The 144,179-nt window shown below is 34.7% G+C and overlaps 10 protein-coding genes and 1 non-coding gene across 16 annotated transcripts; 5 read left to right on the top strand and 6 right to left on the bottom strand.

Moving 5' to 3' along the window:
* Positions 1 to 3,486: 3,486 nt before the first annotated feature.
* On the top strand, positions 3,487 to 11,537 carry LOC109174974. Its single transcript, XM_019324221.1, has 12 exons — positions 3,487 to 3,550; positions 4,877 to 5,014; positions 5,231 to 5,368; positions 5,727 to 5,864; positions 6,461 to 6,685; positions 6,789 to 6,857; positions 6,928 to 7,369; positions 7,450 to 7,551; positions 7,614 to 8,377; positions 8,472 to 9,689; positions 9,816 to 11,114; positions 11,524 to 11,537. The coding sequence occupies exons 1-12, from the start codon at positions 3,487 to 3,489 to the stop codon at positions 11,535 to 11,537; spliced, it is 4,611 nt and encodes a 1,536-aa protein (XP_019179766.1).
* Positions 11,538 to 28,244: 16,707 nt separating this feature from the next.
* On the top strand, positions 28,245 to 32,759 carry LOC109174965 (proline-rich receptor-like protein kinase PERK3). 2 transcript variants are annotated; one of them, XM_019324213.1, is made up of 7 exons: positions 28,245 to 29,410; positions 29,511 to 29,734; positions 29,898 to 30,024; positions 30,105 to 30,170; positions 30,255 to 30,444; positions 30,517 to 30,640; positions 32,279 to 32,759. In XM_019324213.1, exons 1-7 carry the CDS (start codon positions 29,248 to 29,250, stop codon positions 32,528 to 32,530), a joined length of 1,146 nt encoding a protein of 381 aa, XP_019179758.1. In that variant the 5' UTR covers positions 28,245 to 29,247; the 3' UTR covers positions 32,531 to 32,759. The 2 variants fall into 2 exon arrangements, with proteins under 2 accessions (XP_019179758.1, XP_019179759.1); XM_019324214.1 differs by having other exon boundaries at positions 28,256 to 29,410; positions 29,503 to 29,734.
* Positions 32,760 to 36,747: 3,988 nt separating this feature from the next.
* Positions 36,748 to 36,819, bottom strand: TRNAD-GUC. Its single transcript has one exon. It is a non-coding gene; the product is annotated as a tRNA-Asp (tRNA).
* Positions 36,820 to 50,957: 14,138 nt separating this feature from the next.
* On the bottom strand, positions 50,958 to 51,617 carry LOC109174975. The gene has a single exon (XM_019324222.1). It carries the CDS (start codon positions 51,615 to 51,617, stop codon positions 50,958 to 50,960), a length of 660 nt encoding a protein of 219 aa, XP_019179767.1.
* Positions 51,618 to 53,581: 1,964 nt separating this feature from the next.
* On the top strand, positions 53,582 to 54,610 carry LOC109174960 (ethylene-responsive transcription factor ERF086). The gene has a single exon (XM_019324202.1). It carries the CDS (start codon positions 53,591 to 53,593, stop codon positions 54,563 to 54,565), a length of 975 nt encoding a protein of 324 aa, XP_019179747.1. The 5' UTR covers positions 53,582 to 53,590; the 3' UTR covers positions 54,566 to 54,610.
* A 2,341-nt stretch (positions 54,611 to 56,951) lies between these two features.
* Positions 56,952 to 61,275, bottom strand: LOC109174957 (zinc finger CCCH domain-containing protein 32-like). 3 transcript variants are annotated; one of them, XM_019324200.1, is made up of 8 exons: positions 60,916 to 61,274; positions 60,680 to 60,825; positions 60,402 to 60,467; positions 59,013 to 59,129; positions 58,577 to 58,897; positions 58,166 to 58,483; positions 57,566 to 57,938; positions 56,952 to 57,219 (listed from the first exon to the last, which is right to left on the bottom strand). In XM_019324200.1, exons 1-8 carry the CDS (start codon positions 60,992 to 60,994, stop codon positions 57,206 to 57,208), a joined length of 1,434 nt encoding a protein of 477 aa, XP_019179745.1. In that variant the 5' UTR covers positions 60,995 to 61,274; the 3' UTR covers positions 56,952 to 57,205. The 3 variants fall into 3 exon arrangements, with proteins under 3 accessions (XP_019179745.1, XP_019179744.1, XP_019179746.1); XM_019324199.1 differs by having other exon boundaries at positions 56,952 to 57,938; positions 60,916 to 61,273; XM_019324201.1 differs by lacking the exon at positions 60,402 to 60,467 and having other exon boundaries at positions 56,952 to 57,938; positions 60,916 to 61,275.
* Positions 61,276 to 85,807: 24,532 nt separating this feature from the next.
* Positions 85,808 to 87,238, top strand: LOC109174967. Its single transcript, XM_019324215.1, has 2 exons — positions 85,808 to 85,903; positions 85,997 to 87,238. The coding sequence occupies exons 1-2, from the start codon at positions 85,878 to 85,880 to the stop codon at positions 87,108 to 87,110; spliced, it is 1,140 nt and encodes a 379-aa protein (XP_019179760.1). The 5' UTR covers positions 85,808 to 85,877; the 3' UTR covers positions 87,111 to 87,238.
* A 3,657-nt stretch (positions 87,239 to 90,895) lies between these two features.
* Positions 90,896 to 103,075, bottom strand: LOC109175005 (protein ALWAYS EARLY 3-like). Of its 3 annotated transcripts, none has more exons than XM_019324271.1 (21): positions 102,854 to 103,075; positions 101,730 to 101,844; positions 101,044 to 101,142; positions 100,593 to 100,655; positions 100,057 to 100,134; positions 99,481 to 99,649; positions 98,908 to 99,173; positions 98,464 to 98,815; positions 97,430 to 97,507; positions 96,418 to 96,656; positions 96,263 to 96,319; positions 95,291 to 95,602; positions 95,005 to 95,183; positions 94,630 to 94,912; positions 93,855 to 94,079; positions 93,266 to 93,415; positions 92,274 to 92,417; positions 91,969 to 92,178; positions 91,674 to 91,709; positions 91,433 to 91,531; positions 90,896 to 91,316 (listed from the first exon to the last, which is right to left on the bottom strand). In XM_019324271.1, the coding sequence occupies exons 2-21, from the start codon at positions 101,832 to 101,834 to the stop codon at positions 91,152 to 91,154; spliced, it is 3,309 nt and encodes a 1,102-aa protein (XP_019179816.1). In that variant the 5' UTR covers positions 101,835 to 101,844; positions 102,854 to 103,075; the 3' UTR covers positions 90,896 to 91,151. The 3 variants fall into 3 exon arrangements, with proteins under 3 accessions (XP_019179816.1, XP_019179815.1, XP_019179817.1); XM_019324270.1 differs by having other exon boundaries at positions 96,418 to 96,665; XM_019324272.1 differs by lacking the exon at positions 91,674 to 91,709 and having other exon boundaries at positions 96,418 to 96,665.
* Positions 103,076 to 110,194: 7,119 nt separating this feature from the next.
* LOC109174969 lies at positions 110,195 to 112,807 on the bottom strand. The gene is made up of 5 exons (XM_019324218.1): positions 112,643 to 112,807; positions 112,400 to 112,554; positions 110,785 to 110,843; positions 110,582 to 110,695; positions 110,195 to 110,498 (listed from the first exon to the last, which is right to left on the bottom strand). Exons 1-5 carry the CDS (start codon positions 112,732 to 112,734, stop codon positions 110,481 to 110,483), a joined length of 438 nt encoding a protein of 145 aa, XP_019179763.1. The 5' UTR covers positions 112,735 to 112,807; the 3' UTR covers positions 110,195 to 110,480.
* Positions 112,808 to 123,560: 10,753 nt separating this feature from the next.
* LOC109174968 (protein SRG1) lies at positions 123,561 to 127,291 on the top strand. The gene is made up of 4 exons (XM_019324216.1): positions 123,561 to 123,914; positions 124,657 to 124,904; positions 125,898 to 126,228; positions 126,893 to 127,291. Exons 1-4 carry the CDS (start codon positions 123,642 to 123,644, stop codon positions 127,145 to 127,147), a joined length of 1,107 nt encoding a protein of 368 aa, XP_019179761.1. The 5' UTR covers positions 123,561 to 123,641; the 3' UTR covers positions 127,148 to 127,291.
* Positions 127,292 to 134,350: 7,059 nt separating this feature from the next.
* LOC109174976 lies at positions 134,351 to 135,717 on the bottom strand. Its single transcript, XM_019324223.1, has 5 exons — positions 135,543 to 135,717; positions 135,354 to 135,445; positions 135,100 to 135,303; positions 134,949 to 135,006; positions 134,351 to 134,895 (listed from the first exon to the last, which is right to left on the bottom strand). The coding sequence occupies exons 1-5, from the start codon at positions 135,715 to 135,717 to the stop codon at positions 134,351 to 134,353; spliced, it is 1,074 nt and encodes a 357-aa protein (XP_019179768.1).
* Between the last annotated feature and the right edge of the window lie 8,462 nt (positions 135,718 to 144,179).

Consider the following 144,179-nt stretch of genomic DNA (forward strand, 5'->3'; position numbering starts at 1 on the left):
AATACAAGGAGGTAAATTCTTATTACCTAATGTCTACATTTTTTTTCTTAAACTGTTTACATTATCTGTTTTTAATTTGGTTATTTATCAACTATCTAAACAGCTTGATGTTGAAGTGCCACCTGAATTAGATGCTATAGTTGGTATGAAGATGCTTTTTAAGATCAACTTCAAACTGGCCCAAAAGATGGGTCCCAATTACCCATTCAATGTTGTTAGGGTTGTAAGGGATGAGCACTTGCTTAAGACCTATGCTGACAGATTTGTGGAGCATGAAGAGCAAGACTTAATGTCAAGGATGATTGAGGAGGAAACTAACACTGATGCAGTTTCTGGAGTAAGAATTTGAAACCCTAAATTATAGGTTTTTTTTTTTGGTTACTAATAGGTTTTTCTGCTGTTCTTAATTATAGGAAGATTCTATTGGAGTTGAAGTCAATAGTCCTGCCACTGTCCAGCCCTCGCAAAAGGAAGGAGAAGACAATGCAGAAAATGCTGGTGCCATTAAAAGGTCACTTTTGGATGAGTTTTCATCGTCCAAAAGTAGGAAATTGAATGACTCAGAAATAAAAAAGGAAAAGTTGTAATTCAGATTGATGGTTGAAAGTGGCTGTTGTTAGCCGGGCACTATCCAGACAATTTTTTTTTTTTTTTGTAATACTATGGTGTGACAATTTCTTTTTTTTCAGTTCTATGGATGGTTTTGAACTTTTATCTAATGCTTTTAGTAATTACCTATCTGTTTAGTACAATAAATGGTTGTGTATACTGCTATTATATCCTGTTTTGCAGTTTTCCTAATTTTCCTTTCAGGTTATTAGGAGTAAGGATGAAAGGTGTTAAAGTTTAGCAAAGATGCAAGGTGGCCAAGGTTTAAAAGGCAAACAGAATGGAAATAGTTTGGCAAGCAATTTAGAGTTTGAAGTTGTGTTTTTATATGTTCCTATTTTCAATTCTAAGACTCTATATCTAAATATATTGTGCCTGTTTTGCAGCAAAGATGCCAGGTGCTAAGGTTTCAGAAGGCAAACGGATGGAAATTCTTTGGCAAGTAATTTAGAGTTTTAAATTGTGTTTTTATATGTTCCTATTTCCAATTCTAAGACTTTATATCTAAATATATTGTGCCTGTTTTGCAGTTTTCCTAATTTTCCTAACAGGTTATTCAGAGTAAGGATGAAAGGTGTCAAAGTTTAGCAAAGATGCTAGGTGGCCAAGGTTTAAGAAGGCAAACAAGATGGAAATAGTTTGCCAAGCAATTTAGACTTTGAAGTTTAGGGTTTAGGGTATATTTTCCTATTTCCAATTCTAAGACTTTATATCTAAATATATTGTGCCTATAAAATAGAGTTTGTTTCAATTACCTATTTGCACAATCTTCTTTAACTCTGTTTGAAATTCTAATATGAAGATATGTAAATATACTGTGCTAAAAAAAGGTGTTAGTTCCAATTACCTATTTGCACAATCTTCCTTTACTCTGTTTGCATCTCTCGAAATCAATTGATGTTCAAGCTGGAATCCATCAATGTTTTCTAGCACATTTAAAAAGAAATTAGATAACAGCAACTAAAAGAAGAGTTTTTTTATTCATTTACATTACTGTTTTAACAAAAAAAACCAACAATCCTTTAAACTGAAAAATGTTTTGATCCTAAACATATCTGACTTTTATAGCAATATAGAATAAAATAATTTAACAAATACCAGAGGTCAAATAGCATACAAATAAAAATAGATTAACATTGTCGATACTCGAGGACCATTTGGAGAACAAAGACAGTTTTCAAGGTTTGTATTATTAATAAAATAAAGTTGTTTCTTCCAATAAAAACAAATTAAAGAATCTTATGATACATACAAGAACATTATACCAGTCTTAAGCAAAGAGTAAAAAAAGCGAATTTAAATTACTGTGTTCACTAATAAATGAGAATCTGCTTAACAAAAAAAAAGTTTATCATACACAAAGGTCACTTATATGCTTATATAGAATAAAATAATGCACCAAAGTCAAGATATCAAAGACACTACAATTAAAAATATATGAAGTTGTTCGATAGTCGAGGACCATTTATTGAACAAGGACATCTTACTGAATGTGTGTAATATTAAAAAACCAAAGTTGTTGCTTGCAATAAAACACAGTTAAAGTATATTATGATATATACAAAATAGTTATACCAGTTTTGACCAAAGAGCAAAAAAAAAAAGTTATTAACATTACTGTGCTAACATTACAGAATTGTATACTTATATAGAAAAAAACAATGCAGCAAAGTAAAAACCAGTAATGGAAAAGTATTGCGTTACAAATTAAAGTGAACAGACTTACAAACTATGCAAGTATATGCATACAAACTAATCTAACTACAGTCAAGTAAAGAGGAAGTCTTAACCTATTTGCTTATATCACCATATTGCTTTTAGTGGTCTTTGATTGATTGGTTTTTTTCTGACGGATGCTCTTCAATTTCTTCAAAGCTTGAATTATTTAATTCTAAAAAGAATAACAAAAAAAAAAAATTTGTTAGAATCTGTGTTCAGAATATTTACAAAGTAAAGTGAACAAAGTTACAAACTATGCAAGTATATGCATACAAACTAATCTAAAGACAGACAAATAAAAATAAAGTCTTAACCTATTTGCTTATATGACCATAATGCTTTTAGTGGTCTTTGATTGCTTGGTTCTTTTCAGCTTGCTGCATTTCAATGTGTCACAAGCTTGGACTATTCCATTCTAAAAAAAATACCCCAAAAATTTAAAATTGTTAGAATGTGTTCATAATATTTCATAAGTAGAATCAAATAATTAATGTATGTGTTCAATGGTTCTTACAACAGACTTACAAACTGTGAAACTATAACAGTGCAAAGTCATCTAAACTAAGCCAAATCAAGATAGAGTCTTAACTTATTTTCTGATCAGGCCATAGTGATTCTTTTCTGCTGGCTGCTCTTCAGTAGCTCTAAAAAGAAAAAAATAAACAAGGTTAGTATTTCTGTCCAGAATAAATAATAACATCAACACATACATTGAATAAATTGGCAGCCACATTTTGAAAGAAATTAGATAACAGCATTGCAATTCCAGAGTTGTAAATTAATTAACATTGTTCGGTTAACTAAAAAACTGAAACTATATTTTAATTGGCCATAACATAGAAGTGAATACACTGCCATACATTGCCAAGGCAAGGGAATTATTGTCCTGTTAAGTATTAGTTAATCATTCTTAGGAAAAGAAACACATTGCCTAAACATTAAATAGAATTGATGGGCAGCTATCATTACTATTAAGAGAAAACTCTTCATCAGTTCCAATCCTATTTTCAAAATCAAGGGCAAAAGTAAAATAAACTACAATGAACCCATCTAAACAAGGATGCCCCATCTAACTACCAACACAACCTGCCAGTTTCATACCCCAGTAAAATAGACAAATCACATCTACATTTTCAAGTAAAAACAATAGACAGAGCAATGAGGAAAATCACTAAATCAACAATTATAGGCATCAAAAGGAAACCAAGTGATGAAAATAAAGGTAAGTTCGAAACTTATCTTTTTAATACTTCAAATTAAGCTTCATTATAGCATCCTCTTCCTGTGCGATTCTGTTTATGCTCTCTGTCTCCTCAAAAAATTCCAGTATGTTCATGAAAAACAACATGATAAAGTCGAAAAAAAGGTTAGGGTTTGTGTGAATAATAATATAGCTATACCATTTTGAAAATGATTGTTAAACAGTTAAGAGTAATTTCTATTTGGTGTTTTTAGAGCAATTTCTAAAAGAATACGGTTTAGAACACTAATGGCTATGAATCATACAAATCTGAAATCAATAAATTGGACTATGAATTATCGATATGCATGCGTAGATCCAGAAATGTAGATCAATTTTAGAACAAAGAACAATGAAAAGTACGAAACCCTAAACAAATTTTGTGTAGATTTAAAGCATACTAACCTTAGAATTGGAGAATTAGCTTCACTGAAACGCGATTGCCACCATTTACCGTTGTTGAACACTACGATCTTTCACAGAAAGGAAAGATCGGGATTGTGTATTGAAAATCGGATCGATGCTAAGCGAGACCGGACTACAATTTCTCCGGAAATAATGTTCAATAAGAACAGTTGAATCGGAGATTACGACTTAGGACTGATCTAGATTTAGGCTTGACAGAGAAATATAGGAAGATCGTTTGGAATTGCTGAAGAACAGAGCGGTTCAGACATGAGAGAAGGAGAGGTCAAGCGAAGGAGAAGGCTTATCAGCCTCCTTCCTCTTCTCTCAATATTCCGACCGGAAAAACAATAATAATTAATATATATATATATATATATATATATATATATATATATATATATATATTATGTGCGGCAAATTATATATATACAGAAAATATATATATTTAAATAGTTTATACATATAAACTAATAAATAAATATATAGATATGTATATAGTTATTTATTTATATATTTAATTTTGAATTGTTATGTGTAATTAATTAGATATATAATCTTAACAATTCTAATGGTATTTATTGTGGACAATGTTATACTTAAGAGTTTGTCAAATAAAATTAGTGTTACTATATAGCCATTACAATTTCAGGTTATATATATATATATATATATATATATATATATATATATATATATATATATATATATATATATATCACAATTAGATTATCCGTTAGGTGTGTTTAGTGGCACAATCACTAATTTGTAAATAATTGTTAGGTAAATCTTGAACAATTCGAAATTAATTATGTACTGTTAGTTGTGTTATGTGTAATTCATTTTTAGGATTTTTAATTATTTGGATTATTATTTATTTTAATGTTCTATTCTAATTCGCAGAAAATCAATTGGGCAACTCATCATCAAGGAATAATTCTGCTCAAGGAAAACAACAGCCTTCGGCAAGAAATCCTTCCCGCATTCCTCTAGGAGGATGTTTGTCGCAAAACATCACACCCTTGAGTAACATGACTAACGGTAAATCAACTAAGTTCAATTGATATAGCATCATTGTGAATTTAAAAAACCTTTTTATTGGTCTACTTATTATGTAAACCTTATTTAAAACAATTACAATTTACACTTATAGGCTAGCGTAATGAATAGCATTAGGTGTGATTAAATTTTAAAATGTCAATTGTTGTACTTACTGTTGTTTTTATCGTCTTTTAATTGATTCTTTTTTCCTCACAGCAAATAATTTTTGCAAATCATCATTAATGACTAATGCTGGTCAAGGGAAAGAGCAACATACGCCAAATAATCGAACCCAAAATCCGTTGGGATGTGGTTTGTCCCCAGATATCACACCATTCAGTAACATCAGTAATGGTAAATCCCAATATATGAATTGATATACATTAATTGTTAATTTAAATGTCCTTATACTGTTAATTGTTCGAAGCTGTTTGTCAAATTAAATGTTATAATTGTAATGTAATTTATGTTTAATATCAATTTCTAATTAATTGATTAGGTGTAATTAATTGATTACATTGTACTTAATGATATATACTTTTAGATTTGAATTGTATTTAAGTTAGAATGTGGACCGTCGTCTACATAATTCTATTCGATTACGTATTAAAGTTGTGCAATTGTAAAATTATTTATGTTATGTGTACTTAATTGTTTCGAGTTATAATTATTGGAATTAGTTCTTAATTTAATGGTATATTTTCAATCACAGCAAATCATTTCGGTTGCTCATCTTTTACGAATAATGCTGCTCAAGATCAAGACCAACGGACGACAGCTACTCCTTACACTAATCCCCAGCGAGGATGTTTGTCTGAAAATATCACACCATTGAGTAACATCACTACCGGTAAATGCCCTAAGCTGAATTGCTATAGACTCTTTGTGAATTTAATTATAATGTAACTCATGGTACATATAAGTATGTGTGGAATTGTAACTTCACTAATTTTTGCATGATATATGATTTATTTGATAATATCAATTTCTAATTTTTTGTTCAAATAGTTATATTTCTTTTGTTATGTGTAATTTAATTATAATGTAACTCATAGTACATATAAGTATGTGTGGAATTGTAATTTCACTAATTTTTTGCTGATATATGATTTATTTGATAATATCAATTTTTTGCTGAAATACACTTTTTCACTTTTATTCCTATTTATGGTGCACACATTATTGTGGACCATGGTCTATCATGTGATTTTTCCAATAAAATATAATAATACTTATACAGTTAAATTACTATTTCATATTCTAGGGTAGCATAAGTTATAATGTTAAGTGTATTTAATTTATAATATTAAGAATTCTATCCTTTTTATGTTAGTACGTGCTACCAACTTATTTTTTTATAGTCCCATAAAATATAGTGGTCTCAATTAATTGTCACTTTAAATATTGTTATTCTTTAAATTTGTCTAATATTATGTATGTGTACAGTACGGCAGTGCAATACACAAATAGGTCCAAGCAATTGCCAGAAATTTTTTATTGTAGATAAACAAAATCCGGGTTCGACGATAACACAAGATGAATTGGCAATTCGTAAACCATTAGATAAATATGCAATTGTCGAAGACCATGTAACAACCAGAGACTTGCTACCTGCCTTTGAAGATGAAAGTAACAATACAATGAGCGATGTCCCAAATCAGAACATAGATGGTAAAAAAATAGTCCCCTGTGGTGTTTCAAACAAATATAAGTAAAGTACATATGGTCACTCTTTCAATATTAAAAATAATTTTTAAATGTTTTTTAATTTCAGATGCAAATATATCGGGTAACGCTGTTAGGCAGACCTCGGAAATTGGGACATCCTCTGGTCCACAACATGGTATGTATGTTTGTTTTATACGTGCCTGAAATATAAATCAGTATTTAAATTTGTATATATTTGGTTTCAGGTCAATACTGCGATTTTGGTGATGCAACGAATCAGTGCGTCCATTGTGGGGCTCTGTTTTGGTTTGAAGAAAGGAAGAAGAATTTGTCAACAAAAGCATCGCCACTGTTTATGTTGTGTTGCAACAATGGGAAGATCAAATTGCCGGATAATAAGTTGCCACCAAAAGGTATATTTGATCTCTTTTTCGGCAATGACGAAATATCAAAAGAGTTTTTACACAACATTAGGACCTACAACAACATGTTCTGCTTCACATCCATGGGTGGAAAAATTGACAAGAACGTGAACAAGGGGGGAGCACCTCCAATTTTTCGATTAAGTGGTCAAAACTACCACCTAATGGGCACTTTACTTCCAGAACAAGGCAAAGAACCTCATTTTGCCCAGTTATACATATACGACACGACAAATGAAAGGAACAACCGTATAAATGCTGTGAGGTAAAGAAGTTTCCGTAATTACACATTAAATACTATTTTTTATCTAAATAAATATCAATTCCAAGTATATGTTGTTGTAGGGGTAGTGGTGACCAAGATGACATTCATGTAGAAATAGTGAATGTCATTCAGAAAGACCTGGATGAAAATAATGTCTTGGTTAAGTCTTTTCGCATGGCTATGTCTGAGTTGGATATTATCCATGCGCCGAAGTAAAAATAAAGTTGTTGGGAAAACGAACTAGAGATGCGAGGACATATAATCTGCCTCAAGTTTCTGAAGTAGTAGCTTTAATTGTTGGAGATCTGGATACAAGTATTGGAGAGCGTGATATTATTGTTCAATCGAAGGGTGGCCACCTACAGAGGATTACTGAATTAAATCCTTCATACTTACCACTGCAATACCCTATTTTGTTTCCATATGGCGAAGATGGTTATCGGGAGGACATTGCATTCGCCGACGTAGTAGGCTGGCGCTCTTCTGGTGGTAGACAGAGGATTAGCCCCAGGGAGTTTTTTTGCTACCGCATACAATCTAGACAGTCAGCTCCGAGTACCATATTATTTGCCAAACGGTTGTTCCAACAGTTCGTTGTAGATGGCTACACAATGGTTGAGTCTGGAAGACTAATTTATATAAGGACACACCAAAAAAGCCTAAGGTGTGAGAGTTATAGTGGATTGACTGATGCTTTGACGAGGGGTGAAATAAGTCCTGCAGCCCAAGGTCGTAGAATAATACTACCTTCGAGTTTTACGGGTGGTGCTAGATACATGATACAAAACTACCAAGATGCAATGGCAATATGTAGATGGATTGGATACCCAGATTTATTTATAACTTTTACATGCAATCCGAAGTGGCCTGAGGTGCAACGCTTTTTAAAAGATCAAAGGTTGAAGCCAGAAGACCGGCCGGACATAATTTGCCGCTTATTCAAGATTAAGTTGGATGCTTTGATAGCTGACTGTCGAAAGAATCAACTATTTGGCCCTGTGGCTGGAGGTAATATTTTGTTTTTTTTATTTTAAATCAATTTATCTAAATAAATTTTAGGTAATTGCTTAACATTATTATGTTTATTTGTATGTTGTTACAGTCATATATACAATTGAGTTTCAAAAGCGAGGTCTTCCGCATGCTCATATATTACTTTTTATGGAGAAAAGTAAAGAAGTTAGGCAAGTTCTCACTCTAGACAACATAATTTCCGCAGAGATTCCGGATGAAAAGAAAGATGCTGAGTATTACCAAGCGATAGAGGAATTTATGATGCATGGTCCATGTGGAAAAGCGAGGACAAATTCTCCATGCATGGTAAATGCGCGATGCTCTAAACATTTTCCTAAGAGATTTGTTGATAGTTCTACGTTTGATGACGATGGTTACCCGGTATATAGAAGGAGAGACAATGGCAGTGTAGTTACAAAGAACGGTATCGCCTTGGACAACAGGTATGTGGTACCGCACAATAGATATTTATTACTCAAGTACAAGGCTCATATAAATGTCGAGTGGTGCAACCAATCAAGGTCAATCAAGTACCTGTTCAAGTATGTTAACAAGGGTCATGATCGAGTAACAGCCGAATTTTACAAAACAGGCAATGATGACGAGAATGGCAAAGCAGTAGATGAGATAAATATGTACTATGACTGTAGGTACATATCCCCGTGTGAAGCGGTCTGGCGTCTGTTTGGTTTTGATATACAACTTCGTGCGCCTTCGGTAGAGAGGTTAAGCTTTCACCTACCTAATCAACAGAGTGTGATATTTGCAGATGATGATGCGGTTGAGAACATTGTGAATAGACCTACGATAGCACAGAGCATGTTTTTAGAATGGTTTGAAGCTAATAAAACATACCCCGGTGCCAGAGAGCTTACTTATGTTGAGATGCCAACAAGATTCGTTTGGAAGAAAGACCTTAGAAAATGGCAGCCACGAAAGAAAGGGTTCTCCATAGGACGTATATTCTATGTCCCACCAGCTACTGGTGAAATCTTCTATTTGAGGTGTTTGCTCAACAAAGTCCGCGGCCCTAAAAGTTACGAAGATATTAGGACTGTAAATGGAGTACAATATGACTCATTCCGAGATGCGTGTTATGCAAGAGGTTTAGTTGATGATGACAACGAATATGTTGATGCAATAGATGAAGCCAGTTATTGGGCGTCAGCGGAACAATTGAGGAGATTGTTTGTGACATTACTAATGAGCAGTTGCATGGGGAAACCGGAAATAGTTTGGCACGCCGTTTGGCAACATCTATCAGACGATGCCCAATTCAATATCCGTACACAACTGCAGAACAGAGGTAATCGTACATTTTTAAAAGAATATTAAGTCAAATTTAACGTATTTGAGCTATAACAACAAATGTTTATATATATGTATGCAAAGTTTGTGTTGACCGATTCGCAGAAAATGAACTTTGCTTTAGTTCAGATTGAAAAGCTATTATCTAATCATGGTAAGAGTTTGAAGGACTATCCTGAGATGCCAACGACCAATTTTGGTGCGTTAAACATTATTGCAAATAGATTGATTCAAGAAGAATTATCATACGATCGTGGAGAACAAGAGAAAGAGAATCAAGAATTGGTAAGGCAGTTAACAGACGAACAAAGGGCAATATACAATGAAGTGTTAACTGACGTCGATTGCCAGCAAGGTGGGTTATTCTTCGTATCTGGTTATGGAGGGACAGGTAAGACTTTCTTGTGGCGAGCACTTTCTTCCGCATTAAGGTCTAAGAGTCAAATAGTTTTAAATGTTGCTTCTAGCGGCATAGCTTCGCTGTTATTACCTGGTGGTCGTACGGCGCATTCCAGATTTGCTATACCGATATCTGTTAATGAAGATTCCACGTGCAACATAAGGAACGGCAGTGAACTGGCGGAACTTCTTGTGCAAACAAAGCTGATAATATGGGACGAAGCCCCAATGATGCATAAATTCTGCTTTGAAGCTTTGGATCGAACTATGCGGGATTTGATGCGCTTCGTAAATCCAAGGAGTTCTGATATGACATTCGGTGACAAAACAGTTGTTTTGGGTGGCGATTTCAGGCAAATTTTACCAGTCATTCCCAAGGGTACTAGACCGGATATAGTTCGTGCGAGCATTATCTCATCCTATCTATGGCAATCCTGTAAAGTCTTGAGGCTGACTAAGAATCTACGCTTGAAAAGTGTTCAATCAGAATCCGAGTGCAAGGAGATCGAGGAATTTGCTAAATGGATAGCTAATATAGGTGACGGAATGATTGGGTGTCAACTGGATGGGGAGTCAGAGATTACTATTCCAGAAGATTTGTTGTTAAAGTGCGAAGATGACCCTATTGCTACAATTGTTGATAGCACTTTCCCCAATTTCCGACTGGGACTTGCCGATTTGTCATATCTTAATCATAGTGCAATTTTAGCTCCAACATTGGATGTGGTAGATGCCGTTAACCAATACATGAATGACCATAATCCCGCTGAGAGTAAGACATACCTGAGTTGTGATTCTGTGTGTAAGTCAGATGCCAATGTGGACATGTTAGCGGATTTGCACACTCCGGAATTCTTGAATGCATTGAGATGTTCTGGAGTCCCAAATCATGCGTTGACATTGAAAGTTGGATCACCTGTTATGCTGTTGCGAAATATTGATCACACATTAGGATTATGCAACGGTACAAGGTTGATTGTTACAAGGTTGGCTGACCATGTGTTGGAAGGCCAAATCATGTGCGGTACAAATGCAGGAACCAGAGTATTGATTCCTAGGATGTCTCTTACACCGTCAGATCCTAGATTGCCTTTCAAATTTCAACGAAAGCAATTTCCCTTGATGCTATCCTATGCCATGACAATCAACAAAAGTCAAGGACAAACGCTTGCTAAAGTTGGGTTGTTGTTGAAAAAACCGGTCTTTAACCATGGACAACTATACGTAGCTGTTTCAAGAGTTAGTAACCCTAGGGGTTTGAAAATTTTGATTTGCGGGGAAAGTGTATCATGTCTTAGTACGACTAAAAATGTTGTGTACAAAGAAGTTTTCAATAATGTATAATAACAATTAACAATTTGTTTCAATAATACGTTTCTTATTAGGTTTCTTATTCTTATTATATTATACGTCATATTTTATGTACTATATAGGTAGAGTCTCTTAATGTATAATAAAACTACTATTTTCATCAATGTCGAATAAAATCACTACTTTTCATTTCACATTTTTAAAGGTCTAATAACTATATTCTATACTGTATATATATCATACTATTACGAATTCAAACTATATATTTTTTCATCTAATTATATTATACTGTATATGTATCATAATATATATATAGCCGCGCATCGCGCGGGTGCACCTACTAGTAGTAGTAATAGTAGTAATAGTAGTAATAGTAATAATAGTAATAGTAATAGTAATAGTAATAGTAATAGTAATAGTAATAGTAATAGTAATAGTAATAATAATAGTAATAATAATAATAATAATAATAATAATAATAATAATAATAAGAAGAAGAAGAAGAAGAAGAAGAAGAAGTGAAATGTCATTTTTACCCTCATATTTAACAACCCTAACACTTACTTAATGGAAAGGGGAAAAAATAGCCACTTCAAAAATAATTGAGGGGGATAAAGTGGTTACACAAACAACACAGGGGGAAAATGTACTATTAGTAAACAACACAGGGGGAAAAAGTGTCATTTTCCCTTGGAAGTTTGCCTTTACAAATTTTAAAAATGGTTCAAAACCCTCTTCATATTCACCACTGATCCCGATTCAACTTTTATTCACCACAAGTTAATTTAAATCGCAAAAAAATTAAATGAACTTGAATTAAAAATGAATAAATTCATCTACAATAAGCAATAAATAAAAAATTCCTTCAACAGAGATAAGACGAACTACTGAACGAACTTAAGCATTTTAGCAACCAAAGCTTTCAAGCATTATCAATTAAGCACTCTCTCTAAAAGTATTTAACATATCAACCTTCAACTATTCCTTGAAGTGAAACATACTACTCTTGGTAGAAGAACAAAATTTGGTAACTAAGTATTGTAAGGGGACTGCACGACTAATCTTATGATGAATTGAAGAAAGATCGCATTGTGCTAACAAGGGAACTTTATAGAATATCCTTGTGAGATGTGAAGTAACAAGGGGACTTTGTACGGAGATCTTTGTGAAAAATTAAGTAACGACAAGTCTTTATAAAAGATTTTTGTGAAGGGGTCTATGATCATGGTGAGTTTTTAGATTTTTGTGGCCCTGCTCTGATAAATAAATAAGGTCCTATCAAAATCACAATCTTTAAAATCAATATCGTAATTTTTTCTATAATAATAATAATAATAATAATAATAATAATAATAATAAGAAGGTGGTAAAATGCTACCGTGCACAAAGAAAAAGCCAAAAGACATATTATGAAATAAATTACAATAATAATAATAATAATAATAATAATAATAATAATAATAATAATAATAATAATAATAATAATAATAATAATAGTGTGTGCATACTCGCAACGCAAAAGGGTTAAAAAAAAAAAAATAATAATAATAATAATCCTATATATAATAAAGCCATATGGTCTTGTCAAAATTAAATGGTGATCATCAACATTTAATTTTCACAAGACCATAATAATATTGTTAATTATAATAACAATAACAATAATAATAATAATAATAATAATAATAATAATAATAATAATAATAATAATTGCAATAATAATAATGATAATAATTTTCATTCACAGTTTCTAATATATATATATATATATATATATATATATATATATATATATATATATATATATATTTATTATATTTCAATTTCTACTGGCAAATTATTGTGTGAATGATGGTCCACATAATTGTAGGGATCATGAATATCAAATACATTTTTAATATATTAAAAATACATTATTTTTTTTTATTGAAAGTACCTTACATACATATATAATGTACCCTTAGTAATTTAAAATATACTTTTTATTTCATGCAACCCCAAAGTTCATAAGTTTGAAATTAATATATGGCATAGCTAGGCGGCCTAATATTTAAGATTATTGATGTGCATATTGAGGACTACGGAGACAAAGATGCGTTATTCGTGGATTCATCGGATACTATCCAACAACACTCTCCAACTTAATTGACATGAAGTAGGCTTAGTAACATTACGATTATATTCTCGAATTATTAGTTCTCATCTTTTATTGATTACACACTTAATTCGATAATATTTGGAAGAAAAAATCAATGTTCGAACTAAGATTGTGATTTTGGTCTTTAAAGGTCAATTGTACGTTGCTACATCTAGAGTTAGAAATCTCAAAGGTCTAAAAATTTTGATCCGTAGTGACTCTAAAATTGTAATTCAATTACTATTGTAGTTTACTAAGTTCTTAAAAATTTGTAATATTAAATACTATGTACTAAATTTTTAATATAGTTTAAGATTTGTAGTAATCACCCACCTTAAATATTATTTTAATTGTAAATATATTTATGTTCATAATTTTATCATAGGAATTCACACATAATAATTATTAAATAACAAAAATTTTATATATGAATAAACCTCATATAAGGTATATTTCTATAACATATTTTCCGTGCATCGCACGGGACAAATACTAGTAATAATAATAATAATAATAATAATAATAGTGTGCGCAAACTCGCAATGCAAAAGGATTTTAAAAATAGGGAGATGTCCAAAATTAGAGTAGCACACAAGTTTCAAACTTCTAACCTCCAAGTTAAAATACAATAAACACGCATTTGTACCATTTCTTCATAGAGCCTTTTAAGTTTAATTGAAAACTTTTCGTTTTTATTTCTAAACTAGCTAAGTAAAAATTAAATATTGACCCTCTAAAATTTGGGCCCTGTGCTGTAGCCTAGCTTGCACAGCCTAAAATCCGGCCCTGCTGATGATCTCACTTGTATATATATTAACAAGTTATCACACGCGCATTGCATGAATAGTTTAATGCTCAATGTGTATTATTAAATTAGTGTTTCAGAATTTATCAAAGTATCATTCGGTATTTTGTCGTATATCAATGCAATATTATCAAATTTTCTATAAAAGTAAATATTTCAAGAATCCATAAATATGACATGTGGTAGAAATATTTGATTAACTGGTGTGTAATAGCAGTTTTTTTAGGGAAATACCCTCATTAGATAGTACCCAAGCATAGTTTTTGCAACACAAAATCCTATTAATTTTACCAGTTTGGCGTGACCCATGCTTCCTCTTGTTGCCACTCTCGACCACAAATGAATTCTTGATTAATTAACCAAAGTTCTTGTTGCCACTCCCGACCACAAATGAATTCTTGATTAATTAACCAAAGTTCTTGTTGCCAAATGAGTTCTTGATTAATTAACCAAAGTTCATGTTAAATTTTATATTGTATTTTTTTTAATACACTCTAACATATTAATAGTATATGTTCAACCATTATGCCAATTTTGATTGGGATGCGATTCTAACCTAAGACCTTTCTTATAAAAATCAATGTGTAAGTTAAGAATAATAAATAAGACTAACAATTAAACTAACATTTTTAGTTTCCGTAATTTTATTGATTCTTATTAAGTTTGTAGATTAGGTATATTAATATACATTAATAGATTTTTTTTCCTTAGTATTAAGGAAACTATTGAATTAGAGGGATTATACATTTATACCACCCATTATATTAAACCACTATTATAACCCTCTCTCCACTCTTTACTTTTTCGAAAACCAAAGGGAATATATTAAATCAAGGCATAACCAAATCCGAAATATAAGGAGGCGGAACAGTGTCCCAAACTCTAAGGACAGATGAAGAATCAGTCGCCCGTGCTAACGCGTGAGTTACATGATTCGCTGACCTCTTAACATGGTGGACAGTGACGTCCCCAATGTCTCTAGCAATACCTAAGCAATGCTTAACAACAGATCCAACATACGAAAAGTCATTACACGAAGAATTAAAACTATTGCAAAAATTTAATAGACTTAATTTAATGTCTCCACTCTTTACTTAATTACTACTTTCGCATCCTGCCATTTATATTCAAAAACGATCTAGACAACTTCAAATGACTTCAAACGTTTTAACCAATTCCGTTGTGTTAATTTCACCTAAACAAAACTAGTAAAATACTTTCAATGTGCACACTCTATGCAATTTTTTAAACTGATAAAAGTCTATTCAACCCCACCATTTCTATATTTTTAACTAGTGTAGGACGAAAATAAAATATATACCATTTATTATTAGACTATATATAATAATACAACCCACAAACAGCAAACCATTGATTGCAAATCCCTATCCTTTTTAAGGATCTCGACTGCCATAATTAAAGCTTTTGCCAACTAGTATTGAAGCTAATTAAAACATATAGTAGTTTAATCTATTACTCTGTATATTATAATATTTTATTTATATATCAAACAACATATGGTTGTCATAATATGTATATGAAGAAGACATCATCATAGATTATGCTATTCATATTAGGATTGAAGTATAGATTTGTGTGTGTATATAATATATATATGTTTTTAATTTGATCCACTATAAAGCTAAGTGAATTATTACGATTTTATTATTTTAATCTTCAAAAAAAATGGAGAAAAGAATCACTTTTGTTAACTTGATTTTTTTAAAATTTTTGAATGAAAAATAAAAATTTTAAAAAAATTTGTGTTCACAGAACATGGGATTGTTGAAGATGAGAATGTGTGCGCATTTTGCGGTGAGGAGAAAGAGTTGTCGATTTTAATTTGTACACTACGCAGACGCAGTAGAAAGTACGAATTGAAGCTTTGGCCTTTGAGGGGATTGATGCGCTTCCATTATCAGATTCGTATTTGCCTCGCCCTCATGCCTGCCCGCCTTCATCATACATGATTGAACCAACATTATTATTATTTTTTTTATTATTATTCTTGTTGTTGTTGTTATAATTATTAAGGTAAATCACAAGTCAGATTCTTAGTGTGATTCAAATTCTCACACTAGAACTGAAATAAGACTTTAGGGTGATCGATCGAATCAATTGAGTTAGCCTCGCAGGTTGCAAAACATTATTTACATGCCATCTTATCTCAATTGAAGAGCAAAAAGAAAAAGAAAAGAAAAAAATGAATTTGTTGTTGAAGGTTGTTGTGGAGTATGATAATAATACAAAAACAAAATATCCCTCCTCATCGTCCTTGTTGTTTATTATTATCATCATCATCATCATCATCATCATTATTATTATTATTTTCAAAAATATTTTGTAATGAGTAAGTTAAGAATAATAAAGATAATAGAATATTTCATTACTAAAGTTTATATATAAATAGAAAAGTAAAAAGAAAAAAAAAATGACAACTTTGAAAATGTCTTATATTGTACAAGAAATAAATCAAAATGTACAAATTATCAATGCACATTATTACACAAACATAATTTTTATTCATATTATAACCTTACCAACATTGACTCTTATTATTTTTATTATTATTAGTAGATTATAAAGTCTCATATATACTCCAACCAAAATAAACATAAGTAGCAATACCCTACATAAAAAAAGCTCTCAACTCATATGTTCTCCATCTTGATACTTTTAACCTTTAAAATACTAACTTTTGCTATACTACCTCATTTTTCATAAGATATTCAAAGCCTCTACATAGATCTTGAAAGCAAAAACCTAAAAATAGGATGGAAGCCAAATGACGTCGTCATTCACGTGATAGGGCTCAGCTCGTAAGGGAAACATCTGCAATGTATATTCTACTATCACGAGTAGCATCACAATGTGATGATGGTTCAATTCGTGAGACAAATTAAACTTCTGCAAAGGGTGCTTTGTTGTCACGTTGGTCATCACAACGCGAAGTGGTTCGTGACACGCATGCTTCTGCAAGTTGATCAAAGCCATCACGAGGACACAACATATTCCTGAATATAAATAGGAGAAGTCAAATTTTATTTAGGGACTTTTGGACTTTTAGCCTTTAGGGACTTTTACACTTGTGTTGGTTACTTTTCTTTGGGAAATTTTAACTTTCATATTTAGTCATTTTTTCTAGTCCTTAAAACCTTAGAATTCAATTTCCAATTCCAATTCCAATACAAGTTCTAGTTAGATTCAAGTTCATTTTCATGATTTCGGAAGTAAGGATTGAAGACTTTGATTTGCAATTTCTATCTCCTAGCTAATAGATAAGTCAATTTCAATTTCAATTTCATTGCATTGCATTTTTTATTATTGTCTTGCTATTTTGATTTCTTACTTTGTGATTGCTATGGATTACTCTTTTGATCTTGAATCTATTGTCATTTCTAGCATAATCATGTGTGAGTAATTTTCTTATGAGGGTGATAGGGATGTAGATTAGGTTCATGGAAATGTGACCTTGAATTGGTTGAGTAGGAGATCAGATATGCGACTTGACTTCTTTGATGATGTTAATTAATATGATTGTGTTTCAATTAGAAAGTGATTACCTAACCTAGAATCTAGGGGTTAATCAACATTGCTTCACCTTTGAGAAAAGGGAAGTGGGGGATGCCAATATCAAGGTATTTGATGAAATGCTTCTTAGACGACACTCATGAGTCATGAGAATGTCCTTAAGTGTTCTAGGAGTGTGGAAACCTGAAAAAGGCCTCCTCCCGATTAAATGACATCCGTCATCAAGCCAATTGGCTCTTTCTCTTATTCCCGGTTCGGTTATGTTGCTTTGATCTAATCCAAGTTCCTATTCAATTCCCCTTCGCCTTTCCGCCTATTCTTAACTATTATTCCTTCCAATTGTTATTTGTTCTATTACTTGCATCATCCAATGTTTAATAGTTTAGGGTTAAAATTTCCATAAGAAAATTTAGTACTTTGTACTTGTGAGAGACATATATAAGCTTTGCATCTATCGTCAATCCTTTGAGAACGAAAAACTCACCCTAATATTCCGTCAATCAATTGTATAAGTCTATAAGATACTATCATCACAATTAAAAAAAAAAAAAAAATCCATTTTACAACATAACTCTTGGATTCTTGTTGGAAGGCAAAGGTACAACATATATAGCTGTTTTAGCTGCACTTGATGCATATATACCCTGGCAGACAATCGTAAAATTTGCATTGAGGAGTACTCACTACTGCACAAACACTATATGATTGTGTGATGGATCTTCTTACTTGTCCTATTATATTGCCTAAGTGTCACGGGCTGCTATGCACAATGAGTTGTGCCCACGACTGCATATATGCCAAAACATACTTGCCTACTTAATTGTACTCTTGGGTCAGTCCAAACAACACTACATTACTTGTTATTTTAAACCACATTATTATCAATTTATGATGACACTTAACTAGCTAGAAGCTAGGTTATTGAATTGGCACATGCAACATATGACAACCAATTCCACAAGGTTCCAAGTTTGGCGTACTCCTAGTAGGAGTGGTCTATTTTTTTTAGTATACCCAGAGTTTTCACTGTCGGACACAGTGACCAATCCACTCGCTAAATTGTAGGCACATCTTTTGGGTGGGACAGCTGGCCTGAAGATTTAAGGCTGCTCCATTCCCAAAGCCAAGGATCGAACCCTTGACCTTTGGTTAAGGATGGATGAGTCCCTTCCACTCAACCACACCCTCCAGGTTAGTAGGAGTGGTCTATAAGCCTTCTCGATTTGAGCCAGTCAGGTATGGACAACCTAAGCTGGTTTACCTCATTGTGGTTCTTCCTGACTAAGTCACAAGCTAAGGTGATGAGTTTCACCCAGAACGCATTTCCAGTTTCAGATAGCGGCGGTAGGATTTCTTGTAAATCAAAGAGAAGACATAATTTTATTAGGGTATCATTCCTTAAGTAGTGTCACAAGATTATCTTGGAAAATTAGAGCGTTTACATACTAAGAATGGAATGATTAGACGACAATCCAATCATGCTTTTAATACCAAATGGTTCTTTTGAATCCGTGTTCTTCCAAAGGTGTGTAATTAATTTTAAGTGATTTGTATGTGTGGAAACGATTTGATGGGTTAAAGTAGAAGTGTGTGTGATTGATGGTGGAAAGGGTATTCAACTAATTCTATTTTGTTTTTATTATATTGCACCTTTAATAATTTGTTCATAAGTTAAAGCTAGCATGTTACCCTCACCAACTTGCTGAGACTTTCCTGTGTCTACAGGAACTTAATTGTTTGCAACAACCGCTGATTATATTATATATGTCTTTTCTTCCATGTCCAAACTTTTTCTTAGCTTGTTCATATTACTACCAAGCACCTTGTGCTCAAATGACACCTCTGTAGTTCCCCTTGAGGGAAGGTCACATAATTGAAACTCGGCGATGGGGTATTGACTCTTTGAGCTACAGTAATTAGAAAAAGTATAGAACAGACACTATCTTGTAATAGGGTTTATACCAAAAAATAAAAAATAAAATAAAAAGCTTGTTCATATTACTAGTCTACTTTGATATGCCTATTTTTCAATTCCAAGTCTTTTGGTGTATTACCGTAATTAATGAACTTTATTGCAATCAATTATCAATTCATTGCAATGCATGTTACAATCAACTGTTTGTTCTATTACAAATTTGAAATGAAATGCAAAAGTTGATGTTGCAAATCAAAAGTTTTCTAGTAGCTAGTACAATGTTACAATTTATTTGGTTCACAGAATAAGTTAGTAAGGAAATAATGTATTGGGAATGTGCTGATTCCCTTGTTTGTTTTTAAGTTCTACTACTAAGAATAGTATTTTCAAGAATGAGCTATTCCCTTCAAAAAGGAAATAATCATTTTCTAAACCAAAGATGCTACTTGCTCCGAAAGAGGTGGTTGAGTATGTGAAGTATGATTCTCGTACTAAAAGATCATAAATTCGATTCTTGTCAACACCTTCTTGGTCAATCCCATTGCACAAGGTTTCCTAGTGTGATTTGAGTTCTATTACACGAGTATATATAGTTTACTCAATGCGCATCCTCATGTAATGGTTCCAGGTCTCCTCGTAACCCAAAAAAAAAATGTTATTTGTCTTCCTTTTTCCTATTTATACAGGTTATATCCTATATATGTGCCATTGATTTCTTTGCCTAATGATAAAAATGAAGTCAAAAGGTTTGAATTTTACTAATTAGAGCTAGAATGTTGCAATTTAGTCTTCATTTATGGTGATTTTTGTCAACGTTTATTTAGGGTTTTGTAATTCATTTTTAATTAGTATTCTTCCAAAAGACTGAATCCCAACCCTAAGGGCCATTTTTAATTAGTTAATTGGTATTGGTACATGCATATGAATATAATGATTGTTGTCCGCATGGACAACTCAATTGGTCATAGGGGTGAAGTTTGGGAAGAATGACCAGGGACCAAGTCTCACCAGCGGCAGTGTGGGAATGATCTCACAAAATGAGGGGGGTTCCTTGTGCGTAGTAAACAAATGTCTAACCTCTGTGGTTCATTTGAGTTACCATGATTTACATCCACTCAGATGCTCTGTCGAGCCGGGTGTGAGGCCCTTGGATTCAAGCTTTTGGGAAGAATATAATGATTGTAATTGTGTTAATATATTTATGGGCTTAGAAGTGTAATTATACACATTGTATTAAGCAAGGAAAAAACATAAACTCGTTCCCTTGTTCACATTTATGGGCTTAGAAGTGTAATTATACACATTGTATTAAGCAAGGAAAAAACATAAACTCGTTCCCTTGTTCACACTAGCTCGTACTCGGCAAATTATGGTTGGGATCAGTTATGTGGAACATAACAAATGATACATTTTTAATATATTAAATATACATTATTTTTGTATTGAATATACATTATTTTACAGTATACAAAATATGGTCCACACAACTTGTGTAGACTATGGTCCACAAGTTAATAATTGCTCATACTCCCTCCGTTCCATTTTGTTTGTCAGGGTTGACTGAATTTATTTTTAATTCAATTTTTCATAATATTAAGTTTAGTATTAGTATATAAAATTTATATATTTAGAAACTACATTAAAAACATTATTAAACACAAAAAAATCAAATTTAAAAATAATTAAAAATTATTAGAGAAAATATGCAATAAAGAAAGAATTAATTTGACCAATGAATAGTAAACACGGCCAAATTATATCGTGCACCGCGGTGCATAATCGATTATGCACTGAGCTTCAAAACAACGTCGTTTTGTTTAATGAAAGAAACGGCACCTGTTCCGCAAAAAGTAACTCTGTTATTCAGTTTCATTTTGTATACACTGCAGTGTGAATTCAACACAACTACAGTTTCTTTAACCGTTTCTTTACTTAGAGAAAGGGCGGCGTTTTTGACCGCGGTGCAAGTGTACCGCGATCCACGATATAACGACCCATAAACACGACAGGCAAAATGAGACATATGGAATATATGTTTAGACACACAAAAGTAGAGAGATCTTAGGATGGTTTTTTTTTTTTTTTTTTTTTTTTTTTGAAAAACCGATCTTAGGATGGTTAATTGTAATACATGGAAAAAGTTATTTCTCCTCTTAGACAAGATATCTCACATTATATGTGATAGGATTAGAGAAAATAATGTTAGGTAGAACAAACCATGAAACTTAGTTTGTAATAGATATATGTTTATTAAATACATTTTTTTTAATGAGTGATATTAAAATTCATAGGATAAAGCTACAAGGATTTAAAATAATAATAAAATAATCAAGATCCTTCATCATCTGACATGACAATAAAACTCTTTTTATTTATCGGTTACCATATTCATGGTAACCCCACCTTGTGTCAAATATAAATTAAATTATATATTTTCACGTCAGATTGTGAATTATTTGGTGAAAATTTTAGTCTATTTACCCAAAATATTTTTTTTTGTACTATCGACTCTATTACAATGTAATATCTGTTCAATATACTTTCTCTATCAGTTTTCTGTGACCTTTCTCAAGGAGAATCAAAGAGGTGCTAATTGAACACAAGGTGCTTGATCTGTATTATTGTTTTGGGAGTACATTCACTCATCATGCATCCTACACTACTAGGAGGTTACACCAGAAAGAAAAAAGAGACAAAAAAATAAAATTACATCCTAAAATCAATAATCAATCAACACGTTAAGAAATACGAAGTGACATAAAACAGTCAAAATCTTGAATACTTTTATGCATTACATTTAGGTAGGCACTCAAATTGTAGAGTGAAGGACATATATTTAATTTTTGTGACTGCTATATAAAATAAATTCTGATTTTGAGGAAAGATGGGGGTGAAAAGAATAGAAATTGCAGAAAAAGACACAAAACACAATTGAACCAAAGAAAAGACACTTTATAATGAAGATTGGTTAATGATAATCTTGAAAATATTTACTTTTTTTGTCTTGTTGGGAAGGGGTGACCTGAATAATTGAGCTAATTTTGCCCTTAATCAAATATAGCAATCATTTAGATTAAAATATTATTTTATTTATATCTCAAATCACATATCATTGTGTTTTGTTTATATATGAATATGAAGAAGAAATTGGCATATGACAGAGAATTCTAATTATGTCATAGATCATAGTTTACATTACCAGGTGGATCACTAATATATAAGTTTTTTTTTTTTTTTTTTTTTGAAAATAAGCCGTAGCTATAGATTAATGAATGAACATACGAATAGAGTTAGGTGGGAATGAATGAACATACTAAAAGTAAACTTATATATTAGGGCAAATTATATCGTGCACCAGGGCGCAAAATGCGCCTTGGCCTAAAACGAAATCGTTTCTATAAGTTGGTGGAGTCGTGGAGAGTTGACGCGACGACGCAACGGACACTGTTACGTTTCGTCCATCCAATCTCGTTACAGTTTTTTTTTTTTTTTTTTTTTTTTTCTATATATGTATTATGTTAAGAGTTTATGTGTATTATGTTAAGAGTTCATTTGTATTATGTTAAGAGTTTATGTGTATTATGTTAAGAGTTTATGTGTATTATGTATTATGTTAGATTATGTATATTATGTTAAGAGTTTATGTGTATTCTACTATATAATTCTGTACATACGAAACAGAGAATTTTTTAGAGCACACAATGCATTGTGGGCCCTGGTGCACGATATAACAATTGTTTATATAGTAAATGGTTGAATATATGTATTCAGACATGTCTACTAAAAGCATAAATAATATTTTGGTGTTGTGGAGTTGAAAATATTATTTATGTTTGGTAGGAAGCTTATGATTTGATTGATCAAAAAATGCTTTAGAGAAGTTGTTTTAAGAGAGGTTGTTCAGAGATGTTGTTTTAGAGAAGTTGGGTTTACTACTCTTGAGTTTACTCCTCTTGGTTTTACTTCTCTTGAATTTTACTTCTCTTGGGTTTCACTCTTTGGAAGTTGACTTCTCGGGAGGTTAGTCTTCGAATGACTTCTCAGATTGCCACAAGTTGTAATTATTATATTTAATAATATAATGAACTCCTGCTCGGTTATACAATAATTTAAATATTAAATTTAAATTATTGTTATCATTATGAATATAATGATAGTGAGAGTTACAAAAAGCTTCCAATTAATTTCTTCATTAATCTGACATTTAAGAGAATTGAAGAAATGATGTCTAATGGTGGATATAAATATTAGAGAAAATTTCAATTTTGGTCCACTGACTATTGCACTTGTGTTAATTGTAACACTTGACTTTCAAAAATGTTAATTTATTACCTTGACTATGCAATTTCTATCAATTTTGGTCACGCCGGCCAAATTGCCGGCCAAATCTCACCGGAAAAACTTAAACATTTTTAAATTTTTTATTCAGGGGGGCAAAACAGTCATTTTCCGTTAAAAAAATTAAAAAATTATTTGCTTCTTCTTCTTCCTCGTAGACACCACCCATTCTCAATTGAAGCTGGAATCCCATGCTTGCTAAATAAAGCCCACCAACCCAACAAGAAAACAACAAGTTCAATCCCACCAAATGCAAAACAAAACGAGTACAGATAAATCCATCTCAGCTTTCTAGGTTTCTCTTCGTACATTGAAGGAGAACCAACAAGAACTTCTGCTGCATCTTCTGGACATACCAAGTTAGAACGGTTGAGAATCACGATACCTGCATATTCTGGCACTGGTAAATCTCTGGGGAGTTTTATAAATATACTTCCTGGAAAATCTGGAGATCTGTAGCCATTAAAAAGGGTGCTTTTGGTGAAACATTTTCCCTCCCCATTTCGCCTGTAGCTAAACGCTACACACCTCCGATCCTCTAAACACAATTTCCTGCAGTCTTCCAGGGAGAAAGGCTGAGTATAATTGAGATCAAATCCGCAGTAATCCACCTGAGGAATCTCCAAGAACTTGACTGGCAGAGTTACTAAAGTTGTTTTATTAAACAAAGCCTTGCTGCCTCCGCTCCAATCACTGGAATTGCTAAACACATACCCTGGAGGACATGAACACTTGGGCTCTGGACCATAATTACAAATACCATTTCTTCCACAGATTCCATGTACCCCACATGGCTGTTGAAGAGTTTGCCAGGTTACCGTTCACTCCCCAGTTGAATCATCCAAGCTGTATATTCTGAGGTTCCCATCAATATCCATTGTTATCCTCCTCTTCAACTCCCTTCCTATCTTGTCTGTGTGAATGGAAAACGTCTTTCCGGCAGAGAGTTGGCCGTCCTGCAAAGCTGCCCACATCCACCGAAGAAGATGAAGCCTGGGAGGTACTGGGAATCCATTGTGAACGCCGGCGACGAGGAGGGGAAAGATGTCGGAGAAGAGAAGGAAGCCCAAAGGATGTTTAAATAACATGAAATGACACTTTTGCCCTTTTTATTTAATGAGTTAAGTTTTTCCGGTAAGATTTGGCCGGCAATTTTGAGATTTGGCCGGTAATTTGGCCGGCGTGACCAAAATTGATAGAAATTGCATAGTCAATGTACTAAATTAACATTTTTGAAAGTCAAGTGTTGCAATTAACACAAGTGCAATAGTCAGTGGACCAAAATTGAAATTTTCTCTAAATATTATCTAGCTTCCATCAAGTTGCCAATATACGTTTTTGTGTGTACTCTTTGCTCTTGACTAAGTAACTGCAGTACTTACAAAAGAATGATTTCTAAGACAAAAATCTCAAGTTACACCATTGGTGAACTTTTTAGAAAAGCAACCTAAAACGTTTGGCATTCGATCTTCTTGTATCTCACGCTTGAAGATTGTGCAGATATCAAACTATCCGCAATAGAGATAGACTGTACTTATGATTCTTTACAATGTAGTATCCGTTATATACTTTCTCAAACATTTTTTCAGCTTAAAGAATCTCCACTTGGATGGATAACTGTGATGCTATCACACTACATAGTAGTTGGCAATGCAAATCCAATCTAATACTTGAAAAAGTTACTTATTATTGTAAAACTAAGGTCATAATCTTTGTTGAGCAGAAAGAGAAAAGAGGGAGAAAAGAGCAAGAAATTAAGCATAAAATATTAGTTGAAAGTGAAGTTATAAATGAGATGAGAGGAGCAGAGGAGGGGGTGAGGACCACCTGAAATGGGTGCAACATAACTTCATCATATATGTATGCCCAAACCACAATTTATTAGCACATAGTAAATGCCCACACATACAGCAATTGCAGCTTTTGAAACAAACACAGATATATATATATGCTTAGTAAAAGCCACTCTTTTTGGACACACTCTCACACACCAAACATCCCCACTTGCTGCTCAACACACACACATCACATCTATACAACATCCTGTCCTAAGATATCTACTCTCCCCAACATCCTTAACCCCCCAACCCCACCCCCAACCCCAACCCAACCTCTTTGTACCCAGTTAAATATCATAATTACACTTTGTGTTGGTTGTGATGTAGGCCATATTCATCAAAATAATTTGTAAATAAAATATACGCGGTTATTAGTTGGTTGGAGTAATTAATATCAACGTTATCATGATAATAATAATAATGAAACAGTACAGTTTCGATGAATTCATAACGGGACAATGGTTGTAGGGACGTGGAGCTTGACGAGAGCAACTCATTGATCGCTCTGAAGAAGGTGGAGGAATGGGATCGGAGTCTGAGAGATCCGTATTTACATATTATTACTTAATTAAGTATCCTAGGAGGTATCTTAAGCATAACATTTTTTTTTCTTTCCATCCAACTCATCACCCATTCTAGGACCATGTTTTCTCAGCCTCACATGTAACATCTATCTATAAAAAAGAAAAGAAAAGAAAATGGTGTCTCCAATTCCACCAATCTCCTTCCATTGTGGCATTGTGCAGTCCAGCTTCAAACAGAAAAACAAAAATCAAGAAAACATACAAAAAACCATAAAATGGGACAGATAAAAGACAGACAGGGAGGGTGGGGGGTTAGAATTCCAGCTCAATAGTCTTCCTCCCATTTATGCACCATTCATTGGTCATTACAGCTATAAATGATCCAAAATAGTACACTCCTAAGTCCTAACAAATAGCAAAAAAATAAAACTAAATTGCAATAACATTTGTATAATATTGAAATGATTTTTAATACTTTATGATTGTACTTAATAAATCCCTAATAATTATTTTGGTAATGAATCATTCCAATAATACATGTTATAATCATGTGAAATACCGAATAATTATTTGCCGCCTCAATAAGAGTGGAACATGAATGTCGTACTTGAATGTTACAAATTTAAATTTTACCAGCACTCTCTCAGTTGAGCTTGTGGTACAGGATTTTCCTAGTACGGTTTACTTGGAATGTGTAATTTGCAAGCTATTATACAGGAACGGATTCACTCAATGTACACCCTCAGATAGTGATTGCTGATTTTACTAAAAAAAAGTCGTATTCGAGTGAGTGGAGCATGATTATCGTACCTAGCTAGATGATCACAAGTTGGAATGTTGCCAACACTGTACCCTCATGATCGAATCCATCCCACAAGGTCTTTAATTTTATCCAGTACACAACATTGTGTAGTGGTTGTATATTCCCTCGTCACCTAATATTGTACACATAACCTAATATTGTACACATAACACACTTGGTACCACAATATTATAGGATACCATTCTAATACAACCAACTATGGCACATGATTATTGTACTTAATATTATTGAAACGATTTTCAATGGTACTAGGTAGTAGGTAGTATGAGATGATATACACAAATTTCATTGTGTTATGTGTGGACGGTGTATAGAATTTTTCTTCTCCGCAAAGGTTGAATCCCTAACCTCAAGGGCCCCCTACACTCCGGCCTGATAGAGCATTTGAGAGAATGTAATCAGTGACTCAATAGCTCAGCAGACAAGGCCAAATGTCGGTGGGCACAAGGGATCTACCCACTTTGCGCATAATCCCCATATTGCAGTTGCTGAAATTTGAACTTTGTTCTCCGTTTCCAAATATGGATTACTGAACCATTGAGCTAATCCCGTACAGGCAAGTGTATAGAATTTTCCTATAATTATATTATTACCTACAAGAAAAAAGAAACAGATATTTTTGTTTGTGATATTAAATCTAATTAAATTATTAACACTTATACAGCCTCATATATGCCAGTAGGACTAGTTTGGTGGTGTCTGAATTGGTGAGCTGTGATGGATCTGTGTTACAAGGAAGAGTCTCATTCCATTGAGTAAAAATAGTAATACCCATCTTTTCTTTCCAGGTCATATGGCCAAAAAGGAGGCAAAAAGGCACAAACAGTCATTACAAATATTATAAAAAAGACTCTGAAATGATTGAGTAATATAGCCAGTAAGCCATCCACTTTTGTTTTTTTTTTTTTTTTTAAATTATTTCTTAACACACTTTTTTTTATCTCTCCCAATAATGTTGTCTGTCCAGTAAATGTCAGTTTTCCTCCCAACATTACACATAGAATGATAGATCCTATCCTAGTAAACACCAAACTTTTCACAACATTCAGTTAATGCAATTGATATCAGCATAGGATCTCTCCTTTTTCCCCTTTTCTTGTTTTTTCCAAAAACATTAACCAAATTCACATTTAGATTTTAGACCGACATCTTACGTTAGACTAATCCTGAGTCCCCAGAATTCCTGTTCAAAAATTGCTGGAAAAGATAAATCGCGAGTCGCCCAAGCAGCCTTCTGGTCCGTCATAAAGTGTATGATGGTGAAAAGAAATGGAGTTTGGTGCTGAGCTGTCGGCTGGGGAGAGAATCTTGAATTACTCTCTTTGGGTGTCTGAATTAGAATGAAATTTGTCATATTTTTCACCTGATAGATATATTCTATGGAGAGTACTTTGTACAAAATTCTGAGCTCCCATCATCTTTGTTGTGTCATGCTAGCTCCCACTGCCTTTCTGCATCTGGGAATCTCAAAGTACTCTTGAGGGAACATCCGAAGCATAGATTAGTGTGCTGCGAAAAACCCGAGGAGTGACATCAGATCATCAGGATGAGAGTTTGATTATATTGATTTCTTGTTGTTGTTTGGGGAATAAAAAAGAAAGATTCTTAATTCAAGAATTGGGATTCCCAGAGTTCAGTGATTAGCATTGTTCCAACAAGCCATTTCAGAGGTTTTTTGGGATCTTTAATGTACTAGAAACTCCACAAGAAGCCATGTTGTACCTGGGATTCTCCAATCCAGAGGACCACCACAGCACTTGGGTGTTTTCTTTTGAATAATTATTGAAGCTCAGCTCAAGTACTTTCACTTATTGGGGGGCTCTGATCTTCAGCATTTGTGTCCAAATTGAATATATATATAATATAATACTTTTCATGTGTGGATATATAGTTCAATGTTCATCATCAGGCCAGTAGAAGTAGCTCAAGAAACCGATGATTTCTTCGATGGAAAGTTCAGTTGCAGCGGTAGCTGGAGGCGTCGGGGGAGCGTTAGTCCTGTTGGGAGTGATACTTTTTGTGTGTTTTTGTATGTTTCACTATAAGAGATACTCAAACAGGAATTCAGACACAGCTTCCTCAGATCCATCTGCAGTAGGTATGTTTGTCTGTGTTTTTCGATCTCATGTTTCACACACAAAAACAACAACATAGTCCAAAACCTAAGTGTTTTTCTGCTAAATTTCCAAGCATTACAGTGGAGCAAAAGAGGGAAGGAGGGTCGTCGGGCTCATCCCAAGCGACGACGAATCCAAGGCTGTTTAGGATGAAAGAATTGGAGCATGCCACCCGACATTTCGATGAGGCTAACCTCATTGGCTATGGCAGCTTTGGTCTGGTGTTTAAAGGCCTTCTTTACGATGGAACCATCGTCGCTATCAAGAGGCGCTCGGGTGCTCCCCGCCCCGAGTTTAGTGATGAGGTACATTATATTATGGTCCTGTTTGGTAAATAGCTGTTAGATGATTGCGTTAGAGCGTATGAATTGTAAAAATATGTTTGGTAAATTAGCTGTTTGGTATAATTTCTTAGCTGCATTTCCCCGAGATCGCATTCTAGGCCTAAATTCGTGTCGTTGGTAACAGGTGGCTCATCTGCCTATGGTACAACATAGGAATGTGGTTAACATTCTTGGATACTGCCAAGAGAATGGCTACCAAATGCTCGTTTTCGAGTATTTGCCAAATGGAAGTGTCTGCAGCCATTTGTATGGTAGGATTAGCTTTAATTAAGTCATGGATTCTGTATCTTGCACCACTATATGTCAAATGATCAGATTGGTTTTTGATCAGGAAGGGATTCGACAACGAAGCTGGAATTCAAGCAGAGGCTTTCGATTGCTACTGGTGCAGCTAAAGGTATTATATGATCATGTTGTCATATATTCTGCAAAGGAAACAACATGGGATATGATCATGTTTCACAAGAATGTTTGTTTATAGGTTTGTTTCATTTGCACGCCCAACGCCCCCCGGTTATCCATGGCAACTTCAACACGGCTAACGTGCTGGTCGATGAGAATTTCATTGCCAAAGTTGCAGATGCAGGGGTGTCTAGGCTGCTAGAGAAGATAGATGATGCAGGGCCATCTGAGGAGTCGTCGAGCCGGGCAAGCGTGTTTAGAGATCCAGAGTAAACCACACCCTATCTGCATTTCATTTTTGTGCCTAGAAATCGTTTAGCCTGAATTCTGGTGTTTATCAGGGCGGATCAGAACGGGGAAGGGAGCGATGTTTACAGCTTCGGGGTGTTCCTGTGGGAGCTGATAACTGGAAGAGAGGCTTCACATATAGATGGCTTGGGATCAAATGAGAGTATGCTTCATTGGGTAAGTAAAAGAGTTTCTTGATTGGATATTTTTTAGTAATAGTTCAAGATTTCATGAACCAAAACTTAGCATGGAGTATATAAATGAAGTAATCCTATTTAGTATCTTTTTGACCATCAAGAATGCCATATATATTGCATTGGAGTTAATTCCATTTTTGTTCTTAGATTTATAGGTGTTCAGTTCACTTTTAGTCAATTTTTTTCAAAACATCCATTTTGGTCTTAATATTATTGTGACATAACCATTTTTTTGTCCCCCGTCAACAAAATGTTTAAATGGCATTGAATACAAAGACATTTCGGTCTATTTAGTTTCAAGTGTTAATTCGTTTTCCTTTTTTGGTTCTAGATTTATATATGGCATACCATTTTTAGTTCTTTTTTTTAGAACATCCATGTTGGCCCTAGCATTATTGTCTCTAGTTCACAAGACAAATATGTTTAAATGTCATAAATGCTAGAAGCAATAATGCTAGGACCAACAGGGATGTTCTGAAGAAAAAAAAAAATTAAAAGTGAAATGATACATATAAATCTAGGATAAAAAAAATAATTAATACTTAGAATTGAATAGACCGAAATGTCGTCATTGTATTTAAATGATTTTGTTGACGAAAAATTAAAAATGGTAATACCACAATAATACTAGGACTCAAGAGGAATGTTTTGCCAAAAAGAAAAATGAAATTAGCTCATTTGCATTGTTTGCTATCATTTTAGTGATTGATTACACATTTAAATTATACACTTCTTCAACATTTCATATACCTTCTCAACCTACTGAAACACAAAGAACCAAAAAAACCAATAACGCCTCCACGTTCATATACTTTCTTAACCTACTGAAACACAAAGAACCAATAACGCCTCCACTAAGGCTTGAACTCATAATCTTCCAAATAGAAGTCCAACCCGAGTACCATTAGACCACATAGTCCTGGTGAATATGAATAAATAAGAGTTATTTGTCTTATCATGCGAGAATGCAAGACATTTCACTTGATATGACAACAGTAAACTCAATAATTAACCCATAAAAGGAATAATTATTTGTCTTGTCGAGCTAGACATCTCACTTGACATGAGATAGACATCTTATCTTTTTTTTTTTCTTTTTTATCTTTTTTTTTTTTAAGTACTATTAATCCTGTTATATGTAATATTTGTTCTTCTCAACCTACTAAAACTCAACGAGTTAATACCGTCTCCACTGAAAAGAGTCACTTCATATCGCATCTTGTAAGCTACATTTCAACGGTTATTAGAATCTAAACAAATAAATAAGAGTTGTTTATTTGTCAAATTGTTGATTTTTAACTAAAAGTTATAAGTTCTATTAGTTCTATTAGTCTTCTTGGTTTGAGATGCTTCAATCCACTATGAATAATCTAAAGTGGTTTAACTCTTTTGATCCGACTAAGATTACAAGACGATGTTTACCTAATGTTTCAAAATGCTAAAATTCAAAAAGTTGCTCAAAGTAGTTTTTTTATCAAATTTTTAAAAAAAGTCATTTTGCATGTAATCAGCTATCAGCTAAAAGTTAATTTATTAAATATTTTTTTACAATCAACTAATGATATCAACTAGTCAAACCCACTATTTACCAAACACTGTACCCCATTTGTTTTGAAAGATGGAAGTGCATCTTAACGAGGATGATTTGGTGGATGAGCGGCTGAAGGGGAGCTTCACGGCGGAGGGGATGGGGGATTTCATTAGGCTAGCGCTGAGATGCACCGGCTTTCCAAGAAAAGAGCGGCCGGCGATGGAAGCGGCGGTGGCGGAGCTGGAGACAATACTGGACAAGGAGATCAAGCGCACAACTGTCATGGGAGAAGAGGGCACTGCCACCGTTACTCTTGGAAGCCAACTCTTTACAAAATAAAATTAATAATTGTTTAATTTATTTCAGTAGTACTAGGAATATATTATATTATATTATTGGTGCCATCCATTTCATTTTTCTTTACATTATTTTAAGGTTTTCATAATGTTATTGTTGCCGTATTCGGTGGGCGGGTTTGAAGGAACAATCTCCTTCTATTCCCGTTATTTTATGATCATATTTTTTCTCTCCGAGTGAAAGGAAAGTGGTATTAATCAATTGTGTTTTACTATCTATGTGCACTTTTCTACACTTCAGCGAGGGAATTAGTTATTGTGATAATTATATTCATTATTGCACTTGTGAATGTTCATTTCAATTCCCTTTTGAGTTTTGAGTGATGAAGAAAATTTATAGTCTCTATTAAGACTTTTTTTTTTTTTTTTTTGGAGTTTTGAACTTGTATACTCTTAATTGATTCATAAACATAACAATAATCATTGTGTTTGAACTAAAAATTCATCGTGTCAATTCAAATTGAATGTTTATTAGTAACATTTGAACTAACTGTTCATCCACATGAGTTACCAACTAGAAAATTGTTCTATACCTTGACAAATGGCTTCATCTATTTGGAAATCAGAATGACTTTTGAAAATGAGTTATTTTTTTACAAAATATTTTTCTTTCTAGTGTTTTGTTGTATTTTAAAAAACTGTATCGATGTATTTGATTCATTTTTCATAAAATGAGTAGAATTGTATAATTAAACATTTACATTTTAAATATTCTAGACTCTGATGGGATTATCTACGCAGCTGCAATTCTTTATCATCTATGGAGGGTGCGAAATGGAGCAGTATGGGATGCATGCTTACCACTCCCAAAAAGGGTGGTAGCTATGGCCGAAGCCACCATGCGCACATGGCGACAAGTCCACGCCAATGCACCAAACAGAGCACTACCCGCCCCAACTGTTACCGGTACTGCCCAACGCAGCATACCCGAGCCGCTACCACCGCCTGCTGCCGACGCAACCCAGATTGCTCGAGCTACTCCACTACTGCCGGGAGCAGCACGCCACACCGTCCAGCAAAATCCGGAGCCGCCGCCACTACCTCATGGTTCTACACAACGGCCGAGCAAGTGTTATGTCGTCGCAGGCTACCATCATGAGACAAACTCAGCTACGGTAGGAGCATTACTCATGGACGCGGACGGTCGTTTTGTTTCAGCGTACAGCGCGCCCTTACCTCATTGCTTCTCCCCACTTATGGCCGAGGCATATGCATGTAAGGAGGCCCTGTCTATGGTTGCGTACGCGTGGAGAACAGTCTATTGAGCTCTATACAGATTGTCAGACTCTTCAGAGTTCTTTGTCTTCAGCAGGTCCGCCGCCACGATCATATATTGGCTATGCTATTGATGGATGCAGACACTACATATCTACCTTTGCATTTTGCCATATTAATTTCATTCCTAGATTGCAGAATTATTTAGCGCACAGTTTAGCTTCTACAGCATTTGAGTACAATACGGCTATGCATTAGGACATTGTCCTGCCTGACTCTATTTCAGTTTATCTATAAATACAACTCTATTGGCTGACCTTAAAAAAAAACATTTAAGTTGTTCTTATGAAGTTGGAATTCTAAAATAATGCCCACATTTTATGTCTGGTACATCCAAAATGCTTGTTTATTTTTGTAAAATAAATAATTTGTGTAAAGCTTGGTAGGCTCTTGTATAAATAGTGGTGTAAACCCACTTCCCAAATCAATGTGGGACAAAAGCTTCTTCAAAACCTTTTCCCTTCACTTTTCCAACTCAAATGGATCTACTTTGAGAATCAATTCCTCATTCACCCGGCCATTATCCGTTTTGAGCGTACAATAAATCAATCTCTTCGTCTCACTACGAAGAACCCGAATCCACTTTGACCCGACCCTAATCGGATGTGGACCCCACTATTAATTGTATCACAAAATAGCCACTTATTATGTAATTTTATGTCATTTTAAACTATTTTTTCCAACACATAATATTATCTTTTAGTATTTACTCTACTCATGTTATTAGGGATAACAATAGGAATGTAGGTACCTATATGTTTTAGTCATTTTCAAATGTGAATCTAAATACATTTTTTTTTAAATTATCAAATTAATTACAAATGAATATATATTGCATATACCCATTCCAAACTTGATTGACACTACAATATAGTACTTGAATCATCTTGAAACCTACTATACACACTCAAATGACACAATCGGATGCAGGGATTCACTACTACCTCAACATATTTCAAACTCGACTATGAACTACTCAAACCAATCCTAATACTGTTATGGAGGTCTCGCACTTGGAATTATTGTATACATTCTCACGCATGGATAGTATTCTTATTGTCCAAATTAAAATTCAAAAAATAACACTCAAAATTTTAAATATTCAAAAAAAAATAAAAAAAGATAGATATAACTGAATTGATCTAATGTGCACACATGACCACACTACTTGATATTATTGTTACCTACCACTAAGGATAGCATTATTTATAGGTTTAAATTAATATAAACAATCGATAGACATGTAGGTTTAAATAACTGCGTATTTTCACATTTGGAAAATAATATGAAACACAAATGTTGATAAACATGTTTTCTAATGGAAAAAGAAAAATAGAAAATTATTTAAAAAAAATGAAATAGAAAAATGCACTAAACAGGTCAGACAATATAATTTATTGTTGATTTTTTGTCTATTCATTTCTTTGTGAGTGATAAAGGAAACTCACACGATAATGTGTACTGAATAAATCTCAACATATATAATATTTCACAAATTATACAAAAAGTATGAAAGTTTAACCCCATGTACTCAGCCATTCCTTTTTAGGCTCTATACATTGTTTTTAAAATGTGTCTAAATGTGATTTATTACTATTGAAAATTTGGAATGGAAGAAAAATCTTTAAAAATTGATTTGAACCCAAACCCAATATTTAGTAATGGGCCTTTTCAGGTGGATACTTATGTGCCTGAAGATTGGACTTGGGTCGGGTCCATCACATGGGTTTACACTATTTTTTTTCCTAAAAAAAAAAATTGCAACATCATCTTTTTCTTTTACATACTCATAATTCTTTATAAAGTAGTATTTGTTCTATACTTTTTTAAAAAAATTTAGTCCAAAGAATCTAAGCCTCTATCACTGAAGTTTGAACCTATGACCACTGTTGCAAAAATCGCTCTTATGCGCCGGCCGGCCGCCTAGTGTATCACCATAAATAATTGGTGGTCTAGGCGGCCGGCCGGTTAGCGCTTTATTTTTTATTTAATGAGTTATTTCACTCAAAATGATATCGTTTTGAGCGAAATAACTCTAAATTGTTCAAACCATATATGTTTTTTAGGTTAATATTTAATATTTTAATATTAACTATTAAAGTATTAAGTAGTTTATAATTATCAACTCTTTAAAAAATTTTAAAATAAAGAAAATTTAAACAAATTATATAAAATAGACAGGCACCTAGCAATTTTTTAAAACATGCCTATAGCCACCTATTTTAAAATGGTAATCAAGATGCCATCACACTTCATAGTAATTGGCAAAATTGGTGTCAGAGGTGGAAGAGGCCTCTATAAGCATCATCTTAATTATATATCATAAATTTAAATCTTATACATCATAATTTAGTGGTAATTTGTTGATTACCGGAAAATAAAATCTATTTACTTGATTTTTATAACTTTGAGTGTTTAATTGAACATTTTAAAAGTTTAAGGACCTAAATGTTCCTTCATATAAAGTTCAAAGGACTATTTAATTATTTTTCCTTTATTATGAAGTTGTACTTGATAATTATTTTACCTAACACCCTAAAAAGAGACTGGGAAGAAAGGTGAGGGTCTACAAGCTAAGGGAGCCAATCTCATATGATCGAATAGCTAGAAAAAGAAAATCTAAAAGCCAAGTAACTTTTAGGTATAGCTTAATGACATCTTTGTAACTCTCAAATGGAAGGTCACAAGTTCGGGTCTATTGAAATTATTTCTATGTGCGTCAATAGATAAAGAAAGTATGTATAGACAGACACTAGATTCTAATAAATTGTACTCAGAAAAAGAAAGCTACTTAGCTAACATATATATATTTCTTTAGCCTCACCTCCAACTTGACATGCACACCTATCTTTGACTCCTTCAATTCCACCTCAGTTGACCTTTACAGAGAAAACCTGAGCGGGGAATGCATAAAAGACAACACTTCGCCGTTGCCGGGGATCGAACCCGGGTCACCCGCGTGACAGGCGGGAATACTCACCACTATACTACAACGACTGATTGATCTCTTTTATCGACTATATTAACTTATACGAGGTAACCTTTACAGAGTGAGTTTAAATTCTTATCATAAATAACTAGTAAATCTAATCATTCTTTTCATTATTTAAAGGTATAATTCATAATTTATTTCAACCATGTATAAATAAAGCACTTTTATGTAGATAATTTTGGTGGGTCTTCTAAAATTGTTGCTTGTAAGTACACTTGTTATGTATATTATTTTGTAGACACATGTATATTTTTATTTGTTAATTAGCATGTATTTCAATCGAAATAATAAATATCTTAACATTTTAGAAATTTTAGAGCTGAGCCTTAATTAGATTTTGTCAAGACTTTAACTCTATCAAGGATTTTTATTGAACATGAATTGTTTAATGGATTACAAGCAAGCTAAGAAACAACACAAAACGTTAAAGGTTTCATTCATGATTAAAAAGTGAAAATTGTTTTTCAAGGACATGGCATGAAAATGTAGCCGATTGATTATGATGTGGCTTCCAACTACGGTAAATAGCGAGTCGCACTTCTATACTGTCACCCTCAGTCATGACATTTAAGTTAAGCGACAAATCAATTACGCCAAATTCCGGATCAGAGGGCTACAATTTAATATTTTTTTGATATATAGTATTATGAAGATTACTCATTCCTTGTAGTGTCCGGTTCTATTGTCATAATTTGTACAAGCATTTTCTTTTCCGAAAGATGTGCTAAATTGCCAACACTCAATCCTCCCCCTAACAACTTTCTTATATATTAATAACTTGTCGATGTTTGCAATGCCTTGGTGCTTGTTACTTCGTTTATCAAGTATAAACTCAAAATCTTTTTAAAGAGAACTCAACTATTTTCATTACGTTAGTGTTTTTTTTTTTTTTTTAAGTGAAAAGTTTTATACTTTACGTTTTACCGTGAAATTAGGGTGAGCGTTTCGGGATTTGATTTGATTTTCGTATTAAAAAATGATACCATTCTGTTTAATATTATAGTTCGGTTCGGTTTGAAAAAGTTTGGTTTCGTCTCGGTATTTGATTCGGTTTAACATTATATTTCGGTTCGATTTGAAAAAGTTTGGTATTCTGTTTGGTTTAAGAACCCCAATTTTTAACATTTTTTAATTTTTCAAACACACTACCAAACAATACATCCAAAGTAACATTATATAACAAAATAGCAATTCAAAGTTCAAACACACTATTAAGTACTAATTACCAAACATTAGTTGGCTTTTTTGCCCAACCGACTCTTTTGTTGGCTCACTTGGAATAGTTAATATTTTGTTGACAAGATGAAGAATCATCCATCTGTACAGTTAATATTTGGAAAACAAGTGTCAAATACTGTATAGCTAATTTTTGAACACAATCCGTCATTGCTTGACAAAATATATTTTCAGTGCACTGGAATATTATTTTCCAGTGCACTAAAAATCAAAATTAAAATAATGGTGAAGCACATTAATTTCATATAAACATGAAACTAAAGAAAATACTGAATGTTGTAAGAATAACTCAAGTTAGAGATAATTGTAAGGTAAAGAATAATTGCAGCAAACAGTAAAAATGCAAAGTAGAAAAACCATAAAGAAATCAAATAAAAAATTTACTTATTATTATTATTATTATTAAAAAAATAAATTGTATTTGATTCGATTCGATTTTTTATCAAATTGTACTGTGCGGTTGAATTTGATTTTTATCGAATCATTCGTTATACAAAAAATTCATTGTTATTTGGTTATTCAGTATATTATCAAACCGAACTAGTTGGATTTGATTAAGGTAAACAGAACCGAATTGCCAACTGAAAATTCACTTTTACTATTTATAGTTTCTGGTTTTCTGGTAAGAGGTACTCCGTAACTCACTGTTAATTGGTCTCAAAATCCCGCCCGCTAGCCGCTACTCCAATTTCCAACCCGACAACCCAAAACGTCTACGGTGTCGTCTCACGTCATCAATGTCGTACTGAGCTGGCACCGTAAGCTTAAAGTTTCATCGTTGGTCGACACGCACGAGGTACGGGTCGGCTTGATGACATGGAAATAGTGTCACGTGATCTGTGCATGTACCAAACCGATTAAAAATGCGATGAAAGCAAGGCCAACATACTATCTTTTGTACATTTTTTGCTTATTATTTTCAAACGCCTTTTCTACACTACTATTTTATAATTTATACTACACCCTTCGTCACATTTTATGTGTCTGATTCAATTAACGAGACTTTACTGAAATTATTTTGAATTCAATTTTTACATAATATTAAATTTAGTATTAATATATAAAATTTATATTTTAGAAACTACACTAAAAGTATTATAAAACATAAAAATAACTAAAAGCTAATAAAGAAAATAAGCAAAGAATAAAGAGTCAGTTTGACTAATGAATAGTAAACATGACAGATACAGTGAGATAGAGGAAGTATCAATTTAACTTCATTTTTTTTTTCATAAGATCATCTCCAACCAAAACACCAAATGCCACATCAAAATAAATATTCTCATACCAAAATTTATTCATTTTCAACCCAACTCACCAAATTTCAATCATTATTGTGTGGACCATACTATTACATAATATACATTCTATACACAAATAATGTATTTATAGTATATTAAAAATGTACATTATATTCAAAGAAAGTATATTATTTTGTATAATATACATTCAATACACGAATAATGTACATTTAATATATTAAAAATGCACTTTTTGATATGATCTACACAACATTGTATGGACCATAGTCCATATAATAATTTGCCACCAAATATATATATATATATATATATATATATATATATATATATATATATATATATATATATATATATATTAACATTAAATTAAATATTACACAAGATTAAATTGTAAATAACTTGTATTAAATCTTATTATTCCAACTCAACACATAAAATATAATGGAAGAAGTATTTGGCAATATAGTAATATTGAATATATGAATAAAGTGAAATTAACTTACTAAAAATTAAATTATGCAAATAACATTATTATATTCTCTTACATTATCACCAAGGCCAACAATCTTCAAAACAAGGAAAATAATAAATTAGGATTGTTCCTAATACATAAATTATGTTCACTGATAGTTTTAAATTAAATATTATAATAGAAATTGAATTGTAAATAAACTCAAATTCGTTAATTGAAATAGACAAAAAAAAAATATATAATTTTATTTAATTTAGTTCATAGACTTGAAATTTTAACAAATTTCTCTTAGCACTCATAATTATAAAATTAAAATCAATTGATGACACTATTTCTCGTTACCTCTCTTGTATAGTTTGTTGGCTATTATACAAGAGCAGAGTTTATTCAGTCTATATCCTTAAAAAAAAAAATTAGTAATTGATGAAATCTAATCAAGAGATACTAGCTAATTTAATTTTAATTGTACCCATCAAATTTTATGAAAAAATAATGAGGAATTAGTAATGAAAAGGCTAAATTGAACAATTATAATCGAGAACTAAAATATAATGTTAATTAAGTCTTTTAAATATATAGTGTAAATAAATCATACCAAACCTAATAATGGAAGAAGCTTCAACATATTTCAACCATTTGTGATGCATTTTAATTTTTAAGTGACAAAAACATATTTGGGAAAATAATATGAGAGGAAGATAGGGTTGTGATTGTAGTTAGTCAAAGACAAGCAGTCTGGTCAAAGTCCAACTTCTCATCTTATCATAGTCTTAAGTCCTTTAATATATAGACATATAAATCTTTATCCCTAAATTCCGGAACACCTTAAATTAATTAATAAAATAATATATTTCTCCCAACACATTACACCTAAAGTGTTTCCATAATTTTGAAGAATGTGCAAAAATTCTAATTTGACTCATCACAGACCAAGTTTCTCTTGTCAGATTACAACTCAACATTTTTTCTTTTATTATTATTATTATTATTATTATTATTATTATTTTGGAAAATTCACATTTTTGTCCTTAAATTATTTTTAAGTTATAAATCTAATCCCTTTCTTTTAATTTTTTACAAATGTGATCATTTAATTATTAAACAAGTTGTGAGTTTAATCTCTCAACTAATTGGGGTGTCAAATTTCATTCGTATTTATGATTTTATGAGAAAATAAATAAGAGATTGGAAGTTACAAAATACATTCATAAAACTCTAAATACAAAAATAAAAATAAAAATAAAAATTGACGTTTCTTTTAGTTCAGCGATTGAATTTATAATTTATTTAACAATTAAATGATAAAATTTGTAAAAATTTTAAAAGAGAGACTAAATTTATAACTCAGGAGAATTTGAGGGATTAAAAGTGTAATTTTCCATAATTTCTCTAGTTTTAAATTCGTTTCTTTTTCTTTGAGCCGGTGATGGGTATGTTTGTTTTGGTGAGAGATATTTCATATTTTAATCATCAATCAATTTCCCTTATCTTTTTTTTTGTTGTTTTTGTTTTTTTCTCTTAAGTTATTTAAACCCACCCCATTCAATAGTGGAATTAATAACTTGTTCCACATTATTATTATTCTTCATCTTCTCAAAAATGATTGAATTCACAACCTCAATGGCCCCACAAAGTATTTAGAATGATGTAAATCATACAAAGCTAAATGTCAGTGTGCATAAGGGATCTGTCAACTTTGAATATAATCCCCACATTGGGGTTGCCGAGGTTCGAATATTGGCCTCTTCTCTCAAATCCTATCTACTAAACCATTGAGTTAATTGCGTGCGGGCTACTATTATTATTGTTATTATTTTTATTATTATGCATGGCATGTTTTTTTTTTAAGGGTATGCATGGCATGTTTAGTTCTCAAATAAGTTAAAATAAAATAAAAAATTTATTACACTAAATTTCATTCTACATACAAACCAAAGCATGCCATAAATAAATGTCAAAATAAAACAATTAATAATACCTATTGACAAGATCAAACTTTATTATTACACCAAAAGTTATTACTAATAATGAATGTGTAATTATATATTATTTTATACTTACATAATAACGAGCGCAATATTTCAAATTCACATCAAGTAATAAGATGTTGAATTTAACCTTTCAATTTTTCGTAGAACAATAAATAAATTTAGTGGGTTACATCTTTTCATATTGCCTTGAGCCCTTGACCGGCCCTTCATCTTTTAAAAATGCTAATTATAGATTTGGCACATGCATGATAGAACTTCCTGATGTTGATATCAGTCATACAATTCAGTAGAATGACTTTAAGATTTAATTTTAATTATTTCAATTGAGTACTCTATATATGTGTGTGTGAAATTTTGTAATAGCAAAAAGATATTATATCTGAGCCACCAGCAATTTTATAAATACAATGATAGTTATTTATAGAAATGTCATTGTTCATTACTATTTATAGTAATCGATACAATATTTTATTAATGTGTATACTATACTGATAATATTGAGTACAACCAAATATGATATGTCTGGTTATACCGAGTACTGTTAGTATTGATACCAACAATTTCCCCTGTGACCGTACAATCACTCACCAATAAGTACACATATATGCATCATAAATTGTTCAAAAATGCACTATTATGTGCGGTGCGGTGCGATGCATTTTTTTATTGTGTGGTGCATTTCCGAACACTGTGTGGTGTATTTTTGCATACATAATGATAAATCCACACTGATCGCACGAGAAGCACGGTCCGCATTTGAATCAGTATATATATATATATATATAATTGGGTATGATACATATGATTATACTATGTATTATTGGTATGGTAAAAAATCTTATAATTATATATAAGAAAATAAAGCATAACAAACATGGAATTATCACACTATGATACGAATATATAAAATCTTCCAAAAGGTTGAACTCCAACCCTAAGTGTCCCACACACTCCGACCCGACAGAGCATTTGGGAGGGTGTAAATCATGGTAACTCAACTGAACATGAACCACAGAGGCTAGATCTTTGCTCACTGCACACAAGGAACCCCCTCACTTTGAGAGGTAGCTCTCACACTGCTGCTGGTGAGACTCCATGTCACTCTAGAAACATGAGAGCCAAATTATATTATTATCTTATTAACAACTCAATTATATAATCTCTTCAGAAATAAATAAAATCTTGAAATAGTTTAGTTTAGTAGGTTAGTCAAGGGAGTCATAGATTTGGTCCATGTCACTCTAGAAACATGAGAGCCAAATTATATTATTATCTTATTAACAACTCAATGATATAATCTCTTCAGAAATGTTATTTATTTGAATGCAAAATGCATAGCTCAATCATTCAGTAAACAAATTAAAGTTTGTATTACATATAAGAGAGGTTAGTGGGAAGCATTATGAAATATTGAAATGGCAATAAAGACACAAAAAGGGGTTGACCATTTTTGATTTATGATTAGGATTTATGTTGTTCCCAAGGCTGGGCATGTGAGTGAAGGTTTAATTTAATGAAAAGATAAAATGCAAGTGTCCTCTTAGAACTTGTTGGATTAGTGCATGCATGCCCCACTTGTTTACTTTTTTTTTTTTTTTTTTTTTTTTTTTTTTTTTTTTTTTAAGGATGTTGCTCTCCATGTTTTCCAACTTTTGTTTTTCCCCTTTTGACTATGCTCTTTTGGAGTTACTTTTGGACAAGCTAGACAAGTTACTTCCTTTCTTCCTCCTTTTGGGTACCTAGTTTTCTTTCATCCACAACTTTCAAGTTAACTTGTTGGGAAATATTAATATAATTTACAATGAGTTAATTAATTCCGGATTTAGCCATCTTTTCAATTTTGTTTGTTATTAACTTTTAAAGATATCAAATTTAGTCATGAAGTATTGATGAATTCTTTAGAATTGTAATCCACTATAAGATTTTTCACGTGTGAACTTTTAATATTGATAATGAAATTAAGGCTCGTAGAATAAAGAAATTAGGATTTTGTTTCACGCGTGTGAGAAACAATTGGCACAGTGGTCATGACTTTTCAATTTTCCTTCAATATAATGTTAAAGATTCACACATGCATGGAAAAGTTAATAGTGGATTAAAATTGGAAATGATTCAATACTTAAAGACTAAATTTGATAGTTTTAAAAATCAATGACTAAAATTGAAAATAAGTGATAGTTAAATTCAGTGTGTGTTTGGTTTGCACATGGAAACCGGAATCGGAATGTGAATCAAATAGTTGGTAATGATAATGGGTTTTGGTGAAAGTATTTTGCATGTTTGGTAGTAGGGTGGAATTGGAATACTTACCAATATTGATGTTTGGTTATGTATGACTCTATAATATAATGGGAATAAATGTTTAAAAATACAAAACTAAAAATCAAAGCAATTGATCCTAATATAATGACATCCAAAGCACCAATATGAACAAAAAATTTAAAAAAAAAAATATATGAAGGATGTAGTGAAGAGGGATAAGATGAAATAATACACGTTTTTAATTAGGGAATGAGACTTTTACTTGAATGAGTAATCAAATCTCATAGTTGTAACCAAACAATAACTATATGATTTTTGACAGGATAATAGGGCTGGCACCCGACCCAGATTACAAGTGGGCATCCGACCCGGCACCACATGGAAACTAACGGCTAGAACCCCAACTGGCAAAACTCCAACGGACAGAATTCCAACAGGTGCCACATTTTACTGCCATTGAAGTCACCATTGAAGTCACCATTGAAGCCACTATTGATGAGAGTGAATTAAAGGCTTAGGCTCCCCATTTATGTCCCATGTTGTTACCGTTAGGACTTTAGTATAAATGGGGCTCTCCTCAACTAGCAAATGACACACTGTATTTTCTATACTGAGACTAAGGCAATACAACTATTGTTACAATCCGTTACTCTAATATTATTATTACCGGTAACATTTGGCTCTCCTCAGCTAGCAAAGGACACACTGTATTTTCTATACTGAGACTAAGGCAATACAACTATTGTTACAATCCGTTACTCTAATATTATTATTACCGGTAACATTTTTACCGTCAATTTTGATTCATATTCCTGGTGTGTAAACCCATGAACCAAACACACCCTTTGAATTAACTCGGCATAACTGTGGTTCTCCCGGCCACATAGGATGTCACAGGTACTTTTATGTTCATAACTATTTTCTCAAGTTATTGAAGCACAAAGAGCCAATATCACATCTACTAAGGCTCAATCTTACAACCTCCCTTATAAGGGAGCAACTTGGTGTTATTGGACTACAACGTCATGAACTTAACACCTCTAAAAATTAGATGTGGTTATGTACTTTAATGCTCTTTTGTTTTCCCTTCAGATTTTCATTTCCTTTTTTTATTCGTTGCTTCCTATTTTCTATTTTAGAAAATATATTTATCCATATTCATTTGCTCTATTTTCCTTTATTTTAAAAAAAAAAATTAAAAAAAATTATTGCATCTAATTTTCTTTTCAATAAAAATTAAAGCTAGATATATGATCCCTGTCTACCTGGAAATACTGTCATTATTTTTTATCTACCAAAACAAGAATGTTGCACACATTTCATCTAGCCTAGAAACATCTTCGCAAAGCCTAGTACAAAATCTAGGACAACTTACAATTTTTAAGGGAGGCCATACCCACAGTCATACCTCTCATAAAAAGGTCCTAGTTATCTTAGTAGTACAAGTAATACTATATATCCTCTTACTTTATAAATTTTCCTTTTTTAAGTGAAAAAAAAAAAAAAAAAAAAAAACAGAAGCTATAGTTATTATACGAGGATATGGATGTACATTAAATAAAGTTTTACTTGTGTGTAATAGCATGTAAACCATAAATTAGAAATAAATTAAATCATACTTGGAAGACTTTATGTAACGAGTTAGATAAAAAAAAGTTAGCAATAATTGAACTCGTAAGTTTCTAGTATTGATTTTAAATTTCATTTTTAACTCTTTACTTTCATGTCATTCTATGATCAATATATATATATATATATATATATATATATATATACACACACACACACACACACACACACACACACACACACGATCAGATGCGGTGATAAGCCTTTTGTGAAAGATGGGGTTTAATATCAGCCATTGGTCTAATCAAAATCTAATAGCCCAGATTGAACACAGATTAAAAAAATGTGATGACAAATTGGTTTTTTTTTTTTTTGCATCTAGGTCAAATTTAAGGTGCGTGGTTTTCCTTCTTAAGGTGCATGGATTTCCTTCTTAAGGTGCGTAGTTTTTGTGCTGTGTGCTTAATGTACGTCAGTTGTTGAAACTTAAGGTACGTCGGTCTAAAGCTTTAGGTGAGTGGTTTTCCTTCTTAAGGTGCATCAGTTGTTGAAACTTAAGGTGTGTCGGTCTAAAGTTTTAGGTGCGTTCTTAAAGTGCGTTGTTTTCCTTCTTAAAGTGCGTTGTTTTCCTGTTTAAGGTTCGTCGTTTTCCTTCTTAAGATGCCTTGGTCTAAAGCTTTAGGTGCGTGGTTTTCCTTCATAAGGTGCGTTGTTTTCCCTTTTAAGGTGCGTTGTTTTCCTTCTTAAGATGCGTCGGTCTAAAGCTTTAGGTGCGTGGTTTTCTTTCTTAAGGTGCATTGTTTTCCTTCTTAATGTGCTTTGTTTTCCTTCTTAAGGTGCGTTGTTTTCCTTCTTAAGGTGCGCTATTTTACAGTTTGCTTCTTTAATTCTAGTGATGCGTGGATCTCCAATTCCTTCTGAAACGCTTCTATGCTCGTTTGTAATTCATTTTACTTCATTGTAACAATTCTGGAATTTTTGGACTATTTTTTGTTGTTTCTACAGTCGATTGTGTCTTGTTAGCCTTGTCCGAACCTCTTGGACATTCTGGAAATTTTCCTGTATCAATCGCAGCATGTTGCACCAATTCTGGATTAGTTTCCAAGTAGTTGCCATTGATTTGTGCGTTTTTTGAAAATTCTGAAAAATCTGAAAGGGCGTGCCTTTTTTTAAAATTCATTGATTTAAGCCGTTGATCTAGATTTGATCAACGACTCATATATATATATATATATATATATATATATATATATATATAACATTTTTTGTTCATTTTTTTCATCAATAAAATTAACAAATAAGAAAATGAAACTTTTAGTCGGTCAATTATGGTGAAATAGTCAGTTCATCAATTATTCTGACTTCCATATCTAATCCCCTAGTTAACATTTCCGTAAAACATATTACAAGAGTTTTAATTACTTTCCAAAAGTAATTATATCATTTTGTTTAGATCTGACAATTATGAACACGATCCGTTAACATGATACAAAATCAAACACGAAAATAACGAGTAAGCGTTTAGCCTTAATGTGTCTCGAGTCGTTAACGGGTTGACCCGTTAAGGACCCATTATGTTTCGTGTATTAACGGGTCAACCCGTTAAACCTATTAATTGTGAAGAGATTAACTGTTGTGTTTATTGATTGTAAAGCACACCTATATATAGTACATGGAGGAGTGAAGATAGCAGGAAGTTACAACCAAATACAACTAGTCTATAGAAGCACAAATAGAATAAATAACAACTAAAGAAATACTAGCCACATATTGGCTTAACACGCCCCCGCAAGATGGAGGATCCGTCGGACACTTCAATCTTGGACCGAAGCTGAAGAAAGAGGCGACGACCCAGTGACTTAGTAAGAAGATCGGCTAGTTGAGCTGAAGACGAAACGTGCCGCACAACTAGCGTACCATTTGCAACCAAATCCGGGACAAAATAGTAATCCAAGGCGAGATGCTTCATGCGGGAATGAAACACGGGATTCTTGCAAACGTACATGGCGCTCAAGTTGTCACAAAACAGGACTGGAGGCTCAACCAGCCCCAATTTCAACTCTTGCAACAGATTTTTGACCCAGAGGACCTCAGCTGCTGCATTTGCCAGGGCCCGATACTCCGCCTCCGTGGATGATCGCGAGACAGACTTCTGACGCGTAGACTTCCAAGAGATTAGATTATCGCCTAGGTACACCAGATATGCAGTAGTGGAACGACCCTCAGTGGACGGTCCACCCCAATCTGAATCAGTGTATACCCGCAACGAAAGGGGCTGACCTGCATGTAGCAATAAACCATGACATGCGGTTCCTTTTAGATACCGCAGGAGGCGTTTGGCGGCTTGCCAGTGTAACTCCGAGGGTGCATGCATGAACTGCGAAAGCCTGTTGACAGCAAACGCCACATCCGGACGTGTAATCACCAAGTACTGCATAATACCAAGCAAGCGACGAAACTGAGTGGCATCAGTCGCAACATCGGACGGTCGCAGCGGTACCAACTTCTCTGAAGCAGCCAGCGGTGTTGAAACATCCTTTGCACCATCCATCTTGAACTGCGTCAGTATGCCAGTAATATACTGACTTTGAGACAGAAAAATTCCACCACCAGTAGGAATGACCTCCACGCCCTGGAAATGATGTAAAGTACCAAGATCTTTAAGGGCAAATTGTGCTGACAGGGACCCCACAAAACGATCAAGCCAGGTAGAGTTATTACCTGTCAACAAAATGTCATCGACATATACTAAATAGTAGACAATTACACCTTTGGCGGAATAAACAAAAAGTGAAGCATCAGCTTGTGACTTAATAAACCCAGACCGCTGCAGAAACAAAGAGAGTTCCTGGTACCAGGCTCGCGGGGCCTGTTTAAGGCCATACAGAGCCTTCGTTAATTTGCAGATATGGGATAGATACAGCGGATCAACGTAACCGGGCGGTTGGTCCATGTAGACTTCCTCATGTAAAGTCCCGTACAAAAACGCGTTGTTGATGTCCAATTGGCGCAAACCCCAGTTGTTACTCAACGCAATAGTCAGAACCAACCTGATGGTGACCGGTTTCATAACCGGGCTATATGTCTCAAAGTAATCCCGGCCAGCAGTCTGTAAGAAGCCTTTGGCCACAAGGCGTGCCTTGTACCGATCAACTGAGCCATCAAGTTTACGCTTTACACGGTAAACCCATTTACAACCAATGGGAACCCCAACACCGCGAGGAACCAGGCACCACGTTTTGTTACGTTGGAGTGCATCAAACTCTTCGTCCATAGCTTTTCTCCACCGAGCATCCTTCAAGGCCTGAGCCACGGTAGATGGTTCTAAAGTGGGAGGTAAGGGATGCGTTGTGGTGTGGTTGATAACATAGTCAAAATACCTGGGGTTAGGACGACGTGGTCTAATGGAGCGACGCAACCCATCCTGTGACTCAGAGGCATCGGACGACGACTGCTCGGGCTGACAGGGTGGTTGATCGGTTGTAGTAACAGTGGGTGATGAACGACGGCTGGTTTGGTCATTTTCTGAGATAGTGGGAGACGGTGTTGGAACGGGTGTTGGAACTGGAGTCGGAACTGGAGTCGGAACTGGAGTTGGAACTAGTGTTGGAACTGGTGTTGGAACGGGAGTTGGAACTGGAGTCGAAACTGGAGTTGGAACTGGCATTGGAACGGGTGTTGGAACTGGACTCGGAATTGGAGTTGGAACTGGTGTTGGAACACCCACGGGCTGTACTTGTGTAGACAAAGTAGACGACTTGCACAAGATACTTCGTGATTCAGAATCATGAGAATCAGAAGGTAAGCTATTAGATGACTTTTGCAAACCGTTATAAGGAAACACATAAGGCACAAATCTAACATGTCTAGATACATAAATGCGATTCGAACTGTAATCTAGACATTTATAACCGGATTGGGTGGTTGAATAGCCAAGGAAAATACATGGACGTGACCTTGGTTGTAGTTTCTTGGTGTTATAGGGACGCAACCAGGGAAAGCATAGGCAACCAAAGGGTTGTAACTTATCATAGTTGGGTTTTTGTTTGAACAACACTTGATAAGGAGATTGATTACCTAATACCGGAGTTGGAAGTCGATTGATGAGATAGACGACAGCCTGAAACGCGTGAGACCAGAATGAAGAAGGCAAAGAAGCAGCGTGAAGGAGTGACATTCCATTTTCAACGACATGCCTGTGTCTCCGTTCAGCCATGCCATTATGCTCAGGTGTATGTGGAGGAGTCAAAAAATGCGAAATGCCATGAGCATTGAACATCGAAATTAATTTAATAAACTCCCCCCCCCCCCCCCCATTGTCAGAATAAACTGACACAATTGACAGACCAAAAAACTTCTCCACTAACCTTTTAAACTGAGGAAAAATCAAAGAAACATCAGACTTTCGTTTTATAGGATATAACCAGACATACCTAGAGAAGTGATCAACAAATATAACATAATAAGCAAAGTCATCAATAGATTTTTCCGTCGGACCCCATACATCAGTGTAGAGCAGTTGTAGAGGCCTAGTGCTAACAAGTGTGCTTTGGAAAAAAGGTAATTTATGACTTTTGTATACATTGCATGATTGGCAGGAAAACTTGTTTAGTGCTGACATAGATATGGGAACGTTGCAATGTTGCAACACACGATGCAACACCTTATTAGACGGATGGCCTAGACAATGGTGCCACTGGGAAACGCGAGACAGCTGCATGGAATTAGATGTAGGTTGACGCAAGAGAGGTGCATAATAGACACCATTAATGTTCGCCCCCCGTAGTAACGACATCCCCGTTCGAAGATCCTTCACAAGAAAGTGGGAATCAAAGAATTCCACCGACACTTGATTAGTTTTGCACAATTGCGATATGGATATTAAATTATTATGCAACTGTGGAACACGTAGGACATTTTGGAGAGTGAACACGGAAGAAGGAGTGAGAATAGATGACTGACCAATGTGAGAGATGTTTAAAGAATTACCATCGCCCAGTCGTATCCCATCAGGCCCATTATACTCGGTGAAAGTGTGCAGAGGAGACATATCTGGTGTGGCATGGTGAGACGCCCCGCTGTCAAACATCCACGGCGTAGTCGCTCCCACAATAAAATTAGCTGCAGGTGACTGAGACTGAGGAAATGTAGAAGCCTGCACGGGAAACACATTATGGGCCTTTAAGAACTGGGCTAACTTACGGCAAACACGAGTTTCATGGCCAACAAGGTGACAGAATTGACACACAACACCAGGTCGAGTGTTGCTGTTGTGCAACCAATTCGGTCTATTATTGCCATACGTGTTGTTGGTGTTGTTGCGGGACCTCCGATCGGCAGTGGAGTGCTGACTATTGCGAGAAGCCGAAAAGAGATTGGCAAGCATCATCAACTTCAGCCAACTGACGCTCATGATCTGTGAGCACATCGACTAATTCTCCCAAAGAAATGGGTTTGTCACGGACACGAACGGCAGACACGATGGAGCTGTACTCGTCCCCTAGTTGTGTTAAAATGTACACAACCATGTCTTCATCAGAAATAGGGCATTGAGCCAGGGCGAGGTCGTCAGCTATTGAGCGCATGTCATTCAAAAAGGCGGTGACTGACCGATTACCCTTCGGATTTCTGGTAAGCTTGGCCTTGAGGGAAATGATCCGTCCTCGGGAGGCGCTAGCATAGTTAGCAACGAGCCGTTGCCAGGCATCACACGCAGTGGGTGCGGAAGCTATAAGAGGTTGTATGGTGTCTGAAAAACTCCCAAGTAAAGCACTGGTAATTATCTCATCTTGGCGATACCAATTCAAATGTGCTGGATTCAGAGTTGTTTGTGCAGTATCATTGAATTTTGCTGGTTCTTTGATAGAACTATCGATGTATCCCATGATATTAAAGCCAACCAAGGTGGACTGAACTTGGCGTCTCCAGACAGGAAAGTTGAGGGGGGTGAGTTTGATAGGAAAATTAGACGGAGCATTGAGGTGAACAATGTCAATGGTGGTGGTAGCCATGTATATAAGACTGGCAAAAGAGGAGAGGAAAAAAAAACTCCTTAGGGGAATATGGCTCTTGATACCATGTGAAGAGATTAACTGTTGTGTTTATTGATTGTAAAGCACACCTATATATAGTACATGGAGGAGTGAACATAGCAGGAAGTTACAACCAAATACAACTAGTCTATAGGAGCACAAATAGAATAAATAACAACTAAAGAAATACTAGCCACATATTGGCTTAACATTAATAACCTATTTAACCTGTTTACACGAACCTGTTTATAACCCGCTAAGAACAATTGTCATTTAGTTAAGAACCACTATCATGAATGAGATTACAAAAGATATTATGAACATGACTAAGGATGAATGTACTACATTAGGCCAAGATCCTACACCAATTATTGATGTTCAACAATCTGAAATTTGAATTTTTATTGTGTTCAATTTTATTCTAAAAACTAGTATGGACTTCTTTAATTATGATTTTTGGATGTTATTTTACCATTTTATGAATGTTATAAATTGAATATTTTTTAGTTTGTTTGATGGATTGAATTGTAGGTTTTTTATATATATAACTTAATTTTAAATTTTAATTTTTTAATATATTAATAGGTTTAGCAGGTTTAAACGGGTTTCGTCTCATATCGTGTCGATACAACCCGAAACCTGTTAACGAAACGTGTTTATCGTGTCAACCCGTTAACAAATTGTGTTCGTATTCGTGTTAAAAATTTGAACATGTTAACCTTAACGTGTCGCGTCCGTGTTTAGCCTTATCATGTTCGTGTCATTATCGTGTCGACCCGTTAACAAACCTGTATACACGAATTGTCGGGTCTAATTTTGTTGTAATGTTCCGAGCTAATGGTATATCTTACCCCATAATTAACCACTTAGGTTGGGAAAGAAACAGTAATAATTAGAATAAGCATATAACTACTCTCTTTGAAAATGAGGAAGAAGAAGACAATGAAGAGAGGATAGATTAGAATTGAAGTATTTGGTTTGAATATATTTTGCATAGAACCCGGAAACACATGTGCAGATCATCAATAAAATACTACAATTGATGTACCAAATTGTCAAATCTTTTGAGACTCTCTAGGTAAATCATATATGAATATGATGAAGCCAAAATCTTCATTGTCCTTTCTCTTTCTTTTGCCTTCCACTGTTTCAACCTAACCTTGTTGGAGTTTTTAATTCTTTAATTTTTTCCCTTATTTTTTTTTTTCTCATTATTATTAAGTTCACTCAAACATTCCTCCATGCCTTCAATTCCTCTCATAATAGGTCCCTACTCCCATACTATAATCTATAGGTCTTGCTTGCTAGCTTTACTAGTAGTATTAAAATGAAGGAGAATTAAAATTAGAATCCATTGATAGTGTTAGCTAGAACTAAAGAAAAATTATTAAAGTGGCCTTAAAACACTTCTAAATAAATGGATTTTGAGGTAATTATCTACTAAAACTAACACTAGGTATGCAACGGTTTAGCGAAAGATTGCACCGGTTCTAAGTGCAATCATGACAATGAACGGCTAATGCTTTAAACGTCAGTTATGCTCGTAAGGACTTAGTTCAATGGTTTAGTACGTAGGCAGTATTTGAAAGAAGAGACCAGATTCAAACTTCTACAGATCTCGTGGGCAAACCGACATTTGGTCATATCTTCCTTTTTATCCCAAATATTGAAACATTTGATTTAAAAGAAAGAAAAGATTGCTTAAAACTGTAGGGGGGGAGGAACAGGAAGAATCCATCAATGATCAAATGACACAATGACAGCAACACTATCCCACCTTTCCCTCTCTGTCTTCTTGCTCAAGTCTTTATAAATACCATACCCTCTCTCACACTCTCCACTCACACTCACTTCTAAACCAATCATTTTTCTACTCTTCCAAACCAAAACCTTAGAAACACCAAAAACAACAACAATATTTGTTATAACACTTTGACAACAATTATATTATTATGTCTTCATCCAACACCCCACCATCACAACAACCATTTAGCCTCTTTGAACCCATCCGCACTCCCACCGGATTCTCATGGCTACAGCGCAACACGGCGGTAGCCCAGCCGAGCGAGAAGCGGGGGCGGCGCAAGCAGGCGGAGCCGGGGCGGTTCCTAGGCGTGAGGAGGCGGCCGTGGGGGCGGTACGCGGCGGAGATCCGGGACCCCACCACCAAGGAGAGGCATTGGCTTGGCACCTTTGACACTGCCCAAGAAGCTGCCCTAGCCTACGATAGAGCTGCCCTATCCATGAAAGGCGCCCAAGCAAGAACCAACTTCATTTACACCACCGATTCTTGTTACACCACCAATACAAACAACCCCTTTGATCTCCACCCCCACCCCTTCGTCCTCACCTGCACCCCGCCGGAGAAGAAACCCGCCGCCGCCGCCGCCGCCAACCCACCGCCGGTGAACAACCACGGCGGCTCATCGGATAATGAATCATCCTATGGCTCTTCCCCTCAAGAAAACACTCTTTTCTTCCAATTCTCCCCACACGAAGAACACAATAACTCTGGGTACTTGGATTGTATAGTGCCGGATACAATCTTGAAACCCCCCAACACAAAAACAACAAATTCCCAAGAAACCAACGAAAATGGAAACTATTACACCACCACCCCACAAAATCTTCCTTGGTTTTGGGAAGGCCAACAGTCATGGGATATCATGAATTCATGCGACGACGAAGACCTCACCGCCATACTAAACAACAACAAGAAGAAAAGTTCGATGTACGAGGTGAGGAATGCATGCATGGGCATGGGAAATAATGATGAAAATCCAGCCATTATTAATGGGAATGCATTGAGCTTTGATGATGAGGTCATGATGATGCAAGGAGGGGGAGCTACTTCTTCATCATCATCAACAACAACTTGCTCTTATGCCTTTGGAGATGCCAATGACTATGGCTACTCCCTTTTCTAAATGCATTATTAATATAATCCCAAAGTTGATGTGGAAATTAAAGGAGGAGAACTTATCTAAGTTAGCATTTTCTTTGTTATTCAAATACTGTCTGCTAAACCACTAAGTTTAGCATGTGCGGACTGGCTAAGTCGTCACCATTATATTTTCTACTATGACCTAATGGGATTGCATGAAAATGGTTTTAATGTTTTTTTTGAATATGAAATTTTGGCCCCTCTTTTTATAATGTGGGTGTAATATTTTATTTGTTAAGACTTATTATAATGAAGTAATGGTTTGATTAATCTAATACATGTCTTGTGTGTGTTTGTATAATGCAATGCAAAAACCCTAAAAATATTGCATGAACCTTATTATTATAAGTGCATGTTCTTTTGGAATACATTGGATTTTGTGCTACTCGAATCATTATGTTAATTAGGTACCTTATGCCCATAGCATTGATTTTTTCTATTCAAAATAATGAGCTATAATAACATTTCAAAAAAAAAAAAAAGCTATAATAATATAATATCTATTATTAAATTGTCTCATTTTATGTACTAATTGCTTAACAAGACTTAATTTATAATTCAATTTTTAATAATATTAAGTTCAATACTATTATATAAAATTTATTTATTTAAAAACTATATTAAAAATACTATTAAATAAAAATAACAATAATACTTCGTGTGTCATTCATTACTATAGCTTCATTTCCATAATTTTATATCAAACCTTTAAATGGTTGGTGGATATGATTTTTTTTTTATTTTCTTTTTTACAGCAGAACATAGAAATAACTAAACAGACAAATCAACAAAACAACCGACATAATTACTGTTAGGGGCCAGTATTTAGTGAATAGATGTTTTGAAGTAATATAATATTTCCAAATTAAAAATCTCATATAATAATCTAAGAATATGAGAAGAATGTAAAATAAACTAATAATAAAGTTTGGAATCTCACATTTTCTAAACCAAACAATGAAATGTGATATTATAAAATTTACATTTTTTAAGTTATGTGAAAGAACCAAAACCCCTTTACTACTTAACTCTACAGGACTTGGCTCTTTAGTATATATAGGGATATATCAATATTAATCCAAAATTGATGAGTTGACCCCATAAGTTGATGACCCTAAATTTAGTGGGCTAACTTGATAATCTAAGCTATTTTAAGGTTATTCTTTGTTTCACAAGGAATGTGACACAAAATATATAGAAAATTTATATGTAAGTTCATCTTTAGTTATTCTTATTAAATTTGTAAATAAAATTTTAATAAATTTATTGCAAAATAAAATATTTTGTATGAAAATAAACAATAATAATAAAATTTTTTTAAAAAAAAACTTATTTTAATTATTACATTATAGTATTATTTTAATTATTACATTATAGTATTATTTTAATTAAGTCCACCTGATAAACCTGACAGCCTGAAACTAATGAGTTTGCCCAATTGACATCTCAGCTCTTACCACAATATAATCAACACTAAGCAGGGTTGGTTCCCAAACTTTCTTGATGACGTAGATTTGCAGAACATATGAATCAAAGTAATAATTAAGGAAAGTGATATCTAAGATGGCTCCTCACATGAAAGCTCCACAATTCCTTCATGTAAACCTTGTTCTTTTATTATTATTATTATTTTTTTTTTTTTTTGGGGGGGGGGGGGGGGGGGGGGGTGGGCGGGGTGGTGTACTTCTGAGAAAATAGAAATATATGTATGACCTTAAGAATCATATAATGCTGCTAAACCATGAAAGGTTTGAGGTGGTACACCAATTTCTGGCAAACCTAATTTTTTGCAAAATTCAAACAACTCAAGTTCATTATGCCAATTACTATAGCCCTATTATCTCTTTCTCGACGAAATTGAAACTCAACCTATTACCTTCTCCCAAAAGGTTGAGTCCCCGACTCCAATGGCTTCCCAGTTCCCACACCCTGGCCCGACAGCATTTGAGAGGATATAAATCACGATAACTCAATGGCTTAGCATACAAGGCCAAATGCATAATCCCCACATTGCCGCTAAAACTCAACCTATTACCTAAAAGTGGATGTAACCACTATGCTACACCCCGAATTAACTTTGGGTCCCATAACTCCACCCTCCAAATTTTTGTGCACAAAGAAATAGTTCAAGCAGCCTAGCAAGCAAATACAAAAAGGAACATCTATAATCAACATCATGAGATATGATCATTGCCACAAGGTTATATATGATCATCCATAAATTAACCTAATAATCCAACAATTTGAATCTATAACAACCCTATTACCAAATCCTTGTAACTTATCACATCTTAAAAGTGAGAAAAGCCAAGAACATGAGAATCCTATGAAAGCACCACATCATTGGAACTCATGAGAATTGAAGCATGTACTATCAAAAAGTAAATGGATAAAAATAAAAAGGCATTTCTTACAAAGTTACAGTATGAAATGTGTATATGATGGTAATTTATCAGGTCCTGAGTAATTCATATATCGACATGACAAGTATTGATCTTATCACATAAAATGCAGCATAAACTAACCACTTGCCTTGCTTGTTGTTCTCGGAATCATCTGTTTTTGTTTCCCCGCTAGAAGAGCTCCAGACAAAAAGGAGACTTTGAAATTCACTCCTAATTAGTCAGGTCCCAATTCCTATGAGGGAGGTGAATGAAGTAAACGGGAGAACAACGGAGTAGGAGGAATCTTTTCGGTCCCTAATTTAAATGACTACAACATAAATAAACACAAGAAAGCTCCAAAATTGGGCACAAATACAGACTAAATGGAAAGTGGGGCATTTTCTTTTTGGTTATTGGAGGTTCTTTTGGATCTTTGACGAATGGAGTTCACTTATTGACAATGGGGTTTGATTGTGATATAATGATTTTATGAGATCAAGACAAGAAGCTTCCTATGACTGGGACTACCACCAAAAATAATTCTGCATAATTATCATTGAGCAATGAAAAAAATGTGATCACTCAATCTTTTAGCTCACCTCCATGACCCATACTACTGCTCCCACTCGCAGAATAACTCTGTCCAGACTGCTGAAGACCAGGACGGGGAGCGGGACCCGTCACTGAAAATATCGAACCAACTGTACCACTAGAAGTGTTCATGGACGATATCTGGGTAGAGAAGGCTTCCGTGTTGGATCCCGAGGTGAGATTGGGCCTTAAGTCTGAAGACGAGGACGATGGAGCCAAAGTGCCCATAGAAGATCCAACGGGGAAGGGAGCAACAGGCATATCGGCAAGTGAAGATGCAGATGGACTATAACTCAGTGTTCCCATAGGATGGTCAAATTTGCAAGTAGGTCCAAATTTGCATACCCCGTTTTGTGAATAGTGTAAGCAAACCGGTGCATCCTAAAAACAATTAAAAAAAGTCGAAAGCAAGTTTGCATCATTAATATATACAAAACACAGGTGAAAGTCAGCCCAATTACAATGAAAAGCTTCAATTTGACGAGTCATGATGCGAAGTGGTATAAATATTCAATCCAGGATTCCAGTATTCATGCATGGTTTGTGTTTCAACATTGGATCAATTAGCATCCTTTAAATTGAACAGACTGCATATTATGATGCCTTACCGGACGTAGAGGAAGACCAATGGGGCTTAGGACAAAATTTGCTTTTGATCCACTCCATTCTTGTGGATGATGGTATCTACATGAAGATCCATACTTACAATCCCCGGTCTTCATGTAATATTGGCATTCTGGTTCACCGGGCCTTTCGGGAAATGCATGTTCTCTCTGACTGACCCGTGAAGGACCAGTGGCAGAACCGGCATACATATAAACTCCTGAATAGGCAGGGGCCGAAGGAGATAATGGCGTTAGGCCGTAAAATTGTCCAGCTCCAGCAGCCGACTGAGTACTGGGGGAGGCCGCGGGATTAACAGGTGCCTGTAGTGCAGAATTTTAATGACAGCAGTAAATAAGTAAATAAGTAAATTCCAAGTCAAGAACAAAAAATAGTGACATTACAAAAATCTCTACCGGATAAGGAGTCCAACCCCCTGGAACTGGAACTACCCCCGGGGGAAACAACATAGGGCTATAAGCTCCGGGCATATACGAGCCATGAAGCAGTGCAGGCCTCGCAATTGACCAGTTGCCGGCCATTACTCCAAATTGTTGAGACGATTGAGCAGAGGGAGACTGCACTGCCGGATAAATGGACGGTGCAGCAGGCAACGGTCCAGGTGCAGCAGTTGGTGCTGGCATTTCTGCACCAGCGGGCTGCGGATGATGAAATTTACAGGTGACCCCAAATTTGCACTGCCCTGTTTTCATATAGTATGAACATTCCTTTTCACCCTGTTACAAGAATTTTATTAGCGAATTTAGTACATACTTCAGAATTAATATCAGAACAACCATAACATAATAATCCCCAAAAAAAAAAAAAAATGAAAACTGTGCAAGAGCAGACCGGTCGCAATGGGTATCCATATATATTCATCATCACTAGGCTTGATCCACCTCCCTGCCTTGGGTGGTGATACTTGCAAGAAACACCGAATTTACACATTCCCGTCTTCATATAGTACTACAAATTGAAAGTAGAAAAAATCCACAAATAAGTTTTTTTTAGTACTAATACCACTGTATACTTCTACAATCAGCCAGTAGAATAAGTTTCAGTTCGATAGACATAAACCAAGGCAATTGAAGGAACTATCAATGAAGATAAATAGTAACGTAGCACAATTTCAGATCCACAGAGACAAATAACATGATCAGATGGATGTAAAGCTCAAAAATGCTGTACTGCTGATTCTGAACAAAGAATGGCAAGCAACAAATAGTTGTACATCTTCTTAGATAGACAACTAAAAGATGGACTACAAACACAGCATAATAGCAAATGCAGTGATCTAGAGCAAAGTTTTCAAATTCTAAAAATGGAAATCATCTCCGTCTTTCAAGGAAAGAACATCAAAATCTGATCACGATCAATAGAAGAAGTTGTAACATACAGAACTAAAAGACCAATTATCAAGGAGTGTGCCAGAAATTACTTATAGTTTCCATCTAATTAATCAACCAAAATAAGGAAAAGGACAAAACCATCTTAACTCTAAAATAACTAATAGAAATAAAGTGGTTGTTTATCTTACTACAACCATGGCATTTCTATCAAGTGCAATTTCCATTGCTACAAAAAGCAGCATCATTCACATTGAACATTAAAGATAAACTCCATTAACCCCTAGACACTATATCAAGAATTTGAATGCAAATATTAAAAAACGGAACAAAACATAAATGCATATCTAACAGGAAAATGATCAGACAGTTTAAAGTTAGAAACTTTTGTGGACCCGCAAAAAGCATTCAAAAGTGATAGACAAACTTCCATTTGAACTGAACCATCAATAAAGGATCAGATAGTAAAGGAGAATGTCATATACAGATCATATCACATCCCCAAATAAAAAAAAAAAAAAAAAAAAAAAAAAAAGACAAGTAAAACAGAAGCTTAAGTCTTTTAAAACCAACATTGGGAAAGGTAACACAAAGTATAATTAGAAGAAAAAGCTTCCATAAGACAAATTCATTATAAGCAAAGTAGAACCTCCCTCTTAAATACACTAAAGAAGAACAAGCTGCCAATCCACAGACCATTTATCCAAAGAATGGAAAAAGGACAAATTCGCAAATAAGCAGAACAGAAGCTCAAGTATACTGTAAACAATAAGGAGCAGCTGGAAACATTATAACAAAAGAACAAATCTCCAGCAACTGAACATTCTCATTCTCATTCTCACCTATTTGATAATTCACTAAACAACCAAAACCAGAAAGCATGGAAATTTACCTGACAAAGCGGCTGACCCACTCTCTCTGGATACTCCCCTCCACTAGCCCTCATAGCTCGCACAGCCTAAACCGGTATGTATATCGATAAAATTTAGTCAATGCATGTCAAAATTTCCTAGTTTAATCCAACAATTCAAGATCAAAACTACAGTGATTATCAACAAATCTACACAAAACCCCAGTATAAACCCGAAGTGATCATTAAGATCAACCCAATTCGACCCTCCAAAAACATGATCGCTACAAAAAAAATCGAAAGTTTATGAGAATCCTAACCAAGCTACGGTCCCGGGGATGGTTGAACCGACAGCGAGCGCCATAGCCGCACAAGCCAGTCCGCAAGTAATAGATACAATCGGCGTCGTTAGGGCGCTCGGGGTAGGATTCGGGCCCACCACTGAGCGACAACTGCCACAAAGGCTCTGCATTTCATCACACTTAAAAACTTCAAACACCGGCCCGCATTACCGCAAATTCCGGGGAAATTCACATGAAATTCAAATGCAACTCACCTTCGAGCCCCGTCGTCGCCGCCGAAACCACGCCGGCTGCTCCTCCCTCCATTGCCTGGGTCCCACTATGCCTCTCCATTTTCCTCCTCCCCTCCCTCCTAAACACAACCACGCCTATATTACCTATACACACTATACACACTATTATGTATATGTATAATTAAACAAATATATACATATACATATATGTATGTACGGATGATTATGTATGTATAAAGAAAGTGCAGGAGAGAGAGAGAGTGGGAATGGGGTTTTTGATCAGTTTTAGAGAGAGAAAGCGAAAGGGAAGGGGTTTCGTGGTGGGTTGATTTTTGTGTATATACTTCACACTTCACAACCACTGTGTGAATTCTCTCTCTCTCTCTCTCTCTCTCTCTCTCTCTCAGCTTGTGTCAGTCTCCCTGTCGCTCCTCAATTTTGGGTTTTCTTTTTTCTTTTTTTCTTTTTTCAATATTTAAAGGTTAGGTAGTTTAAGGACGCGCCAAACAGAGAAGTACCTGTACCGCCTCATCTTCTTGCGCGGCATTTCATAACATTACCATATTTACATTAAAATCCAAACCTTTTAGTAGAGAGCTTTTAGATGAATTATTTAAAGCTAAGTTATGTTTCTCTATTAATTGTTTGAGAGAGAGAAATAATTGGTCATATCGTCCACGGTAATATGTTGTTTGTGAGATAATTTGAACATAACCGTTATCACAATCATCACATTACTAGATATTAGAAAAAGAAAACATAACCGATCGTATTAGATGTAGTAATACGATGTGTGTGAGAGAATTCAAGTATAGCAATTATCACCATCATCATATTACTAGGTACAATAAAAAGTAAAACAGTTGATCATAACGCTCACAATAATATATTATTTGTGAGAGAATTTGAGCATAGATCAGACAAATGGTCATAATGTCATATCGCCCACCGTAATTCACTGTTTGTGAGAGAATTTGAGCGTAATTGTTATCACCGTCATCATATTACTAGATATTGCAAAACAAAAACAAAAACAATTGGCCACATCGCCCACGGTAATCCGTTGTTTGTGAGAGAATTCAAGTATAGTCGTTATCACAATTATCACATTATTAGATACATCAAGAAGAAAAACAATTGGCCATATCACCCATGGTATATATATATATATATATATATATATATATATATATATATATATATATATATATATATATATATATATATATATATATATATATATATATATATAAGCGAGTTCAGGTGCGGCAGTGTCTTACGGTGCGGCGATTTCTTACGGTGCGGCAACACCAATAGTTCAACAAATATGCACCATCAACGTTAGGAAAATACACCACAAAAAACATAGTAAACAGAGCCCTGTATCACCAAACACACACCATTAGGTGTGAGTAAAAACACCATACACTGTTCAGAAATACACAATTGGGGGTGGTGAGTTATATTGTGTATTTTTTAAGTCTGTTGTGTATTCTGTGATGTTTTATTGTATTTCATTGTGGTGTGTTTTTCTAACACTGTTGGTGCATATTGTTAACACTGTTGGTGTATTCTGGAATTCCGCCGCACCGCCGCACGGGAAGACCCCGCCGCATTTGAACTTTATTATTATTATTATTATTATTATATATATATATATATATATATATATATATATATATATATATATATATATATATATATATATATATATTATGATTTAGTGTCTACTCATGTTGTTTCCTCTCATGAAAATCACGCCATCCATGCCGTTACTAAACATCACAATGATATTACCCGGTGGCTCATTCAACTTCCACCCAATCGCATTGTCTATCTCTAGCCATCTTTGTAATCACATCCGTTACTGTAAACATATTCAAGCATATTCGTTATTACCATTATCACGTTACTAGATATTGCAAGAAGGAAAAATAACTAAAACCACCCCAACAATCCTCTTGATTAGAAAGAAACACAATCTCTATGTAAGGTATAAGATTGTAGATCTTAAGATACCACAACTACTTGGTATCTCAACCAATCAGATTTTAAAATTTCACTATTTTAAGATAGAGCATTGGTTTCAGATACCAATCACATTTTAATATTTTACCATTTTAATTTAATTGATTGAGATACCAAGTTATCCTTTCAAGCATATTGTTAATTGCTCTCAATAAATAATCACACCATTAACAGTCAAAGACTCTACTTATAAATACCATTAAAGATCTTGAGCGAAATAAATCCAAAATATACACAAAATATTATACTCCGTATTAAATTCATAGAAAAAAAAAATAAATATTATATTTGAATGACATTATAAATTAGAAAATCTTAAATAATAAGAATGAAAAAGCGTCAAATAGGTTATCGAATTATAAGTGGATTTGTGCAATTGGACCATTGAACAAAAAAAAATGTACAATTAAATCATTTAGCTCTTTAAATTTGTGTATATAGCATTTTTAGCAGGTTGCTTTTAGGTTAAACATGTAAGATGAATGACATGGCATCTTATGTGACAATTTATAATATTTAAATCAATTTACTATGAACTTAATATTCAACTCTACCCAAATCTCAAATCTTCTTCATCATCAACCTCTGTACAGTATAGTCGAGCAAACTTGCAACTGTGTACTCACATGGATGGATGGCCCCACTCCACTCTCTCTCACTTCATTGCATTTGGTAAAATCAACAGAACTAAATTAAATCGAAGACATTAAATGAGACAGATGGAGTAATATTTAAAGAAAAATAATTTGTAAGTTATATTTTAAAACCATAAAATATAAAACCCAACATTTAAATATTGTTATTAAATTTATAAGTATTAATTAAATTAAAATTTATAAAGAACCATTCTATTTAAATTTAATTTATTAACATTCTTGTTTTTTTTAAAAAAATTAATTTTATTTAATTTTTTAATTTAATATTGTTATTAAATTTATAAGTATTAATTAAATTAAAATTTCTGAATTATTAAATTTATAATTAGCAATAATATTGTTATCAAATATATAATAATTACAATTATAATTTTTAGAATGATAATAGATAAAGAAATAATTAAAATATAGTGTGTAAAATGGTGGATCCAAAAAAAAAAAAAAAAAAACCTTAAAACTAATGGGGAGAAAGATTTTGTGATTAGGTGAGATAGTGAATGATGAAGTGGACGTTGGGCCCACAAAAAATCAGAAAAAACATAGGATGTCCTAAGAGTTTTTTGCACTTTTGGTCCCACGACTATAGTAACACTATCAGGATTGATCCACGACTTTCAAACCTTGCAATTTCAGTCCACGACTATTGTTTTTGTTGAAAAATAGTCATTCTAGCCAATTTTCCGTCAAAATCTCACTGGAGAAAAAATTTCTCATTTCAAGCATGATAAAATAGACATTTACATTGACCTTGCAATCTCGGACTGTTGTGGACATCTTATTATGACCAATGTGCGAAAAAAAAAAAAACACTTGCCATAGACGAACTCTAATCTGCTCTCATCTCATCAACGATGTAGCCATTATGATTCCCTTCAAAATAAAGAAGATGAAGATCGACAATGGATGACGTGTTGAAGATGGCAATTGATGTTTTCCTCTTGTTCGCAGATGGGTTAATGAGATGAGAGCATATTAGGGTTCGTCTCTAGCAATTGATTTTTTTTTTGTTTGTTTGATTTTTTCGCACTTTGATCAGAACAAGAGATTAATAGCGGTCCGAGATTGCAAGGTATATATAAATGTCTATTTTATCCTTGCTTGAAATGGTGAATTTTTTATCTGGCGAGATTTTGACGAAAAATTGGTCAAAATTAGGGTGGAAATGAATTGCAATTCGGTGGAAAAAGAATAAGGTGGGAATAAAGTAGGAATTCAAATTACATTGTTTCGTAGGGATGGATATAATTATTGGGTACTTGGGTAGGGAATGAAAGAAGTGATATAAAGACTAAAATGTCCTTGTGTAATAATAGTAGTAGTAATAATTAAGGGTACTTTTGTCATTTCATCATTTTTTCCTTTTCCCACAACCACCGAATTGCAATTCATAGGGAGGTGCCCATGAATTACAATTCAGCAAAAGGAGGGAATTGCAATTTTGTGGAATTGCAATTCCCTCCAATCAAACGGTGTAATTGTGACTTATACTGAATTGCAATTCAACTACAATTAAATTACGCCCAATCAAACAGGCCATTATAGTCGTAGGATAAGAAGTACAAAAAACTCGATATTAAGAAAAGAAAAACTTAAGAACGTGAATGACATGACAATATTAGAGCGCGTGTGGAACCAAAGCGCGGACAAATTAGTGATGTCATCCGAAAGAAATTAGTTTCGGGGGCTTGACGTCGCCTCAGTTGACGCGTGTAAACAACCGCCCAATCGCGAATGGGGAAGTAAATGCTAAGGTCATTTCAGGTGCACTCTGCTGTGAAACTTTGCGCCAGGAAAAGAAAAAAAATAAAAAAACAATGGCTGAGATTTATTTACGGAATGGACGAAGCAGATCCACTGCCGTCTGTCATCATAATACTCTGTACTATATTGGCAGACAAGTTGTACTATAAGCTCAAGTTTAATGTGCACCTTGGTTTTTCTTGTCCTGCTAATTTCTGATATTTTTATTTTAAAAGTTTAAATTAATCTCTAGTTCTCTACTATTCTTATATAAATAAAATAAAAATTAAACAAATGAAAGACTTTAAATAATTAATGATACTATTAACTTATTAAGCGCTCTAATTAAACAAATAAATAAATTCTTTAAACCGAAAAATATGTAATTGAGTTCAAATAATAAGTTATTAATATGTTACTATTTATATGACTTTTAATATTAATTTTTTGTGCCACCAATAAACCATATACAAGGTGCAATTTAAATCTTGACCCCATGAGATGAAGTGCCAACAACATTTAAAAGGATGAAATTTCTAAGTCGTCTAGTTATCCTCTAATCACCAGTTTAAACAAGTTAGTCTGACAATCAATTTATTTATTCCCTTCTTTTAATCCGATACTAATATTGATAGCTACTTATTATCTCAAACTAATGTATCCCTTAATGACGTTCTCAACCACTTCTGAATCAAGTTTCACGCCCATATCTGTAAAGTAGTGTCTTTGATCAACTTTAACCCTTCTCTAAACCCCTAAAGATCAGTCAAAAATATTGTGTGCACATATTTATTTATGTAAATCTTGAGTTTACATATTTTTATATTTTACAATATATTTAGAGAAAAACATGACTACCTATGAATTGAAGCATCAGTAACACTTGTGTGAGACCGTCTCACAGATCAAAATCCGCGAGACGGGTTGAAACTTTGATTAATGAGACAACTCTTTAATTAATCAATTGTTATGCCATGGAACCGTGTTCACCATTCATGGTGAACACGGAAGTGAAACCGCGAAATGTGAAAATGAAGAAGAAAATTCGCGCTGTTAATTAAAAAAAAATTGGTGGAAGATAATGGTGCCACTTACAGGCACCGTTACCGTGTTCACCATTCGCGCAATATATTTAGACTTTCATTGTTTTAGTTTTGAGATGCAATCTAAATATAATAGAGTAAAACTCCAAAGACAAAGACAATAATAGAGAGACAATAACATACCAAGAGAGGAATATTTTTAACATTTAAATTTTGGTATAATGATAGAAATTTCTATTTATAAAGGTAAGTACTGTAATCCCAAAGGACCTCTAAAAGATGAAAGATAGAAGTCTATAAGATCTAGAAATTCTCAATAATTGAGGTAATTGAGTCTAAATTTATTTGAACTTCAAGTTATTGTATTTTATGAAAAAAAAAAAAAAAAGGAATATAATATTTTTTTTTTTTGTCCAAACATAATGCATAAAAATTCAACAAAGAAAAGAATACAATTCAAAAGTTAATTTAAATACCACACCAACCATTTGAGTGACTCTATTACAACTTGATACTCGTTATCAAGGTTTCTCGAACTTTTTCAACCCAACCCAAAGAATCAATGTCTCCACACTAAACATTTGACTGAGATATCTCGAGAGTTACAGTTATGCCGTTTGACCATAAGGTCTTTGGCTAATATATGTATTAATTGGTGGTTATGATATTTGAACATTCTTTTATAAGAAGTATATGCGTAACATTTTTTTGGGAGAGTTTAATTTTGAATTTTTATTTGTATAAGGAAACTTTATTTATTTATTTATTTTTTTTTTTTACATCATGTTTGGATTTTTTTTAACCAGTAAGCCAATAATTAAAGCGTGCCAAACATTAGAGTTATTATTCACGTAATTTCATCTATACCTTAGGAATAACATAATATAATTATTAATAATAAGAATGTCACTTAATTATATTTCTTTAAAAACAAATAAGATACTACAAGTATCTGTCAACTATTAAGGTAGTGTGATGCATCAATAATAATTACTATTTTAAATGGGTGGTTATAGTTTCGAACCTCAGTATTACATTATAAAGAATTAAAAAAAAATACTACATGTATCTATAATATGGACTCACAACACATGAATTTACTCAATGCATTGCTATGGTAATTTAGAGATATACTACATGGACTCACTAAATTACTGATAAGTTATTTTTTTTTTTTATGTGAGTCCTAATACAAATGGTGAAAGTGGAGAATAGAAAATGAAAGTACATATAAATTTTTTTGATAATTTAATACACTACAAGTGGTAGAATTGTAGAGAGTACTATTTCCACTCAAGATTATGGCAACCTCATTATAGAAATGTGAATATGTGAAGCAATCAATCAAGAATGTTAGACAGTTATTTTCGGGCCAAGTTGATTAACTATGGACAACTTAAATTAGTTTATTTCATTGCAGTCTTTTACCGATAAATGTCATTTAGCGAATTTCATTCAAACCACACATTTGATCAAGTGAATATATAATTTAAGATGTGTTTATTAACTTGAGATTTTTTTTATTATTATTATTTTTTTTTTGCTGACTAGTCATAAAATGGACATCACACAGAGTGCACATACATTCAAGTCAATATGTGATTTAAGAAGTGTTTATTAATAGGAGATTTTTTTAAAGAAAAGAAAAAACAAAGAATTTGTTTACTTTCGCTCAAGTCGGTCCGTTGATTTGGTGCGTGGTCCCCCTCATTCTAATCGCAACTTAGTTCTTTTGATTAATTACACACCTGTTGGTTAAAAAAAAACTGTAGAATTGAAATAATGCAATTTTAATTTTTTCAAACCGTTCATTTATATTATAGCCTTATAGGTTAGTTTAGCCGTTTAGGTACATTGAATTTTGATCTATTTATAAAGTGGGTACAAAATGGACAAACTTTCAAAAAAAAAAAAAAGGGTACAAAATGGACAAATAGCATAATAAAAACGAGCTTGTGAAAAATCATACGACATCTAACTCATTCATAATTTTTGTTTTCTTTTCAAAACATAATTGTATAGATCAGATTTGAATCATTTGACTATTATTCCGTAAACTTTAATTAAATAATTGTTGACCATAATATATATAATAAATATTAAATTTAATTATAAATTTAACTTTTTAGTTAGGTTGAGACACATTTCAAATTTAATATCATAGTAAACCCTAACACCCCGAATGGAGTATATTGAGCATAATAATCCAACTATAAATTTAAGTTTTTAATTGAAATAAAAGTATAAAACACATACATCTTTCAAATATAATTAGGATTGTGAGTCAATTTACCATTCACTGATTTCTTTTTTAAGAACTTCTGTTTTCATTTTTTTTTTTTTTTTGTATTTAATAAAAGGGAAAATGGCACTTTTTCCCCCTTTGTTATATATTTATAGCACTTTTTCCCCCTAAATTATTTAAGTGACAGTTTTTCCCCCTGATATATTAAATGGACATATTTACCCTTAAAATAAATATTTCATTTATTTTTCTTCTCCAACAAATTATAACCACGATTTGAAAAAATAAAATACATTAAGTGTTGAATTTAGAATATTTTAAAAATAAAAAAATAAAATTTTAAAAGAAAGTTTGAACCAACCGTTCAAATTGGATCCAAAATCGTGAACCGACGGTTCAAAATAAAACTCAAACCGCGATTATATATACTTATATGTGAGAGTCAATATAAATGCGGAAAAAAACATACACTATTTGCAAATATTATAATTCTAATTTAAGCTATTGCTAGTAGTTGTTCCGATTTGAACCTCCGGTTTACGGTTCAGGATCCATTTTTTTTCCAGTTCACGATTTTAATAAACGGAAACCCAAATATTGAGTTATGTTATGAATCATAACCGAAATTTTTTAATTTGATTGCTATAGTGTTTGGTTCAGTTCGAACCGAACCGTGGTCATCCCTACGTATAAGCAATAATTTGTTGAAGAAGATAAATAAATAAAATATTTGTTTTAAGGGTAGAAATGTCCATTTAATATTATCAGGGGGAAAAACCGCCACTTCTATAATAATTGAGGGGGCAAATGTGAATGCATGAATAACTCAGGGGGAAAAAGTGCTATAAGCATATAACACAGGGGGAAAAAGAGTCATTTTCCCTTAATAAAACTTTTACTATAGTTTTAATTGTATAAATTTTATTCACTTACAATAATACTATATTTTATTCTCTAAAAAAATACTATATTAAATATTATAGCAATTAAATTGTACCCGGGTTGGACTTCCATTTGGAAGGTTACGAGTTCGAGCCTCAGTGGAGGCGTTATTGGTTCTTTGTGTTTCAGTAGGTTGAGAAAGTATATGAACAGATACTACAATGTAATAGGGCCAGTAACATTCAAAAAAAAAAAATTGTAAAATATTTAAGTTAAGTTTCATTATCCGAACAAATATATAATTTAGGACATAAGTATTAAATATAAATGAATTTATAAAATTATATTTATGCTTTGTTAGAAGTATATATGGGATCAGTATAACTTGCAAGATATAAAGTACAACTTTATGAAACTCACTAAATTATAACCCAAGAAGGTGTAAGATTTGTTGGAGACAACTCTAGTAAAGTTGGTTGATAGTTGATCGAGTTGATAATTACAAGATTTCAAGTTTGACTCTTTGTGAAAGATCTGGTTTACCTCCTTATGGTTCCTTATTAACTAGGGTTACAAGGTCATCTTCACCTTTAGCACACTTCAGGTAACGAGCTGCTTATTGGTCTTTTCATTTTTAGCTGGTTAATTAGCTAGGGATAATCTAGGTTGATTTACTACCTTTTAATTCTTTGTTGGTAAATATCAAAAAATTAGCTTCACTCAAAGTGTCTCTTTAAGTAACAACTGCAGACTTTCCCGTAAGCCAAAGGAATTGTGAAATTTTTTGGGATTATTATAATTGTTTTGCAGCTTACATTATTATCAAACTAAAGTAGACACGATTAAGATAGCCAATCGCACCAAAATATTCAAACCACAACTATTTATTAGCAAATTATTACTTAATAATTTTTCAAAATTTTTAATTTTGGATTGAAATCATTGGTCTGCTGAACAAAATAGTGTGCTTAATTAAATAATTGTTGACCATAATATATATAAATTATAAATATGTAATTTAATTATACATTTAAACTTTTAGTTAAGATAAAACACATTTTAAATTTGGTATCAAAGTTAAACTCAATAGTCAATACACATGAGGGAGCTGAGCGTGTTGAGCATAATAATCCAACTATAAATTACATCTTTCAATAATAATTAGGATTATGAGACAGTTTACCATTTGCTTATTTATTTTTTAAAGAAATTTTGTTTTCATTTTTTTTTTGGTATTTAATAAAACTTTTAGTATAGTTTTAATTATATAAATTTTGTTCACTTATAATACTATAATTAATATTATAACAATTAAATTGTAAAATATTTAAGTTAAGTTTAATTTCATTATCTGAATAAACATATAATTTAGGACAAGAATATGAAATATAAAAGAATTTTTATAATGTCATAAGTTACTACGTAACGCTGCGCACTTTACAAAGTTATACCGCATGCTTTATAATTTGTTACAAGTATATATAAGGTCAATATAACTTACAAGTTATTGATTTGAGTCGGTTAAATATATACAATTAAGATAGACAATCACACCAAAATATTCAAACCACAACTATGTATTAGAAAATTATTACTTATAATATAGACAAAAACAAAAAATATGAACATTAAAATCATATATAAAACCAAAATAAGACAATAAAGTATTGGTAATACAACGCCCGTGCAAGAGTGCAACATACTATTAACTCAAGGCGGTTTCCTTTCTTTTTCAACTTTCAATTTTTTTTTCCTTATGAAACTTACATGTGTTTTGTTTTTCTTTATTAACAGACAACATGCTTGTTAAAACAAATATTTTGTGTTAGTAAAATCTCTGATAAACCGGACAAAAAAAAAAATGTTAAAAGTTTCATTACACGTTTCAATAAATATTGATGATGTGGACGCTAAGACATATAATTAGTACTCCGTAATTTGTAATGTTATGTTCCTTTAACATTGAATTAGCAGTTGCGCTACTTTTGGTTTTTTTACCGGCCGGTGGCCCTCGTAACCCTTGTATGGGTTCTTACGCGTTCTACGTGTAACAAAGCAAAGAGTGGTCGGAAATAGTAATAAAGGTTTTTTCGGATACTAAAAGTGATCGGAACAAGGCTTTCAACTTGATTTAAGATCACTCTAAGGTGGTCGAAAATTTTATAATTTTCAGTAGTGAGTTATGAGCTATATGTTTTAAATGCTTTGTATTTTTGTTAATACGTATTGCTTGACTTGTGATTTTAAAATTGGTACTTTGTATTTGACTTATGATATTTAAAATTTGGTATTTGACTATAACTTACACAATTATTCTTGTAATGTACTTCTTTTATATATATATATATATATATATATATATATATATATATATATATATATGTTTCGGCATATGAGTATTATGTTTTTTTATTATTATTATTATACATGATTTGATAGAAAAATATAAATTTATTTACTCGGTCGTCGAATTCACAACTAATAACAACATGTCACATTAGTATTTAGTAAAAATAAAATAAAATTATAATTATTTATCTATTTATCTATTATTAGAGCATCCTCAATAGCTTGGTTTTTGCACATTTTAAGATGTCAAGTAGAAGAGAAGAATGGAGGAAAAAAAAAACAAGAAAATTTAGTTTTCAGAAAAAAAAAAAAAAAAAAAAAAAAAAAGGAAAAAGCTATGTTAACTGCATGGAGAGCACGCCCCCGACTGGACACTTTTGCTGTGCTTCACGTGCACCAGAGGAGTCTGTTTTTTAGTGGGACTCACTTTTCTTCCAAAAATCAAATTCTCCCGCAACATCCTAATTATTAGGACTCTATTATCCATATTAGACTAGGACTATATTATTCGTATTAGACTAGGATTCTATCTAGCATCTCTATATATTCGCTCCATGTACTCTCAGACATTATCATTGAATATAGAAAATATATTCTTATATGGTATCAGCTAGGTTTTTTCATGAAAAATATCGGTGTTAATGACGGCTCTGTTCTTGGTTCCTCTGAACGGACTGTTACCGAGATTCTTACGATGCCTACGAGTGGTAGCCTCTCATTAGCTCATCACTTTGTTTCGTTAAAGTTGACCTCCCGGAGTTATCTATTCTGGTGGACTCAGATGCTTCCGTTTCTTGAAGGCCAAGGGCTTCTAGGGTTTATTGATTGTTCTACACCCTTTCCGATGGCATCATCGGACAGCGCCCCGACGGCGGTTTCCAATCACCCGACACGGCAGCTCGCGTGGCACCGGCAAGACAAAGCCATCCTCTTCATGCTCATCTCCACTTTATCCGAAGAGACTCTTCGCTTCGCCGTCGGTAAGGGCACCTCGCTGCAGCTTTGGCAGGTAATCGAACAAACCCTAGGTTCGTCTACCCGCCCTCGTGCACTCCGGCTTCTCGGCGAACTTTAGGGGCTCCGTCAAGGTGATTCCTCCATATCTGATTACCTTGGTCGTGCCTAGATGTTGATTGATGAATTGGCTCACGCTGGCCATCATGTTGAGTTGGATGATCAGAACTTATACGTGTTTCGCGGTTTACGCCCGGAGTTCCGACCATTGGTGGCAACCCTAGCTCGCGGTGCTCCCGTTCCTCTCCCAGAGGTTGCGGATTTTCTTGTTTCGCAGGAGTGGATCTGTTCGGATGACAGCGGGGCTCTCGGCGCACTGACAGCCTTGGCCGTGAGCCGTGGAGGACACGGTGGTCGCGGTGGCAGTCCGCAAAACCGAGGAGGTGGCGGCCGCAGCAGAAGGCGCGTTTGCCATGGCCGGGGACGGTCCAACTCGGGCCCTCGGTGTCAACTTTGCAACAAGCAAGGGCATATAGCATTATAGCTACGACATGTTGGCATCGTTTCACTCCAGATCCGGATCCTCAGGCGAATGTCGTCGTTTCTGGTGTTGAAGGTTCTATGGATGACTCTCATCAGTGGTTTTCCGACACTGGGGCCACAAATCATGCCACTCCTGATCCCACCTTATTGACGTCCTCTACTACGTATGATGGTCCGGAGACACTTCGGGTCGACAATGGTACAGGTTTGCCTATTGTTACTGTTGGTTCTATTTCGTTAGCCACTGATTCTAGGTCGTTTCGTATGTCTGATGTCTTGCATGTTCCTGGTTTATCTTCTTCGTTATTATCTGTTCAGCGTTTTGCTAAAGAAAATAATGTCTTTTTTGAGTTTCACCCTTCGTGTTTCTTTGTGAAGGACATTACAACCAGGAACACTCTGTTTAAGGGGCATGCGCCTGGGGGTTTATATGCCTGGCCTGCCTCGCGTCCGGCTCTCGCTGCTTTTGTTGCTGCACGATCATCTTTCGTTTGGCATATGCAGCTTGGGCATCCACACTCTCGGGTCTTGCGTCAAATTTTAGGCTCGTCTAGTCTTAGTTCTTTTAATCCCAGTGATCTGCGCAATATTTGTTTCTCTTGTCAATTGGGAAAGTTGTCTCGTTTTCCTTTATCGCGTGTTGAATCTACTAGTTCGCATCCTTTAGAATTAATATATTCGGATATTTGGGGCTCTGGGTCGATACTTTCTGCAAATGGCTTTAAATATGTTGTATTATTTGTGGATGATTACACTCGTTACATGTGGTATTATCCTATACGGGCTAAGTCTGATTTGTATGCGATATTTGATAAGTTTCGGTCACTTGTTGAACGTTCATTCTCTCGTAAAATTCTATCTTTTCAGTCTGATTTAGGGGGAGAATACAAAAATCTTGGTTCAACTCTCGCGTCGTTGGGTATTCGTCACAGGCATGTCTTGTGCGTATACTCATGAACAAAACGGCAGAGTAGAACTCAAGCATCGCCATGTTGTCGAAACAAGATTGGCGCTAATGGCCCAGTTCTCTGTTCCATCTCGTTTCTGGGATTATGCCTTCAAAACTGCTGTGTATCTCATTAATAAAATGCCCACTTGTGTCTTATCTGATAAATCTCCTCATTATTTCTTGCATCGGTCTCCTCCCTCTTATTCATACTTGCGTGTTTTTGGGTGTCTATGTTTTCCTAACGTGCGTCCCTATAATCGCAACACACTACAGTTTCGATCGTCTCCTTGTGTCTTTTTAGGATATCCCCCATCTTTTCGTGGCTATCGTTGTTTAGACACTAACACTAACAAGGTTTTTATCTGTCGCCATGTGTGATTCGATGAGACTGTCTTTCCTTTTGTTGCTTTTGTTGACTCGCAGGTACCCGCACCACGCCCGAAGCATGGGGTGTTGCGCCGGTTGTGTCTCGTGGTAAGCCGAGTATTGTCTCGGCCTTTGATCAACCTGTCGTGCCCATTGCCAGGTCCGACCAGCACCGCGATCAGCCTGCCTCTGTCGAGCCGTCCATGACCGAGTCCGAGCAGACAATCATGGACCAACCACCTGCTCGGCCGAGAGGTCGACCTCGTGATCAATCTCGTCCCGTTATCTCACCCGTTCGGTCTCATGGGATGAATACGCGGAGCTTGGGGCCGCATGATCATGTTGCTCTATCCACTGATGTCACTACTGAGCCTACATGTTTTACTCAAGTGGTCAAATTTTCCGAATGGCAGGATGCAATGGATTTGGAATTTAATGCCTTGGTGCACAACAATACATGGCGACTCGTTCCTTTTAAATCAGGTATGAATGTGGTTGGCTACAAGTGGGAGTTTAGAACCAAGAGAAAAGATGATGGTTCGGTTGAGCGTTACAAGGCTCGATTAGTTGCCAAGGGATTCAATCAGATTGCTGGTGAGGATTTCTTTGAGACGTTTAGTCCTGTGGTTAAACCGACTACGGTACGATTTCTCTTATCCTTAGCTATTTCTCGTGGATGAACTATTCGACAGTTATACATTCACAATGCTTTCCTAAATGGCAATCTTGCTGAGACAGTTTATATGCGCCAGCCCCTGGCTATGAAGACAAAACGATGCCCGGGCACGTTTGTCTCTATCAACGTTCTTTGTATGGGCTTAAGCAAGCTCCCCGCGCCTGGTTCACGCGTTTGCATGATTTTTTGGTTTCTGTTGGTTTCTCACCTTCCAAAACTGATGTATCTTTATTTATATATTCACGTGGCAATACTTGTCTATATTTCTGGTTTATGTGGATGATATTTTAGTCATGGGTTCTGATTCGGCTCTTGTGACTGATCATATTGGCAAGCTGGCTCTTGAATTTAAAGTTCGTGATATGGGAGTACCCTCGTTTTTTCTGGGTATTGAGACTGTTCCGTTGTCTGGTGGCATGCTTCTGTCTCAACAACGGTACATGAAGGATATTTTAAAACGAGCAGGTATGGTTGATTGCAAACCCGTGGCCACTCCGGTTTCAACTGCGAAGGCTGAGACCGGTGCCTTGGTGTCATATGCTGATCCCACTCAGTATCGTAGCTTTGCAGGTGCTCTGCAATATCTTACGGTAACTCGTCTTGATCTTTCCTATGCAATCAATCGTTTGTGTCAGTACATGCACTCTCCCTCTACTGCGGACTGGGCGGCTCTCAAGAGGGTGTTACGGTATGTAAATGGGACACTACATCTCGGTCTTAAAATTACTCATTCTTCCTCTCTGGATATTCATGCATATTCTGATTTGGATTGGGCTGACAATCCTGATGATCGAAAATCTACTAGTGGTTTTGCTGTGTTTTTGGGGACCAATCTTGTCTCATGGGTTTGTCGAAAGCAGCGTATTGTGGTTCGTTCCTCCACTGAGGTTGAATACAAAGGACTCGCTGATGTTTCTGCAGAGGTTACTTGGCTTGTCTCTCTGATGAAGGAACTCGGGTTTGCGCCACCTTTTGCGCCCAAACTCTGGTGTGATAATCTGGGAGCTACTTATCTATGTGCTAATTCGGTGTTTCATGCTCGCACCAAGCACATCGAGATCGACTACCACTTTTTTCGTGATAAGGTAGCAAAGAAGGAATTACAAGTCAATTTTATTTCTACTAAAGATCAAATAGCGGATATTTTTACTAAGTCTCTTTCGTCTGTACGTTTTAATTTACTCCGTTCCAAGCTCAATGTTTTGGCTGACCAAACTTGTGCTTTAGGGGGAATATTAGGACTCTATTATCCATGGTAGACTATGACTATCTAGCATCTCTATATATTTGCTCTCTGTACTCTTAGACATTATCATTGAATACAGAAAATATATTCTCATACTAATACATTCTCTCTCTGGTTCACATAAACATTATTACAACCTGCAAAAACCATCCAAAATTTTCCCATTGGGGATACTCTTAATAATAATAATAATAATAATAATAATAATTATTATTATTATTATTATTATTATTATTATTATTATTATTATTATTATTATTATTATTAGTTGATAAAGTATAGAGAAAAAGAAAATAATATAGCAACGTTTTAAAAGGGGAATATTTAATAAAAAGAAAACAACAAAAAGAAAAAAAAAAAAAAAAAAAAAAAAAAAAGGTTTGGCCGTTTGGGCGTAAAAGAGAGTGCGTGCGTGGTGTTTAAAGTAGTAAGTGTCGGTGTTTTATTTTTGTGTTCTTTTCCTCCTACTTAGGACCAACTAACCTTTCCATTGTTTTTTCTTCCTTCATTAATTGCACTCTTAAAAGATTTTAAAACTTTGTCTTCAATATTCAAACACACCCATTCAACACTATTCATTATTTTCATATAGAGAATATCATTTTTATCGACATTTTTTTTTTTTTTTTGTCCGCATGAGCTTAATTTAATGGTTTAGCTAGAATGCAATATTTGGGAGAAGAGAATATCATTTTTTATCGACATTTTTACTTTTAATTCTAAACTATCAATTTAACTGCTAGTGTATATATATATATATATATATATATATATATATATATATATATATATATATATATATATATTTGGGTTCAAAATTAATAAAATTCTATCTAAAATATTTAAAATGTTTTCACAAGAGGAAGGGTGAAGTTCCGCAAAAGAGTCATTTTGAGTTTTTCTAGACTTAATTTGGTTGACTTTAAAAGATTGAGAGAAATGAAGTTAAAATGATATTCAATGACCAATAGTAGACATATTATTATAGTACATCAAGAGACCAAAAGTGAAATTAGTTGATATTATGATATCTTAGTATTCGACATTTATGTTTCTATTGCAATTTTTAAAGTATTTTTAAGTAAAATTCTAAATTCAAATATTATAAAAAGTAACACCAATCATCAAAAGGTGACTACAATGAATGGAATGAGAATGTCAACAAAAAAAAAATCACATTTTTTTTTTAGTAATGAATTAGTTTGGCCTTCAAGTAATAGATAAAACATGTAAAATTAGACATAAAGTTTAAGATAATTAATCTTAGTCCTCTTGAATTCCTTTTTTTTTGGTTGTTTACTCAAAATAGTAAAATTAATAGATATGTTAAATTACATAAATATAATAAATAATATTAATCGCAATAATAATCTGTAAATAAAACATGACAAACAAGAATTTAAAAAAAAATAAATAAAAAAAATCACATACAATAACATATAATTTTTTAAAAAGATATTTTGATTAATTTTTATATATTGTAAATTATTTGGGAAAAGTGGAATTTCTGTTATCCTATCTCTATCAACACCTGCCTGTTAAAGATTCCATTTACCATTTATTGTCGCAATTTTGGAAGAATATTTCCCATTTTGGGCCCAACAAATGTGGAGATCCTAATTGCCCGTTAGACTATGACTCATTTGGGCCACCTTCAGCTCATCTAAAATATCTTTCATCAAAATTTTGACAAATATATGAATGAAAATTGTTGAAAATATCAATTTGATATTTGGGGGTTGGGTGGCATAGTTTTTTTAGACCGAAAACGATTAAGAAAGTATAGAATATATATTGACTTATAAAGAATTAAAAGTGTTTCAAAAAAATATTTTGAGATGAGTCTATAGGTTAGTTGAGTCGCATTCTGCGATTTACTTCTTTCATTAGTTTGTGGGGCATGCGCAATAATGGGCCCTCAAATTTGATATTCAAACTTATTATAGAGTTAACATTGAAATTATACAACTTATTGCCAAGAGTCCAATTAATTAAGAATGATTTGCGTGGACTAAAAGAGTAAGTAATGAACTAAGATAAGCAGATTTACGTTTCTTAAATGTTTGTCTTCTGAACTAGTTCAACGATTATTGCAATTAGTAGTTCACCCATTTAATAATGAATAATATAATAGCAAGAAGACAACAATGAATATACAGAGTTTGATAACCCAGTTCGGAAAATACAACTCATACGTCTGGGGGCATGCATCACATGAATTGACTGCCCGATTCTTCATTGAAATCTCAAAAGAAGCGATATACTGAATCACAGTGAAGAACACAAAGGACTTCAAGAATATACAGCTACAACTTAGCTAATCAAGATGAGTTCCTTTTGTCTGCACGAGCTTATCTTAATGATTTAGTAGACACTATGTGGGAGAAGAAGAGGATAAGATGAGCTCCTTCTTTGAAGAACCGGTGTGAGATCTCCCAATCACTCAAACTGAAGCTCCCCCTCAATTGCAGCAGAGTTGCGTCAAATCCATGTGAGTGAACAACCTATAATCAACAACAAATTGATGATTGACTTGATGTAGGAATCTTTTATCATTTGAAGAAGAATTATCAAGTCATTTGATTTAGCTCCAAAAACTTCTCGAAAGTGTATTTGATCTTCTCTGTAAATCCCTTGATCTACTGATAAAGTGGTGATAATCCCTTAAGTAGTCTAACCACAAAGATCTTAACTGAATAACTGTCTCGAACATCTGTTCGAACAATCTTCTCAGCTGGTTCAGTCTTCACTTCAATGAGTCTGACATCTGAATAACTTTGTACTATTCTAAATGCTAGTTTAGACTCTATCTACCCTAGAACAAGGATTGAAGAACTACTTGAACAACTATTTTGTTCCATAGAAACTTAACAACATAGAGGAATAAAAGATAACTCTATTGTAACATATTTTATTAACAAACCCGATTTATGATCTATCGAGTATAGTGATTCTATCGCTTTTGGTCATCAACTTTAAAGTCGATCAATTTTTATCCTCCAATTGTTACTTTTGGTCCCCTCATAGTTTTTTTTTTTTTTTTTTTTTTTTTTTTTTTTTTTTTTTTCAATCAAACAATTATTTGAGAATTGTGACATGATCAAAATCGTTATTTTATTATCATATCTCCTTAACTCATCCAAAATTTAGAAAGAAAAAAAAATCCTACACCATCTTATATTATTTCAACAATCTTCATATCCTAAAATATATTCTTATTGTGTTTTCTAATTTAAGATGATTTAGGTTGGTTTTTTTTTTCTTCAAATTATGAATGATTTTCGAAATTGGATAATAAAATTATATTTTTGACACTATCTCAAGGAGTCATTTGATAAAAATCTATTGGAGGTCTGAAAATGACAAAAAATTAATACATACTCCGTATAAGTTAGAATTGGTTGATTTTATTTTAATGTTGATGATCAAAAGTGAAAAAAAAAAAAAATCATTATACATGGAAGACTTAAAATATATTAACTCTTATACTTGAAATTTTTCTTTTGTGGGTAAGATTGTTGTGAATGTGAGGAGAAACTTTTTCTATTATACTCATATGCAACCAAATATCATTGGCAACACAAAATAAAAAAAAAAGTTACTATTTCTCTTTCTTAAATTTATCTCATAATATTCACATCTTTACGTGATAACAAAGCATTTTATATTTATTAATTATTAATAAATTAACCAACCATATCACAAATTTTAAAAAAATATATTTACTTATTAATTAAATATTTAAAACTAAAATCAAATAGTGGCACGTAAAAACTCCACTAAAAGTTGAATATTAAAAAGGGGTAATGTAACATCACTCCACGAAATAATGCGCACGCATGCATATTTTGGCAAACTCGAAGCTTCACTATATTTGAGTTGTGTTACATGAAATGTACAATATAATATTATTCTTTAAAAGGATAGTATAAATATTTCTGAAAATGACAATTAATAAATGCGAGATCATTTATCCATAAATGTAATATTTATATCATGGATCATAGTTCATGAATCATATAGTATCATAAGTTTAAGTCATCATCTCTAATTTTTCTTATGATGCATGGCAACAAGACGGAATGAAGATAGAGAGCATATTCCATGTTCCCGTTCGCATAACACTGCTTCACTCTCGTCTTCGTCTGTGTCTTCACGAGAATTTCAAAGACGGAGAATCCCTACTTCCAGTCAAATATTAGGGTTGATTGGAAGTAGGGATTCTCCGTCTTTGAAATTTCCCGTGAGAACACGAACGAGGACGAGAGTGAGGCAATGTTATGACGGGAACATGGAATATGCTCTCTGCCTTCATACCGCCCTGTTACCATGCATCATACAAAAAATTAGAGATGACAACTTAAATTTATGATACTATATGATTCATGAACTATGATATATATATATATATATATATATATATATATATATATATATATATATATATATATATATATATGTTCCTGTCAAAACAGGTTTTCCCGTGTGGTCAGTGCGACATACACCATTAAGTATGCATAAATACACCATACAGTGTTTGAGAATACACCAGAATGAAATGTCAAAAAATGCACCACACATAATGGTGTATTTTCGAACACTGTGTGGTGCATTTATGCATACCTAATGGTGTATGCCGCACTGACCGCATGGGAAGGTCTGTTCTCATAGGAACCTGACTATATATATATATATATATATATATATATATATATATATATATATATATATATATATATATATATATATATGAAATTCATGGCAATATGCCAAGAGTCTGATTACATGTGAATGATCTAAGGATGTGTTAAACCATATAGTAACAAACTCAACAAGAACTTATCGCACATGAACTTATCACACATTCACTCAAACAGATAAACACATAACTAGTTCCTACACAATCTGACTAACGAAGTATGCACAAATTAAAGCACAAGCAACCAAATGAAAGTAGTAAACAAGACGCAAGGTTTGGTAACCGAATTCAAAGTACGCATACTCCTACACCTTGTGGGCATCCCATGGAAAATACTGCCCAATTCTCCATTAATTCCAAGAACGCGATTCACTAAATCAACGAGAATTACAAGAAGGATTCAATAGAGTAACGCTAAAGACTTAGCTAGTTTGAAGAACTCCCTCAATGAAGAATTGGCTTCGATCTCCTGATCTTCAGAATTGACGATCCCCCTCAATTGCAGCTTGAATGACTCCGTCAATTCCAAAGGGATATTATGCCTATAAGAGGTTGGAGAAATTGACTTGATGTTGATTTTTTGTTAGCACAAAGGAGTAGTCAAGTCATCCATTTAGCTTTGTATCAATCTCAATGTGTAGAAGTCTATATCTATAAAATTCTTGATCAATCTTCAAGGAGATTGAGATAACCTTTAAATAATTGAATCTCGTAAAACTCTCAGTGGCTGCAACTGTATTGAACAACACTTCGAACAATCTGTCCAGTTCAGTCTTCAGTCTTCATAGCAGAGAAGTGAACTAGATCCTGCTAATATACCCTAGTTCAGACTTTAACAACTTACTAAAAGTTAAACAATTGCTTTGTTCCATAAAACTTTAACAACACTAAAGGGTAAATAATATTTTTTTCGTAAATCTTTTGAAATATTCATTCTATTAACAATATGTATATTGTTAATAAATATATAACAACCCTTGCAATGTGGATCATGGTCCATGATCTAACAATTGTTATGCGGTGGTGGTTGCATATCTCTCCAGAACAACCACCCATTGTAATGCCATGGACCCAGGTCCTAAACGATGCAGCTTTGCGTGTCTAGAATAACGGTGTCATTAGCGGCAACGTTTCCTCAGCCAATGATATTTACTTTTTTTTTTTTTTTTTTTTTTTTGTGAATATATAGTTCAAAAATTGTGAATATAGAGTTCAAAAATTTTGAATATAGAATTCTAAAATTGTGAATATAGAGTTCTAAAATTGTGAATGCAGAATTCAAAAATTGTGAATCTAGAGGAACGAATTCTGAAGACAAACAGCAAGGAAGAAAGTAAATTTTTTTTTTTTAAATTCAGACAGCGTCTTTTTGAAACAAAACGATACCGTTTTTGAAGGTGGACCTGGGTCCACAGCATAATTTGCCAACAACCACCGCAAATTATGCTGTGCAACAGAATGCACCATGCGGATGGTGCATACGATGCAAAACGACGTCGTTTTGGTTAAAAAACGCGCGTCCCACTTAAAAAAGAAATCAGGTTCGATTCCCAGCAATATCATTTTTATATATCCATAAATTCATAACTACATATCCATAAATTCATAACTATATATCCACAAATTCATAACTACATATCCACAGTGAATGAATGAAGTAAAAATCCACAATGAATGAACTAAATATCCCTAATGGATGAACTAAATATCCACAATGATTGAACTAAATATCCACAACGAATGAACTAAATATCCATAAATTCATAACTATATATCCATAAATTCATAACTATTATATCCATAAATTCATAACTATATATCCACAGTGAATGAATGAAGTAAATATTTACAATGAATGAACTAAATATCCACAATGAATGAACTAAATATCCATAAATTCATAACTATATATCCAAAAATTCATAACTATATATCCAGAAATTCATAACTATATATCCACAATAATGCTATTGCCGAGAATCGAACCTGATTTTTTTTTTTTTTAAGTGGAACGCACGTTTTTAGTCAAAATAAAATCGTTTTGCATCGTATGTACTATGTGCATGGTGCATTCGGTTGCACTGCATAACTATTGAACAACCACCTATTGGGCTTTTGTTTTAGCCCAAATTAAAAAGGGGCTTTCGTAGTGGTCCAATTTCTTCATTTGTTTTATTGAGTGCGTTACCTAGGCAATTTATATCGAGCACCAGGGTGCGCATTGCATTGTGCGTCCTAATGCAAAACGACGTCGTTTCGATGTTTTTTTGTTTTTTTTTTTTTTTAACAAAATTTTCGCTGCCCCCTGTTGGCGGTTAATTATCTTTTAAAAAAAATTTATGTTAAAAAATGTATATAATTTTATACTAGAATACACATAATTGTATACATAAATGTATATAATTATATAACAAAATACACATTTTTTTTTAATTTCCTGATTTGGATGTACATAATTGTATAAAAAACATGTACATAGTTGTATAAAAAATGTACATAATTGTATAAACAAATACACATAATCACGTCAACTCCCTACAGCACCTCCCAAAACGACGTCGTTTTGGGAGGCGCGGGGCGCACAGTGCTATGTGCACCATGATGCAACGATTGCGTTACCTATGATTGTAACCTAGTTTGGCAAATTATGTTGTACACATGGTGCACACCGAATTGGATCCATAATTTCTATACTATAGATCCAAAATTTCTATACTATAGATTCATAATTTTTATACTTTTATAAATTCATAATTATTGAACTCTATATTCACAATTACAAAACTCTATGTTCATAATTTTCAATGTTCATATTCCCAATTGTTGAACTCTGTATTCACAAATCATTGAACTATATGTTCATAATTTGATAACTATACAGTTTAGAAATTATGAATCTACAGTTTAGAAATTATGAATCTACAGTATAGAAATTATGAATTTGTAGTATAGAAATTATGGATCTATAGTATAGAAATTATGGATCCAATTTCATGTGCACATTGCATGGTGCACATGGTTGCAAAGCATAACACAATCGTTATACCCTGCACCACGGTGCGCGTAGCACTGTGCACCTCGCGCCTCCCAAAACGATGTCGTTTTGGTAAGTTATGTAGGGAGTTGACGCGATTATGTGTATTTGTTTATAAATTATGTGTATTTGTTTATACAATTATGTACATTTTTTATACAATCATATACATCTTTTTTTATACAATTATGTACATCCGAAACATGAAATTTTATGTTAAGAGTTGATGTTTATTATGTTAAAAGTTTATGTATATTATGTATTATATTAGATTATATGTATTATCTTTTTTAAAAAAGTATGTGTATTTTGTTATACAATTATGTACATTCATGTATATAATTATGTGTATTCTAGTATAAAATTATGTAAATTTTTGAACATGAAATTTTTTTTAAAGAAAATTAACCGTAAACATAAATGCTCTGTCAGGTCGGGGTGTGGGGGGACCTTAGGGTTGGGGTTAAGCTTTTTTGGAAGAATAATAGCGAAATTTCAACAAAAAAAATAAAACGATGCTGTTTTATATCAGAACGCACAATGCAATGCGCGCCCTGGTGCAGAATATAAATTGTCATCATAACGCTCCAGTTTGGAGTGGGCTGATAAGCTGATTCAATAAGACCATTACAGATTTTTGTGAGTAGAGGGATTAAAATAATAATAATAATAATAATAAGGGAAAATGGCACTTTTTCCCCCTAGTTATATACTTATAGTCATTTTTCCCCCTCAATTATTTAGGTAAGCACATTAGCTCCCTCAATTATTTAAAAAGTGGTGATTTTTCCCCCTGATATATTAAATTGACATTTCTACCCTTAAAGTAAACATTTTATTTATTTTACTTCTCCAACAAATTATCGCGTATACGTAGGGATGACCACGGTTCAGATCAAACTGAACCGGACACTATAGCAATTGAATTAAAAGTTTCCGGTTATGATTCAGATCTAGAACCTAATATTTGGATTTCAATTTATTAAAATTATGAATAAAAAAATTGGATCTTGAATCGTGAATCGGCGGTTCTGGATCCGGTTCGCGATTTTGAACCATCTTTATTTTAAAATTTTATTTTTTATTTTAAATAGTCTAAATTCAACAATAAATGTATTTTATTTTTTCAGTTCGGAATATGAATCGTCCGTTCCGGTTCGCGATTTTAATAAACTCTAAATATCGAGTTTCGATTCTAAATTGTAATTGGAATATTTCGGTTTGGTTGCTATAGTGTTTGTTTGGTTTGAACCAAATTATTGTCATAATTTGTTGGAGAATGAAAATAAATGAAATATTTATTTTAAGGGTAAATATGTCCATTTAACATTTTAGGGAGAAAAACAGTCACTTAAATAATTGAGGGGGAGAAAGTGCTATAAGTATATAACTTAGGGGGAAGAAGTGCCATTTTCCCTAATAATAATAATAATAATAATAATAATAATAATAATAATAATAATAATAATAATAACAGGGCAAAATAGGGAGAAAAAAAAAAGAGGGAAAACGAAATTTCATTAAGGACTTTGAGAGGCTTCTGGGAAGGGTTTTGAAGGCAATGCAAATTTGAATGAATCTGGATTCAAGTGAAGGAAGGTGAGAACTTTGAATTGCTCATTCTGTATTACTTCAAATGTTAAATTTCGTATGCAAAATCTTTGCTCATAATGGGAGGTCTTCAATTGTTAGAATTTCACCCCTCACTCAGGGACTATGTTTTCTTCAACTTGCTCCATTCTCATCATCAATAGCTCTTGAATCCAGTTCTGCAACTGCAAGAAAAGCTTCATTTGCTTGCTCTTACTTCATAAACGAACTTGGGTTTGCTCAAGAAAGAGCTCTCAGAGCTTCCCGGTACGTGAATTTTGAAACCCCAGATAAGCCAGACTCTGTGCGTTCATTCTTGAGAAACCATGGATTCACAGAATCCCAGATCTCAAACATGGTCAGAAGGTTCCCCCCTGTCCTCTTATGTGATCCGGAGAAGACCCTTTTGCCAAAGATTGAATTTTTCAAGTCTTCTGGTCTTTCCCAGGAAGACTTGATTGATTTACTCACTACAACCCCTCAGATTTTCTGGAATAGTGTGGAGAATAAATTGGCCCCCACTTTTGATTTCTTGAATAGTATGTTTGGTTCAAGTAGCAACACTGTAATGGCTATGAAGACATTCCAGCGCAACTTAAATTTTGAGCATCTGCAGTGTAATATTCGGCTTCTGGGAGATGCAGGTGTGCCCAAGTCGAATATCGTGAATTTGTTGAAGCACTGCCCCAGGGTTTTTCATACGGATAAGGAGAAGTTTGGGAAGATCGTGGAGGATGTGAAGGCGATGGGGTTTAACCCGTTAAAAGTGATGTTTGTTCTGGCAATCAAGGCTTTCGCGACGATGAATAAGGTCACTTGGTCACAGAAGATGGAGGCTTACAAGAAATGCGGGTTTTCTGAGGCCGAGATTCTTGAAACTTTCGAGAAGCATCCTTGGTGTATGATGGTTTCGACGGAGAAGATTGTAGCTGTGGTTGATTTCCTCGTTAACAAAATGGGGTTCGAAAGATCTGTACTCCTCAAGAGACCCGTGCTTCTTTCGTTAAGCTTGGAGAAAAGGATTGCTCCTAGGTGTTTGGTTTATCGAACTCTGCTGGCAAAGGGTTTGGTTAAGGATGACCTTAATCTGTTAACTATGCTGATGGCTTCGGAAGAGAAATTTGTGAAAAATTACATCGAGTTTCATACAAGTGAAGCTTCTGAGCTATTGAAGGTATATACGAAACTTCGTTGCAGGTTAGAATGTACCTGCTAAGAACTTATCTTAGAAAAAATAAAATATAACCTTGATTCTTTTTTCGAGTGTATTGTTTGAATTGGAACAACTTTCAGGTCCTCTCACGTTGGTGATGCAATTGATGTGAAATTTACTTGGTTCTAACTCGGATCTCTCTCTTCTAATTTTGTTGATACATAGCATAGTATTTAGTATTTTGCAGATACCTTTGTGTTTTGTTTCCCGTTTTAATACGTTCTCATGATATATTTTAATCCTGCCAACATTATCTGATCCTATTGCATTTCTGCTATTTGTTCACCAAGAAAACTGAAAATTCTTTAAATTAATTGTTGAAGTGTTGTGGGATTATTCCTATCTACCAACTTCACAAAATTTATCGGTGATGAAGTTCTTGAAGTATGCGTACGGATTGCAAATCTTTGAGGTATCTGTTGATAGTTCTTGCATTCTTGAGTTGAGAATCTGAGATTGAGAAAGGTGAACATCCTAAGTACTAGACATTTATGAGTCTAGTAATCTTTTTTTTCATACATATGAAGAGAAAAGTGGCTTGTCAAAGCTTTGGTGGTTTAGCTGAGTCACAGGAACATAGGGACTCTAACTATAGGAGGCTCCTTTAAGCCCGTACCATACTCAGACTAATCCCCATTTGTACCGAGTCGGCCCAATTAAGGGACAAAGTGCTGGCCAGATAGGGTTTTCCATACGAGAGGGGGTTCGAACTTGGAACTCCCGACTTCTCTTAAGGGATTAGAATGCACGGCCACTCACGCCAACCAAGCTTGAATGTTCATTTTGTATGTATTGAAGGTTCATTATTTGGTGGCCAATACACACTCACACAAAAAGAACATTCAATGTATTAAAAATGAACCTTCAGTATATTAAAAATGAACCTTATATTCCATGGTTCATGGTATAACGATTGCTGAACTCCCTAAAATCTACATGTAAGATGGAGATAATCGCGTATAGCATGACGTATTTGGACACTACCCTTTTGTGCAAGTTGCATTGCAATGTAGGAATGTACTCAAATGGATATCATCATCCCTTATGTAAGAGTCAAAACTCTGCGGGTATGGCTCTAGTCGAATTCAGATTAGTTTCACGAGTACGGGATGCTATAAGCAAAATGGATACTATCCATTTATGCAAGTTGCAATATAGTGCAGCCCGCAGGATGCTCATGGGGAGAGACTCTCCAATTACAAATATGAAATGCAGTGTCTAGTTTCAGAGTTATAAGGTTTAAAGATGATTGTCTTGGTGAAGTGTTCTTCTGGTTTTCATTTGTGAGCGTAACATTACCGAATTAATGCCACATGGGGCCCTCCAAGTATAGTGATTTTGCTACGTTTAGTTCTAGACTTTCATATTGATCACCCGTGGTTCTTGACTTTCAAATTGTTAACTACCCATGATCCTTCAACTTTCAAAATTTGACCAATCGTGATCCTATGGAAGATAGTTAAAGGACCATGGTTAACTTGGACCACTAAACGTTGCTACATAGTATTTTTATCAATGTATATATTACCAATAAACTACATCTCATAATGAACAGTTATTTTTAAAATCCGATTTGGTTGACAAGAAAATCTACTACATCTACCATCTTGTTTGATGAAACCATCATATACCAAAGGGTACATCTCAAAAGTTTCAAGAATCTAAAGCTTTAGAAAAACCACATTTCTTGAAAGAGCATGGCAAATAGTGAGTTTTTATTTTTATTTTTTGCCCATATTCTAAATAAGAAAATAGAAGTTAAAAAATGTAAAAAGGGTATAATTAGAGTGGTTGTTAGTCTGGTGATCACTCTAATCGCCAAGTAAGCACAAAAAGATCATGTGCCCCCGACCTGCATTCATTTTATTATGTTTTGTATTTTTTAATCGAAAAACCCAAGTTATTGCAGGAAAACATGATTTTTCTCTTTTACCACATCAATTTGCCTCTCTTCCAACATAGCAAATACCCTTAAAAACCACCATTGGTCATGCTCTAAGCTTTCATGTTCTTTTAACTTGGTGACTTATTAATTTTGGGCTATTAGACTAATTTTTTTATTTGGCTAAATTTTTTTTGGCTTTAACCTTAAAAGTCTAGTAATGTCAAAGCGAGCCCGCCCGTTCCACTGCCGACATAATTTCTAGCGAGCTTTTGCGGATCAGCCCACTAGGTTCACGAGCTATGGTGCAACCCTAGCCCACCCCACGCGGGTCGATGAGCCCGAGGACTTTTTTTATTTTTGTTGAATTTAAATTTCAAAAAATAAGTCTACAAATAATATTATTTTTTATATTTAAAAATAAAAAAATTACATTTTTAAAAATGGTATATATATATATATATATATATATATATATATAAGGAAAAATTGCATCTTTAGTCCCTGAGTTATAACCAAGTTCTGACTCAGTCCCTAAGTTATGGCAGTATTCGAGTTTAGTTCCTCAGTTATGAGCAAAGTGGTGAGTTTGGTCCCTAGCGTTAATATTCTGTCAGCAGCTAACGGAAAACTTAAAAACAATTTAATAATAGAGGGTTAAAATAAGAATTTCAAATTATAATCCTCTTCTTATGTTGAAACTCATTGCACAACCATCATTATTTTCTTCTTATGTCTAACGGAAGTGGGAGATTTCAGAGCTTGGGGAAGAAAAAAACCTTCAATTGTATGTGTAAGAAGAAAAGAATGACTGTTGCGCAACGAGTTTCAACACAAAAAGAGGATTATAATTTGAAATTCATATTTTACCCTTCTATTATTAAATTGTTTTTAAGTTTTCTGTTAGCTGTAGACAAAATATTAACGCTAGGGACCAAACTTGCCACTTTGCTCATAACTGAGGGACTAAACTCGGAAACGACCATAACTTAGGGACTGAGTCAGAACTTGGTTATAACTCAGGGACTAAAGATGCAATTTTCCCTATTTAAAATGTTACATAGCAAGATAGCGTACTGCCTTGTTGTGTTTTTTTTTTTTTTTTGAAAGCTACTGGCTCTATTACATTGTAGTATCTGTTCATATACTTTCTCAACCTACTGAAACACAAAGAACCAATAACGCCTCCACTGAGTGTAAGTGTAAGTGTGTAACATATATATGTATATATATTTCTTTTATAGGGCTTGCTCGGGCTGCGAGTCTTAGCAAGTCAGGCCCATTAGACTCGCTTTTTCACGGGCCATCTTTTTTTACGACCCTAACCTATTCAACTGCGAGGCGGGTGCAAGCTTCGACCCACTTTGACAACCCTACTTAAAGCATCATACTATATTAGGCAAACTTAACTAAAAATTTTGACATTTTCAAATTAAAATTCTAAATTTTCAATTTTAACAAACTAGCACATTGACAATTTGACATTAATAAATATAAATTTAAATATCATTTAATCAATCTAAATCTCTATTTTCAAACTCCAACTTAAAACCATAATGCAAGTATGCAAAAATTAACTTGCATAGATAACTCAATTGGTCGCAGAGATAAGATTTGTCACATAAGAGACCAAAGATCAAGTCTCACCAACGGCAGTGTGAAAGCAACATCTCAACAACAATTTCCTAGATATATACAGCATTTCTTTAAGATAAGTTTATAATGACAGTACACTTTTATTAATTTACATATAGGCAAAGCAAGGCAACTAACTCCATATTTTTTTTACCAAAATAGTCTTTTATAGCAACAAATTTTTTAAATGAAGTACTGAATCTGTTAAATTTGAAAATTGATAACCAAAAATAGAAAGTGAAAGTAGTATTAACTCAACTTAGCAAATATCAATGAGCATATGCTATGAACTATTGCACTTAAAATTGATTATGACATTTGGAGATAAATGTTAAACTATAACAACATTAATTTGATCATATCACCCTCCTCTTCCCTGTCTTTTGACAGAATTCAGTAAACAAAAATGAGCCCAGCATTAGACTGAACTTAAGGAAAAACGCAGAGAAGAATACCTAATGCATTCATCACCATTCAAGCTTACCAACTTATCTACCTCTACCTTGTAAACCTAAAAGAGTTACATTCTATGTCGGTACGAGTGCCAATATTTGGTTTTTTATGACTCCGATGCACTTCTGAATTTCAGTATAAACCGGGAGGTTCTGTGAACAACGCGGCTGCAGGCTTGCAACTGCAGAATCCAGTATTTTGGCCACCCCTGCGGGAGGAAACTCTCTTTCTGTACACTTCTGCAATTATTATCGAGTAGTACAAAAGTCAGACCGAGAAAAAAAAAAAAAAAAAAAAAAATCTTCAAAATGGGATCGAGGGAATCACAACATTTGATACACACACAATGGTTTACCTGAATCATAAGAAAAGTTGCAACACATCGACTAATCAGCTCTGAAGGGATATCTGCCTCGTTTCCATTCACAGGTCTGTTCAGAGTAGAATCAGGGGCCTACAACAATACAATATTTTAAAATCAATTAATCGGAGGATCAGAGTAGCTAGTAAGTATGCTGAAATATGAAATATGTTACAGCTAACAAGCAAGAATGATATTGTGGAATCTGATTGTTTAGATAATCTATAGCACCCACCACATTCTCTGTAGTGCTCTCCATTCCATTAAATTCCTGGACAGAAAATAACACTTGCATAGGATTGTTGCAAAAAGTGCCAAGAGTAGTTACGAGAGGTTACGTGCAACAAGGTGTAATAAAATAGGGCTTTGAAAAACAACAACGAAAAGTCGATACAGGTTTCAGGATTGATGCTGTGGTTGATTAAAAGAAGTGTGTCCTACTTAAGAGTTATCCTCTGAGTGCCTATCCAACATTAGCCATATCATAGTGCCCATCCAAAGTATAAGCCTTTAAGCAAGAGTTTCTATACCTGCAAAACAGAGTCCACCATTATCCGCGCTTTTATTTTTGAACTTTCAATAGTCTCATTGACATGTGATCCAGGTTCCTGAGCTTGGCCTGTATAATGGTCGTAAGTGTTCAACATATCACCAGGATCACAAAAATTAGCAACGGGCCTTGGTGACAAGTTATCTTGATATGTGTTCCTTTGTCTCAAATGAAACAAAGCAGAAGAAACCTGCCAAGCAAAACAGGTTTAGCAGCTAGTGTAGTGACAAGAAATTCCACCTAAGGAAAGTAGCATGTAATCTCATCAAAATGTTGACCACATGCCTGTTTATTTACTTCCTTCAACTGTAATACTATTGTGGCATATTGCTTTCTGAAAGGCTCCAAGTCCATAAGAGTGCAGTCACTGCTCTTTTGATCTTCCATCACATCATCATTCATGTGCCTCAATTCAGCGATCACAGCATGCTAAATGTTCAATCAAAGCCCATGAGCTATCTTCTATGTTGCACATTAATACTAAACTCTTATAAATAATCAACTAGATAAAATGCGAATGCTAGTAAGAGACAAGGAAAACACAATGAAGCATTTGACAGTGAGTGACATTTACCTATTGCAGTCATCCACTTGCAAACAACCAAACACTAACAGCCTCTTCATGGAAAAGAAATTACTTGGAATATTGATTCCATTGTTTGGTTGATGGAAAATAAGTTATTGGGAATAATTAGTATAACGACTCAAATGCCCATAAATAATAAAGATATGTGAGGGTAATATAGGAATTTATGTTGTATCTTTTCTCCCAAAAGGTGTGGAAAATAAAATACCAAAGGAGAGCAAGGAATTTGAGGAATTCATTTTCCATGGAATAAATTCTCCCATCAACCAAACAAGGTAAGATTATCCCAGGAAAATATTTTCTTGTGAACCAAACTGGCCATAAGAGATGCCTGAGTAAATTAATCAGTGATATACCAGTCCTGTCCTCCAAAAACCATTCTGCTTTCAGCTTTGTTTGGGTTGTCCCATGAAAACTGTTCCTTATATCTGTACTAAAGAAAATGTTTTTTTTTTTTTCTGGAATGATTTCCAACAACACCCCCCGGTCTTAAATTGGAGTCAAGGATGAAGAGAATGGTGATACAATTATTTTATTTTAACAGTACATTAAATAAATATGGTTTCTCAAACCTGTGAATTTTTTCAAATTGATTGCTTTTGAGAGATACAAGGAGTATTGGCACAACACAAAAGAAACAGATGTCAAACATCAACATATGCAAAAAAGTAACAAGTTAAAAATCAATAACCTTTTTATCAAGGGCATGCATCAGCTCAGCAAGAGCACGAACATCAGCTTCTTTTGCTTGATGCTGAGCCATTTTACTAGGCTGAGAATATGCTGTGGCAGGTTCCATTGTCCCAATATTTGATTGCCAGTCAGCACTTGATGTTGTCACCTAGTTTAGAAGGTTATAACAGATATTCATTAACTATGGGATGATCCATCACAGCTTCCTTCACTCAACCAGCACTTATAATGCTAGTGCAAACATATTGATTCCCACCAAGTGAAGCTCAGGGTGTCATGAATATCCCGTCCCTCACAACTCTTCATAAGAATAACCATAGAAGGAAAAGTGGAATAGGCCAGCATGGTGTGAGGATGAAATATTTACAAGGTTATATTGAGCCAAATGCTTCCAGATTATTGCTGACTTTCTAAACAAAAATCCCTCTAAAATAATGCAACAAGTTTCTATTCCTGCCTTTATACGAACCAGAAGGTTTAGAATTTAGGAATCTTTTTCGTCATTTATCACATTCAAGTTTATGGACACAAGATATCCTCGCGATATGAGTTACTAAAGAAGAAAAAGGAAGAGGTATAATGCTGACCTTTGTCTGTGTTAACAGATTGTTAATGGCAAAATTCATTGGAGATAAATTAAGGAAACCATCACCATTCTCCAGAACTCCTGATGAGAATTTCATACTCTCATTTGATTGAGCTTTCACTTTGTGCTTGGGGGTGTTCTCAAATGACAAGTCCAAGGCATCAATGTGCCTAGCGAGTAATGTAGGCATGTTCTCATATGGATTTTGGGGCATGCAATCAATATCCTGCCAAAGCATAAAGAACTGCATCAAGCTATCTTCTAAAAATAAAAAACAATAGTAGCAAAAGAAACAATTCAGTATTCATGTCAAAGGACGTTATATACATGTGAGTATACTATTATTCTAAATTATGGCCAATCACATGTATATAAGAGGAAATTTCAAATCCAGAGGTTTATCGTATCCCAGCAACTATATATACATAAAAGCTTCACTAAATTGGAGAAGATTCTGTCACTCAACTCTATTAAGATTTAAGAAAACCTTGTCATTGATTGGAAAAGCATTGTGCAAGAAAAATGTGGTTTGCCATTGTACTTTAGGGTCAAATATGAAATTCAACCAATGTTAAAAGTCAGATGAGTCATCCCCAATTTCTTGGTGACGCAATCAGCTAAATATATGAGTTATGACAACAATTCCAAATTTAATTATAATTTTTATTAATAAGTTTCAGATTATGGTCTAAAATTAAAATTTTCAAATCCAATGACAAATATTTACAGAGTTCAAAACTTTATAGCACTAAGTTCAATATTGAAAGATGCATTACCTTGACAAATTCAACCCCAAGATCAGGAAGGTCAAACTGAATCCGGCACCTGGAATGATCAACTGTCAGCACACTTCCATCATGAATTTCCATTGTCTTAGGGTGGATTGCAATGACGCGTTGTCCAACTGATAATGGCCTTGCAAGATCAGTGGGTAATCCTTCCCTGGTACCCTCACATAGTTCGGTGTAATGTCTTCTAACAGATTCACGATATTGATTTAGCTTCTCTTTTTCCTCCTTCAAGAATTGCACAGAAAATCGCCGTGGTTTGCCAAGAGAACTGCACCACCATTCTCAAAAATGATCCGTTATAGAATAATCAGTTGATAAGAAGTTCACAAAATCTCATGTTAAGCAATAGAATACAAATACCTTCTTATGACACTCCATTCAACACGAGTTAACCTTGGGACATGCCCTAATCCAACATGATGCAAGTATTCAACAAACTCCTTTTTAGCAAACCAAGGATAATCAATTGCACTGTAAAACCACTCAAACATACACCACTTCCGTACATGATCATCAGAAAGACAATTAGAGAGCCTTTTCTGCATGCCATGTTGAACGCAATACAATTATTGTTAAAAGAACATGCATGAATAATTAAAATAAAGTTCAAAGAATAAACAAAATAATATGACATGAATCAACAAACCTTGAGATTGGACACATTGTCATGGACTGAAGCAGAGGGTCTGTCATTGTTGTCATCCAAAATTTTATCAGGAAGCATCAAATCTTTTTGCTTTTGTGGTTTCTTCAGTTCAATCTTACGCCTGCTTCTGACTTTAGTACACAAGGTAGCCCCGTCCGGTGCAGGGATTTCGGCAATTGATTGAGCTGAATCACTTCCATTAATCCCTGGGTCAGCACTTACGGAATGTTTTTTATTCTTTGTAATTTTCGGTGTTGCATTTTGAGAAGACCTTTTACCCTTATTGATCAACTTCTTTGGTGCCTCCTTTGTCTATACGAAAATGGAATCATGTCAAATTGGTTGTTTTTAAAAGCTTCAGAATCAGCTAAAATATAACAGGCATGGACAGCTCAAAGTTAGCCCAAAAATAAAAATAAAATGAGAGAGAGAGAGAGCTACTTCAAAGCAAAGAAGACCAAAAAACTCAGTTCATGAAGTTACTCATTAAGGCATAATACTAAGTTTTTCTTCTGTTTTTTTTTTCCATAAGTGTAATGCTCTGTGTCGTGCATAGATTTTTTTTTTTTTTTTAATCTGTGCCAACATGGTGTCCACTTTCTTCCCACTAAACTTCTTTTTTCATTTTCATATATACTATCCTAACTTAAAAAGGACAAATAGCCCATATTTCTAATAGCATACCATCCTTGTGTCATCAAGTAGAGACACTTCCATGTCCTAGATTATCAGACATTCATATTTGACACGAGTCCTACAAGAAATGAAGAAACTCAAAGCCAACAGAAATCTAGAGACTTAAAAAAACGCTGCTATATTAACTGCTATACTTAATACACATTCATAGATCAAGCTTAACTGGAAGTCTCAATAATTTTAAACATCATGTTCAACTAAGCTCCAAAAAGAAAATATGTAAAAAAAAAATTAATCAATAAGAAAACAATTTTTTTTCAAAAAAAGCATAGATACCTCATACTCCTGAGATTCAGAGAGATAATTACTGGGACAAGCTTCACTTGTTTGCATCTGCATAAAAGGCTTCAAAATTTTACTCAATTCTATCACAAAGAACATTGTTGAAAATATCAATTATTTACTATTGGACGACTTATATCCCATCTTACCTTAGATACCAACTTTTTTGGTGTTTTCCTCACCTCCGTTGTTTCAGGAGAAGCAATAGCACCACATGAAACCTTTACATGTTTTGATGCTTTACTAGAAGCAACTACAATTCCCGAAATGCGTCGACTCCATTTACTTTTAACCCCTGATGATCCACAGTTATCCCTTGGAAGGTTTTTAGGAATAGCTTCTAAGGACTCAGATTCACCATTATGATTATTCTCATCTTTGACCTGGTCCGTTGACTCTTGAATGACAATAAAGGAGTAAGAACACTGTTGCAGATGCATCATGCAAATCCAAAGGGAACAATGATTCAAAGCACACAAAATCTTAATGATATGAAGTGCCAAATGATTTTTCAGGGCAAACTGTGTAGATTATGCAAACCAATGGCAAAAAAGTTGCAGCTTCTTCATCCTTAAACAAAGTACACTTGAAATGGGTTAAACAAGCCATTTAAATGTGAAGGATAGGCTTACAAATTTTAGAAAAGTTGGTTTTTTATTGAGATTTGGCAGCAGATAAAGTAAGCCAGGACGTTTCAGTAGAATGTCTCTGTCAGATAAAGAGGGGGAAAGAACATAGGATTCAGAACATAAGTTGAGATATGGCTTCCTGAATATCTTTTGATGGCACTGATGCACACCACGTATATCCAATTCATGTATTCTCACATAATTGCTAATAAAGTAAAAATAAATAAAAAATAAAAAAGCAACTGAAAATAAACAACAGCTTGGTGCTATATAACTGGCACTGACAAATATTTGAAATGAAACTTCCAAGAAATTACACATTTTGCATAGCTCATTTTTAATTAGGCAAGCATTCAACATCAAGAATAAGAAAGATGTATTACTGTATTCAAAGTCAGATAATAAATTTCTTTTTAATTAGAAAAGGGAAAGCATGGAGATGCACAAACATGAATAATGAAATCTTAAGTTGCAGATTGCAAGTGTTAATACAATGCTGAAAAGTCAAAAGAGAAAATGTGTTTATCCTCACCATCATCATTTTCTGTTGCAGGCATCATTAGGGATAGCTCAGCCAAAGTTTGTAGAGCATCAAAGGTAGAGCCTTCATCTGTATATAATAATTGAAAGTTAACATTGGCAGGAAGTGTGCAACGATTGCAACGATTTATGACTTCTCTTTAATACCCACAAGATAATATTATAGAAAAATAATTTTGGATTTGAATCAAAAAATCAGAAATTCAAGTGAAGCAATCTCTTTTTGTACAATTCTGTAGACAACAAGTTTGATGAAAGGAGGAAATATTATACCATTAAGTCATAGAAGGCATGAATGCTAAGGTCCACAAAGTATCTAAAATACTCTCTGCGTCTCATTTTATGTGTCAGTTAAGAAGACTTGAGTACTTGACACAAGTTATTTACAATTCAATTTTTCATAATATTTAGTTTAGAGTTAGTATATAAAATTTACTCCGTATAATCGTATATATTTGTAAACTACATGAAAAATATTATTAAATACAAAAATTTTAATTTAAAATTTATAAGAAAATGATAAAGAAAATAAACAAAGAAAGAAGAGTTGGTTTGACCAATGAACAGTAAACATGACAAGTAAAATGACATAGAGAGTAATAATTTAATAAGTCTTATTATAGTAAATGTATCACTGGATGCTGTCTCAATCAATTCATACTTGCATAAATTATGAACGAAATTCTATTTATGGGTATAAAGAGCAGTTCTAAGTATTTGTTTTAGCCCATAATTCATGTTTTTTAATTTGAATACAATAGACATCCCTTGCATTGGCAAAATAAAGAAAAAGCTTTATGCAAAATAGATCTTTCAATGAAGGAATCAGGGATGAGCAAATTTGTACAGAAACCAAGAATGTCATTGGTTTATATTAAGAGCCAGATTTATAAACTAATTCTTAGAACTCATGCCATTGGAATATCTCCATTAGATCCTAAATCAAGCCCAAGAATAAACTCATGCAAACATGTAAACAAGTTAAATGAATTTTTTTAAAAAGGCATTGGAGAAAAATCACCACACCTCTTTGGAAAAGAACCTTTTTGCTCCTCTTTCTAAATCCCTGTGAACAAGTCTTTGAAACTTTTTCATTCAGAATCTCCATTTCATGTTTCTTTCTTACTGCACCCAATCTATGATCTTCTGTACCACTACATACTTCCTTGATATCATGAAAATTATAGTCACCACTTTCCCCAGCTTTCAACTTTTTCTCATTTAGTCTTCTCCCTTTTTGCATTGTTTTGCCAACACTTCCAGGTTCCATCAAATAATTCCTACAACTAGATAACTCTCTGGTATCAACTTCCATGCTTCCTTCTCTGTCCATTTCACTACTGAGAACCTTGGCATTGGCTATTTCCAGATTAGCATGCTGCGTTGACAAAAAGTGAGCAAACAAGGTTAAGTATTTTTGAAAATTTGTGCACAAGAAAGCAACAGAAGAGTTCAGATCAAAGTCATTACATTGCTTTCAGTGGTCCAAGCAGGAGAGGACAAAGCACTGTCTGTTCCATGAATAGGTGTTTGAGAAACCTGAGGAGAACCCCCTCTGTGTGAAGCTTCTGCTAAAGCCAATGCTATTTCACGTGCAACTTCATCATCATGGGCATCTAAATTTATTTTCAAATCTTGTCTACTTGGAGAAAAATACTTCTTGGCTTTAAAATTTTCATTAGAGCGTGATACTGGAAACCGTGGTGTCCTCTTTCCTACAACACGAGTCTGGTCCCCTGAAAGAAAATTCCAGAGAATCATCAATATTACCCCAGCATTAATCCATTAACAATAAAGTAAACCATAGTCCTACTATGGGCCGGAAGAGGTCCAAAGGAGTGCAACAGAAAGAAATTTGGAATTCGAAATTCAATTTAACATGAAAGGAGACTCAATTAAATCCCATAAATCCTCATGTGCAATGCATCTAAAGACTGATCCATGAGAAAACTTGCATTGGCAGGTCATTAAATGTAAAAGCATGATTCCTTTGAAGACAATAACTTATTCTTTTTGGTTTTCTCAGGGGAAAGGGTGCACAACCTTTTGAGCATTTGCTCTTCAATAATGCCAGGCAATCATAACCTGATGCAACTGTTGAAGGGTGCAAATCAGATGCTTTACTAGCCTGAACTTTACACCGAGCGCGTTTTTGGGGATTTCGAGTTGTTCCTGCACCCTCATTGTTTTCCTGATCACTATCGCTTCCAACCTGTCATCACACACATTAATTACTCAGTCACCATAACATGAAAGCAATGAGCCATTCATACTTTATAAATTTCCTTGTTTAGAAAGCCTCAATGACAACGAGAATTGCCAATACTTCTCAATTACAAAAGGCATATACTTGTAACATCATAAAATGTGTGTGTGTTCCATGAGCAATTTGAAAAGATATTATTTGTGATGCACTTCAATTGAAGGGTAATCATTCCACCACATTTCAAACAATTGTTATCACTCGTATGCAATGAGAATCCTCACTTTTTCAAAAGCAAGAAAAACAGAAGATTGGGGGGGACTGGGGAGCAATTGGCTTAAACAATTAAATAATATATATTATATACAGTACCAATCATGTGAAAGTTCAATGTATTCTGAAGTATAGTATCTCACCAAGTTGCAGTAGTGATCAGTCATCATTGCAATCAACCCAACAACAGAAGCAATCCCCTCAGGAAGAGATAAGTAAGCCTGAATTTACAACAGCATGTGAGTTACAAAACAGTGACGCAGGGATTATATACATAAATGGTACCATAAGCCCATTCAGCCATTCTTTGTTCACAGTTGATAAAAATGAAAGTTCAAGATGACCAGAAGATTAACATTCCAAAAGTCAAAGAAAAAGCAAACCAAGCAATGCTCAGCATACAGCATTTAAGGACAGTAATTGAAAGGATCTTAAGTACAATAAATAAATAAATAAATAAATATTGATGCAGGTTTTATAAGTTGAATCATGAATGGAATGTATAAGGACCCATTGGAAGGCCTGTATATATACTGGTCTTCCTTCTATAAATATTGTTTTTTAAAATGAATATTTGAATAAGAGTTATTTTCCTCCCCCATCCCCGTTCTCTTCTTCTCCCAAAACTCTTGGTACTATCTTGTCCGTCCACAATCCACATTCAAACAACCATGTTTACCCTATTCATGGTGTAAAGAGCCTCCACCATATCAACTGATCGGTTTTGGACTGCTGCTGCCACCTGCAAATAAATACAAAACAACACTTAAGGTAAATAGTCACAGATTAACCACAGCAAAAACATGCCAGTCTAGATTAATTAATGAAAAGAATAGGAAAATCCTGACTGCTCATGAATTGTGAAAAAATCCAGTATACATGCAACCTATTTAGGAGATAAATTAAACCATTAGTAAAAAAGGACACTTCTTTTTTCCCTTTAGAAATTACCTAAAGGAAATGATTTCATTTGCAAAAACTGAGCTTTGGTCCACAAAAAATTAAATCAGGAAGAACCAACCTAGAAAAATGCAAGTGTGATACTCTGATCTGAACTAACCTTAGACCAATTAATTCAAACAAAACCTAGTCCAATGTTAGAGAAACATGGTGGGAACTAAAATGCTCACTTTTTTCCAATCTTTATTATACTCCCGGTATGCATCATAGAAACTCTCCAGCTCTTCCTTGCTCCATTGAGGACCTAACATGTCAATATACTTCCTCTTCTGCAATTTAACAGGAAATTATTGATTCAAGATGCATTCAGATGCTTCTTTCTAAAGCTATTTATATGATCAATACAAATACAAAACAGCAAATGAAGTTATTGGGGGATAAAATATTACAATTGGGGGAAAAAACTAAAAAACTATTATATAAAAAAATAAATAAATAAATAAAAACAACAACAACAACAAAAACAAATTGACTCTCCTAATCTATTTACAACTCATATACAGTTCAATGATAGCTTGGTTCGTAAACAAATGGGCTTGAACAGTTGAAAACTTTAAAAGCTAAACGGGCAAGCTCAAAAAAACCCTTTTTTGTTTGAGTTTGGCTCATTTACACCCATATCATTGTGCAAAATTACAACTCTGCAAATTGGTATTACAACTCTGCAAATTATAATTTTCAAAACTGGAATATAAAATACCTTTCATAAGAATCCATAATTGTTGGCCTTAAGCACATATCCATAAATAGAAAGAAAATATTGCCAATAAATAGTAAAATCTGAGGTGCTATGTATTGACAAAAGAAAGTCCATTTGAGATGCATAAAGAAGAAATAGAATCTTAACAACACTTACCCGTTGCATGTTCTTTTTAGAACTATCTCCATCATTACTCAGGGAGACATCATTTCTATTAGAATGTCGTTTATTTAAGCTCCTTGGTTGTCTTGGTGGGGCCATAACTAAGATTCTGCAATGATATACCAAGAAGAAAATGCAAATTCCAATTTTAAAAATCACATGACATGTTAAAAGCAAAGTACAAAGCCACATCAGTGATCAGTGATCAGTGATCAGTCATACTCATTCGTCAAAGTTTCAGCAAATCAAAAGTCAAACTAGTAGAAACTCAACCATGTAATTATTTTGATGAATGCATTGAGATTTTAGAAACTCAAACCAAGTAGCATATTCCAAACAGTTAATTATTTTGAATCCACATTCTGGCAAAGTTCCATTGAAACCACTTTATTCAATTGTTTATGGGAAGAAAAAGAAAATGTTACTAAAGAAGAGACTAGGAACAGAATCTTATATGCTTTTTTTCACCACTAAGGCCTCTTTACATAAGTTCAAAAAGCAGGTAGCAATTCCATAAATTTTTTTTCAAGCATAACTTCTCAGTTTAAACAATTCCAATCATATGCCCTAATTACCCACCAATGCAGTAGCCCATATCTAGCTAATTCAAAAGGATCAAGATGAGCCTCAGGCCTTCAGATAACTCCTCAAACAGTTCAAATCCGCACAAAAGTTCAAGTGAAACTTTCTAATAAATCAAATTTTATACCTGAAACCAAGCTCATCAAATTAACACAACATAAGCTATATGTACACCCCCACATCAAATTCAAGTTACACAAAATAGCTTCAAACTAAATAACCACTGTGTTAATCGTTACAGTTCCATCCGATTAACCCAATAGCTCGAAAATTCCATTCCAACAGCTAAAAACGCTAACCAATCTACGCAGTACACACGCTGGCAGTGAAATTAATCGAAATAAAAAAAGTTACAAAAAATGCTTCAAACAGAAAACTCGAAATTTAAAATGACCGAAATCAAAGAAACGATCCGGAAAAGCTCACGGAAACGCAGGAAAAAAGAAAAATCAAATTCTCAGTACAAAACACTTGGAAAAAAAAAACAAAAAACGCACCGAAGAAAAATGAAAACAAATAACAGTTGGTTTACTTACAGGATAGAAAAATCCACGCGTCTGAAGATTCTTCTGAATCAAATTCAAATTTGACAGCACAAGTGAGTGAAAATTGAGCGGCGAGTGGGAGCATAGACAGGAATGGCAGATATATAGAGACTAAAATGGGGTTTCTGGGAGCGCAAAGCGGGGTGGGTGAGCGAGAAGAAGGAGAAGAAGTAGCAGTAGAAAGATGGATTCTGAGGGTAATAGCCGCGAAACTGCATTTGTATTTTGTGGTTAGCTGCGTTTTTTTAAAACGACATAAATAATAAGGAAATTTGCACTTTTGGAGTTTGGTCCCTAATTGTAAGTTTAGTTGTTACTTTATAGATATTAGAGAAAAGGGTCAAATGCATCCCTAAACATTTCACTAAAGGTCAATTAACCCCACAAACTTTTAAAAAGGTCAATTGAACACATGAACACACAATTTTGAGTCACTTGACCCCACTAACCGGTAACTTTTACCTGATGAACCGGTAATTGACACCGTGGCATGACACATAAGCGTTGAAGTGGGTACTTGGCTGCCACATAAGCATAAAAAAGAATTAAATTAAAAAAAATTAAATTAATAAATAAAGAATTTAAAATCAGTCCTAAATTCTAATTCTTCTCGTCTTCTTCATTCAGCCCTAAAAAGAATTAATTAGTCCTAAATTATTGTAAAAAGAATTAATTAGTCCTAATTAGTCCTAATTCTTCTCGTCTTCTTCATTCTAATTCTTTTTCGTTGCAACAGCCTCCGCCACCGTTCGGCGCTCCACTCCGGCGGTCCACCACCTCGTCGCACCACCATCACCATTGAAGGTTTTTCCTTTTTCTTCTACCACTAGTTTTAGGGTTTAGGTTTTTTCTTTTTCTTTAAGCAGTATAAATTTCTTTTTTCATACCACTGATATGCTACCGCAAATTTGTTTATGGGAATGGAAAACTAAAGCTTTTTATATGTTTAGGGTGAATGAGCAGTAGTTTCAAAAGCTTATTTGTTTATTTTGATTGTATTTGTTTAAGGAATGAGCAGTAGTTTCAGAAGCACTGTACTGGGTGAGATGGAGTACAAAGAAGAAGAAGGGTGAATGAGCAGTAGTTTCAAAAGCTTATTTGTTTATTTTGATTGTATTTGTTTAAGGAATGAGCAGTAGTTTCAGAAGCACTGTACTGGGTGAGATGGAGTACAAAGAAGAAGAAGAAGAAGAAGACACGGTGAAGAAACGCAATGAAGAAGACGCCGAGAAGAATTAGAATTTAGGGCTGATTTTAAATTCTTTATTTATTAATTTAATTTTTTTTAATTTAATTCTTTTTTATGCTTATGTGGCAGCCAAGTACCCACTCCAACGCTTATGTGTCACGCCACGGTGTCAATTACCGGTTCATCAGGTAAAAGTTACCGGTTAATGGGGTCAAGTGACTCAAAATTGTGTGTTCATGTGTTCAATTGACCTTTTTAAAAGTTTGTGGGGTTAATTGACCTTTAGTGAAATGTTTAGGGGTGTATTTGACCCTTTTCTCTAGATATTATTACTTTTTATCTTTGAATCATAAGTAAAGTCACATAGTTGGTCCTTCAATTAACAAATCATTCAAATTTAACGATTCCTCTTTAAATCACACTCACCACAAATATACACTATTTATTATTTTGATGCATCCAGACCCAATAACCAGTTATCCACCGATGATCACCGGTCACATTGTTGTCACTGAAGAAGGCAACGTCGGTCGCCTTCTTCCTAGAGAAGAAGGAGACGCTGGCCACTTTCTTTCTCAAAGGAAGAAGCGTGATCGTCACATTCTTCTTCCGAAACAGAAGGCGACGTTGACAGTCTTCTTTTATAGAGACATACATCGGCTTTTATGGAGTACTCAATGAAACATATATTGGGCTTCTTTTGTTGAGTGGCACATGTATCTATATGTCGTGGTTGGTTAGGCCATTTGTATGAATTGAACTACTCGATATTGATGGGACAAGATGGAGTTAGTGAGTGACACATGTGTAATAAACTTGATGAGAGACAAGGTCGTCAATCTTAACGAAATGTCAAGATAGGTTCTAATAACTGTAGAGAGGATTGGTAACGGTTGTACAAGGGTCAAATATAAAAATGAACAATATAATTCGCTAATAAAAAAAAAAAAAAAACGTGCAAAAGCAATTATTGACATGCATTGTGTGATTTGTATCTAATCAATAAGTGATAGAATTGGACTGTAATTTGAGATGCAAAAGAAAATTTATGTGAAATTTCATTAATAACCATAGTTGACTAGGATTTTTGAAAAGTAATAGCAATAACGTTTGTTGATAACTCAATGATTGCAAATAGTATTGCTTATAATACAAGGATTCAAATATTAAATAAGCTATTATTTTATAACTTGGGGTTAAAATTTTATTTTCTTTTTCAATAAATAATGATTAATATTACTTCTAAGGTGGTATTTGGTTCACGAAATATTATATTAACCTAAGTAATGAAATTACTTTCTAAAATATAATGTAAAATTAAATGGAATCATGTTACTTTAATTTTTAGATTACTTAAATCAAGCAATGTAATATAATATTACATTTTCCACATTATCATATATAACCTCATATTGCTTGAATCAAGCCCCTAAAATTGTAGGATTTGTGTTTCAATTTATTAAGGAGTACTATTACTTTGAGTAAATTATAGTTCGCCCCACTATGATTGTACTTTAGTCACTTTACCCACCTATAAGTACTTTGACTTGTAGTGAGGTTAAAACTTAAAAGTACCATTCAATTATCATATGCTGAATTGCTAACCACAATGCACTTTATCAAAAACTTATGGTGTGTTTGATTTGTATAAGGGAATCAGAATTGGAATGAGAATTAAATATTTAGAGTATTCACATCAGTGGATATTATAGAGATATTATCAGATGAATTATCTTGGGTGGGGATAATAATAAATGTGAGGTGAGATTATTTGTGAAAATATTTGCTCTGCAAATTCAAGGATAATGTCAGAAAAAAAAAGAGAAAAAAGAAAAATAAAAAACAACACTGATGTCTACACGGGCGCGTGCAATGCAGTGTAGCACGTCAGGCACGCTGACAGCGCGCCTGACGCGGCAGTTTTTTATTATTATTTTTTTTTCAATTTTTGTTTTGTTATTTTTTTTCTCTCCCCTCCCACATTCTCTTTCCTAATCACTCTTACATTATCTCCCAAATCTCCCCAACTAATGTGGATGCTCTTAGTAATGGTAATGAGCTTTGGTGAAAATATTTTGCATGTTGGTAGTATGGTGTAATTGGAATGATTATCAATATTAATGTTTGGTTATGTATGATCCTATAATAAGAAAAAAGGTTTTAAAAATATAAAAATAATAAATTAAGACAATTGATTCTAATATAATAACATTCAAAGCATCAATATGACTAAAAAAAAATCAAAACAAAAATCTAAAAGCATTAATCAAACTTAAAAATCATATTGCCAATAAGATATAACAATGCCCATTTGTAATTAGGGAATGATTTTTTAATTGAAGGGATAATCAAATTCTATAGTTATTTTTTAAAAAGTAGTCAACCAAACACTAACTATGATTTTGATTCTCACTCATAGTGTGTAAACTCATGAACCAAACACACCCTTAGGGATCCTTATATCCTGGATCAGGGTCCACAGTACACTGTGAACCCTGGTCCAATACACATAATTTGACTTCATAATGTACATAATTCATGTTCATAATGCACATAATTTATGTTCATAATACACATACACAAACATGATATAATGAACATTAATTATGTGCATTATGAACATGAATTCTGTACATTATGAATATGAATTCTGTGTATTATGTTAAGTGTTTATGTGTCTTCATTATATTGTGTTTATGTGTATGTGTATTATGAACATAAATTATGTACATTACAAACATGAATTTTGTACATTATAAAGTCAAATTATATGTATTGGACTAGGGTGGCAAATTATGTCGTGCATCCGTGTGCACCATGCATGGTGCATACAGATGCAAAAACGACGTCGTTTTGACTAAAAACGTGCGTCCAACTTAAAAAAAAAAATCAGTTTTGATTCTTGATACGGGTAATTCCCGCGTATGAACAAGGAAGAAGAGATATAGCAAATAAGCTTCTTTTATTCATATGTTGTTCTTGTGGTTTTTATAGAGAGAAGGGGGAAAGCTCAAAGTGAGAGAGTAGAGTCTCTAGGGAGGAAGAGGGGAAAAAACTCCTAAAATGAAGGGTCAAGGCCCTTTTTATAGGCGCAACCGAGACGGGTTTGACTTTGACCCGTGGACCTAGACCCAACTCATTTGACCCGATCCAAACAGGAGCACGGAGCGTACGAGGAGCCTGAACCCGGGGTATATTCCCCATCAATTCTCGTCAACAACATTATGTTGTGCATAATTTCTGAATGTATAGTTACGAAATTATGGATGTATAGTTATGTATTTCTGGATTTATAGTTATGAAATTATGGATGTGTAGTTATGCAATTCTGAATGTATAGTTATGAAGTTATGCAATTATGGATTTATAGTTATGAAGTTATGGATGTGTAGTTATGCAATTCTGGATGTATAGTAATGAAGTTATGGATGTGTAATTATGAAATTCTGAATGTATAGTTATGCAATTCTGGATGTATAATTATGAAATTATGGATGTGTAGTTATGCAATTATGATTTTTTTTTTTTAAATCGACATCAAAACGACGTCGTTTTTGCATCCGTGTGCACCATGCATGGTGCACACAAATGCACAGCATAACGACTCGACCAAGGTCCACAGTACACTGTGAACCAAGGTCCACGATATAAATTGCCCACCCTTAGTTAAGAATTAAACCACCAATCAATATAACCTCTTTTGTAAATTAAGAAATCTTATTTTTCAAAAAAAAAAAAAAGTGTTCAGAATTAATTTTTTTCAATTTATAAAAAAAAAAAATTATTTCTAAAGAATTTTTATGGGCAAATTATATTATGCACCGCGATGCATAATCGATTATGCACCGCACGTCTTTTTTTTAAATGAAAATTAACAGTGTTTATTTCCGCCGTTTCGCACCCTTTTGCAAAAAGTAACTCTGTTATTCAGTGTCATTTTGTATACACTGCAGTTTTAGTTGAACACAACTACAGTTTCATTTCGATATAACTATAGTTTCATTCGATATTTATAGACTCAAATATGTGAAAATGTTATTTAATTTTATTTTATATACACTATAGTTTCATTAAAACACAACTACATGATTATTTTGATATAATTACAGCTTCATTGTACAATATACACTCAAATATGTGAAATGTTATTCAGTTTCAGTTTATATACACTGCAGTTTCATTTCACTATAACTATAGTATCATTTTGATATAACTGCAGTGTCGGTTTGGATATACTGTAGTGTCAGTTGGTGTTTAATACACCAAACAAACGGACTCCGTTAACTCTAACGGCGGGCCGTTTCTTTACTTAAAGAAACGGCGTCGTTTTTGACCGCGGTGCACATGCACCGCGTTCTATAATATAACGACTGATTTTTATGGTCATATGCTAATTTTGATAGTGGGTTGTATCTAAGTACTCTTGATATTAGTATTCTTACTATATGATGCGGGCCGTTTCTTTACTTAAAGAAACGGCGTCGTTTTTGACCGCGGTGCACATGCACCGCGTTCTATAATATAACGACTGATTTTTATGGTCATATGCTAATTTTGATAGTGGGTTGTATCTAAGTACTCTTGATATTAGTATTCTTACTATATGATGCAACCCAATATACTCGTGTCTTTATACTATATTCTTCAACATGACATTAATATCAATCCACGCCATTTATGGATTTTATATATTTTTAGAAAATTAAACTCAATAAACATCTTATTTTACAGCATTTAAGCCCAAAAGTCGTTTAGTGCCTATAATTGCAATTGCAGGTCACTAAGATCCGGCAACATTCAGACCAAAATTTTGGATCAAATTGTTGAGTGACCAAAAATTTTCGCCGGAACCCTGGTGACCTGTAATTATAGGTCACCAAACAGTTTTTGGGCTTCAATGCTGCAAAATCATATATTTATGATTTTAATTACAACTTTTAAAAGATTAAGGGATTGATTTTTTGAGTAAAGTTCATGAGCCTATTTGATATTTTTATTTATATTTAAAAAAAAAAAATCAATGTCAGTGTCGTTTAAAGATCTTAATTAGAAAAATGTAATGATATATTTTTTACACATTAATTTATTTGTACAAAAAGAAAAGAAGTAAAATAAATTTAAGTTGAAAAAAAATAAATAAAGATCCCTTAAATGCATGTTGTTACATATACCATGGTCCATAATGCAACTATTGAGTATTCACGTAATTGAGGCCCGGGAGGTATAACCAATTCCTTCATAGTACACTACACTTTAAAGAATCATGATGATTTCAGTAAGAAACTAAGAGCATCTCATTAAGGAGATTGTTCACGGTTTTTAAAGAAAAAATACTAAACATAAAAGAAAGAGAAACAAGTGAGAGAATGTATGGAGTCCTCTTGTTAATTTGGAGTTTTTGTTAACATGAACAGCCGCAAGCCATTTGTGTGAAGAACAATTCGCGCTAGTTGGGCACGTTTTTTTTTTTTTTTTTTTTTTTTTTTTTTTTTTTTTTTTAAATCTATTTTGTATTTCCTCTCATTTTCTCTTTCCTAATTACACAAATAAAAACTTCTCAAAGACCACACTAAAAATCCCACTATTGAAAATGCCCTAAGAATAGGTAGAAAACGAGTACATAGGATGATACTTGGTTAGTAGTACTGTTCAGTAAGTCGTATGTGGGGTAAGGGACATTTCACGGGCTTAGCTCACTATTCAATAGATAGTATTTGAAGCAAGAGATCAATGTTCCTTATGTGCACCAGCAATTTAATCCTGTATGTTGAACCATTAAATTACCATAATTTACATACTCCGAAATGTTCTGTCGGGTCGGAGTATGAAAAACCCTTGGGACTGGGAATTCAATTTTTATGGGCAAAAGTATATATAATGATCAATACCATTGTTAAGAGACACAAATCTCAAATCTCTATACGGAAAAGATGATCAAATCCTGAATTATTTATTGATCTTCTTGAAACATGTTCACTCTCACTTAAAAATATATTGAAAATTTGTTGACTAATCCAATCTTCTTGAATCAAAACGCACAATTGTCAAAGTATTGATTCACGCAATTTTATATGTTTTTTTTTTTCTTTCATTACTATGAAAACACCAAGATCTAGTGTAGTTGACAAGAAAAAAAGGGTGTATATGCTCATAATGTAGTTCTAAGTTTAAATCCATAATGCTCGAAGGCAATTTTGCATAGTTCCAAGTTTGAAGTCACTGCCTGTTTTTCAAAGCATCAGAGAAAGAGATCAAAGACCACTAAACAATCACAGTAGGAAGGTGCAAAAAGAATGAAATATTGTTACTATCAATCTTAAAACCATCCAGAAACCTAGATTCCCTGTCTGCAAATCTGCAATGATTGATTGTTTCACCAAATTAGTGGATGAATTCTCCTAAAAATTAAAAAAATTGTCATTCAAGTGTTTAGTCGTCGGTACCCATCTGCATTGCAAAAGAAACAAAGAATCTAAGTCGAAGATGGATGGCTGCACATAAAAGTTGATAGATTAAAGTCAGACAACCACCTTCTGTTTTTTGTTTTTCCTTTCTTTTCTTAGCATCTTGTTCCACTCCTTCTTTTGCTTCTTACTCTTCTTTTTAGGCACAGAAACTTTTACCTCCTCCACAACGGTACAAACCTGCAAAATTCACGACTCTTTAGAAGTTCAACATAGAAAAAAAAAAGAGGCAAAGATTAAAATTTGACGATTAATGTAAGCTAAAGCACCTCAGAATCATCAAAAGATTCCACATGATGAACTGTTCTTCCTGAACTAGATGTTCCACCTGTTCATTACAAAGTGAAAGTACAATATCATATTTATCCAACTCGGGGCAAAATCCACACAAAGGTTGATACAACCATGATCATGGGACACTGTTGCAGTAGTTATTATTTTATTATTATTATTATTATTATTATTATTATTATTATTATTTTGTAGTGGAATCATGGGTAGTTATAATACAGGAGTGGGTTAGTGGGTGATTTTATAGTGTTGTATATATACCTACCTATGTACTTGAAGAAGGAACATCTGGGAAATTTGTATTTTGGCTTCCTATTAAATGGAAGATTGGGGGAGAAGAAGCACTCCAAAAAAACGCTTCATTAGGGGAGAAGAAGCACTCCAATAAAAAGCTTCATTTGGGGAGAAGAAGCACTCCAGAAAAGCTTCGTTTTTATTCCTAAGTTTCTAAGTCTGTGACGCGATCCTAGATATCCTGGTCTATAACAAAGGTTGGTTGCACTTCTGTTACAGATGAATACTAGACAACTGATTTTGTGTGAAATAACTAATCACTATTTTTTGTCAGACCATGAGTCCTGAGTAGGAGGCACCTTTAAGCCTGTACCATACTCAGACTAATCTCCATTCGCACCGGCCCAGCCCAATTAAGGGGCAAAGTGCTGGCCAGATTGGTTTTTCCATACGAGAGGGGGTTCGAATTCCCGACCTCTCTTAAGGATGAGAGTGCACGGCCACTCATGCCAACCAAGCTGGTTAACTAATCACTATTTAGGTATCGTAAATTAGGCATTCATCTCTGCTTAACACAATCAAGAAAGAACAAATGAAGCTGCTTTGCAATGTGTTCCGTTTTATTAGCATCACCGATCATCAAGCTTAGCATAGTTGCTTACTTGCTTATACCCTTCAAAAACTAGAAAGGTGAAGGAGGATACCACACAACTGAGGATCAGTGGACATGTTTTGAGCTCGTTTGATAATTACAGTACTCCACAGCACTTCAACGAGTTAAATCAATCAATATCAATAATTATAGCACTTCTGTAACATTTCTAAGTTGATACCCAAAAAAAAAAAGTCACACCTTCATATTTCTTCTGAGGTTCCAGGTTCAAAACAAAACATTACAGCCTCTCCAGCAAATTTCACAACTTATGAGTTATGCCAGGATAAATATTAAAGAAACAGTAGCATTAAATATAGAAAATCAGTAGTCTCCTAATTTTTCTATCTGTTGGTGAACTTCATCTGATTTATGAGCATAAAGTAAAAGCAAAAACAATAAACTTCCTCCTTAATTCTGCATATGATGAAAGCACCAAGCCTCTATTGACTGGGATTAAGCAATATGTCAAAATGGGTAAAACATAGCTGAAAGCACATGAAAATTTCACCTTTCTAAAAACAAAAGATAAGCAACAAATTAATCAAATTTAATGTTCTGATGCAAATACTAATATGCTTTTAAGAGTTAGAACTTGTAAAAGGAATATTTCGAGAGACTAAATTGAAGCAAAAATCATATGATAAACTACCTCTATTAGTATCCATGAAAATTAGAAGCAAAAAAGCAAACGAAGGAGTAATTACTTGATTGAACAGTCTCTTGAGCATTTTTCACTGCGAGTTCCACGAGTCTTGGATCAACAGAGGCCAATCCATCGGGCTCCTGCAATTTTCTCTCGAGGAATTTCGCCAAAGCTGCAGCCTTGTTCGTCTTCAAAGTTCCCCCCGGATGAGCCTGCCTAAACACAAGCCCTAATTTATACTTTACGAGGAAAGGATATACATAATACTCCTGGAATGCGGCCGGGGAGCGGGGGAAGGGTTTACCTGGGTTGAAGACGAGGTGGAGGGGCAGATGGAAGAGGAGCGAATTTGCTTCCTCGAAGAGCCTTTCTTTCTTCTACGCTCAATTTTTCCATGATCTCTCTCTCTCTCCCACCCGGAGTTGTCGGCGGCCGTCGTCAGCGGAGGAAATATGTATACATGAATGCAACGGCGTTTTATATTCTTACGACGTCGTTAGAACACATTTCTCATATTTAATTAGGATGAAAATAAGCCCAAGCCCGAATTTTAAAAAATTAGGTCTGCGTCTGCTGTAAAAATCTAGGCAAATTATGTTGTGCAAATTATGTTGTGCAATCGCGTGTACCATGCATGGTGAACACTGTTGCAAAACGATGCCATTCTAAATTTAAAAAAAAAAAATCTTTTTTCATTGTCATTAACGGCGTCAGGCGGTTTCCTTTCGCATTCAAACATTTCATTCTCTCTTTGCAATCGCATAGTTTAAAAAATTATGAATTTACTGTATTTAAATTATGAATCTACAGTATTAGACTATTAGATTTGTGAACATGTGATAGAGCTATATGTTCATAATTTTATAAATATATGTTCATAATTATAGAGCTATATGTTCATAATTTTCGATATTCATATTCTCAATTGTTGAACTCTGTATTCACAAATCATAGAACTCTGTGTTCATAATTTGATAACTATACAGTTTAGAAATTATGAATCTACAGTACATATATTATGAATCTGCAATATAGAAATTATGAATCTACTGTATTTAAATTATGAATCTACGATTTAAAAATTATGAATTTACAGTATAAAAATTATGAATTGGAACTGTGCGCACCTTGCATGGTGCACACGGTTGCACAACATAACGTTCCAAAAATCTGAAGTCCCAATCTGGGCTGTTTTTTTTTTTTTTTTTTTTTTAAGGCTCAATTATGACTTCTGAGCATACAATTGGTTTGGTCGGACTTGAAGCCTATTTAAAAGCATATTTAATATGTAAAGCCATTAATTTTTTTTAATATACCTGACAGAGTAATGGTGCTAGCACCCGACCTGGACCACCAACAGGCATCTAACTCGACACCGCGTGGAATTCCAACAGGCAGAACTCCAACGGACAGAACACCAACGGGTGGAAACATTATGGCCATTCATTGCATTGAAGGGAGAGAATTAAAGCCCCAACGCCTCATTCATGACTCTTCATGTTATCGCCGTTAGCCTCAGCTCCCCAATTATGACTCTTCATGTTGTTAATGTTAGGACCTAGCATAAATAGAGCTCCCCTCAGCTTGAAGGGACACGCCATATTCTGTACTGAAAAGACTGAACACTTAGCAATACAAATTATCTCAGTTCACTTATGCAACTATTATTATTCATATAATATTATCCGGTAACATATTTACCCTCATTGGTGCTTTCATTGAGAGCCTAAGATCAACACTCAAGTACCCAAACACACACAACAACGCACACAACTTTCTCTTTCAACGACAAGCTTGAAAGAATGGCACGCTCAGGATCCGGCAGCTCCCACGGTTCCCGCAACATGAACAATGGCAATGCTTCAGGTGATCTGTGGGATCAACTCCCCAACAACCGTGGGGGAAACCTCCGAGAACAACTCAATGGCGGGAGGGCCGGAGACCTCCGAGAGCAACTAAACAACGGAGGGACAAACCCAATCATGAACCTCCAGGCGACTGCCGAAGCCATTCAACAGGCGGCGACGGCACTAACTCAGGCCATGGCGGGATTGCAAGGCCAAGTGCCCCCGTCGCGGCTCCAGGAAATAGAGGTGGAGTCCCCACGAAAGGTAGAAACCCAGCAACAACGCGACACAGCCCACGCGGCGAGGGACGCGGGACGACACACCGGGACAGGGGGCTTGTAGGAGGGCGCCCAAAGAAGTGGACCGTCGAGACGACGACTAGGATCTGCCCAGTCTGCCCTCGGACGATTGGGACATAGGGTTCCTGTGCGGCAAAGATTGGGATCACGAGCCGAGGAATCTTCTACCAGAGGCCATCGCCGACACGAAAGCAAAGCAGAAGAGAGATCACCCACGGAGGAAATGGGCGAATTTGATGACCCGGCCCCGCGTTGGCATGTTGATGAGTCAGCTCCACGTCGACACCTAGATGAGCAGCACATTGATGAGTCGGCCCCGCGCCGGCACGTTGATGAGTCGGCTCTGCGCCGGCACCCTGACGATTCAGCCCTGGTCGAGAGGCTGCAAAGAAAAATTGAAGAGTTAGCGAAGAAGGTAGAGGCGAGCGAACAGTCGCCGGAACCCGAGGTGCGGATGGCAGCCCCATTTTACGCAAGTATAATGGACGCGCCTCTGCCGAGAGACTTTAGGTTGCCCGCCATCAAAGCATACATAGGGACCGCCGACCCGCGCGTTCACATGACGAGATATAAGGCCGCTATGGTAATGATCGGGGCGGGGGACGCCGTCATGTGCCGGGCATTCTTGTCCACCTTGGATGGAGCGGCCCAAGACTGGTTCAATACCATCCCAAATGGTTCGATCCAAAATTTTGAAGAGTTGTCCAAAAAATTCCTCACATACTTCTCCAGCAGCATACAACGTTAGAAACCCTTCTCTCACCTTTGCGTAATAAAGCAAGACAGAGGTGAGAGCCTCAAGGATTTCCAAAACAAATGGAAAAGGGAAGTCAATAATGTCTACGACTTTGACTCTAAGGCGGCGATCCCAATATTCATCCATGCCCTAAGATCAGGATATTTTCACAAGCAATTGAACGCCCACCACCCTCGCGCTTTCTTGGCCAAGCTCATAGTTTGGTTATAAAAACGCTATATCCTAAGGGTCAGTACGAGGTCTGACCTCGCTGACTACCCTACACGTACTCCATTCCCTAAGGGCCAGCATGGGATCCGATCCCGCTAGCTACCCGACGGAAGGGCGCTTCCTTGGCCAAGCTCATAGTTTGGTTACGAAAACGCTATTCCCTAAGGGTAATACGAGGTATGACCTCGCTCACTACTCTACGGAAGAGCTGACCTTCGACCGAACCTACGGCCTATCGAAGTAAGCTACGAACAAACAAGCAAAAAAAAAAAAAAAGAAAAAAAAAAGAGGCCGAGGTCAGCTGAGGCGCCCGCCTCGGCCATCATCGGTCGAGGCGTACGCCTCAACCAACATCGGCTGAGGCCCCGCGCCTCGGCCAGCATCGGCTATCATTGGCTGAGGCGCCCACCTCGGCCAACATCGGTTGAGGCGCCCGCCTCGGCGAGCATCGGCCGAGGCCCCGCGCCTCGGCTAGCATCAGCTGAGGCCCCGCGCCTCGGCTAGCATCGGCCGAGGCCCACGCCTCGGCCATCATCAGTCGAGGCGCCCGCCTCGGCCAACATCGGCCGAGGCGCACGCCTCTGCCATCGCCTCGGCCAGCATCGGCCATCATGGGGCGCCTCTGCCATCATCAGCCGAGGCCCCGCGCCTCAGATAGCATCGGCCGAGGCCCCGCGCCTCGACTAGCATCGGCCATCATCGGCCGAGGCGCGCGACTAGGCTAGCATCAGCCATCATCGGCCGAGGCCCCGCGCATCGGCCAACATCAGCAATCATCTGCTGAATCCCGCCTCGGTCGACCTCCGGGACTTTGGTTAAAAAAATGATGGGGATCTTTGATTCAGTTTTACTCCCAAGTCAGCTCAAACACATCCTCAAACTCGGGAGTAGGGGGACTGGTGATAGTGTAATGGTGCTAGCACCCGACCTGGATCACCAACAGGCATCTAACCCGACACCGCATGGAATTCCAACAGGCAGAACACCAACGGGTGGAAACATTATGGCCATTCATTGCATTGAAGGTAGAGAATTAAAGCCCCAGCGCCTTATTCATGACTTCATGTTATTGCCGTTAGCCTCAGCTCCCCAATTATGACTCTTCATGTTGTTACCATTAGGACCTAGCATAAATAGAGCTCCCCTCAGCTTGAAGGGACACGCCATATTCTGTACTGAAAAGACTGAACACTTAGCAATACAAATTATCTCAGTTCACTTATGCAACTATTGTTATTCATATAATATTATCCGGTAACATATTTACCGTCAATACCGATACTAGTTGTGCCTCATAAACAATTAGTGATAATAGTAACCAAGAAAGAAGATTTACGAATTTATCTAGCCAGCGGTCAAGACAGATTTGTAGAATTAGTATTTAGAATTGTGAATTTTGGGGGTTAAGATTTGATAATTGATATTGTAAAAAATAAATTTCACTTTTGGTGATATGACAATTATATATGAATTACATTTGGTCTTTGACTATTCAATTTTTTTAATTAAATGTAGGACTAATTAACTAGCATTCAAAAAAAAAACTAGGATTTTTAAAAATCTTTACTTCATGTATATTAGTTTTTTTTTTTAAAAAAATAAATTAGATATTAGTTTTAATATTACTTACTAATTCTTTAATTTAAATTTATTATATACATATATACACACCCCCACCCACCCACAGACACACAAATATATATAACCTAGTTCAAATGCGGACATGCAAACAAATCTGGTTCGTTCATCTAAGATGATCAAAGACTGAAAATTAATGAAAATGAAGAAAAATGTGATGAAAATTTTGTAATTTTTTATAATTATAATTGAATATTTAGAAATGCTTTATGGTGCATTTGAAAATGCTTAGAGTATAGTTATGTAATTTTTGTAATGACGGTTGTGTATTTAGAGATGCTTGGTAGTACATTTGGAAATGCTTTCAGTGCATGGAAGACACTACCTGATTCTCATCACCTTCATTATTCGTGTCACCACAAGAGTTTTGAAATGCACTTTTAGTTATCCGTGAATGCATTATCAAACATTTCTAAATGCACAATCCTATAGTTATGTGTTCTTTTGTAATAACGATTGTGTATTTAGAGATGCTTGATAGTACATTTGGAAATGCTTTGAGTGCATGGAAGACACTACCTGATTCTTATCACCTTCCTCATTTATGTTACCACAAGAGTTTTGAAATGCACTTATAGTTATCTGCAAATGCACTATAAAAAAATGTCACAACATTTTATCTCTTTTCATTAATTTTCGGCCATTGATCATCTTTATATAGATGTACCAAATTTGTCTGCATGTCTGCACCTAGATGCCTACTCACATTAGACAAGTGTAGTGAAGAAGTTGAACGATTACACTAATTTTTTGAGGATATTCATAGTCGGGAAAAATTTTTTACCTCCAATTTGTATACATTGCGATAGTCAAGCTACAATTGGAGGGTACAAAGTAATATGTATAATGGTATGTCTAGACCTAAACTTCGTAAACATAATACCATTAACCAATTTATCACAATGGGTGCTAGCTATTTTGACTACATGAAGTAAAGGATAACATAGTGGATTTCCTAACCAAAGGGTTAAGTAGAGATTTGATAGAGAAATTGTCATGAGGGATGAGACTAAATCGCTTGCAATAAAGTTCTATAGTAGATATCCAACCTAATTGGCACATAGGTTCAAAATTAAGGAACAACTAAATTGTAGAATGATCGAAGTTTGGTCATTGTAGGGGTCTCAAACTCCTATCCACTCATTGAAACAATGATTCCCACATGAGCTTAGCATGTATGAATGCTTTAATGATTATAAATAATGTTGGTTGACATGAGTAGAGTATGTGGATAATCGAGAAAAGAATCACCTATGTAATAGAGAAGTGATGTCGCTTCAAATGAGAATTGTATGATCTCTCTTTATAAACTCTCGTAGAATTAGGCAAAGTGTTTCACAACCAAAATGAGCACACCCATGAGAGTTGAACAAATGTTTAGAGGTTACTATGTAAGATATATCAATGTTTACACAATTTTTACCACTCTCTGATTTGACTATTTTTGTGTGGTTAGTTTTTTTTTTTCTTCAAATTTTAACTCACTACAAAATGCCCACATCAGTGAGTGAATTTGTGTGAGTGATAAATGTAGGAGAGTATAGCAAAGTCCAATCTAAAATAACACATGATGTTACAACTGTTACAGATTAAATTCTAAGTTTAAAAATTGGAGTTAAATAGTATAACTCCTGAAACTAACGGGAATTAATCACCCACAGTCGCAAAATGGAAGAGGTTACACACCAAACATTTACAGGGCGTTTGGTTCACGATAATTTAGCTGTAGTTGAATTGGAATTCAATGGATGCTCCAATTACATTGTTTGGTTGGAGGAAATTGCAATTTCCTCCTTTTGTTGAATTGCAATTCATGGGGGTACAATTCGTGGAGTACCCCCACGAATTGCAATTCAGTGGATGTGATGAGAAAAGAAAAATAGATAAAATGACACTACTATCATTGGTTATTATTACTATTATTATTACACAAGGGTATTTTAGTCTTTATACCACTTCTTTCATTTTCAATTCCAATAATTCTATTTATCCATACCAAACAACGTAATTTGAATTCCTACTTTATTCTCATCTTATTCTTTTCCCACCGAATTACAATTCCTTTCCTCGCTAATTCATTCTTTCCAACCAAACGCCTTAATAGCACGTGGGTACACATGAGTTCAAGTTTTCGATTATAGATTAAATTCTAAGTTTAAAAATTGGAGTTAAATATTATAACTCCTCAAAATAATGAGAATTAATCACCCCTAGTTGCAAAATGGAAGAGGCTACACATACACCGAACATAGAGAGCCTTTATACTGCATAATTCAAACATCTATGTGATATAAGTCACACAATTGTACTGAAACTCTTTTGCCTATAAAAAGTTGAATTATATTTACACAAGTGCAAACCACGTATTTTTCCAATATGTAGTGAGACAAATGCTACTTGAAAGTCTTTAAAGCTTCATTTTTCTAACTCAATGAGTGTAGTTTAAGAATCATTTTTTTTTATTAATCTATTATCTATTTTGAGTATATAATATACCAAATTAAACGTTTTTTCTTATGAGAACTCAAATTTACTTTGACTCGACCCAAATTAAAGATAAACCCACTCAAGATATTACATCCAAATGACCACTTAGATATTATCATTTTTAACTAATTATATTCTTTCAAGAGAAAATGGCACTTTTTACCCTTGAGTTATATACTTATAGCACTTTTTCCCCCTCAATTATTTAGGTAAGCACATTAGCCCCCTTAATTATTCTAAAAGTGGTGCTTTTTCCCCCCTGATATATTAAATTGACATTTATACCCTTAAAGTAAACATTTTATTTATTTTACTACTCCAACAAATTATTGCGTATACGTAGGGATGACCACGGTTCGATTTGAATTGAACCGGATACTAAAGCAATCGAATTAATAGTTTACGGTTATAATTCAGATCTAGAACCCAATATTTAAATGTCAATTTATTAAAATTATCTATCAAAAAAATTGAATCTTGAACCGTGAACCGGCGGTTCCGGATCTGATTCGCGATTTTGAACCGTCTTTATTTTAAAATTTTATTTTTTATTTTAAAATAGTCTAAATTCAATAATAAATGTATTTTATTTTTTCAGTTCGGAACATTAACCGTCCGTTCCGGTTCACGATTTTAATAAACTCTAAATATCGAATTTCGATTCTAAATTGTAATTGGAATATTTCTGTTTGGTTGCTATAGTGTTTGTTTAGTTTGAACCAAATTATGGTCATAATTTGTTGGAGAAAAATAAATAAATTAAATATTTAGTTTAAGGGTAAATATGTCCATTTAACATTTCAGGGGGAAAAACAACCACTTCAATAATTTAAGGGGAAAAAATACTATAGGTATATAACTCAGAGGGAAAAAGTGTCATTTTCCCTTCTTTCAACAAATTAAATTAAATATAACTATATAAGTGTAGTATTACTCAATTGTAACTTCTCTAGTTAAATAACTAACCAATTATAACTCACATGGGAAAGTAAAAAAGTTTAGCATGGAACTTTTCACTAAACATAAACATTTTAAGTGCACATATATGTATGTCTGTCCACTCTAGTATAGACTAGAGATGAAGACAAGAAACACAAGATTTGGGCACGACAAATTGTCAAAGAGAAGGGTCCCCACTCAATTCTTCTGCTCACTCAACCTATTACTGCTCTCTTCACACAAACCAATGACACTACTTTTGCTTCCATGAATTCTGTATATGAAAACATGTTTTTGGCTTTGCCTCTAAACTGAACTGTTGAAACTCAGTAAATTTGAAGGCATGATATGATTGATGATTAAGATGTTGTCGTTTGATTTATGATTGTTTAGTAACTTATTTTGGATCCAATAGTCTCCTTGGATTTTTGTATATATGCTCAAATGATGTACATATAATAAGCCAAATAAAAAGCTACAAATATATATATATGGCACAATAATGCATATATGCCCAGGATGGGGAAATCACCATGTTAAAGTTGGGTCAACAGCACAGTCACAATTGCAATATATAATAATCTGCAGGGTGCAGATCCATGCATATATGTGACTATATATGTTTCCATATAATTTATAAAAATGAAAATTTTATAAGCTTGATTGTGCCATGTGTTTACACTAATGTGACAAAAGTAAATAGGGTAGTTGAGAGGATGCTTCAAGCTCACCTCCCGTTCAAACAAGTCCACTTCATGGCTTATCATCTATGCACTACATATCCCCATTAATTACGAACTTGAGAGTGTATCCGCTGATCACTAATAGTGCACTAAAGATCTGTAAGAGGTGGACTCAAGTTATTTACATTAATATGTAATAGATCTTGTTATGTAAACAAATTAATCAAACAACATAGTAATTTATAATAATTAATAGTCCCTCTGTCCCATTTTATATGTCCTACTTACAATTATATCATTGATCAAATCAACGCTTTATTAGGAAATGGCAATGGGCGGAGTGGGTGTGTGGATATATCCCCTGCCCTCGCACCCGCATTCCCAACCTACTCCTCGCACCCGCGCGGATAATGAAACTCCTACCCCATACTCGCACCCGCAAACCCGCCCCGCAGGGATTTTGTAGGTGCGGGTAATACCCAACCTGCAACTCTAATTATTAATATTACACTTAAATCTAATAAAAATTTTATACTACAATTCTAATTATCACATGGATTTTGTTATAAGTTTGAACATAACTCTAAAATTTAATAAGAGTCAATGAAGTTAGTCATGAATTGGAACGAAAATTGTGTTGGTAGTATAAATTGTATTAAGTGTTTACTCATTATGTTATTTGTGTTGTTCCTATTTAATTTTTATAAACAAAAAAGTAAGAAGTTTAATTCATTATGCATTTTTAATTATAAAATATACATAAATTTATATAATAAATTAATACTAATAACAATATATATAAGTGCGGGTGCCGGGCGGGGATACCTCCCGCGCACCCGCCCTCATACCCGCATGGGTATACAAAATTCTCCTCCATACCCGCACCCATTATCCAAATTATGCGGGTATTTTAAAATCTGTAGGGGCGGAGATGCGGCGAACCCATTGGGTGCGGGTAGAATTGTTATCCCTACCTTTTATTCTTTGTTTATTTTCTTTAGTATTATTTACTTATTTTTAAATTTGATTTTTTTTTTTGTGTGTTTAATAGTACTTTTAGTGTAGTTTCTAAATATATAAATATTGTATACTAATACTAAACTTAATATTATAAAAAATTGAATTAAAAATAAGTTCAATTAAACCTCGTTAACCGAATTAGGCACATAAAATGAGACGGAGGGAGTAATATAATTAAGAAATTTTGAGGCTATCTTCAATTCTAGTATAATATTTATAAGAGAAAAGGGTCAAAGGCCCCTGAACTTTCTTCGAAAGGGCAATTAGGCCCTTGAACTTCAAAAAGGTGCAATTAAACCTTAAACTTATCATTTTAGTGCATCCAAACCCAACAACCAGTAATTTACTTGAAATATAGCTAGTCATCAAATTTCCGGCGACAATTCCGATGAAATTCCAGCGATCCTTTGAACTAAAAAAAAATCTGGCGACAGTCGTCTTCTACTAGAGAAGACGATCAGACGGCCGCCTTCTCCAGTGGAGAAGACGACTGTCTGGTCGCCTTTTCCAGTGGAGAAGGCGACCACACAGTCGTCCTCTCCAATGGAGAAGACTGCCAGATCTGGTCATCTTCTCCAGTGGAAGATGACCGGAATTCGACGACCGTCGCCGGATTTTTTTTTTTTTTTTTTTAATTCAAAGGATCGCCGGAATTTCATCGGAATTGTCGGCAGAAATTTGATGACTGGCTATTTCAGGTAAATTACCGGTTGTTGGGGTTGAATGGACTAAAATGATAAGTTTAAGGGTTTAATTGTACCTTTTTGAAGTTCAAGGGCCTAATTGCCCTTTTGAAAAAAGTTCAGGGGCCTATTTGACCATTTTCTCTATTTATAATATCATATTTATAATGATTTTCCTTGAATCTCATTTAGTTTGGTGGGATATGATGCTCAATTCATCAATATTTAATGTTTTAAGAATTTTTGAGCAAATATGGCAGAACATGCAATTTTTGACATCTTGAGATTACTTTTGTCATATATGGGAGCTCAATTGAGATTATTCTATTGGGCGTCGGCCGAGTTCAGCTCCGGTTTAATTCGATATGTGGTGTTGTAGTTTACCATCCTTAGAGTGATGTGGTTAAATAGTTAAGGTTCGAATTCAGACAAAAGCCAAGTCTAACCCCGAATGAGATGTGAACTTAGGTCGAGCCAAATCCAATCCCGAAAAGAGATTAGTGGGGCATAGACTAAGGAGCGAATCAGACATGCTGCTGCATTTTGTGATCAAATGTTGCGGCAGATATAAGATATTTATAAACCACCACATGAATGTAGTACATACTAAGTAGCCCTATATATTATAGACTTCTCAACCCCCACTTCACTTCCCCCATTATTATATTTCAGAGCTACACCCACCCAAATACAAACATCCACACAACTCTGTATTCTTTGAGAAAATAATAGTAATAATAATGTCTCCAGCACCAAGTTTTCCTATCAAGGTTGGCCACATTGATGATGTCCAAGAATTGAGGAAGACTAGGCCATCTTATATTCCTGAAAGGTTTGTTAGGAACATGACAGAAAGACCAACACTCACTACTTCTCCTCCTTCATGTGACCTTAAAATCCCAGTCATCGATTTATCCAAACTCTCCAACCAAAACAACAACAATTCTCAAGACTTCTTCCTCTCTGAACTATCCAACCTCACCCTTGCTTGTCAAGAATGGGGATTTTTTCAGGTATATATATTTTTGCTTCTTTCTTAGCTTCTTCATAAATACTCTATATATGGGTAACTAAGTTAATTAATATGCTTTCATGAATCTTAGAGTATAGTAGTAGCTATACTAATTGAAACAGCTGCCCTGTCTCAACAAACAATGAGATTATGCTGCCAAATAACAAAAAAAAAAAAAAAAAAAAACAATTTTCTTTTTGTTTTCTTGGAATTGTGGTGTTATATATATATATATATATATATATATATATATATATATATATATATATATATATATATATATATATATATATATTGTATATTGTATATTGTATATGGTCCATAATTAGGTGCAAACTTGCTTTAACATGCGAACTACTGAAGGATTGCACCGCAATTAGAATATGAATGCACCGCAAGGTCTCTCTAGACATGTCTAGAAACCGGTGTAATCCTGTAGTAGTTGTGGTGCAATCCTTCAGTAATTCATAGATTCACAGGTTAACGTTGGTTCGCACCTATTACAAATCTTTTCTATACTATATGCTCAACGGTCTTCACTTACGTGGGTTGAGATCAAGTGCTGATACCACTTGTTAAGATCATGCGCTTATCACTTACACCAAAGCTATAGCTTTTGATCCTAACAAGGTTTGAATATAGGACCTTTTGACTGTTTTGATAACAAATTGAAAGATGTGTTCTGTCGATTTTTCATGTTATATGTTCAACAACTCTAAAATCTATTTATTTATTTGTTGGAGGTGATAAATCATGGGGTTGAGGTGAGTTTACTTGAGAGCATGGAGAGAATGGCTATGGAGTTTTTCATGATGCCTTTGGAGGAGAAGCAGAAATATCCAATGGCCCCAGGAAGTGTGCAGGGATATGGTCAAGCATTTGTTTTCTCTGAGGACCAAAAGCTTGATTGGTGCAACATGTTTGCACTTGGACTAGAGCCCCATTACAGTAGAAACCCTAAACTCTGGCCCACAAAGCCAGCTGCTTTCAGGTACATACTACCTTAATTAGCTTTGTTTGCATGTGAATATTTTAAAAACCTACGGATTGCACATGATTTTGCCTTGTCTGATCCATTTAATATATGGAGGAGTACATGCTACAACAAGATTTGGTCACTGGAATAAGATTTCCACATGTCAACTAATCCCATTTCGGGACAATTCTAGTCAAGTTGGCTAGGCCGTTGACTTGGTAACAACAATTACAAGTTCGACTTTACTCTCAGCGTCCTATTAGCTTTTTTTTATTTGAACTGGTCAACTATATCAACCTAAATTGGTTTATCTCCTTGACATTCTTGGTTTGAACTTGTTAGCTATGTGCAACCTAAACTGGTCCATTTCCTTGGCTAGCCTACGAGTTATTGATCCAAACTTTCCTAAGTCAAAGTGTCAACAAACATGTATAAATTTCAAATTTCTTATCTACCTAACTCTAAAACCCATGGTCTTACTATAAATCTTCAATTTGTTTTCAAAAAGATTACGACCCTGTTTGGTAACATAATTAGCTTATTAGTTAATTTTGACTTATTTGACCACGGTTAGTTATTTGACTTGACTAAAGAATTAATATGAGTGTTTGATTAATTAGCTTTTTGTAACAACGTGTTGCTTCAAAATGCTAAAATTCAAAAAGCTACTCGATCAAAATAGCTTTTTCGATAAGCTTTCTGAGAAAATCATTTTGCATGTAATCAGCTATCAGCTAATAACTAATTTATCAAACACTTTTCTACAATCAGCTAATGTTATCAACTAGTCAAACTCACTAACCCAATCAGCTAACAACTATTTACCAAACACCCCTTACATGCATGTTTAGGTTGCATTTTAGATGTACCAATTCCAAGAAAAGAAATTTAGCACATACAATCTTTTACACATGGTAATGACTTGTCCATGTGATGACAACAACATATATATTCAACCTAGGAGGACAAAAACATTGATGTTTTGTTGACTACTCTGATATGGTGCAGTGAAACAGTGGAGGCATACTCAAGAGAAGTAAGGAAACTATGCAAGAAATTGTTGAAATACATAGCCACAAGCCTGGGGTTGAGTGGGGATGTGTTTGAAGAAATGTTTGGAGTGGCTGTCCAAGCAGTAAGGATGAACTATTACCCACCATGCCCCAGGCCAGACCTTGTTCTGGGGCTCAGCCCCCACTCTGATGGAAGTGCCATTACAGTGTTACAACAGGGAAAGTGCAGCAACTCAGTTGGACTTCAGATACTCAAGGACAATGCTTGGATTCCTGTTCAGCCTATCCCAAATGCTCTTGTCATTAATATTGGAGACACCATAGAGGTAATATTACATATATCCTTGAGAAAAATATGATTTGTGGGCATCTAGCACTGGTTCTCCTTTCAGTGTGATTTACCTCTGCACCATCATGTCTGGTCGGGTGTGGAGGTTCTGGGGACGAAGGAATTTCGTTTTTTGTGGGCAAGAAAAATATTATTTTAGTCCCTCAATTTATGCAGTTCGATAGTTATTTTAGGCCCCTATCTTTAAGTTATTGCAGAATACATCCCTAACTTTACAAAAAAGTTATGGTTTTTGTCCTTTGAACATTTGAAATCGTGAACCTCCATTAGCAACGAAAACACATTGATATGTGATTTTTACCAAAACCTAACGTAGAATATGAGTCGAAGAGCTTCACGGTTCCATTGCTCTAGGGACGAAAATAACAATTTTTTTTTATGGTAATTAAAGTTAAGGGTATATTTTACAATAACTAAAAGTTAGATTCGAGTCTCATCTCAATCAGGGTTGACATTATTGTTGAACAGATACTACAGTAGGTTAGACTGTACTAATGCATCCCCTTCCAATACATGCATATACAACTTTTTTTCTTTTTGGGTAATAAAGTTACCTCTCATCATCTCTTCCAAGAGAAGAAAGCCCATTCTTTTTGACATTTTTGTGTGTTTTATGATTCCACTATAAAAATTGTGAACAGGTTCTAACAAATGGAAGATACAAGAGTGTGGAGCATAGAGCAGTGACAGACAAAGAAAAGGACAGGCTTTCAATTGTCACATTTTATGCCCCAAGCTATGAAATAGAGGTGGGGCCAATGCCAGAATTAGTGGATGAAACCAACAACAACCCCTCCAAGTACAGAAGATATAACCATGGAGATTACAGCAGACATTATGTTACCAACAAGCTTCAAGGCAAGAAAACCTTGGAATTTGCCAAGATTATTAATTAACTAATAACTAATCTCACAATTGTTAGTTGCCCTATTTGTAACATAATGTCATTAATGTAGTACAACACTTATTGTTGGGATATTTCGGTTAGTCATCACAAGGTTCCAAATTCGAGTTCTTATCAAATTTGTCTATTTGTCTTCATGGATTGAACTGGTTTGCTATGAACAATCTGAACTAATTTATTGCGTCCTCTATCAGCTGAATCGGAAAACGAGTTTCATCCAAAACTTTCAAATAACAACCACATACTTTTCCGTAAAGCAAAAACACTATGCCTTATTGATGAAGAAAACTTTCTAACACATCCATTCATATATTGATGCTATCTTTTGACTTTATTTGTCCAGATCTTTAAAACTCCCTCCATTTATTTATTTATTTAAAATAAAAATTTGGTGTCCTCTCCCATCTCTAAATTTTTAATTTTGTTTGTACTCAGGTTTGATCTACCAATTAAGCTTATTTGGGTATTCAATGCTTATCCTTATTTCTTATCCGAATCTGCAAACTGCTGCATGCTGTCTATCATGAAAGCGAAGGGTCTCCAGAAGACGTTCTCGTCACACATTGGATCATCCACACTTCACTTTCAGTCTCAATTTAAATTTAGTTTAAATCTGACGGAAATTCAATATATTACAAATTATATATATATATATATATATATATATATATATATATATATATATATATATATATATATATATATATATATATATATATATATATATATATATATATATATATAGGGGTGATCACATGTGGTCATATTGTTAGGTGTGGTCGTGTGGCGGAATTTCAGAATACACCAATAGTTAAGTAAGATATACACCATTAACGTCAGGAAATGCACCACAAAAAACGCACACAAATTAGGTACGCATCACCAACAACACACCATTAGGTGTGAGTAAAAACACCATACAGTGTTCAAAAATACACCATTGGGCATTGGGGTTGGTGAATTATATGGTGTATTTTTTGGGTATGTTGTGTATTTTCTGGTATTTTTTTGCATTTCATTGTGGTTTGTTTCCCTTACAAATTCCGCCACACGACCACACCTAACAACATGACCACATATGAACATTATTCTATATATATATATATATATATATATATATATATATATATATATATATATATATATATATATATATATATATATATATATATATATATATATATATATATATATATATATATATATATAGAAGAGCGCTCATATGTGGTCATTCTTCCAAAGGCTGAACCCCAACCCTAAGGGCAAACTCATATGTGGTCATGTCATTAGGTGTGGCGGTGTGGTCGTATCTGTGTCGTTGAATCAATTTAATCTAGCGGCAGTGGTAATTCTGAAGATTTTCGCGCGTTTTGGTAAGTGGGGGTGTTATGGTAATTACAGTGACCATTTATAGCGGGCGGGTTTCAGAATACACAACAGTGTTGACAACATGCACCAATAGTGTAATAAAATACACCACATTGAAACACACCAGGCCAATGGTGTATTCTCGTATTATGGTAATTACAGTGGCATTTATAGCGGCCAGGTTCCAGAATACACCAACAGTGTTAACAACATGCACCAATAGTGTAATAAAACACACAACAATGTGATTTTTCCTATTCCGGTGCTTTATGACGAGTTTACCCTTGCAGTTCCCTGGGTAGGAGAATGTACGCGAAAATACTTGAAGAATCTTGATTAATATGATTCATTGGATCTATCTAATCTAATGGCCTATAATTGACCATATGACCACACCTAACAACATGACCACATGTGATCACCCCTCTATATAGGAAAAAGTTCAAAAGCGGCGATGTCCTTAGGTGCGGCGGAATTTCAGAATACACCAACAGTGTTAACAACTTGCACCAACCGTGTATGGGAAACATACCACAATGAAATGCACAACAGACCCAAAAAATAAATCATATAACTCACCACACCCCAATGGTGTATTTCCGAGCACTGTATGTACGGATGACAATTTCAATATGCCCCACGGATATCCACCCGAATCCACCCCGCATGGATCGGATTTTTTTGGGTGGTGGGTGGTGGGTTAGGGTGGGTCTTAAAAAAGTAAACCCGTGGTGGGTCGGGTTGGATTCGGGTTCTATGTACAAAACCCGCCTAGTACCTCACCCGACCCACCATGTAATTATTTATAAAAGTTTTTATAAGTTCATGTGAATTTTTATTATTTTTATATCTAAACTGCTAAGTTTATTTTTAAAAATTAACAATTTAGTTATTATATTTAAATATTTTTATTATTTTATGTTTTATATAACTAATGAATTTTATTATTTTATTATGTGTAGGTAATTTAAATATTATTTTTTGAAAAAAAAATTTAAGATTATAAGTGGTGGGTATTCGTAGTGGGCACCCGCACCCCGTGGGGGTGGGTGTGGGTTTTGAAAAAGTTCACCCGATGTGGGTTGGTGGTGGGGGTGGGTGGAGAAAATATAAGGTGGGTCGGGTGAAGGATGTAGTCCTTCCCGACCCACACCCGACCCATTGTCATCCCTAACTGTATGATGTTTTTACTCACACCTAATTGTGTGTTTTTGGTGATACGTACCTAATTTGTGTGTGTTTTTGTGGTGCATTTTCCTAACGTTGATTATGTATATTTGTTGAACTATTTGTGATGCCGCACCATCGCACCTAAGGACATCGCCGCCCGCACACATATATATACACACACGCAATGCATAAAGGTTTGAGCTGAATATTAAAACTATAATTTAATGAAGTAATTTAACTATGTTAATAATTTTGGGATAAAATTAATTAAATGATTAATAAATATGGTATGATTCAATAGATTCTTACTGTATAATATTATTACTTCTAATACATACTATTTGAATATTTTTAACAAAACACTAATGGTGTTATAACGAAATTTGGATAATTTTGTCATCATAAAATGTGATGTACAATATTTTAAAATTAATGTACAAATATAATAGTTCTAAAAATATGAATAAAAACCAGAGATATAATTTCAGATTTACACATATTATGTTATATATATATATGTTCCCTTGCAATTGAGTGTGTCAGGTGCGGTTATGGAGTTAAATTTGTGCTATTGATCTCGCTAAAATTAATGTACAGGATTAACAAAATTAAAAAAATAATACGGTGACAATTTGGTAATTTTTGCATCTGGGTCAAACTTAAGGTGCGTAATTTTCCTTTTTAAGGTGAGTGATTTTCCTTCTTAATTAAGGTGCGTGGTTTGTGTGCGTAAGGTGCATGTTTTGTGTATTAAAGGTGCGTGATTTTCCTTCTTAAGATGCGTGGTTTGTGTGCTTAAGGTGCGTGTTTTGTGTACTTAAGATGCGTGATTTGTGTACTTAACGTGCGTGTTTTGTGTACTTAAAGTACATGTTTTGTGTGCTTAAGGTGCGTGTTTTGTGTACTTAAGGTGCGTGTTTTGTGTGCTTAAGGTGCGTGTTTTGTGTACTTAAAGTGTGTGGTTTGTGTGCTTAAGGTGCGTGTTTTGTGTACTTAAAGTGTGTGGTTTGTGTGCTTAAGGTGTGTGTTTTGTGTACTTAAAGTGTGTGGTTTGTGTGCTTAAGGTGTGTGTTTTGTGTACTTAAAGTGTGTGGTTTGTGTGCTTAAGGTGCGTGTTTTGTGTACTTAAGGTGCGTGTTTTGTGTGCTTAAGGTGCGTGTTTTGTGTACTTAAAGTGTGTAGTTTGTGTGCTTAAGGTGCGTGTTTTGTGTGCTTAAGGTGCGTGTTTTGTGTACTTAAGGCGTGTGTTTTGTGTGCTTAAGGTGCGTGTTTTGTGTACTTAAGGTGCATGTTTTGTGTGCTTAAGGTGCGTGATTTTGTTTTTTTTTTTTTTTTAAAAGTGCGTGATTTTCTTTCTTAAGGTGTGTGTTTGTGTACTTAAGGTGCGTGATTTTCCTTATTAAGATGCGTGGTTCGTGTGCTTACGTGTTTTGTGTACTTAAGCTGCGCCACTTTAATGTTTAATGTTAAGGTGCGTGGTTTCCTTTCAGACGCGTATTTTTTTTTTTTTTTCTTATTTCATTGATTTGAGTCGTTGATCTAGATTTAATCAACGGCTCATATCTCACCCCATTTTTCACTTGGGACTATCTCCGCACTTAAACTGCTAGCTAGCTCCATATATATATATATATATATATATATATATATATATATATATATATATATATATATATATATATATATATATATATATGGTTAAGTTCAAATGAGGACAACAATATATAGAGGACTGTGAGGACAAATAATGGGCACACAACAAATTAATACTAGGCACACAACTTAATGCATGATGGCACACAAGAATAAATGTAAACATCAGGTTTCGAACACAGGCTCTATAAATTAACAAATCTAGCATGCGAAATACAAATTGTGGCACACGACTACATTCGGCCGTGCACACAACATACCGGCTAGTGGCACACACTACATCTGTCCTCACAGTCCTCTATAATATGCTTGTCCTCATTTGAATACACACACACACACACACACACACACACACACACACACACACACACACACACACACACACACACACACACACACACACACACACACACACACACACATATATATATATATATATATATATATATATATATATATTATATATATATATATATATATATATAGGGAAGGGTTTAGATGCGGTATAGCTTCCCGTGCGGTTGTGCGGTTAGATCTGAGCCGTTGATCAAATTTAGATCAATGGCTCAAATCAATGAAAATTAAAAAAAAAATGTGTGTCTGAATGAAAGAAGCATAAGCTAAAAATGGCGCAACTTAAGTGATAGAAACACGCACCTTAAGTGTTAGATCTTAAGCACAAACTCATGCACATTAAATACAAAACTCACACACATTAAGCACAACCTCTCGCACATTAAGCACAAAACCCAGGCACTTTAAATATTAACTCACAGACTTTAAGTTTCAACAACTACTGACATTAAGCATAAACTCACGCACATTAAGTACAAAATCCACGCACATTAAGCACAACCTCACGCACATTAAGCACAAAATCCACGCACTTTAAGTATTAACTCACAGACTTTAAGTTTTAACAACTATTCAAGTTAAGCACAACCCCACGCACATTAAGCACAAACCTCACACACCTTAGGCACAAAACTCACGCATCTTATATACAAAACTCACGCACATTAATCACAGATCCGCTCACCTTAATTTTGACCTAAATGCAAAAATTACAAAATTTCCACATCAATTTTTTTTTTAAATTTTGATAATCCTGAACGTTGATTTAAGCGAGATGAATGGCCCAGATTAAACCGCACAACTGCACCTTGGCACCCTAACCGCACCAGAACCTAATTCTATATATATATATGTGTGTGTGTGTGTGTGTGTGTGTATGTATGTATGTATGTATGTATGTATGTATGTATGTATATATATATATATATACATACATACATACATACATACATACATACACACACACACACACACACACACACACACACACACACATATATATATATATATATATATATATATATATATATATATACATATACATACATACATACTAGCATGGTACCCGTACGAATACACCATATAGCGCGAAGAAGGTCCAGTCCTCCAGAGAGGCAAAGACTCCAACACGATTAGAAAATAGGAAATTATGAATTATAATAATTTTATAGGGTTGATGCAACTATGACTATGATTATAGGGTTCAAGTATAATTGAAGAACAAAAAAAGAGGCGTCAATTTTCTCTCAAAAAAAAAAAAAAGAAAAGAAAAAAAGAAGAGGCGCCATTATCTTTTTATTATTTACTTTTCAAATTTATTAAATAATTACTAAAGAAATACTCCGTAATAGATAACAATAAAGAATATTTGACCATACTTAATATTTTAAATAATTAATTTTTTTTTAATGTACATAAATAACAAAAAGATTAAACTTGTTTAATAATTTGATTAATTTAAAATTGAATTACCTTGTGGGTAAAATTGTTACTTAATCAACCAAATTAATACTTTGATTGTTTCAATTAATTGGTCAAATTAATCAATATTTTATTATGTATATTATTTTTTATATTATATATTTGATACAACCAACTTGTACAAAAATTATACTAAGAGAATTACTCTTAATGTACAAATAATAGGCTAATGTTTTTTTTTTTTGAAAATAACCAATGTGGTTCTATTATTGATATGCTGAAATGGAGTTCGAGGGGACGATGTCCCAATACATAGTCGTAGCGTAATCAAAAGCAGTAGAAGCTAAACTATGAGCTAAATAGTTCTGAGATCTAGAAACAAAACTAACGATAGCGATGTCAAAACTTGACATGTGAGCCTTACAGGCTTGTAAAGCGTATCCGACGTACGACCGGGGCATAGGCATAGATGAAGACAAGTGTCGTTGTAGTGCCTGACATCCGTATACAACCGAACCAGTCGTTCGCCATGATCTCGTAGCCATGCAAGCGCCTCTTTGCACGCCATTGCTTCGGCCATCATGGGGGAGAAATATGTCGAGTGCGGGGCGCAGAAGGCAGAGAGATACTCGCCATTGGCATTGAACAAAACTGCCTCTGCCGCCGCCGTGTTGGTTTGATGACGGTATCCAGCGTCGATATAGCAAGTGACCGGTCGTGGCTCTTGCTGTTGCGACAATACAGCAGTAGTATGTTGTGGGTCGTGCTCCGGCAGTGAAGGGAGAGCTTGGCCATCGGCGGGAGCAGGCGGCTGTTCGGCTCGGGATGGCGGGGCAGCCGGCCGGTGGACACGCGCCCATGCTTGCATGGTGGTTGTTGCGGTAGCAAGGACCTTCGTGGGTCTTTGGAGACAAGCATCCCAGACCGCTCCGTTCCGTGCTCTCCATAAATGGTAGAGGATAGCAACTACGAACATGATCCCATTAGTGTCTAGAACACTTAACAATGCACTAAACCATTCATGGAAAATATCTGTTATAATATTGGGGATTGGAAGGCTAGATCGTGCCCATATGAACCTAGCATAGTCACATGATACCAATGAATGCATTATACTCTCATGACCAACACCACACATAGCACAAACCGGATCAATTTCCACTCTCTTTAAAAGTAGATTATTAGATGTAGGAAGGATTCCACTCAAAGCTCTCCATAAAAATATCTTTCATTTGGGTGGGATTTTCAGGCTCCACAGGTTGAGCCATTTATCAAAGTTTCCATTAGTAGGGGTGCTATAGTTCCCAACTACCAACTTGTATCCATCTTTGACCGTATAGACACCATTTGGGTCCCCATGCCAATACCATGTATCCTCGTATCCTGGTGAAATCGGTATCTTCAAAATTCTAGGCACATCACCTGGTTCGAAAATATCAGTTAAGATCTGCTGGTCCCATTGGCCTGTTTCCTGATCTATTAATCCTACCACCCTAAATCCAGCCAGTTGTGGTGGCATCTCAGTATGAATCATTGGGTCAGTATCATCTTGAAGCCAGGGGTGCTCCCATATCAGTGTAGTAGTCCCAGTCTCAATACGTCGCCTGACTCCATTACAGACCAGCTGTTTGGCTGCCATAATACTCCGCCAACAATAACTGGGATTCCCTCCTAAAGTTTCCTCTGGGAAGTTACTATTAGGATAGTATCGGGCTTTATACACACGAGATACCAAAGAGTCAGTGTTGGTAAGAAAGCGCCATGCTTGCTTTCCTAACATTGCCAAGTTAAAAGCTCTCAAATCTTTGAAACCCAGGCCCCCATACTTCTAATTTGGGATACAGAGTTTATCCCAAGCTTTCCAATGGATTCCCCTGCCCCTGCCTGTTCCCCACCAATACCGGTTCATTGTTCGTTCAATAGCCGTACAGACAGATATAGGTAGCAAGAAAACCCCATTGAGAAAGTAGGCATGACCTGAGCCCCACTTCTCAATAGAATCTCCTTTCCCGCCTGTGATAGAAGCTTCTTGTTCCAAGACCCTATTCTTTGTCTGATTTTGTCCTCAATATAAGCAAAAACCGCTTTTTTATTTCCTCCAACAAAAGAAGGGAGCCCCAAATATTTTCCAAAATTAAGAGCTTGGACAACTCCCAAAGCTTGCGCTACCTGATCTCTATACTGTCAGCAGTATTTTTGCTGAAGCAGATGCTTTATTTATGGTAATTAACCACTTGTCCAGATAAAAGCTCATAATTAGCCAGGCAAGATTTAATCTCATTGGCCTCCTGCACATTAGCTCTGAAGAATAGTAAACTGTCATCTGCAAAAAAACAAGTGAGAGATTGGGGGAGCACCTCTGGCAACCCTGCAGCTATGAATTAATCCCTTATTCTGTGCCTGTTGCAATAATGAGAGACCTTCAGCACCAATGATAAAAAGATATGGGGACAATGGGTCCCCCTGGCGTAGTCCACGAGTAGGTATTACAGGTTGACTCTCCGATCCATTAACTAGGAAGGTATAGGATACTGTTGTCACACAAAGCATTATAAGATCCACCCATCTTACATCAAAACTAAGAGCCAAAAGCATTCCTTTTATAAACGGTCATTCCATCCTATCATATGCCTTGGCCATATCAAGTTTTAGGGTCCCCCAACCAACAGCCCCACACTGCTTCCGATTTAAATAGTGCCCCACCTCCGCAACTACGAGGATATTATCCGTAATGAGTCTATCTGGTATAAACGCACCCTGTGAGTCAGAAATAATACCTCCCATCACCAGTTTCATTCTATTTGTGATCATCTTAGCCATCACTCTATATACCACATTACTCAGAGCTATTGGTCTGAGATCCGTCATCCGTTCAGGGGTGTTCTTCTTAGGGATTAGGATCACATTTGTTTCATTCAACTTAGAGGGGAAGGATCGTGTATTCAAGCATTCCATAATAAAATCCGACACATCCCTCCCTACCACATCCAAATAATAGGCTAATGTAGTTAGTAGTAATAATTCAATTAATTTGATTAATTTTGAATCAAACTAGCTAATTGGATTTTTATTTTGAGAAATTATTACCTAATCAACCAAACTAAATTATACTTTAACTAATTCAATTAATTGATCCAATTAACCAACTTTTTATTATATATAATTTATTTTATATTACATATTTGATACAACCATATTGTAAAAATTGTACGTACTACATTGGATAGCTCTTAATGTACAAAATTGTACGTACTTTATTGAAATATATTGTTGGTACTAAACATATACATTTTTATTTCCAAAAAAAAAAAAAATTGATATGACAAATTAGTAAAATAAGTGACAGTGAACTTAACGTTTAAAAATGAGTGATTATAACATGTATTTTCACAATTACATTCATTTTAAGAAGCACTAATTAGTTGCATTTTAAGTGACCAGAATATTTAATACCTAGTTCACACCAAATTACTTGACACCAACTTGAATGCAATTTTAGTGGCAAACATTGATTACAACATAACTTCACACAATATTCATCTATTTAATTAGAGTGACAAAGTCATTGTAACAACTAATTACTCGTCACAATTATCATAAATTAGTGACAAAACTTGAAATCAACACAATTATTGTCTCAATTTATAGAGCGTCACAAATATTTGTAACAATTTCATCACAAAAAATAACAATATTAGTGACAATAGTGTTTTTCTCACAATTGTTTCTCATTTCTAATGGTACTAACCAATTGTATTTTTATTGACAAAAAAATTGTCACAAATAGTACACACAAGAGTGACCAACAACTAGTTGTCACAAAAGGTACAAATATTTGTGGCCACATTATATTTTGTCACAATTACATTCATTCCCGCCATAATTATAATACCACCAAAATGCACACACATTTAGTGACAACAAATAGTGACAACTTATGTTACGACACTATTATTCTAGTAATAGTGACAACTTATATGTAACAAATACTTACTTGTCACAATTACCATATTATCTGTGACCAAAAAAAGTTGTCACAATTATCCCACACAATAGTGTCAATTATTTTTTGTCACAAAAACAGTATTATTTGTGACTAAATTACTAAGTGTCACAAAAAATTTGTCACTAAATGTCTTCATTCTTGTAGTGCTAGTTTTTCTTCTTTCTTCCCAAGGCAACTTGTAGCTCTTAATTCTCATCTTTTTTTTGTCTCCAAAACACAGCTTAGGGGTCATTAGGGTTGAGGGAAGATGCATGGGCCTTTTATAGCGGGAGTCAAGTAGGGATAAAGTAGGAAGTTTCCGCGCCACTTTCCAAATTCTGATCAAGATTCTTCTTTCTTCGCGCGACTTACTGGAATTTCTCAATGTGTCGAGTTTTCCGCTACATCATAGGTTGTAGCCCTTCGAGTCTTCTTTCCAATGACGCAAGAATCACTTGAATCGGGCATTCCTAGAGTGAGATATGATCAAAATACTAAGATGTCGCCAAATTTAGCGGGAATTACTAAAATTACACACCTTAAGTTTGACCCAGATGCAAAAATTATCAAATTTTCACTACATTAATTTTTAATTTTGTGAATCCTAAATGTTGATTTAACGAGATCAATAACGCAGATTTAAGCCATAACTGCACCTAACACATTCAACCGCACGGGAACCGATATATATGTACACACACGTCACAAGGAATAAAAGAAACAATGATATAAGAATTACACGCTTCCCTTGATTGATGCCTTGGACTTGGGTATTTTTCATATTTGTCGGGAAGTTAACATATATAATTGTTGATCTTTGTTTTGATGTTTTCTTCTGTCATGTTTTGTTGATTATGAGAGCATTCCAGGCTCCAGCTGATGTATGTTCGCCACCTCTTGTATTTGGACAAAGGAAAAAATCTTGTTTATCTATAAAGTTTCTTGTTTTCTTTCACAAAAAAGTCACAACGGACCCAAAATGAAAGTTACTTTTTTTTTTTTTTTTTTTTTTTAAAATCAATGGAAAAATACAACTTTTAGGCATGTCCTCTCTCTCTCTCTCTCTCTCTCTCAGAAAATTTTACCCTTACAAATTTGGTTCATTTCCGCTTCAATCCCCTTCCACCTCTTTCTTTCCACCATCTTAACCTATTTTTAGTTGAGTTCTATGTATTTTCCTTTCTTATAGGTTGATGATACACATAATATATATAAATAATAAATGTGCAACTCAATTATCAATTTAAATTTTTAGTTGTTGGTGTTGATCCCAAGGTGGTAAGAAAGTGTAGAAGAAGGGTTGAATAGACTTTCTTCTGATTTGTCAAAATAATTCTAAATAAACTTGAATTTAGAAAGATAAATAAATGAAACTTTTGTAAAAAAAAAAAGTTTCAATTGTGAGTGCGCTATGGAAGACATAGAGAGAAACTTCCTAAATTAATTGTAGCGGTTTGTTCTTGAAAACGATCGTGGATCTGTATGTGAAGCTCAAACAGATAAGCAATTGAAAGTAGAGAGTAAGGGGTAGAGAAATTAAGCCAAAATAGTGTTGGAAAAAATAGCTTAAAATGGCATGTTAAGTGGCTATTTTGTGGTACAATTATCAGTGGGGTCCACTTCCGATTTGGGTCGGGTCAAAGTGGATTCGGATTCTTCGTAGTGAGACGAAGAGATCGATATATTGTACGCTCAAAACGGATAATGGGTGAATGAGATATTGATTCTCAAAGTAGACCCATTTGAGTTGGAAAATGAAGGGAAAAAGTGAGCTTTTGTCCCACATTGCTTTGGAATGAAGATTCCCCCCCCCCCCCCCCCCCCCCTTATATACAAGAGCTCTTTTGAAGCTTGTAGAATTGTATAGCATAGAGGCTCTCTCGCGCGGGGGGGGGGGGGGGGTGTGCAAATCAAATTCCAACTAGCAGAGATTGAAAAAAGGCTTGATTCAAGCCCGAGCTCGTGTGCGCCGGCACCTGCGGGCACGAATGTCGTTCGGAAATTGGCTGGCCTTGCGGGCTAAGTTATGCCAAACTTCGGAATAAACTTTCCAACACAAGCCACAGGGTGTGGCCGAAACCTCGGCCAAGTGGCCGAAACTAGGTAGTTGCCATAGTTTCGGCCACTTGGGCCGAAATATGTAGTTTCAGCCACTTGGGCCGAAACATGTAGTTTCGGCCACTTGGGCCGAGACTTGCGACCCATGGCCGAAACTAGGTAGTTGCCATAGTTTCGGCCACTTGGGCCGAAACATGTAGTTTCAGCCACTTGGGCCGAAACATGTAGTTTCGGCCACTTGGGCCGAGACTTGGGACCCATGGCCGAAACTTCCAGTTTCGGCCTGGGGTCGAAACTGGAAGTTTCGGCCTACACGAACCTGTACAGTTTCTGACCGTTGGCTCTTCAATTCTACTGTTACGGAATTAATTTTCTGAGTTAATTCCAATTTTAAATTTTGAATTGAAGGCCATGCTAATGGTGCTGTTACAGGAAGGTGAAGGGGTGCCCTTAAGTGCCTAATTAAAAGCTATTAAATCCTTCACCCCTATAAAAGGAGGAGTTGGGCAGTAGAGTTTTACACAGAAAATATAGAACACGAAAGTTCATCTTTTAGCCTCAAAACCTCTCTGCTTCTACTCTTTCTTTAAGCCATACTGTGTTCATAGCCATTGTCTTGCTCGCCGGATCCTTTGTTTGAATGCTCAAACATTGGATCATAGCAAGTTTTATCCTGGGAAGCCTAGGCCACAACGCTCCTAGCATCTACGGGAGGTGGCAAATAAGGTTTTAAGGAAAGAGTGCACACTTGACTCTTGCAAAAACCCAACACCAAACACTAGCCAATTTTCTTCAAATTTTTCTTCCCTTCTTTCCAGAAAATAATAGTCAATTTTTTTTTATTTGATTATTATTTGTTTTCTACCAACGGTTCCTACAATCTTAAAACCTTATTTCTTGTTTTCCCGTTGGTTGTTTTCTCGAATTTCCTTGAAGAAATGGAGAACCCCGAGTTGCCAATCGTTAACAATGGGGAAGAAAATGTTGTTGAGAACAACAATGGAGGAAACGGCAACAATGTTGCTAATTCCCAAGTTACACCAGTGAACGTTGGTTCACAAGATGGTGGGAGCACTGAGGGATATATTCCCATGTCTCGGGTACCTTCGGTACCGAGTGGTTCGGCTGAAAAGCCGGAGAAGTTCACCGGTGTTGGTTCGAACTTCAAGAGGTGGCAACAGAAGATGTTGTTCTACCTAGCAACTCTCGGCCTGGCAAGGTTCTTGTCCGAGAGTGTTCCCGAGTTGAAGGAACAAGATGCACAATCTGTGATGGCGGTTGGCTATTGGAAGGATTCGGACTTCCTTTGCCGAAACTACATCCTGAATGGATTGTGTGACACGCTATATGATGTATATCGAAAGATAAGCACATCAAAAGCGTTGTGGGAAGCTTTGGATCATAAATACCGAAGTGAGGATGCCGGCTCAAAGAAATTTGTAGTTGGCCGATTCCTCGACTTCAAAATGGTTGATTCAAAGACCGTGCTAAGTCAGGTAGAAGATTTGCAATTAATCTTTGATGAGATCCGTGACGAGGGCATGGTGCTAAGTGAAGCCTTCCAAGTGGGATCTGTGATCCATTTGTTGCCTCCAGGTTGGAAGGACTTCAAGAACTACCTTAAGCATAAGCGAAAGGAGATGAATCTGGAGGACCTGATCCAGCGACTCAGGATTGAGGAAGGGAACAGGACGAATGATAGGAAGGCTCCTATCGTTGTTGGCGCCAAGGCCAACGTTGTGGAGCACGGTAAGAGCTCCAAGAGGAACAAGAAGGACAAGCGAAAGCTAGGTCCGAAAGGTGGCGTTACCAAGAACAAGTTTCCTGGTGAATGCTACAATTGTGGCAAGCATGGCCACAGAGCATCTGAATGCAAGGCTCCAAGGAAGAAGAACAAGAGTTCTGAAGCCAATGTTGTTGGAGATAGCAATCAGAAAGAGGTCGAGATTAGCCTTTCGGCTATGGTGACCGAGGTGAACCTCGTGGGCTCAAACCCTCGTGAATGGTTCATTGATACCGGTGCAACCAGGCACTTGTGTTGCAACCGAGAGATGTTCAACACCTTTGAGACCGTTGAGGGTGAAAAGGTGTGGATGGGAAACTCTGCTCAGTCTGCTGTGGAAGGCATGAGCAAGGTGGTTCTGAAGATGACTTCCGGGAAGGAACTGACGTTGAACAACGTGCTGTATGTTCCTGAGCTGAGGAAGAATCTTGTGTCTGGCTCTCTGTTGAACAAACATGGCTTTCGCATGGTGTTCGAGTCAGACAAAGTAGTTTTGTCCAAGTTAGGGATGTTTGTTGGTAAATGATATGTAACTGATGGGCTGTTTAAGCTCAGTGTAATTCCTGTTATCAATAAAAGCAAAGTTAATTCTGTTTACTTGCTTGAGTCTTCCAATTTATGGCATGGTAGACTAGGTCATGTTAATTTTAATTCTATGCGTAGATTAATTAGCATGGACCATATTCCTAACTTTAATATTGACACAAATAACAAGTGTGAAATTTGTGTTGAGGCAAAACTAACTAAAGTACCTTTCAAATCGGTTGAAAGGGAAACTGAACTACTAGAATTAATCCATAGTGATTTGTGCGATTTTAGATCGATACAAACGAGAGGTGGTAATAAGTATTTTATCACATTTATCGACGATAGCACACGATACTGCTATGTGTATTTGCTTAAGAGCAAAGATGAAGCCGTTGATAAATTCGTTCTTTATAAGAATGAAGTGGAAAACCAACTTAATCGGAGAATTAAGAAGGTTAGAAGCGATAGAGGTGGTGAGTACGAAGCACCTATTGGTGACTTCTGTGCGAGTGTAGGTATAATACACGAGCGTACTGCACCTTACTCACCTCAATCGAACGGTGTTGCCGAACGAAAGAATCGTACATTGAAAGATATGATGAATGCGATGCTTATAAGTTCGGGCCTACCTCAAGATGCTTGGGGTGAGGCGATTTTGACAAGTAATTACCTTTTGAATAAGGTACCCCGAAAGAAGCTCGATAAGACTCCTTATGAGCTGTGGAACGGTAGGAAACCTTCCTACCAGTACCTGAAAGTGTGGGGGTGTCTTGCCAAAGTTTTGGTGCCAACACCTAAGAAAGTAAAGATAGGTCCTAAGACGGTGGACTGTATCTTTATTGGCTATGCACATAATAGTAGTGCTTATCGGTTCTTAGTACACGAGTCCAATAATTCGGATGTACACGAGAACACGATAATAGAATCAAGGAATGCATATTTTTTCGAAAATATATTTCCTTGTAGGTCCAACGAGGGACCAAGTACGTCAAAACGAACGTTTGACGAAACTATGGATAATGATAGTGGGGAATCTGAGAGAGAACCCAAGCTCGAGCCGAGACGCAGTAAGCGGGCGAGAGTTGGAAAATCATTCGGTCCTGAATTTCTAACTTACTTGTTAGAGTACGATTCGGGTACTCTAACTTGTTTATTAGAAAATGAACCCGATCTTCTACCTTGTTTGATAGAGAACGAGCCTCGAACGTATGTAGAAGCCGTGACTTCTACGGAAGGACCAATGTGGAAAGAGGCTATAAAAAGTGAAGTGGATTCTATTCTACAGAATCACACTTGGGAACTGGTTGATCTTCCTCCGGGTAGTAAACCCTTAGGATCCAAGTGGGTCTTTAAAAGGAAGATGAAACCGGACGGTTCCATCGAGAAGTTTAAGGCTAGGCTTGTGATCAAGGGTTACAGGCAACGCGAGGGCCTCGATTACTTCGACACGTATTCTCCCGTGACGAGAATAAATTCCATTAGGATGATACTTGCCATAGCCGCGTTGCGGAACTTGGAAGTTCATCAAATGGATGTGAAAACCGCTTTCCTAAATGGCGAATTAGATGAAGAAATCTATATGGAACAACCCGAAGGGTTCGTGGTTCCGGGCCAAGAGAGGAAAGTGTGTAAGTTGGTTAAATCGCTCTATGGTTTAAAACAAGCGCCTAAGCAGTGGCACGAGAAGTTTGACCATGCGATTGAAAAAAGGCTTGATTCAAGCCCGAGCTCGTGTGCGCGGGCACGAATGTCGTCCGGAAATTGGCTGGCCTTGCGGGCTAAGTTATGCCAAACTTCAGAATAAATTTTCCAACACAAGCCACAGGGTGTGGCCGAAACCTCGGCCAAGTGGCCGAAACTAGGTAGTTGCCATAGTTTCGGCCACTTGGGCCGAGACTTGGGACCCATGGCCGAAACTTCCAGTTTCGGCCTGGGGTCGAAACTGGAAGTTTCGGCCTACACGAACCTGTACAGTTTCTGACCGTTGGCTCTTCAGTTCTACTGTTACGGAATTAATTTTCTGAGTTAATTCCAATTTTAAATTTTGAATTGAAGGCCATGCTAATGGTGCTGTTACAGGAAGGTGAAGGGGTGTCCTTAAGTGCCTAATTAAAAGCTATTAAATCCTTCACCCCTATAAAAGGAGGAGTTGGGCAGTAGAGTTTTACACAGAAAATATAGAACACGAAAGTTCATCTTTTAGCCTCAAAACCTCTCTGCTTCTACTCTTTCTTTAAGCCATACTGTGTTCATAGCCATTGTCTTGCTCGCCGGATCCTTTGTTTGAATGCTCAAACATTGGATCATAGCAAGTTTTATCCTGGGAAGCCTAGGCCACAACGCTCCTAGCATCTACGGGAGGTGGCAAATAAGGTTTTAAGGAAAGAGTGCACACTTGACTCTTGCAAAAACCCAACACCAAACACTAGCCAATTTTCTTCAAATTTTTCTTCCCTTCTTTCCAGAAAATAATAGTCAATTTTTTTTTATTTGATTATTATTTGTTTTCTACCAACGGTTCCTACAAATAGTTCAGTATGTAAATCCCCTTCTCCACTCTTCTCCTAAACACATGAGGGATTTCATCACAAGTATTTCACCCAAATATAAGTGATCACACGACAAAGACAGTATGAATGACTTTCAACACCAAGTTACACATTCTTCACTACAACACCTTCTTCTTCAAGGGTCTACCACAAA

This window comes from Ipomoea nil, unplaced genomic scaffold (genome assembly GCF_001879475.1).
Source record: "Ipomoea nil cultivar Tokyo-kokei standard unplaced genomic scaffold, Asagao_1.1 scaffold0679, whole genome shotgun sequence".
NCBI classification, from domain to species: Eukaryota; Viridiplantae; Streptophyta; class Magnoliopsida; order Solanales; family Convolvulaceae; genus Ipomoea; species Ipomoea nil.

Bases quoted from the DNA above. Each gene is read 5' to 3' on its own strand.
- LOC109174974 (XM_019324221.1), top strand. From the start codon at position 3,487: ATGAGGAAAATCACTAAATCAACAATTATAGGCATCAAAAGGAAACCA. The intron at 5,015-5,230 runs GTAAATCAACTA...TTTTCCTCACAG, and splicing joins CTTGAGTAACATGACTAACG to CAAATAATTTTTGCAAATCA. The intron at 8,378-8,471 runs GTAATATTTTGT...ATGTTGTTACAG, and splicing joins ATTTGGCCCTGTGGCTGGAG to TCATATATACAATTGAGTTT.
- LOC109174957 (XM_019324199.1), bottom strand. From the start codon at position 60,994: ATGGAGAGGCATAGTGGGACCCAGGCAATGGAGGGAGGAGCAGCCGGC. The intron at 58,484-58,576 runs GTAGAGATTTTT...TCTGCACTACAG, and splicing joins GGGGTTGGACTCCTTATCCG to GCACCTGTTAATCCCGCGGC. The intron at 57,939-58,165 runs GTAAGGCATCAT...AATTGTTTTTAG, and splicing joins TTGGTCTTCCTCTACGTCCG to GATGCACCGGTTTGCTTACA.
- LOC109174969 (XM_019324218.1), bottom strand. From the start codon at position 112,734: ATGGAAAAATTGAGCGTAGAAGAAAGAAAGGCTCTTCGAGGAAGCAAA. The intron at 112,555-112,642 runs GTAAACCCTTCC...GCTTGTGTTTAG, and splicing joins CCACCTCGTCTTCAACCCAG to GCAGGCTCATCCGGGGGGAA. The intron at 110,696-110,784 runs GTGCTTTAGCTT...TGAATTTTGCAG, and splicing joins AATCTTTTGATGATTCTGAG to GTTTGTACCGTTGTGGAGGA.
- LOC109174968 (XM_019324216.1), top strand. From the start codon at position 123,642: ATGTCTCCAGCACCAAGTTTTCCTATCAAGGTTGGCCACATTGATGAT. The intron at 123,915-124,656 runs GTATATATATTT...TATTTGTTGGAG, and splicing joins AAGAATGGGGATTTTTTCAG to GTGATAAATCATGGGGTTGA. The intron at 126,229-126,892 runs GTAATATTACAT...AATTGTGAACAG, and splicing joins ATATTGGAGACACCATAGAG to GTTCTAACAAATGGAAGATA.
- LOC109174967 (XM_019324215.1), top strand. From the start codon at position 85,878: ATGAATCTGGATTCAAGTGAAGGAAG. The intron at 85,904-85,996 runs GTGAGAACTTTG...TTCAATTGTTAG, and splicing joins CTGGATTCAAGTGAAGGAAG to AATTTCACCCCTCACTCAGG.
- LOC109174965 (XM_019324213.1), top strand. From the start codon at position 29,248: ATGATTTCTTCGATGGAAAGTTCAGTTGCAGCGGTAGCTGGAGGCGTC. The intron at 29,735-29,897 runs GTACATTATATT...CGTTGGTAACAG, and splicing joins GCCCCGAGTTTAGTGATGAG to GTGGCTCATCTGCCTATGGT. The intron at 30,171-30,254 runs GTATTATATGAT...GTTTGTTTATAG, and splicing joins TGCTACTGGTGCAGCTAAAG to GTTTGTTTCATTTGCACGCC.
- LOC109174960 (XM_019324202.1), top strand. From the start codon at position 53,591: ATGTCTTCATCCAACACCCCACCATCACAACAACCATTTAGCCTCTTT.
- LOC109175005 (XM_019324270.1), bottom strand. From the start codon at position 101,834: ATGGCCCCACCAAGACAACCAAGGAGCTTAAATAAACGACATTCTAAT. The intron at 93,416-93,854 runs GTCAGCATTATA...CTTCTAAACTAG, and splicing joins ATCTGTTAACACAGACAAAG to GTGACAACATCAAGTGCTGA. The intron at 91,710-91,968 runs GTATAGAAACTC...TTTTCTGTCCAG, and splicing joins TGGTGGACTCTGTTTTGCAG to GAATTTAATGGAATGGAGAG.
- LOC109174976 (XM_019324223.1), bottom strand. From the start codon at position 135,717: ATGCTTTTGGCTCTTAGTTTTGATGTAAGATGGGTGGATCTTATAATG. The intron at 135,446-135,542 runs GTCTCTCATTAT...GTTTTTTTGCAG, and splicing joins TTTTATCATTGGTGCTGAAG to ATGACAGTTTACTATTCTTC. The intron at 135,304-135,353 runs GTTAATTACCAT...TACTGCTGACAG, and splicing joins AGCTTTTATCTGGACAAGTG to TATAGAGATCAGGTAGCGCA.
- LOC109174975 (XM_019324222.1), bottom strand. From the start codon at position 51,617: ATGGCTACCACCACCATTGACATTGTTCACCTCAATGCTCCGTCTAAT.